At 41.5% G+C, this 118417-nt stretch overlaps 4 protein-coding genes and 1 long non-coding RNA gene across 22 annotated transcripts in view; 1 reads left to right on the forward strand and 4 right to left on the reverse strand.

Moving 5' to 3' along the window:
* The window catches only part of LOC110534344 (SLAM family member 5), a 78360-nt gene extending 75951 nt beyond the window's left edge, over positions 1–2409 (reverse strand). Inside the window, exon 1 of one of the 3 annotated variants that reach the window (XM_036933432.2) lies at positions 2219–2409. In XM_036933432.2, the coding sequence (XP_036789327.2) occupies positions 2219–2288 (70 nt within the window). In that variant the 5' untranslated portion in view covers positions 2289–2409. The remainder of the gene's footprint in view (positions 1–2218) is intronic. The other 2 variants (XM_090187195.1, XM_090187197.1) reach the window with 2 other exon arrangements.
* Positions 2410–16595: 14186 nt separating this feature from the next.
* Positions 16596–29486, reverse strand: LOC110533153 (uncharacterized). 10 transcript variants are annotated; one of them, XR_016483838.1, is made up of 8 exons: positions 26240–29486; positions 25931–26048; positions 20799–21110; positions 20580–20599; positions 20318–20428; positions 20070–20186; positions 19585–19655; positions 16596–18981 (listed from the first exon to the last, which is right to left on the reverse strand). XR_016483838.1 is itself a non-coding variant. In XM_090187205.1 (8 exons), the coding sequence occupies exons 1-8, from the start codon at positions 26441–26443 to the stop codon at positions 18862–18864; spliced, it is 870 nt and encodes a 289-aa protein (XP_090043331.1). In that variant the 5' UTR covers positions 26444–29486; the 3' UTR covers positions 16596–18861. The 10 variants fall into 10 exon arrangements, 7 of the variants coding, with proteins under 7 accessions (XP_090043331.1, XP_036789325.2, XP_036789324.2 ...); XR_016483839.1 differs by having other exon boundaries at positions 20066–20186; positions 20318–20499; XM_090187205.1 differs by having other exon boundaries at positions 21002–21110.
* An 11965-nt stretch (positions 29487–41451) lies between these two features.
* On the reverse strand, positions 41452–48986 carry LOC118966638 (SLAM family member 5). The gene is made up of 6 exons (XM_090187214.1): positions 48802–48986; positions 44068–44388; positions 43418–43720; positions 42891–42992; positions 42717–42772; positions 41452–42465 (listed from the first exon to the last, which is right to left on the reverse strand). Exons 1-6 carry the CDS (start codon positions 48890–48892, stop codon positions 42334–42336), a joined length of 1005 nt encoding a protein of 334 aa, XP_090043340.1. The 5' UTR covers positions 48893–48986; the 3' UTR covers positions 41452–42333.
* A 16947-nt stretch (positions 48987–65933) lies between these two features.
* On the reverse strand, positions 65934–95065 carry LOC110534345 (SLAM family member 9). Of its 4 annotated transcripts, none has more exons than XM_090187208.1 (6): positions 94828–95065; positions 70736–71053; positions 69945–70223; positions 69683–69802; positions 68584–68654; positions 65934–68102 (listed from the first exon to the last, which is right to left on the reverse strand). In XM_090187208.1, the coding sequence occupies exons 1-6, from the start codon at positions 94877–94879 to the stop codon at positions 67986–67988; spliced, it is 957 nt and encodes a 318-aa protein (XP_090043334.1). In that variant the 5' UTR covers positions 94880–95065; the 3' UTR covers positions 65934–67985. The 4 variants fall into 4 exon arrangements, 3 of the variants coding, with proteins under 3 accessions (XP_090043334.1, XP_090043337.1, XP_090043336.1); XM_090187211.1 differs by having other exon boundaries at positions 70907–71053; positions 94828–95056; XM_090187210.1 differs by lacking the exon at positions 68584–68654 and having other exon boundaries at positions 94828–95036.
* Positions 95055–115921, forward strand: LOC110534354 (uncharacterized). Of its 4 annotated transcripts, none has more exons than XR_016483845.1 (5): positions 95055–95178; positions 112078–112110; positions 113360–113517; positions 113753–113812; positions 115394–115921. It is a non-coding gene; the product is annotated as an uncharacterized LOC110534354 (long non-coding RNA). The 4 variants fall into 4 exon arrangements; XR_016483846.1 differs by having other exon boundaries at positions 95061–95178; positions 113335–113517; XR_016483844.1 differs by having other exon boundaries at positions 95066–95178; positions 113314–113517.
* Positions 115922–118417: the final 2496 nt, after the last annotated feature.

Here is a 118417-nt window from a genome sequence, read left to right on the forward strand (position 1 = left end):
ATGATACTTTTATCCAATGTAAAAAACACCATTTCAAATGTTGCTATCTCAGACCGAATCCAGGCCTATAGGCCTAAGGCTGAGACATTAAGAAGACACAATGAAAGAATAAATTCAACCACAACTTTATTTCATTAAAAAAACTTAGAGCTACAGGTGAAGTTCGCAAAACATATTGCATATAATAAACAGTTACATGACCTACAACATGGTCAAGCAAGTTAATGTTTCTGACATTTTCGGACTACTAAACAACTGTTGATTTAGAACCACAGAGTTACCACAAGTCACAAAGAACAAGCGCTGCCTCCACTATTTCATCACCATTTCAACTTCAGCATTCCAAAATCATCTAATCACCTATGCTTAGTCTAAAACAGTGACAACTAAAATATACAAAAAAACGATTTAGTAAGCTAAATATAATGTGGTCGTCCATGGTACTGATTTCTGTGAGTGTGCGTGCTGGCATGCAAGTAGAAAATACATGTTGACTCACCCTACTTGTAGAGAAACGCCAATGACATCCTCCTCTTTCATATTAGAAACGGTCATAAAGCAGGGTAGGGGCGGCAGGGTAGCCTAGTGGTTAGAGCGTTGGACTAGTAACCGGAAGGTTGCAAGTTCAAACCCCCGAGCTGACAAGGTACAAATCTGTCGTTCTGCCCCTGAACAGGCAGGTAACCCACTGTTCCTAGGCTGTCATTGTAAATAAGAATTTGTTCTTAACTGACTTGCCTAGTTAAATAAATAAATAAAGGTAAAATATAGGTCATACAGTAGGCTACACATGTTTAGTTTATGTTGTTCTAGGCTGCCTGGCTAAAATAGCTAGCCTAACTGGCAATGATGTGCCAGGCCAGCTAGTTAACTATAGTAGGCCTATAGCCTATAGTAGGCCTATAGCGTGTTGTCTGTCCTATTGTCTGTCCTCGGTTGCAACACTCACTTCTGAGTCTGGAAGCAACGTCAACAACTGTGGCCGAGCAACAACACACACAAGCCTAAATTCACCATGCACAATGCGAAGAGGATTGGATTAATCAGCTGGATTAAAGTAAAGCTCACCGCCATTGGACTCTTGAGCATTGGAAATCACGCTTCACCATCTGGCAGTCTGATGGATGAATCTGGGTTTGGCGGATGCCAAGAGAACGCTGCTCGAATTCATAAGGCCAACCCCAAAAAACTACTTAAGTAGTACTTTAAAGTATTATTAATTAAGTACTTTACACCACTGCTGACCTTATTTCTCTTGAACGTCTTCATTCTCAGTTTTAAGACATTCAAGCGAGACACTTACACCCTAAAAAAACACCACTTTTTTTGTCTCACGCTATGAACAGAGGAACATCACATTTGTGGTGGGCTGACTAAGTGGACCAGCCCATGAACTTTGTCAAAAAGTACATCGCTCTTCCATCCATCTATGTGACAAACAGCCTCTGACCACATAATCACAGGAAACCACAAACATTTCCTGTTTAATGTCCCCCTCGAAAGTAGCTTAAATGCCACTGAGTTTTAATGTTAATTTTACCTAATGACTTTTAGATATTGATATCCATTAAAGAACTTCATCATTTTGGGGATGAAGCCATGTCCATAAAGGTGCATGTTTTATTGTCACATCCATAGTCATTAGTCTTTTCAAACATCAATGGGCAGGCACTGTGAGCCTAAACACAGTGAACATATGACTTCTGTCATTTGGACAAAATTCTAATAGAACACAAATTAGTTTCAAATGACAAGCTCCAGTCTCAGTCTCAGAGAACTATGAAAGGTTATCAGCCTGTTGTTTCCAAAATATTATTAATCTCTCATCTAAATTAGTCTATGAATCAATAAAGTATTGGCATACTCTGTAGTTGGTGTATAGATCACAAACGTTTATATCCTACAACTCTTTTTTTTCCCATGAAAGAACCTAGTCTCTGTCTGTATCTATCCCTTACTTTAAATATTTGTCTAATGCTCGGACAGGATACAGGAGCACGTCTCTCCAGAAAGGGAGGAATGTTATTTTGGAATGAGTCTTAGCGATAGGCTACACACAGTGTAAATGTTGCACTGTTTAAATGATTTAGCATTTTTGAATTTGACCAATGTTGCTAATTAAAACATTTACAAATAAAAACATTTGGCTACTTATCTATCATCTCCCACATACAATTTGAGTTAGTGCAGCAAATCAGTAAAAACAAAAGAAACATACCATTAAGGACAAAATATAGCAGCATGAACATCAGTCTGGCAAGCCTTCTCCATCTGAACAAATGGTTCATTCCTCTAAATCTCCAACTGTTCAGTGGTGTGCACTGTGAAGAACCGGAAAGATGTGATCTTGTCCTGGTACAGAGGAGAGAATAGATTCAACCAGACCAGCAGCCCTCTGTGGTGTATTCATTAAGACGATTCTGTTGCAAAATGTTTCTTAAACAGAAGGAAACAGAACGGGGAGGGACCTACCTGAATTTATCCAATAGAAACTGCTGTTTTAGTTGCAACTGTTTGGGCAAATGTTTACACCCCTCATCTCATCACCAGTCTTTCTCTCCCTCTCGAGGTAGAGAGATAAGATTACAACTCCATCTACAGTGGTGTATTTGATGACCCTGTCTGTAATCACAACATCACAACACCCTGAGGAGATGGAGGCTTAGTAGAAGAAGCATGTGTGAGAAATTGGATAATCCATGACTGCCATCATGTCTGAGCTCATTACATTATAATACCCATCCCTCTTGAGATAAAGAGAGTGGTTGGTAGACTTGTTATGTAGTGATGAACTAGAGTGTAGGTTGTTAAAAAACTCTTAAGGATCCGCCCCCTTTTTTAAAAATTTCACCTAAAATGACATACCCAAATCTAACTGCCTGTATGTCAGGCCCTGAAGCAAGGATATGCATATTCTTGGTAACATTTGAAAGGAAACACTTTGACATTTTGAAAGTGAATGTAGGAGAAAATAACACAATAGATTTGGTAAAAGATAATACAAAGAAGAAAAAAAACCTTTCTTTTGTATTTTTTTGTACCATCATCTTTTAAATGCAAGAGAAAGGCCATAGTGTATTATTCTAGCTCAGGTGCAATTTCGGTTTTGGCTACTAGGTTATAAACTGATCAATGATCCATTGCATTTCTGTATCAAGACCGCCCAAATGTGCCTCATTTGTTTATTAATAACTTTTCATGTTCAGAACTGTGCACTCTCCTCAAACAATAGCATGGTATTATTTTACTGTAATAGCTACTGTAAATTGGTCAGTGCAGTTAGATTAACAAGAATTTAAGCTTGCTGCCAATATCAGATATGTCTATGTCCTGGGATATGTTCATGTTACTTACAAACTCATGCTAATCGCATTAGCCTATGTTAGCCTAACCGTCCCGTGGAAGGGACATCGATTAAAGAGCACCTTCTAGTGGAGAAAAGAGAATTTCACTGTGAACTGTTTGCAGTTTGCATTATCGTGTATGGTAGCCTTCTGTATGCTATTGTGTGAGGTATATGCACAGAGTGTACATAATATCAGGAAATCCTGCTCTTTCCATGACATAGACAGACCGGGTGAATCCAGGTGAAAGCTATGATCCCTTGATGTCACGGTTACCTGTTATATCCACTTCAATCAGTGTAGATGAAGGGTAGGAGACAACCTGTCTGGGAATGGGGTTCTGCTAGCGGAACCCCTCGCCAACAGCCAGTGAAATTGCAGGGCGCCAAATTCAAACAGAAATCTCATAAATCAAATTTCTCAAACATACAGGTATAACATTCTCATTTATCCAGCCACAGTGTCTGATTTCAAAAAGGCTTTACAGAGAAAGCTCCACAAACGATTATATTAGGTCACCACCAAGTCACAGAAAAACACAGCCATTTTCCCAGCCAAAGATAGGAGTCACAAAAAGCAGAAATATAGATAATGTAACGGCTGTTGGAAGGTGTGGAACAAGGTGCAGCGTGGTACGTGTTCATTATTTTTTTTAACTGAACACTGAAATAACAAAGAGAACGACCAAAACAGTTCTGTCTGGTGCAGACACAAAACCAGAAAACAACTACCCTACTACACGGGGGAAAGGCTACCTAAGTATGGTTCTCAATCAGAGACAACGATAGACAGCTAGCTGCCTCTGATTGAGAACCACATCCGGCCAAACACACAGAAATAGAAAACATAGAACACAAAACATAGAATGCCCACCCCAACTCACGCCCTGACCAAACCAAAATAGAGACATAAAAAGGATATCTAAGGTGACAGATAAAATTAATCACTAACCTTTGATGATCTTCATCAGATGAAACTCATAGGACTTCATGTTACACAATACATGTATGTTTTGTTCGAAAAGTGCATGTTTATATCCAAAAATCTCATTTTACATGGATTGTGTATGTGTTCCATTCAGAGAGTAAATGGGTAAGACAAAATATTTAATTGCCTTTGAACAGGGCATAGCAGTAGGTGCCAGGAGCAAAGGTTAGTGTGTCAAGAACTACAATGCTGTTCGGTTTTTCACACTCAACAGTTTCCTGGTGTGTATCAAGAATGGTCCACTACCCAAAGGACATCCAGCCAACTTCACACAACTGTGGGAAGCATGGTTGTTGACATGGGCCAGCATCCCGTGGAACACTTTCAACACCTTGTAGAGTCCATGACCCGGCAAACTGAGGCTGTTCTGAGAGCAAAAGCGTGTGCAACTCAGTATTAGGAAGGTGTTCCTAATGTTTTGTACACTCAGTGCCTTCAGAAAGCATTCATACCCATTGACTTATTCCACATTTTGTTGTGTTATAGACTAAATTCAAAATGGATTAAACATATTTTTCTTCTCACACATCTACACACAATAACCCATAATGACAAAGTAAAAATATGTTTTTAGAAATGTTTACACATTTATTGAAAATAAAATACAGAAAAATCTAATTTACATAAGTATTCACACCCCTGAGTCAATGATTTGAAGAAGCATCTTGGGCAGCTATTACAGCTGTGTCTTTCTGGGTAAGTCTCTAAGAGCTTCTCACAGTATTTGCACATTATTCTTATTCTTCAAGCTCTGTCAAGTTAGTTGTTGATCATTGGTAGACAGACTTTTTCAAGTTTTGACATAGATCTTCAAGCCGATTTAAGTGAAAACTGTTATTAGGCCACTCAGGAACATTCAATGTTGTCTTGGTAAGCAACTCCAGTGTATATTTGGCCTTTTGTTTTAGGTTATTGTCCTGCTGAAAGGTTAATTTATCTCCCAGTCTGTTGGAAATCAGACCGAACCATGTTTTCCTCTGGGATTTTGCCTGTGCTTAGCTCTATTCCACTTTTTTATCCTAAACAAACTCCCAAGTCCTTAACCGATGACAAGCATACCCATAACATGATATAGCCACCACCATTCTTGAAAATATGGGTAATCAGTGGTAGTCAGTGATGTGTTGTGTTGGATTTGCCCCAAACATAACACTTTGTACTCAGGTCATAAAATACATTTCTTTGGCTTATTGCAAACATTATGCATGTTTTGGAATATTTTTATTCTGTACTGGCTTCGTATTAGTATTGTGGATTAATTACAATGTTGCTGGTCCATCTTCAGTTGTCTCCTATCAAATTCATTAATGGCTCTGTAATGGTTTGATTCCTTCCTCTCCGTCAACTGAGTTAAGAAGGACGCCTGTATCTTTGTAGTGACTGTGTGTATTGATACACCATCCAAAGTGTAATTAATAACTTCACCATGCTCAAAGGGATATATTCAACGTTTGTTGTTTGGTCCTGCCGTAAATACCTACACGTACGCTACGTTCACAAGACGCAGGCCTCCTAATTGTCCCTAGAATTTCTAAGCAAGCAGCTGGAGGCAAGGCTTTCTCCTATAGAGCTCCATTTTTATGGAATGGTCTGCCTACCCATGTAAGAGACGCAAACTCGATCTCAACCTTTAAGTCTTTACTGAAGACTCATCTCTTCAGTGGGTCATATGATTGAGTGTAGTCTGGCCCAGGAGTGGGAAGGTGAACGGAAAGGCTCTGGAGCAACGAACCGCCCTTGCTGTCTCTGCCTGGCCGTTTCCCCTCTTTCCACTGGGATTCTCTGCCTCTAACCCTATTACAGGGGCTGAGTCACTGGCTTACTGGGGCTCTTTCATACCGTCCCTGGGAGGGGTGCGTCACTTGAGTGGGTTGAGTCACTGATGTGATCTTCCCCCTTGGGTTGTCATGTGGCGGAGATCTTTGTGGGCTATAGTCGGCCTTGTCTCAGGATGGTAAGTTGGTGGTTGAAGATATCCCTCTAGTGGTGTGGGGGCTGTGCTTTGGCAAAGTGGGTGGGGTTATATCCTTCCTGTTTGGCCCTGTCCGGGGGTGTCCTCGGATGGGGCCACAGTGTCTCCTGACCCCTCCTGTCTCAGCCTCCAGTATTTATGCTGCAGTAGTTTATGTGTTGGGGGCTAGGGTCAGTTTGTTATATCTGGAGTACTTCTCCTGTCCTATTCGGTGTCCTGTGTGAATTTAAGTGTGCTCTCTCTAATTCTCTCTTTCTCTCTTTCTTTCTCTCTCTCGGAGGACCTGAACCCTAGGACCATGCCTCTGGACTACCTGACATGACGACTCCTTGCTGTCCCCAGTCCACCTGGACATGCTGCTGCTCCAGTTTCAACTGTTCTGCCTTATTATTATTGGACCATGCTGGTCATTTATGAACATTTGAACATCTTGGCCATGTTCTGTTATAATCTCCACCCGGCACAGCCAGAAGAGGACTGGCCACCCCTCATAGCCTGGTTCCTCTCTAGGTTTCTTCCTAGGTTTTGGCCTTTCTAGGGAGATTTTCCTAGCCACCGTGCTTCTACACCTGCATTGCTTACTGTTTGGGGTTTTAGGCTGGGTTTCTGTACAGCACTTTGAGATATCAGTACGAAGGGCTATATAAATAAATTTGATTTGATTTCAGATTTTGATTTTTAATTATTTTGTAAAAATGTCTAAAAACATAATTCCACTTTGACATTATGGGGTATTGTGTGTAGTAGGCCAGTGACACGAAATCTACATTTAATTCATTTTACATTTTAATTCAGGCTGTAAAAAGTCAAGGAGTGTGAATACTTTCTGAAGACACTGTATACAGTATATATAGGACTACGGTTTCATTGAAGTTTTGGTTCTGAAAACACCGTGTGTCAGGTATTGTATTTGTTTTTCCCCACACAACTCCACACAACAAAGACGAGAGGCATGGAGGAAGATACTATCCTGTTATCCCAGCAGCAGCCCTGGTGGTGTTCCCAGACATCTTTGCAGTATTATTCACCATAGGGACATGCCAACACAGTTCACTTATCCTGTACGTGTCCCTCTCAGAGCTGATTCTGTCTAACCCATTCTGTGTGCATTCATTTTCTCACTCCATATTCTCCAGATAATCTTTGAATGTTGATGGATGACCAATCAATCCTTAGAAAAGCAGAGAGCAAAGATGGTGAGAGAAAGTAGTTTGGTTGAAATGGAAAACCAATGGACTTGTAACACAATGCTGCTTGGAAGAGTCTTTGGAATCTCCCTGATTTGAGGCTGGGCTGCAGGTGACTGATCAAAGAAAACATCTTCCTCAGGAATACGTTTGGGAGGAGCAGACAGATTGTGGGAGGGCTGAGGGCCTGTGTGGGGTAACCAGAGATCTGTGTGGGTGTGTTGCATCGGCTAACTCAGCCAGGTGAAAGCTAGAAAATTTTACTTGGTAGCGGTGGGTGGGATCAACAAGCTGTGTGAGGGTTGACATTTGCCTTGGCAAAGAGCTCATCAACTACTTTAATGTTTAAATGAATAATTTACAGACATACAGTGCTGAATGTATCATCAATATCATATAACTTTACCGGTACCTGACTCTCTCATTCCCTTCATGGTGTGTGTTGCAATACAGTAAAAGTAGCATTGTGTATTATTGTTTAGCTGTAATATGACTTGACATACAGTATAATTAAATGTTGTAAAGAAAAGTAAATCCAACAATTTGTAATAACATGTAGAGATTTTTGCTTTCATAAAGACACTGGAAAAAATATTTATTTTCAAAGTGTTATTCAGAAGGTTGTTGTGGTTGATCTGATGTGTTTACATTGAATATGATATCAAGGTGTTTTGACACTTGAACAAATTATTCTGGTGTATCTCTAGATCAGGGTTTTCCAAGCTCAGTCCTGGGGCCCCCCTGGGGGCAGGTTTGTTTTCCCCCCGAGCACTACACAGCTGATTCAAATAGTCAAAGCTTGGTGATGAGTTGGTGATTTGAATCAGCTGTATAGTGCTATGGCAAAAAACAAAACTTGCACCCACGGGGAGGGGGCCCAGGACCGAGTTTGGGAAACACTGCTCTTTATGACACATTGATAAAGCCATCACCTGCTGCTTATCTATTGCGTCATATTTTCAATCAGCCTATGAAATATGATGCGTTAGACAGAAAGAAAACTGCCTGAAGGCCAGGTGTTAGGCCAGGGTATCAGGCCAGGGTATCAGGCCAGGATATTATGTAGATTACAATGAAGGTTACTGAATGTTAATGTCCGTCAGAGAGAACGGAAAATGGTAGTTCATGTGTCAAGACAAATAAATGCAGTTCAAAAGAAAATGCTATTAAAAGGTGCAGCTGCTCCATCTTTTCAATAATGTATTTGAAAGTTATTACACATGTTGCCTCTATCAGATCAGAGTAGCATGTCTCTTTCTGTAAGCATGGTGTGGTCCTGATAGAAATGTGCTGTATAGAACATACTGTACAGACACCTCTTCTATACATCATTCTGCAAGAATCTTTGAATAAGGCCCTGATGTTAGTCTCAAAACAACACCCACAAACGGATAGAGAGTGGGAGCCTTGTGGTTGCTTTTACTCAAGTAAATCTACACAAATACATGTATCAAAATGAACGTGTCAACATACATGGATTCCATCAAACCCCACAACACCCCCACATTGTCTGTGTGTGTGTTAGTACGTCTGTATGTACTCTTCTCTATCGCCATCTATGTCAGCGTGTGGTTATCACTTATTTGTTCGCTCTGTTGTCTGTAGCCTATATGGGTCAGTCGCTTTCATTCTCATTATAGGGGAGACGTGGAACCGCCCTCTAACTCTGCACAGCTTCTCTCAAGCAAGAGAGCTGACACCACAAACCTCTCAGTCCCCTGCTCCCACATTTAGCAGACACTCTCATAAAGAGTGACCTACAAGTCAGATCTGTGTTAGTAAGCTAGTCAAATTCAATTGCGGACAAAGTACCCAATTGGCATACTTGTATAAAAGTAAATATACCTTAATTAATGGGAAATTACTCAAGTAAAAGTGAAAGTCACCAAGTAAAAACGAATTGAGTAAAAGTCTAAAAGTATTTGGGTTTAAATATACTTAAGTATCAAACGTAAAAGTATAAATCACTTAAAATCCTTTTATTAAGCAAGCCAGATGGCACCATTTTCATGTTTTTTTTATTCATGGATAGCCAGCAACACAGCTCTTAACTCCCTCAGTAGATGCCTATTGGAAAACTTATTTGTAATGCTTTTAATCTGTTTAATTAATTTATCTTATTAACACTTTGTTCTAGCTAGCTATTTGTGCAGGTAAACGCAAGGGGCACTCAGACATTATTCAGAAACAAAAAATTTGTGTTTAGTGAGTCCGCCAGATCAGAGGCAGTCAGGGTGACCAGGGATGTTCTCTTGATAAGTGCGTGAATTGGACTATTTCTGTTCTGATAAGCATTGAAAATGTAACAAGTACTTCTGGGAGTCAGGGAAAATGTATGGAGTAAAAAGTAAATACATTTAATTAGGAATGTAGTGAAGTAAAAGTTGTCAAAAATATAAATAGTCAGGTACAGATACCCCCAAAAACTACTTAAGTAGTACTTTAAAGTATTTTTTCTACTTAAATACTTTACACCACTGGTCAAATTAAGGACTTCTGTGCCTAACCTTTAACCTAAGCTTAGTTTTAACTGAACAGAAAGGGAAATAACTTCTGTTGTTCTCTGGTCAGAGGCAGTAGGACGGCTTCCAACTGTGACCTGTTATCAAAGTGCCCCTCTGTTAGTTCTCAGGGGAGCATAGTCTTCCATATCTAATTGGTAGAGCACGGCTCTTGCAACCCCAGGATAGTGGGATTAATTCCCGAGACCAGCCGTTCATAAAACATGTATGCACACATGACTGTAAGTCACCTTGTATAAAAGTGTCTGCTAAATTACATAAATATTTGTACAATGTATACTGAATAGACTTTCTAGCTGAATGCTGACATTTTAACATTTTATGGCCCCTCCTCTCACTTTCAGAGGAGAGAGGTGGAGAAAGAGAAAAGAGAGACAGACACAATGAGAGAGATAGCGAGTCAGATAGAGAGCTCCATCAGTAAGACAATTCAGAGTGCAGTAGAAAAACGTTGCTATGCGGTGACAATCATGATAATAAAGAATGTATCAACAATTGGAAAACATTTTAAAGTGCTTGAATCGTGTGGTAATAATGATTTGCCAGGCTTAGCAGGAACTGGAAAGTGTGGTTGCCATGCCATAGACAGGAGGGTAAGAGATGTATTTGAGATGTGTTCAGGTTTTAAACTATCTTCTTTTTGCTGTGAAGTACACCACCACAAGCTCACCAATAGCATCTTAATTGGATTGAATGCTCATAAAATCATTTTAAGACACAAGGGGTATGATGAATGACGTTTCTTTCTCTTTATGGAGTAGCGTAGTTAGGGTCTCTGTCTCTAAGCTAGACAGGATGTGGTGGGGCTGCAGAGAAACAGAGATGATAAAAAAACGGGGGGCAGGGAGAAGTACACAATTTCTGACTGATGTCATCAACCACACGGCCAAGGTGACGAGCACCAAAAACCTGTTCAAACTAGATTCATTGAATGTGTTCAAATTTCAGGATTCAGAGTAGGGCTAATGCCAAATAAAGTAATATTCATTGTATAGAATTTCACATTTTGAGGATATGGTAAGTGCTTTATTTGTCACTTCCACATGGTGGTGTCTTAACAAAGATTAGAGATGGCTGCTGTGTGAAACTAGACTGTAAAAGTAGAAAGTCTCAAAACAGCATGGTTGGGTAATGAACCCATGAAAAGTAGTGCTCCTAATCAAACATCTAATCAAATCAAATATTATTGGTAGCATACACATATGTTGCGGATGTTTTGCAGGTGCAGTGAAATGCTTATGATTCTAGCTCCAACAGAGCAACACTGTAGGTAGCATGGAGGTTTGGAGCGTTGGGCCAGTAACCAAAAGGTAAAAATCTGTCGTTCTGTCCTTGAGCAAAGGAATGAACCCGAATTGCTCCAGAGTTGCTGTCAATATTGGCTGATCCCTGGCCCTGACCCCCCACTCTCTGATGGTGTCTCAGGGGAAGTGGGATATGCATAAATATCACCTTTCCATTTCATACCTCACACTTGTACATACAGTGCAACATGACTATATAATATAATACCCCCCAATTATAACAATACACACAAATCCCCAAAATAAAAAGAAAGGAATTAAGAAATATCAGAACGAGCAATGTCAGAGACTGGAATATAAATACTGTGTATTTAGTATAGTTTTATCTATAAAGGATAACTTTTGAAATGTTTCACTATATTTATTTGTATGAAATTCACTGAAGAGGACAGTCCTCCCCTTCCTCCTCTGAGGAGCCTGCACTGGGAGGTTAACCTGCAAGAATTTGGGATTTTGCACTTGCAAGTGACTAATAATTATTCTCGTTAGCCCTACCTCGTCATACTCCAGACCAATAGTCTGAGAAGATATACCACTACTACCCAACACCCCCTGCAGCTGTTCTGCAGTAAATCCTTGCAATCCCAAGTACTTCTCTGCCTCTGCCACCACAACCTCTATGTTCTGTGATTTTCGATCCATTTCTGCAGCATAATTGACAACCGTGGCTATAAATACTAAAAGGCCCACCTTACTGAAGCTCATGCTCTTCCCATCACTGTCTCTTGGTCTCTGCCTACTCGTTTTCTGTACTACTCCAACCCTGGCAACCTCAGTCTCCCTTTCTCTCACTGGACACCTCCGATCTCCAGCCCCCACAACTAACACACACAACTTTCTCCACCGATACCACACATTCCTTCACATTGACAATCCTGGATGTGGGAATGGGTGCTGTCCTCATTGAACATTCACTTGCCTGATGGTTTTTGATGTCCGTTCATCATGATCCATTACACGTCATGGCACAGCAAGCTTAATACTAATATCTAAATGTACTTTTCTTTCATCAAACATGCATACAACGTTAAAAAGAAAGGAGGACCAAGGCACTCTTCATATAACTAATTATAATGCCCTTATTTGTATAGCATGTTCAATGGAAACAAAGATTACAAACTCTGACGTGGTTTGACTGAAGGACTTCGTCAGGGAGAACAAAGATACAGTGTCCTCTTTAGAACAGCCTTTTCCAATCAATTCTGATTTGAAGAGGGAGTGGTTACATCATTCATTGGACAACACCTAGTAAGTAATACTATACACATTAAAAAGTGAAATACTGTAGACATGTTTTCAAAGTGCTAAGAATAGGAGAGCCACCTATTTTATAGTTTGCTAGACCACAGCAAACAAGGAGTCTGAACATGTTGAGTGCAATAATTAAACATGTCCACTAGATGACAGCAAAGGGACGCCTCACGACTACAGTAAAGGTGAGAAATCCTCATCTTCATTTAAATCAGGGAACTTACTGGCCACTAGTTTGTAAATCCAAAAGCTTTCCCTTTGGTTTAGCGGTTTAGGACGGTCCCCTTTTCTAACTGAGTCTGGAACATGATCAATACCCATAGCTTGTAGGGAGGCAGGGTCGCCATGGTGTAGGGACTTGTCGTGCCTTGTCATGGGGTAGTCTTTGTTGCCTACTCGTATGGCATAAGAACCTTTTGAGGATCTAAGGACCCATGCCAAATCTTTTCAGTCTCCTGAGGGGGAATGTCTTGCCCTCTTCACGTCTGTCTTAATGTGTTTGGACCATGATAGTTTGTTGGTGATGTGGACACCAAGGAACTTGAAGCTCTCAACCTGCTCCACTACAGCCCAGTTGATGAGAATGGGGGCATGCTCCTTTTCCTGTAGTCCACAATCATCTCCTTTGTCTTGATCACGTTGAGAGAAAGGTTGTTGTCCTGGCACCACACGGCCAGGTCTCTGACCTCCTCCCCATAGGCTGTCTCATCGTTGTCTGCGTTCAGGCCTACCACTGTTGTGTCAAATCAAATCAAATCAAATCGAATTTTATTTGTCACATACACATGGTTAGCAGATGTTAATGCGAGTGTAGAGAAATGCTTGTGCTTCTAGTTCTGACAATGCAGTAATAACCAACAAGTAATCTAGCTAACAATTCCAAAACTACTACCTTATAGACAGACACAAGTGTAAGGGGATAAAGATTATGCACATAAAGATATATGAATGAGTGATGGTACAGAGCGGCATAGGCAAGATACAGTAGATGGTATTGAGTGCAGTATATACATATGAGATGAGTATGTAAACAAAGTGGCATAGTTAAAGTGGCTAGTGATACATGTATTACATAAAGATGCAGTAGATGATATAGAGTACAGTATATACATATACATATGAGATGAATAATGTAGGGTATGTAAACATTATATTAGGTAGCATTGTTTAAAGTGGCTAGTGATATATTTTACATCATTTCCCATCAATTCCCATTATTAAAGTGGCTGGAGTTGAGTCACTCAATGTTAGTGGTGGCTGTTTAACAGTCTGATGGCCTTGAGATAGAAGCTGTTTTTCAGTCTCTCGGTCCCAGCTTTGATGCACCTGTACTGACCTCGCCTTCTGGATGATAGCGGGGTGAACAGGCAGTGGCTCGGGTGGTTGTTGTCCTTAATGATATTTATGGCCTTCCTGTGACATCGGGTGGTGTAGGTGTCCTGGAGGGCAGGTAGTTTGCCCCCGGTGATGCGTTGTGCAGACCTCACTACCCTCTGGAGAGCCTTACGGTTGTGGGCGGAGCAGTTGCCATACCAGGCGGTGATACAGCCCGACAGGAGGCTCTCGATTGTGCATCTGTAGAAGTTTGTGAGTGCTTTTGGTGACATCTGCAATCTTGATGATGGTGTTGGAGTGGTGCTTGGCCATGCAGTCATGAGTGAACAGGGAGTACAGGAGGAGACTGAGTACGCACCCCTGAGGGGCCCCCTTGGTGAGGATCAGCATGGCGGATGTGTTGTTACCTACCCTGACCAGGTGTTTAGTCCCAGGGTCCTTAGCTTAGTGATGAGCTTTGAGGGCACTATGGTGTTGAATGCTGAGCTGTAGGCTCCCACCACCGCAATTGTATCAGTATTATGTGTAGGCAGTTAAGTTTCTCTCTCTCTCTCTCTCTCTTCTCTCTCCTCTCTCACTCTCTCTGGTGTATCTATCTATGTGTGCATGTAAGACTTCCCATCACCAGCTGAGGGCAGTCTAGTGACACTTACTTACCACAGTCTTTGGATCTCTTCCTGTGCTTCCTCCTACTGGGATGGATGCTGACTCTGGGACTGCGGAGACAGAGCAGGGAAAGGAGTGGTGCTTGAATGAAGAAATCCACAGGAACAAACATTTTTACAGTTTTACCGTTACTGTACTGTCAAATAAAGTGCTACACAATTACAGATCTGTATCCATAGAAGTAATAATTTATTTCCTCACCTCTCATTCAAATGCATCTTCCTGAGTCTAAAAACAAGACGACAGGCGTTATGAGTCTCATCAGGTTAATTCACAATCATTAGCGCACACCATTTCAAAAGGTTTGGCAACGGAAAATGAAAGCAAGCTTTTCTTATTCGATATGGTCGAATCGGCCTGTTGCTTCCATCTCGTTCCCAGTGAATACAACCCAGTTTTAAAGAGAATGTGCCTGGGTGAAAGTGCTGTTCATATTTTGAATGACTTTGATTGCATTACATGTCAGACAATGTTATGCTTAATTATCTGCAATCACACGTCCGATGCTCCACAAACGTCAGCTCCACGTGCTGCCATGTCTTCTCAGTCTGATTTTCCCTCATCGACTGACGCACAGACAAACACACAGAGGAAAGCACAAACACATGCCTTGAGTTGAGGTGAAGAAGACAGCTCTTTCTGTCTGTGCACTCAAAGGTGTAGACCGGCACTGGATGTTTTACAGGAACATACACTACCGGTCAAAAGTTTTAGAACACCTACTCGTTCAAGGGTTTTTCTTAATTTTTGAATGCTTAGTGAAACTACACTGTACAAGCAGAACGTCTCAAAACAGCACGGTGGTCATTATGATCAAACAGTTCTATTTTTATTTCATCAGACCAGAGGACAGTTCTCCCAAAATAATGATCTTTGCCCCCATGTGCAGTTGCAAACGGCAGTCTGGCTTTTTTTTATGGCAGTTTGGGAGCAGTGGCTTCTTCCTTGATGAGCGGCCTTTCAGGTTATGTCGATATACGACTCGTTTTACTGTGGATATAGATACTTTTGTACCTGTTTCCTCCAGCATCTTCACAAGGTCCTTTGCTGTTGTTCTGGGATTGATTTGCACTTTTCGATCCACAGTACGTTCTCTAGGAGACAGAACGTGTCTCCTCCCTGAGCGGTATGACGGCTGCTGGTCCCATGGTGTTTATACTTGCGTACTATTGTTTGTACAGATGAATGAGGTACCTTCAGGCGTTTGGAAATTGCTCAAAAGGATGAACCAGACTTGTGGAGGTCTACAATTGTTTTTCTGAGGTCTTGGCTGATTTCTTTTTATTTTCCCATGATGTCAAGAAAAGAGGCACTGAGTTTGAAGGTAGGCCTTGAAATACATCCACAGGTACACCTCCAATTGACGCAAATGATGTCAGTTAGCCTATCAGAAGCTTCTAATGCCATGGCTGTCATTTTATGGAATTTTTCAAGCTGTTTAAAGGCACAGTCAACTTAGTGTATGTAAACTTCACTGTGATATAGTGAATGATAAGTGAAGTAATCTGTCTGTAAACAATTGTTGGAAAAATGACATGTGTCATGCACAAAGTAGATGTCCTAACCGACTTGCCAAAACTATAGTTTGTTAACAAGAAATTTGTGGAGTGGTTAAAAACAAGTTTTAATGACTCCAACCTAAGTGTATGTAAACTTCCACCATCAACTGTAGAAGCTGTTTTTCAGTCTCTCGTTCACAGCTTTGATGCACCAATACTGTCTCAATCTTCTAGATGGTAGCAAGGTGAACATGCTTTGGCTCGGGTGACTGAGGTACTTGATATAATCGCCTCAACCTTCCTGTGAAAGTGGGTGCTGTACAGTTGGGCAGGCAGTAAACTGAGATATGGTGTTTGTATGTAAACTCGATGTAAGTATTTTAATACACAGAAATTATGTGTTAAACCTACATATTGGAATTGTTAAAAGAGTGTTGTAAAAACATTTTTTTGGGGGGGGGGTTCAGTGCATGTAAAAGGCAGCATCAAAACACAATAACACAATCAATGATTTAGAAATGCAAATGGTTAAAGCATAATATTTATTGATTTTAAGGGCCCATTGAGAATATTTTTTGTAGAATTCCACCTTTATTTTTTCTATGCTTTATTAAGACAGATTGGAAACAGGAGGGGCAGTAAGATGGTAAGTATTGAGACCCATTCCCTTCTTCCACATTTTGTTACGTTACAGCCTACACATAATACCGCATAATGACAACGAAAAACAGAAATACATGACTTACATCAGTAATCAGACCCTTTGCTATGAGACTCGAAATTGAGCTCATGTGCATCCTGTTTCCATTGATCATCCATGAGATGTTTGGACAACTTGATAGGAGTTGTTGGAATTGTCCGTAGAGCTCAGAGTCAGGATTGTGTTGAGCCACAGATCTGGGGGAAGGTACCAAAAAAATGTCTGCAGCATTGAAGGTTCCCAAGAACACAGCGGCCTCCATCATTCTTAAATGGAAGAAGTTTAGAACCACCAAGACTCTTCCTAGAGCTGGCCTCTCGGCCAAACTGAGCAATCGGGGGAGAAGGGCCTTGATCACTCTGACAGAGCTCCAGAGTTCCTCTGTGGAGATGGAAGAACCTTCCAGAAGGACAACCACCTCTGCAGCACTCCACCAATCAGGCCTTTATGGTAGAGTGGCGAGACGGAAGCCACTCCTCAGTAAAAGGCACATGACAGCCTAAAGGACTCTCAGACCACAAGAAACAAGATTATCTGGTGTGATGAAACCAAGATTGAACTCTTTGGCCTGAATTGTGGAAATTGGATGTTCAGTAAATTGTTATGGGTAGTGCAAGTGTATTGCCTAATGTGAAAGCTGAGTAATGTACTGGATTTTACAGTACTGTAACATACTACATTCAAAGGGCAATTTTGAAACATGTATCATATTTTTTTTTGCTATTGGATTAATTGGTTGTTAAAATAACTAAACACAATATCTGCCAATTAATTTCCAGCAATATTGCCACTGTCTGTCTGTGTGATGCTCGCGTTTGTCTATCACTCCGTGTGAAGCCAGTTGACGTGATAACCATCTATTGGGTTGACAGAAATACTTTCTTTCCGCAAAACCTTCTCATGTTATAGATGCTCTATGCAGAAATCACTCGTTCCATTTCCTGGTTGTTTATGTGACAAAACAAGCAACTATAGTGTAGAGAATCATTGTACCATCTAAACCGCTGTGGAATATCTTTTCCATAACGAAACATATTGTGTTTTCCTCTGTTTGAAGCTGTTGTACAAAACCAAAAGTAAAATACACAAAAGCAAAACTCAAACACGACAAGCATAGAAATAGTGCACATAGAACATACGTACCGCTTCTTAGACTTGCTCTCAATAAGAATGACGGATCAACATATTTCAGCAAAAATAAATTATCCATCATAATAAATGAAACAAGCTAATTAAGAGAGACAAGTTAGGCCAGAACAACATTTTGCGAAGAGCGATAAGAAGAGTAAAAAAACACTCAAGATCAAATGGCAAATCAAGATCTACATAAAAAAAGTACATCTATGGACCTTTTATTATTAAATCTATGGACCTAAAGTAGTCTAACAGTCATAGCTGCCAAGGAGTAGGTGGCTTTATCTCAAACGCCTGCTCTTTTATGTACTATACAAAGCTGCAAGCTAAACAACGAGCAGCTATAAAATATACAGGGGAGGGACCTACATTTAAACAACAGAACAGTCATTTCTGAAAAGAAGCTTTGGTTCAGCAGTAGCTGAACACCAAGGGTGCCACATTCCCCACCCACATTCTGAAATAGCATTTTTGTCCCCCCCAGTTTTATCATTGGAATGTGATACAAAACGAGGCAATGGTGTGCTTTAGGGCTTTAGCGCCTCCGAGTGGGCGGGTAGGCTGTTTGGAGTTTTTATCCGATAGGATAAAAAGTTATGTCCCCCCCTATTCCAAAACCAAAGTTGCGCCCAGTATTAAAATATATGTTCCATTTGTTTTAACCTATACATTGGGATTTGGGACAAAAGGCATCTGAAAATAAGGATTATCCTGATCCTACTACTAACTCAATAGTTATTGAATTGGTCCGTATCAGTGGATGCCATCGAGGTCTCTATTTGACAGGTCTGTGAGAATGACCTACAAAGAAACACTGAACTTATATCAGCGCAACAGTTGCAGGGGAATTTTCTCCCATAACAACTGTGCCTCTAAAAGTTTTTTTTACTTTCATTTTGTTTAAATGTCCTCTTCATGAGTTATCATGTTGGCTTCTCAGTGACTTCCAGTTTTGTTCCGTCATGCTGTGTCAACATCCCCGCTGGCAGCCATGCGATGTAACTGGAGTGAATCATAAACGGATACCATTGCAGAGTTGTCTCTACGCGACTCCAGTTCTGGTATATCTCTTCGCTCCTCCTAGACAGGGAGAGGGAGGTAGGGAGGGAAGGAAGGAATGAGAGGGACAGGGAAAAAGGGACAGGGAAAGAGGGGCAGAGAAAGTGGGTAGGAAAGCACCAACAAAAAAAAAGAATAATATGTTTCATCATTAGATACTTTGTGCCAGAGGAAAGAAACAAGACACATCTGACGCTCTCTTGTCTACTTTCATTGTTCTGCAGTAGGGAACTCAACTGTCATCACAACACATCTAGGATATTTCCTAAAACAATTGGGAGGAACCACAAAGCCTAACTTTAAAAGACTTTGCACATGCTCTAAAAGACTATATGAAGATCGAAGGCATTACTATATACCATATGTGCTGTGTGACATGTCATTGTGCAACCCAACCATATCATATGGGCAAAACTGCTTGCAATGACATCAGGCCTGGTATCAAACTCAGGTGGTCTGTGCAACGCAAGCCTTAAAAAATCGCCTTGGACAATATGACAGGATCATTCAGTCTTTCAGGCCTACAGATAGAAGATGTTTGCATTGTGTTAAAGCTTACAGTTGTAGCCCTGAGGGCTGCAAAAGCTGGTTTATTGTCTATCAGCCTGTAGCATTATTACTAACCTGGTTATCTGTTTGTTTTATGTAAGTAATCGTTGCATACTCATTGTCAACTTGCACTCCTTCGGATGAATCTATGAAGACAAATAAAGTCAATTAGATATAAGGCTAACTGACAGAGACGTACAGACGCTCATCTCCTGAACAGGTTCTGTAAACCCTCACGGCTACTGCTACGATGGGTACCTGTCTCTCTGCTGGCGGTCTTTTTGGCACCATAGAAGCCAATCTTTAAAGTAATGATTGTCAGAGTGTGTTTGTGTGTGTGCCTTCTGCTTTTTCAACATTTAGAGAGGTGTATCAGGAAGGTCTGAGATGATAATAATACTGTCTGACCGAGCAGAGGAAGTGTGCCACTTTATTTGACCTGCATCCCGTGTTCAAGTAAACAGTTCCTACTTTTTCCAAAATACTATTCTTGATAATAAAAAAAGGCAGATGATGACATGTTTTGACTGACCTCAGACCTCTAAAAGATGAATACCTGCCTTGTGAGTGTTCATTTCCCCTCTTCTTTCGATTGATTGCAAGTCCAACCAGTCCCGAGGCAACCACAACGCAGAATACAGCAATAATAAGCATACCCCGTGTCCTCTCATTCATGTCTGAAATAAATAAAAGCAAGGAAACGATTTGTGTAAAGTGTGTTTTAAATGGGCTGAACTAATAGTTCCACTTAATTATTTTGGTAGTTGCTATTTTCTGGATGGCTTTAATTCAGAATTGATACTCTTACCTGTCTCCTTGGGATGACCATCTTCACTGCAACATTTTGGGACAAGAACTGTCTCATTGCTGACAGGGTTGGAAGCCACACAGCTGTGGGTGGAATTGTAGTTCTTTCCCTCTACCTCCAAACGGAGAGATAGATCGGTGGTGAGATCAGGACTGCTGGTTTGGTTTAGTATATCCTCTCCCCTGTACAAGGTCAAGGTCACCTCTTTTTCATTGTCAACAAAACACACCACACTACAGGAGCTGCTGTCACACTCTCTCACCTGAGGTTTGGAAACAACATCTGGAAGACAAATAGCAAATACATTGAAGGAATGGAACTTATATTGAATGTTTTTGTAATATAGCACACATACACACACACACACACACACACACACACACACACACACACACACACACACACACACACACACACACACACACACACACACACACACACACACACACACACACACACACACACACACACACACACTTACAGTAAAGAATGAGGTTAAATTTAGGTATCCTCTTCTCTCCATCTTTATTCTCCACAGAATAAACCCCAGCATCTTCTATCTGTAGGTCTGACAGACTGAATAATCCTGTCACATTGTCCCAGTGAAGGCGATTTTTAAATCTCTCATCTGAATCTATATGGCTTTGTCCATTGATCACAGTTGCAGTAGTGTCTTCTCCATACCTTACATATCCAGTTTTAAACACTCTCTCTGGAAAAGATAAAGACTTTCCCACGATGCCTTTCACCTCCTGAGTCTCAGAGTTGACTGTTTGCTGGGAAGCACAGAGAGCTGTGGACAGAGAGAGACTCGATATCAACACAATAGCAGTATTCCAGGAGGTCTGCTTAACAGTCACACACTAAATCTCACAATACCTGGATAAGTGTTTAACATGTCATTAACCGCATCCATATGATATTGCAATCTGATTTCAGAAGATAACAATGGCATTCAATCATTAGTAGATTTGTGCAGCACGTCTACAATGTAGTAGCCTGGAACAACACTATTGACTTGAGTATCACAGGTCTTCTTAGCAAATAACAGGTCTGATGTGATGGTGAAGGTCAGGAAACAAAGTTTTAGGACTGGTAGTTTAATATTTTGTCTGTAGTTGAGTTTACATACATTCTCTGAGCAAGGGAAAATCTTTCACCAATTGATTGTTTTCTTTTCCTCCAAAATAAAAAATTGAAGTATCATTGAAAAGCAAATGATAGAGGGATATTCAACAAATTTCCACTAGCTAAACAGGTGAGGCTCAAAACTGTGCCTCACCTGCCCTGAATGACGGGCAGCCAGTGTTCATGCCACGAGAGGTGCTGGATCCTGGAAAATAGGTTTCGGAATGAAACAGTCCGAAACTGAGAGGTGCCGGATCCTGTTCTCAAATGAAGCACTGGTTTCATTGTCACATCCTCTGAAGAGACATAGGCTTACTGCATGTGGTTAGGTTAGGTTACCCAGGTTATTAGCTCAATGTACATAATGTATTTGTCCTTCTATAGTGAACTGTATAAATTGTATGTACAGTGTGGTCGGGAATTATTGGATCACATGATAAAGATGAGCAAAAAAAAAACTATATACTGAACTATATTGTATACTCCAAAAATTTAAAAATATATTATTTTGTTTAACAAGTAATACAAAAAATCAAAAAAAAAATGGGGGTCACGATAATTGTATTTCCTGTTTTTAATACTCCAGCAAGGATAACGACACTGAGCCTTTTTATAAAATGTTTTATGAGATTGGAGAACACATTGGGAGGGATCTTAGACCATTCAAAAACAAATCAAGAGGTGGTTCTTTAATGGAGGAAAACTTAAATCGTTTTTACTAAACTTCTATCAGCATGTTAAATGTGCAACCAGAGGGGAAAAAACTCTGGACCACCTCTACTCCACACACAGAGACACATACAAATCTCTCCCTCGCCCTCCATTAGGTAAATCTGACCATAATTCTATCCTCCCGATTCCTGCTTACAAGCAAAATGTAAAGCAGGATGCACCAGTGTCTAGATTAATAAAAAAGTGGTCAGATGAAGCAGATGCTAAGCTACAGGACTGTTATGCTAGCAGAGACTGGAATATGTTCCGGGATTCTTCCGATGGCATTGAGGAGTACACCACATCAGTCACTGGCTTCATCAATAAGTGCATCGATGACGTTGTCCCCACATTGACCCTACGTACCCCAACCAGAAGCCATGGATTACAGGCAACATCCATACTGAGCTAAAGGCTAGAGCTGCAGCTTTCAAGGAGCATAAAGTCATTTATAAACTTATAAGAAATCCCGCTATGCCCTCCGACAAAACCATCAAACCGTTAAAGCGTCAATACAGGACTAAGATCGAATCATACTACACTATACTAGCTCTGACGCTCGTCGGATGTGGCAGGGCTTGCAAACTTTCAAAGACTACAAAGGGAAGCACAGCCGAGAGCTGCCCAGTGACGCGAGCCTACCAGACGAGCTAAACTACTTCTATGCCCGTTTCGAGGCAAATAACACTGAAACATGCATGAGAGCACCAGCTGTTCTGGAAGACTGTGTGATCATGCTCTCCGCAGCCGATGTGAGTAAGACCTTGAAACAGGTCAACATTCACCGGCCCGCAGGGCCAGACGGATTACCAGGACGTGTACTGCGCTGACCAACTTCAGAGGGAGCAAACAGCTCCCTCTGAAGCTGGATCCTGGACTTCCTGATGGGCCGGCCCTAGGTGATAAGGGTAGGTAACAACACATCCGCACGCTGATCCTCAACACAGGGGCCCCTCAAGGGTGCATGCTCAGTCCCCTTCTGTACTCCCTGTTCACTCATGACATCACGGCCAGGCACGACTCCAACACCATCATTAAGTTTGCAGATGACACAAAAGTGGTAGGTCTGATCACCGACAACGACCAGACAGTCTATAGGGAGGAGGTCAGAGACCTGGCCGTGTGGTGCCAGGACAACAACCTCTCCCTCAACGTAATCAAGACAAAGGAGATGATTGTGGACTTCAGGAAAAAGAGGACTGAGCATGCCCCCATTTTCATCAATGGGGCTGCAGTGGTTGAGAGCTACAAGTTCCTTAGTGTCCACCTCACCAACAAACTAACATGGTCCAAGCACACCAAGACATTCATGAAGAGGGCATGACAAAACCTATTCCTCCTCAGGTGACTGAAAAGACTTAGCATGAGTCCTCAGATCTTCAAAAGGTTTTACAGCTGCACCACTGGTTGCATCACTGCCTGGTATGTCAATTGCTCGGCCTCCAACCGCAAGGCACTACAGAGGGTGGATGCTAACGGCCCAGTACATCACTGGGTCCAAGCTTCCTGCCATTCAGGACTTGTAAACCAGGCGGTGTCAGAGGAAGGCCCTAAAAATTATCAAAGACTCCAGCCACCCTAGTCATAGACTGTTCTTTCTGCTACCACATGGCAAGCAGTACCCAGAGCGCCAAGTCTCGGTCAAAGAGGCTCCTCCTTCTAAACACCTTCTACCCCCAAGCCATAAGAATGCTGAACATCTAATCAAACGGCTACAAGACCATTTGCATAACCCCCCCCCCCCCCCCCCCCCGCTACACTCTGTTGTTATCATCTATGCATAGTCACTTTAATATCCCTACCTACATGTACATATAACCGGTGTCCCAGCACATAGACTCTTTACCGGTACCCCTCTGTATATAGTCTTGCTATTGTTTTTTACTACTGTTTTTAATTACTTGCTACTTTTATTTCTTATTCTTATCCATATTTTTTTAAACTACATTGTTTTTTAGGGGCTCATAAGTAAGCAATTCACTGTAAGGTTGTATTCGGCGCATGTGACTAAATACAATTTGATTTGATTTTGATTGACTTTTTTTTTTTTACAGTTTGTAGGATCCATGTTGGCCTATAGGTGTCTTTGGAAGTTAAAATTTTACACAGAAAAAAGGAGGACTGTTCTGCATGGGTGTGTAGGCCTGAGAGTGTAACTGTACAGTGCTTTTGTGAAACATTGTTTTCACATTTTCTAAGCGAATGAGATATGCAAATTGGTAAAGATTAACATGATCTTCATCATCACCGATTTGCATACTAAGGGAGCCTCCAGCGTACATACTCCAGGCACATGATAATAAAGTATGCATACGGTATAAGCCTAATATCTTTCTATGTTTGTGTCTCACCCACACAAACTCACATACCAAACATAATTTCATCTAAAATGGTTTAGGATCCTATTCACTAGAATTTTCCACTAGAATGTAATTGACTTGAAATGATTAACACTTACCTAAAGCTTCCACTCCATATGACTTGCAAGAGAGTAAGCACCAATTTCTCAAATTCTAAACATTTTATTTGAACATCCTTAATGTGGATAATGTTTTTGAGGCCCAAAGACTATTTTACATGGAAAACAAGATGACTTTATTTATTTGCAAAAATGTTTAAAAAAAAGTTTTTTTGCTTTGTCATTATAGGGCATTGTGTGTAGATTGATGACGGGGGAAATCATACATTTTAGAATAGGGCTTATGAAATTACGATATTATGTTTTAATAATGTTCACGTATCGAATGGTTGTAATTGATTTCGGAATGTCCAAAATTGTCATTTGGGGTATCAGGTTGATTGTGGAGGTTTACACTGCTAAATGTATAGTAATTTAGACTAAGAATGCGTTGAGTTACTGATCTGTAATTATGATCATGATTAGGAAGTTAAAATTAGAATTGTGGATAATTACACTGTATGTTAAATGTACATTCTGCCAGAGTCGGTGTGCATTAAGTTGAGGGGTTTGTCTTTAAGTGATAGCTTAATTGATGTGAAACACTAAGCATTGTCATTCTAAATTTGGGTTGAATAATGAATTGGGGTTTAATTATGATTTGTAACTAAATTATATTATTTTAACTGACTGATTGATTTGAGTAAGATAAGAGTATGTTAACAACCTTATGAGCGGAGCAATCAATGTATAATGAATTGATTGTTTTGATTGTTGTTATGTTAATGCACTCCTGACTATGGGATAATGTTCACACCAGTTCAACGATACGAAATAACAGGGGAAATGTGCCAGAGTTCGGATAAAACACTCCAAACCAAATTGTTGTGAAAGCCCCATAAGATTTGAAAAAGCTATGCCTCCCCTGGACAGGCAATGTGAGCCTAAACACAGTGAGCCTGTGAGCTCTGTGAGTTAATGTCAAATGACTAGCTACAGTCTCAGTCTCAGAGAATTATAAAAGGTTGTCTGCCTGTTGTTTCCAAAAGATTGTTCATCTCTCATCTAAATTAGTTCATGAATCAATAAAGTATTGGCATACTCTGTAGTTGGTGTATAGATCACAAACTTTTATAGCCTACACCTCTTTCATCCAATGAAAGAGCTCTTTTTTAGAAACTAGTCTCTGTCTGTATCTATCCCTTAATGTAAATATTCCCATTCGGTCTGTGCTACACACACTACAGCCCTAGTCTTGGCGCCCTTGTCAAGAAACACAACAAGCGTACAAACGTATGATAGATCAAAAGTTACCAATTAAAACATTGAACACTTTATGTTAGTGACGCAAATCAGTAACAACAAAAGAAACATACCATCAATTACGAAACATAGCAGCATGAACATCAGTCTGGCAAGCCTTCTCCATCTGAACAAATGGTTCATTGCTCTAAAGCTCGAGCTGTTCAGATGTGTGCAAGATGGGATCTTGTCCTGGTACAGAGGAAAGAATAGACTCAACCAGACCAGCAGCTCTCTGGGGTGTATTCATTACACCGATTCTGTTACTTAAAATGTAAGCAAACGGAACAGGTAGGGGACCTACCTGACATTGTCCAATAGAAACTCTAGTTCTAGTTGCAACAGTTTGGATTCATGATTACACATCTAATATCATTACCAACCTGTCTCTCCCTCTGGAGGTAGAGAGAGGAGATTACAACTCCATCTACAGTGGTGCAGCTGTCAACCCTGTCAGTAATCACATCATCACCTTCAACATCAGAACACCCTGTGGAGACGGAGGCCTTGGAGAAGACGCATGTGTGAGAAATCATATAATCCATTATTGCCATCAGCTCTGAGCTCATTACACATATAATGCCCATCCCTCTTGAGATAGACCGGTTAGTAGACTTGTTGTGTAGCGACGAACCAAAGTGTATGTTGTTAAAGCGCACCTTCTAGTGGAGAAAATAGAGAATTCCACTGTGAATGGTTTGCACTTTGAATGATCTTGCATGGTAGACTGTGAGGTATGAACACTGAGTGCACAAAACGTGAGGAATAACTGCTCTTTCCATGGCATAGACTGACCAGGTGAATCCAGGTGAAAGCTATAATACCTCATTGAGGTCACTGTTAATCCAATTCAATCAGTGTAGATGTAGGGGAGGATATATTTGAGTGTGTCAAGTACCAGCATGCTGCTAGGTTTTCACACTCAACAGTTTCACGGTCTGTATCAAGAATGGTCCACCCCCCCAAAGGACAGCATCCCTGTGGAACTCTTTCGACACCTTGTAGAGTCCATACCTCGGCCAATTGAGGCTCTTCTGAGAGAAACCGTGGGCGCAATCCTCAATATTAGGAAGGTGTTCCTAATGTTTTGTTAATTAAATTATTCATACCAATTGATTTATTCCACATTTTACAGCCTAAATTCAAAATAGATTAAATATATGTTTTTCCTTCACCTATCTACACACAATACCTCATAATAACAAAGTGAAAATATGTTTTTAGAATGTTTGCACATTTATTGAAAATGAAATACAGAAATATCTCAAATATCTACATAAGTCTTCACACCCCCGAGTCAATACCTTGTAGAAGCATATTCGGCAGCAATTACAGCTGTGTCTTCTTGGTAAGTCTCTAAGAGCTTTGCAACCCTGGATTGTACAATATTTGCACATTGTTCTTATTATTCAAGGTCTGTCAAGTTAGTTGTTGATCATTGCTAGAAAGCCTTTTTCAAGTCTTGACATAGATTTTCAAAACGATTTAAGTCAAAACTGTAGCTAGGCCACTCAGGAACATTCAATGTCGTCTTGGTGAGTAACTCCAGTGTATATTTCGCCTTTTGTTTTAGGTTGGTGTCTTGCTGAAAGGTGAATTCGTCTCCCAGTCTTTTGGATAGCAGACCGAACCAGTATTTAGCCTTTGCTTAGCTCTATTTCATGTATTTGTATCTGAAAAAACTCCCAAGTCCTTGCCAATGACAAGCATACCCATAACATGATGCAGCCACCACCATGCTTGAAAAACTGAATAGCGGTACTCAGTGATGTGTTGGATTTGCCCCAAACATAACGTTTTGTATTCAGGAAATTAAGTTACATTTTTGCCACATTTTCTTTGCAGTTTTCCTTATTGCAAACAGGATCCATGTTTTGGAATATTTTTATTCTGTACTGGCTTCCTTCCTTCTTTTTGCTCTGTCATTTAGGTTAGTATTGTTGATTTAACTACAATGTTGTTGATCCATCCCCAGTTGTATCCTATCACAGCCATTAAACTCTGTAACTGTTTTTATGTCACCATTGGCCTCATGTTGAAATCCCTGAGCGGTTTCCTTCCTCTCCGGCAACTGAGTTAGGAGGGACACCTGCATCTTTGCAGTGCCTGGGTGTATTGATATCTTCACCATGCTCAAAGAGATATTCAATGTTTGTTTTTGATATTTTTTACCCATGTACTAATAGGTGGTCTTCTTTCCAAGGCATTGGAAAACCTCCCTGGTCTTTGTTTTTGAATCTGTGTTTGAAATTCACTGCTCAACTGAGGGACCTTTTACATAATTGTATGTGTGAGGTATAGAGATGAGGTCGTCATTCAAAAACCATGTTACACTCTACTATTGTACACAGAGTGAGTCCATGCAACTTATTATGTGACTTGTTAAAGCACATTTATAATCCTGGATTTATTTAGGCTTGCAATAACGAAGGAGTTGAATAGTTATTTTAAGACGTTTTAGCTTTTCATTTTTTATTAATTTGTGCACATTTCTAAAAACTAAAGTCGACTTTGATATTGTGGGATATTGTGTGTTGGCCAGTGACACTTATCATTTTCAAATTCAGGCTGTAACACGAACACATTTTGAACACGTCAAGGGGTGTGAATACTTTCTGAAGACACTGTGTATACAGTATATATAGGACTACGGTTTAATTGAAGTTTTGGTTCTGAAAACACTGTATGTCAAGTTTTGTATTTGTTTTTCCCCACACAACAAAGACGAGAGGCATGGAGGAAGTTACTATCCTGTTATCCCAGCAGCAGCCCTGGTGGTGTTCCCAGACATCTTTGCAGTGTCATTCACCTTAGGGTGAGGCTAACATAGATAAGATGAATGTACTGTAACACAGTTCACTTATCCTTTACGTGTCCTTCATAGACAGCTATTTCTGTCTAACCTATTCTGTGTGCAATCAATTTCTCACTTCATATTATCCAGAGAATCTTTGAAAGTTGAGTGATGGTGGATGACCAAGTCTATGAAAAGCAGAGAGCAAAATTAGTGAGAGAAAGTAGGTTGGTTGAAATTGGAAACCGGTGGGATAGTGACACAACGCTGCCTGGAAGAGTCTTTGGAATCTCCCTGATTTAACCCTTTTCAATGTTTACCAAAAGAAAAATGATTACAATTAATTCATTTTTTTCAACCTGAGACTCATTGGCCTTGGCTCATTTTCTGTGAAGAACATGTAAAATAACACATTTGCACACTGTGCCCCCCCCTTCACATTTATATTATATATGTGGTGTTAGGGGTCACTGGACCTGAGGGTAATACAAGTGTGGAAAAATGTGTGTAGGTAAAAACAAGTAAAAATTAAACAAAAAGGTTTGCTGTGTGCCCTCACTCTGTCTTCCTCCTCCCTGGGCCTGCTGTTTCAACATAGCAGCAAGAACCTGTCTGTCTGTCACGACTTCCGCCCAAGTCGGTCCCTCTCCTTGTTGGGGCGGCGTTCGGCGGTCGACGTCACCGGTCTTCTAGCCATCGCCGCTCCACCTTTCATTTTCCATATTTTTTTGTTTTTTGTTTTTGTCTCCTCATAATTACTATCTGTCTTTAGCCCTCTGTTCCCTCCATGTCTGTGTGGGGTATTGTTTATTGTCGAAGTTGGCACGCTACCGGCTGGTTAGCGCCAGGTTTTATTTGTACCCGTGATTTGTGGCAGCCGGTACTTTGTACTTTGTTGTGGTACTTTGTGCTGCCTCAATTGTTTTGGGCATTTGTTTTTGTGATGCGGTTGAGTTCTGGTCTTACAAGTACCTCAGTAAAGTGCTTCTTGTTCACTCATCTCTGCTCTCCTGCACCTGACTTCCATGCACCAGCTACACCCACCTTTGACACTGTCTCCCTGCCTGCCTCCCTGTCTCCCGCTTTTCTCGCACTCTTTACCCTTTGTAGTGTGTGAAACTAAATGATGTCCTGCGGGAACCTGCACAATGTTAATACAATACATTATTCCGATACTACAATTTTCAATGTATCGAAATAATGTATTTTCCCACACTCTACCCCAGACAGGTGCAAATTGGGGCAGGGACACAACAAATAAATAGCTTTGCATGTTGTGGCTCCTTACCACAATCAATCACTATGGCAAAAATAATCTCTGCTTAGAGAAATACTTTTTGCAGAGAGAGAAGCTAGTGTGGATGGAGTATTCCATTTTGGAAGATGAAGAATTTTCACGACTCTGTCAATTCTGACCCTTAATCTGACAGTGTGTTGGAAGAAGAGGATGAGATCGACCCTCAGCCAGCCCCAGGACCAGCCCGTTAGCAGCCAGCTCATCAGCAGCCTGCAGGAGGAGAAATATGAATGTTAAAAAATGGTGAGTTTGAATGGTCTTCTTGCCCAAGGTATGAGCCACCCCGCATGGCTGCCAATGTGATAAGGATGCAACCAGGGCCGACGCGGATGGTGGTTACTCATGTCCAAGACAGAAAGTCTTCTTTTGGACTGTTCATCCCAGACAACATTATTCTGGACTGCACTAATTTGGAGGGAAGGTATGTTTTTGGAGAGAGATGGAAGGAGATGGACCAAACTCATTTACATGCACACCTTTGGGTTCTTATTCTTCCTGGTGTTTTCAGATCCAATGTGGAATTGTTTTATTTTTTTATTTCACCTTTACTTAACCAGGTAGGTAAGTTGAGAACAAGTTCTCATTTACAACTGCGACCTGGCCAAGATAAAGCAAAGCAGTTCGACACGTACAACAACACAGAGTTAAACATGGAGTAAAACAAACATGCAGTCAATAATACAGTAGAAAAATAAGTCTACATACAATGTGAGCAAATGAGGTGAGATAAGGGAGGTAAAGGCAAAAAAAAGGCCATGGTGGCGAAGTAAATACAATATAGCAAGCAAAACACTGGAATGGTAGATTTGCAGTTGAAGAATGTGTGAAGTAGAGATAGAAATAAGGTGGTGCAAAGGAGCAAAATAAATAAATAAATAGTAGGGGGAGAGGTAGTTGTTTGGGCTAAATTATAGATGGGCTATGTACAGGTGCAATAATCGGTGAGCTGCTCTGACAGTTGGTGCTTAAAGCTAGTGAGGGAGATGTGTTTCCAGTTTCAGAGATTTTTGTAGTTCGTTCCAGTCATTGGCAGCAGAGAACTGGAAGGAGAGGCGGCTAAAGGAATTGGTTTTGGGGGTGACCAGAGATTATATACCTGCTGTAGTGCGTGCTACAGGTGGGTGCTGCTATGGTGACCAGCGAGCTGAGATAAGGGGGGACTCTACCTAGCAGGGTCTTGTAGATGACCTGGAGCCAGTGGGTTGGTGATGAGTATGAAGCGAGGGCCAGCCAACGATTGCGTACAGGTCTCTGTGGTGGGTAGTATATGGGGCTTTGAATCCATTGTGGGATACAGAAACTGACAGATAACTTTTCCGCGCATCAATGTCTCTGGAAAACATCCACATTATTTCCAGGATTATCCGCTTCGATAACCGAGACACCAGACCAGCCTGGTGACAGAAAGACAAGCTAGCTGCAAGCAGGTCAGTGTGGGACAAGTGGATGGACCGCCTTCCCCTGTTTTACAACCCTGGGCCCAACGTTACTGTTGATGAGCAGTTTATGCCATTTAGGGGCCCCTTCAGGCAGTACATACCGTCTAATCCCGCAAAATATGGAGTCAAGATCTGGGTTGCCTGTGATGCTGTTTCATCATATGCCTGGAAGCCAGATGGAGGAACGTGTTGACCTGGACGTGACATAGGGACTCCGTGGCCACAGCATCACATAGGATAACTTTTTTAATTCACACAAGTTGGGGCAGTAGCTCCTCAAGAGGATCCTGATGATGGTAGGAACAGTACAAAAAAACATGCCAGAGCTCCTCAGCTCCTCAGCTGTTGAATACATAGAACAGGCCTATCAATCCCTCTAAGTTTCTGTTCACGGCCGACACGTCCCTACTGTCCTACATACCAAAGAAAGGCAAAAATGTGGTACTCACGAGTACGCTGCATAGGGATGGGAGATTCTGTGGCCAGGAACATAAAAAACATTTTTTTTTTAAACATAAAAAAACAGAAATCATAATGGATTACAATGCCACAAAAGGAGGGGTGGACAATTTAGACAAGCTAGTGACTGGCTACAGTTGAAAAAGAAGAACCCCACGCTGGCCACTTGTGATATTCTTCAACATCTTGGGCATCTCAGCAGACAACTCGTTTGTCATCTGGATGGCGTTGAACCCAGATTGGAACAGAGGAAAGCTCCAGAGGAGACATCTCTTTCTCAAGGAGCTGGGCAAGGTATTGGTAAGATCTCAAACCAGAGGAGGCAACATATCCCAAAGACCCCAGTTTCTGCAGCAATCATGAGGACCATTCAGGAGGAGGATGCTGGTACCCCCATCTGCCCGACCCTCAGAACCAACAACTCCCAACAAATACCTGAAGTAAGTGTGAGTGATGTTGTTGCATGTGTGTGTGTCGGACTCTCCTACCTTGGCCTGCTGTAACTTTATAAGTGAGTGAGTGAGATGTTAGTAAAACTCCTGAACTCAGTTTTTTTTATCATTCTAGATTGCAGCTGGTAGCAACCAGAAGAAGTGCTGTGATGCGTGTGGACCTAAGAAGGACAGGAAGACACAGTACACATGCATCAAATGCAAGAAATACATTTGTAACACACACAGTAAAACTCTCTCCCTCGTGGTGGGTTGGCGCCCCCCCCAAAAAAATAACAAAAACACACACAAAGGTAAAGGCTGGGCTGCAGCTGACAACACAGACATGTGTCTCAGGAATACATTTTGGAAGAGCAGCCAGATTGTGGGAGGGTTGGGGGTCTGTGTGGGGTAACCAGAGATCTGTGTGGGTGTGTTGCTTGGGACAACTCAGCCAGGTTAAACCTAGTAGATTGTACTTGGTAGGGGTGGGTGGGATAACCAAGTTGTGTGGGGGGCTGAAATGTGCCTTGGCAAAGAGCTCATCAACTGCTTTAGCGTTTAAATTAATAATTTACCCTGTCCACAATCAGACATACAGTGCTGAATGTATCATCAACATCAAATCTGCATATAGCTGTACCGGTCTCTGACTCTCTCATTCCCTTCATAAGTTAACCTGGTTGCTTTAGCTCAAGTAAAACTACACTAATAAATGTATACAAATGAGTGAATGTCAACATACTTGGATTCAGTCAACACCACAACACCCCCATATTGTCTGTATGTGTGTGTGTTAGAGAAGTGTACATGCACACTCACGCACGATCGCCATCTATGTCAGCGTGTGGTTATCGCTTATTTGTTCTCTCTGAGGTCAGTACCCTATATGGGTCAGTCGCTGTCATTCTTCTTATAGGGGAGATGTGAGAAATCCCTATGTCTCTGAACAGCTTCTCTCAAGCAAGAGATCTGACACCACAAACCATCCTCTCAGTCCCCTGCACCTAAATTTATCAGACACTGTTATCAAGAGTGACTTACAATAAGTGCATTCAACTAAAGTGGGTAAGATAACCAGACGTCTAGTCAGGGTCTCTAAACTAGACAGGATGTGGTGGGGCTGCAGAGAAACAGAGATGATAGATAATGGGGGCAGGGAGAAATACACCATCTCTGACTGATATCATCAACCACACGGCCAAGGTGACAAGCAGCAAAGTAGAGTAGGGTAGGGCTAATGCCAAATAAAGTTACGTTAATTTTGAGGATATGGTACGTGCTTTATTTGTCTCTTGCAGATGGCGGAGTCTTAGCAAAGATTAGGGACGGCTGCTGTGTGAAACTCCACTGTAAAAGTGTAAAGTCTGAAAACAGCATGGTTGTGTATTGATACCATGGAAAGTACTTCACCTAATCAAAAAGCAGATCAAATCAAACGTTGTTGGTCACATACACATACTTTGGGGATGTTATTGCTGGTGCAGCGAAATGCTAATGTTTCTAGCTCCAAAAGAGCAATACTGTAATACTAGGGCAGCAGATAACCTGGCAGTTTAGAGCACTGGGCCAGTAAACGAAAGGTATAATCTGTCGTTCTGCCCATGAGCAAGGCATCTAACCCTAATTGCTCCAGGGGTATTGGCCGATCCCTGGTCGAAACCCCACTCTCTGAGGGTGTCTCGGGGGGGAGGGAGATATGCAACAAAACACATTTCCATTTCACACCTCACACTTGTACAGGTTACCAACTTGTACATACAGTGTGACATGACTAAAACTGATAGGAGAATTATGTTCTCGTGTTCATTAACCAATTCAATTGTAATTACTCAGTCTGCTGTATCAGGATTTGTAAGATACTGATAGAAATGAAAACAGACGGAGGCCCAGTCTACCACAGTCAAATGTTTATTCACGGGAACGTTCTAAAGTCAAGAATACAAAACAATTCATTTTATATTGACTTCTCACACACAAACAGACGCACACACATACACACAAACATACCCACACACATAAACACAAACATACGCACACATATACGCACACACATAAACACAAACATACGCACACACATACAAACAAACATACGCACACACACATACACACAAACATACGCACACACATACACACAAACATACGCACACACATACACACAAACATACGCACACACATACGCACACACATAAACACAAACATACGCACACACATACACACAAACATACGCACACACACATATACACAAACATACGCACACACATACACACAAACATACGCACACAAATACACACAAACATACGCACACAAATACACACAAACATACGCACACACACATACACACAAACATACGCACACACATAAACACAAACATACGCACACACATACGCACACACATAAACACAAACATACGCACACACATACACACAAACATACGCACACACACATAAACATATGCACACACATACACACAAACATACGCACACAAATACACACAAACATACGCCCACACTGTCTGTCTCACTACCCAGCCGACAGAGATAGTGACCTTGTCCTTGAGACGTACTCCCCGTTCTCTCCCAAATCTCTAGTCAGGTCGGCACCAAGCTCAGACAGTCTGTGTTTAAAATACCATAAAGACATATTGTTTTACCCTAATTCTGACTAGGACTACACATTTATTGATTATGATTTCATACATTATAATCAATTCCATACAATCATGTTTCAGGGCGGAATATTCTAATCATTCAATTAACAGACAATTCTCAACTATCAAAAACTACCCCCTAATTATAACAATACACACAAATCCCCAACATACAAAATAATGGAATTAAGAAATATCAGAACAAGTAATGTCAGAGTCTGGAATATATATATATATATATACAGTGGGGAGAACAAGTATTTGATACACTGCCAATATTGCAGATTTTCCTACTTACAAAGCATGTAGAGGTCTGTCATTTTTATCATAGGTACACTTCAACTGTGAGAGACGGAATCTAAAACAAAAATTCAGAAAATCACATTGTATGATTTTTAAGAAATTAATTAGCATTTTATTGCATGACATAAGTATTTGATACATCAGAAAAGCAGAACTTAATATTTGGTACAGAAACCTTTGTTTGCAATTACAGAGATCATACATTTCCTGTAGTTCTTGACCAGGTTTACACACACTGCAGCAGGGATTTTGGCCCACTCCTCCCTACAGACCTTCTCCAGATCCTTCAGGTTTCGGGGCTATCGCTGGGCAAAACCAACTTTCAGCTCCCTCCAAAGATTTTCTATTGGGTTCAGGTCTGGAGACTGGCTAGGCCACTCCAGGACCCTGAGATGCTTCTTATGGAGCCACTCCTTAGTTGCCCTGGCTGTGTGTTTCGGGTTGTTGTCATTCTGGAAGACAATAACCGTCTTCAATGCTATTACTGAGGGAAGGAGGTTGTTGGCCAAGATCTCGTGATACATGGCCCCATCACCTTCCCCTCAATACAGTGCAGTCCTGTCCCCTTTCCAGAAAAGCATCCCCAAAGAATGATGTTTCCACCTCCATGCTTCACGGTTGGGATGGTGTTCTTGGGGTTGTACTCATCCTTCTTCTTCCTCCAAACATGGCGAGTGGAGTTTAGACCAAAAAGCTTTATTTTTGTCTCATCAGACCACATGACCTCCCATTCCTCCTCTGGATCATCCAGATGGTCATTGGCAAACTTCAGATGGGCCTGGACATGCACTGGCTTGAGCAGGGGGACCTTGCATGCGCTACAGGATTTTAATCCACGACGGCATTGTGTGTCACTAATGGTTTTCTTTGAGACTGTGGTCCCAGCTCTCTTCAGGTCATTGACCAGGTCCTGCCGTGTAGTTCTGGGCTGATCCCTGACCTTCCTCATGATCATTGATGCCCCACGAGGTGAGATCTTGCATGGAGCCCCAGACCGAGGATGATTGACCGTCATCTTGAACTTCTTCAGTTTTCTAAGAATTGCGCCAACAGTTGTTGCCTTCTCACCAAGCTGCTTGCCTATTGTCCTGTAGCCCATCCCAGCCTTATGCAAGTCTACAATTTTATCCCTGATGTCCTTACACAGCTCCCTGGTCTTGGCTATTGTGGAGAGGTTGGAGTCTGTTTGATTGAGTGTGTGGACAGGTGTCTTTTATACAGGTAACAAGTTCAAACAGGTGCAGTTAATACATGTAATGAGTGGAGAACAGGAGGGCTTCTTAAAGAAAGACTAACAGGTCTATGAGAGCTGGAATTCTTACTGTTTGGTAGGTGATCAAATACTTATGTCATGCAATAAAATGCAAATTAATTACTTAAAAATCATACAATGTGATTATCTGGATTTTTGTTTTTAGATTCTGTCTCTAACAGTTGAAGTGTACCTATGATTTTTTTAAAAAACAGACCTCTACATGCTTTGTAAGTAGAAAAACCTGCAAAATCGGCAGTGTATCAAATACTTGTTCTCCCCACTGTATATATATATATATATATATATATATATATATATATATATATATATATATATACGCGCTACAATTAAAATGTTTGAGGTCACTTAGAAATGTCCTTGTTTTTGAAAGAAAATTACATTTTTTGTCCATTAAAATCAAATCAAATTGATCAGAAATGCAGTGTAGACATTGTTAATGTTGTAAATGACTACTGTAGCTGGAAACGGCAGATTTGTTATGGAATATCTACATAGGCCAATTATCAGCAACCATCACTCCTGTGTTCCAGTGGCACGTTATGTTAGCTAATCCAAGTTTATCATTTTAAAAGGCTAATTGATCATTAGAAAACCCTTTTGGAATTATGTTAGCACAGCTGAAAAGTTTTGTACTGATTAAAGAAGCAATAAAACTGGCCTACTGTAGACTAGTGGAGTATCAGGAGCATCAATATTTGTGGGTTCGATTACATGCTCAAAATGGCCAGAAAGAAAGACATTTCTTCTGAAACTCGTCAAGCTATTCTTGTTCTGAGAAATGAAGGCTATTCCATGCGAGAAATTGCCAAGAAATTGCCTCTTCACTGTTGATGTTGAGACTGGTGTTTTACAGGTTTAATGAAGCTGCCATTTTAGGACTTCTGAGGCGTCTGTTTCTCAAACTAGACACTCTGACGAGTTTCAGTAGAAATTCCTTTGTTTCTGGCCATTTTGAGCCTGTAATCGAACCCACAAATGTTGATGCTCCAGATACTCAACTAGTCTACAGCAGGCCATTTTTATTGCTTCTTTAATAAGTACAAAACTTTTCAGCTGTGCTAACATAATTCCAAAAGGGTTTGAACTTATCCTCTGCAGCAGAGGTAACTCTGGGTCTTCCTTTCCTGTGGTGTTCCTCATTAGAGACAGTTTCATCACAGCGCTTGATGATTTTTGCACTTGAAGAAACTTGAAATGTTCTGCATTGATTGACCTTCATGTCTCAAAGTAATGATGGACTGTCGTTTCTCCTTACTTATTTGAGCTGTTCTTGCCATAATATGGACTTGGTCTTTTACCAAATAGGACATTCTTCTGTATACCCCCCCTGCCTTGTCACAACACAACTGATTGGCTCAAACATATTAAGAAGGAAATACATTATTTTAACAAGGCACACCTGTTAATTGAAATGCATTGCAGGTGACTACCTCATGGAGAAGAGAGAATTCCAAGAGTGTGCAAACCTGTCATCAAGGCAAAGGGTGGCTACTTTGAAGAATCTAAAATCTATAAGTTGATATGTTTAAAGCTAAAGCTTTGCTTCTCCTCCTCCTTTTCCCACAGGATGAAGCTAACCCTCTACGTGCACTTGGCGCGGAAAGCCTTGACAAAATTGTCAAAAATGTCCACAACTTTGACCACGTTCAAGGGAAGCCAAACGACACTGAGACGTTCTTAGCAGACATAGAGGATGCCTTGGATGGTTACCCAAACGCTACGGGTCCTGACAGGCTTTACCCGTTGAAGCGAAAGTCGAATAGACACGTGACAAGGTTCATCCATCTTCAACAGCAACACGTGCAAAACGACTACGCAAAATTTGACACGGCTTTAAAAATAGAATTCAGTGGTTCTACGACTCCCAAACACGACAGCTCGCTGGGCTAACACTGTCAAACAAGCTCGGAATGAACACCCACAAGTATACTATCATAGTTTTCGTTCAGCTTACTTTGGCTTGCTCACTGAAACAGGAATGGAAGAGCTATTACTATTTTGTCAAGCATGCATCCCAACTTCATTAACTACTTGGGCCCTACAGCCCACGTTGGCTTGCAAATCTCAGAACTCAGAGAGCTTGCAAGCACAGCTTTTGAGGCAACAAAAATAAGCTGCGCTAAGAGCCCTGACATCTCAGTTTTCAATATTGAACATGAGCACTCACTCCAGTTAGATGGTGCATTATCAGGTACATGTGTTGAGTGTTGAGAGATGAAACACAACAATGGTATCTACCACGAAACTACAATACCAATAACCACTGTGGTCCAAATAATTACAAAGAACGTTGCCACCAAAACAATTACCCAACCCACACAAAATGTCAGGGCACAAGGGTAACAAACAAAGGGTTCAGTGACGATCAAAACGTAGACCGATGCTCTCTAGAAGTTCTGCTGAGAGAATTACAAAATCGCCAAAAATTAGACAAAGAGGAAAAAGATAAGTCGCCATGACTTCGGATTTGCAGAAGAACATTAGCGAGGATGTAAACAATCAAATGACCCCGGCTCTCACTCGAACATCTATGCTCAATCAAGAAACAAGCTCCCGGCACTTGACTATATACTCAGATACAAATGTTGTGACACACAAGCTAAACATCATTGCATTAGCCAATTCCATTCAAACTCCAATAAGTCAATCTGTTTCCACCATGAACACAAATGACCCATCACGCCGTTACGAACAACCACTCCACTTTGTGGGTAATATGATCACAAAACGCAACTCTGAAAGTCGCTACCTGGAAGTAGTCCTAGAAGACTGCTTAATCGGTGATGCGGAATCGACAATGTCGCTCATCTATCAAATATTGTTTATTGATTTCAAAAAGGCTGTGAACCCAGCTAAACTTAGGTTATAAACGGAACGATGCAACACTAAACTTCGAGGTTTCATTCAGACTACCTCTGCCCTCACAATGCGAATCATGCTGAAACTACACTCCCAATAGGTATCGCTTGTTCACCCTGTTGTTGTGACTTTACTTTCATTAATATGATGACTGTTATTTAACTAATCAATTAACTATGTTTAATTTGTTACCCGATTAAATTAATAATTTAACAATGAACTTATTAGGATATGGGGCACCAGGAGAGCAGTTGTTTAAAGAGTTACTCCAGAATTAAGTCTTTACCTATCACATCCATAAAACAGTCAACGTATTAATCATAACCTTGTATCACATCACCATTCTAATCAGTCGTAACAGGTCCGAGATACTGTTGTGAAGAAGTTTAAAGCCGGATTTGGATACAAACAGATTTCCCAAGCTTTAAACATCCCAAGGAGCACTGTGCAAGCGATAATATTGAAATGGAAGGAGTATCAGACCACTGCAAATCTACCAAGACCTGGCCGTCCCTCTAAACTTTCAGCTCATACAAGGAGAAGACTGATCAGAGATGCAGCCAAGAGGCCCATGATCACTCTGGATGAACAGCAGAGATCTACAGCTGAGGTGGGAGACTCTGTCCATAGGACAACAATTAGTCGTATATTGCACAAATCTGGCCTTTATGGAAGAGTGGCAAGAAGAAAGCCATTTCTTAAAGATATCCATAAAAAGTGTCGTTTAAAGTTTGCCACAAGCCACCTGGGAGACACACCAAACATGTGGAAGAAGGTGCTCTGGTCAGATGAAACCAAAATTGAACTTTTTGGCAACAATGCAAAACGTTATGTTTGGCGTAAAAGCAACACAGCTGAACACACCATCCCCACTGTCAAACATGGTGGTGGCAGCATCATGGTTTGGGCCTGCTTTTCTTCAGCAGGGACAGGGAAGATGGTTAAAATTGATGGGAAGATGGATGGAGCCAAATACAGGACCATTCTGGAAGAAAACCTGATGGAGTCTGCAAAAGACCTGAGACTGGGACGGAGATTTGTCTTCCAACAAGACAATGATCCAAAACATAAAGCAAAATCTACAATGGAATGGTTCAAAAATAAACATATCCAGGTGTTAGAATGGCCAAGTCAAAGTCCAGACCTGAATCCAATCGAGAATCTGTGGAAAGAACTGAAAACTGCTGTTCACAAATGCTCTCCATCCAACCTCACTGAGCTCGAGCTGTTTTGCAAGGAGGAATGGGAAAAAATGTCAGTCTCTCAATGTGCAAAACTGATAGAGACATACCCCAAGCGACTTACAGCTGTAATCGCAGCAAAAGGTGGCGCTACAAAGTATTAATTTAAGGGGGCTGAATAATTTTGCACGCCAAATTTTTCAGTTTTTGATTTGTTAAAAAAGTTTGAAATATCCAATAAATGTCGTTCCACTTCATGATTGTGTCCCACTTGTTGTTGATTCTTCACAAAAAAATACAGTTTTATATCTTTATGTTTGAAGCCTGAAATGTGGCAAAAGGTCGCAAAGTTCAAGGGGGCCGAATACTTTCGCAAGGCACTGTATACTTTGCACATGAACCGCCGCCTGTTTGGAGTAAGAAATCATGAATGTATTCATGCTTTAAAGGCCTTCGTTCGCCGTGTATCTCTGTCGGAACCAGGCCTTCTTAGGAAGGGTGTTGTGCCTTTCCGTGGCACGCTTGTAAAGCTCTAATTGTCCAATAGTAGTGATTGTCCAGGATGTGACGTTATCGTCTCTACCTCGTGTTGAGATTTCAGAGTTCGAACCACTTTGGTCATGAGCTGCAGCTCGTCTCCTTTCTGGTCTAAATTTTAATTTCTTTACCAATCCTTTTATCCACTCTGGTCAAAAGGGATGGTTCGGTCAGGCTGACACACTCTCTGACCTCACTCGGGCGTGGCTACTTACTGTGCAAAGTTTATAGGAGACAAATAATCTCTTATGGCTCCTAAAATCACATTCCTAACTTAACAAAAATAATTTCACAATTGTTCATATTTCATACACAAAGTTAAGGATGGAGACTTCGTACATGTGGTGTATATACTTTCAAGTTACAGTATTTCCTAGCATTTTTAATTACATAAAAAAATAACAACCCGTATGACATTATTATTCTTTAGATCGCCTTTGACCATTCCCCATGTTCTATGTTAAAAATATTGTTCCAGTATTCACTTTAGAACGAGTTAGAGTTTTGGCGGGAGACAAAGCACATTCCTTTGTGAATTTGTAGAGGGAGACCCTGGATCTCCTCTCCTGTAATTTACAACAGGGCGTGAGGTGTCAACCCCCCACCAACTCCCGCCTCCCTCTCTCTGTGGCTGAGAGAGGGTCTGGTTGAAATCATCTGTTTCCAAGCTAATCTGACCTATTTGGATCCTCACAGAACAGTCATCACAGTAGTTTGGTAAATAGTGGAGAACATAAGACTCTCTAGAGGGAAGATAAAGGCAGGACAAACCTACATGAAAACATTCATCCACAAGTTTAAACATGAGATCAGCAGGTTTGGAGAGTCGGTTACAATCATTTAGAAAATAAATGGTAAAACTGTTTCAGGAAGTTGTGGTGCCATGATTTAACTCATTTGCTTGTTTACATGCTACTAATCCCGGCTTTCAGACAAATGTTCTGACCTAAATAACAACAATAATATTACATTTTTATCAATCACATTTCTTGCAAAGTAAGGTACAGCACTATGAAAAATACACATTTAACAATTACGGTAAAGACATACACACAGCATGTAACATTGACACAGTGGTATGGTTGCCTACGTATAGCATCATGACGACTTGAAACATGTAGGACCAATGCTGTTATTGGCCCCTCACCGGAGACCAATCTGGAATGGCTAAACCTACCAGGGGCCCAAGCCCCCTCCGGCGTAGCTCTCAGGGTCATTGAGACACACAAGCATCTCTAAACCACGCCAAGGTCACAGCTTTGAGAGAGGAGTGATTGAATCCAGTCCCATCTGAACAGAAGGTAAGATTCTGACATCAGCGTACAAAACAGACCCCTCTGGTGAACAGACTCCTCCGGTGCCAGATACCAGTGTATCCCCAACCTGTAAAGCCAGCACATAAACAAATAGAAACAGAAGCCTGTAATTCAGTAAGGTCCACCCATTTGCAAACTGTGCTTGTTCTTGTCTATTCTGTATTTTCAGAAGCCAACAACAAGTGACCAATTTCATCCTAAATGTGTATGTGTGTGTGTGTGTTCACCGATACAGAAGATGCACAGAAAACAAAGTAGCATTATATGCATGCACATATATACACAGTGCATGCACACATCCATACACATAGACCTTACCAGTCTATGAAATTTCACTTCAGTATAATGTTGGGCTTCTTCTCTTTGCTTGCAGGCTGCATTGAAATAAAGGGAAAAGGCATAACATTACATGATTACCTACAGTGTATGTTCTGTATATGTTGCCTTCAGGGTGCTCTGTATGATGTCAACTGTAACACAGATTGTACTTACCTCCACATTTTCTTATTTTAACTGCCCAGTAAGTACCAACACTTATTATCCCAACTGCTAACAATGTAACCAGTGTGATTGGGACAGGATTGGGACCAGAGTCTGTCAGGAGTAAAATGCAGCTGTTCAAACCCATGCCATGTGCTTTAGTCAATACTAATGAATGACATTGAGGTATTATAAGGTAGGCTACACGGCACATAGGAAAATAAATACAGAAATCAGCTGGCTGTAATACAAAAGTTAAAGTAAATACAATATGATAATATGCATGTTGGGGGATTTTGTAAAAACTGCCTTCAGGTTTTACTGTTGAAAATAAAATAGGTTATATTCCCCCTTACTGTCCTACAATATAAGATGTTAGTGAGGAAACAAAGAGCAGACACTGTATGGGAGTCTGCTCTGTCCAATGAAATCCCTGCTGAGGTCGTTATAAACAGAGCCTGTTATTTAGTGGTCTGTCATTACAGTCCCTCACTGATCCACAAAATGGAAAAACAATGCTATATGCAGTGTTGACATACCTTTGAGGGCAGAGCGTGAGGACAATTGAGGGCAGAGCGTTTCAATGTTGAGTGGAGTTGGTTTTGAGTCAGCAGGGTTGGAAGCCTCACAGCTGTTGGTGTCAACGTTTATTTTGTTTAACTCCAGAGGGAGAGAGAGATTGGCTAGAAGATCAGGGCTGCTGGTCTGGTTGAGAATCTCCCCTCCTCTGTACCAGGACAAGATCACCTCTCTCCCGTTCTTCACAGTGCACACCAAGGAACAGCTCATGCTTTCAAATGGACTGTCCACTGAGGGACTGATGTGAGGAGCAGACACTGAGGCTGGGATAGCATAATGATTAAGCAGTGACTCAATGACAAACAGAGATAAAAAATGATGTGTTGACAGTAAAAACGGAGGTCATAAATCAGATCTAAACGTATATGAAGAAGTGGGCTATTTATTTGTCAAACATGTGGCAGACGCAGGCGGCAGACTCACAGTAAAGTTTACAGTGTAAATGTTGTGAATTTCCTGGTATTTTTTAGATCAGCCATGGTACATGTTATAGTATAAAAACAAGTAACTAAATACAAAGGTCTTTCTTGAACTTCATTGAAACAACTGGGTAACAGACTAAATGGGAGAATCGAAAAAAGGGAAGTAAAACAAGAAGCCAGACACGCACCATAGACAGTTAGATTTGCAATCTTAGATGAACTCTGTGTATTGATGATAAACATTTTATAAAGTCCAGAGTCGCTGATGGTGAGGTTTCTGATGGTGAGAGATCCAGTCTGAGTATCCAGCTTCAGTCTGTCTTTGAACCTCCTACTGTAGTCCGTTTTAATCACACCAGCATTCAGCATAGCTAGTTTATCAAATGAATCTGAACGACTGAATAGGAAAGACCATGCTATAACAGTGCCGCTAGACAGTTCAGTAAGTCCAGTCGGTAAAGTTACTTTCATTCCCTCTTTTCCCGACACATTTACAGCATCAATCAGATCTGAAAAGAAGAAAGAAAACATTGGCTAAGGGCAGTAGCTACATCAATACAAGCCATTAACATGACTAAATCCTGTAGGCGATCCCGGATCCAAGCCAAGCACATGATAGACTGCATGCAGTGACCTACGTACATTTTTGTTTACTTGTCTTTGTATTATAATCATTAGTTTTTAATCCATTGAGTCGTAGTTATGGCTACTAGGTGTAGCCTAGTTCACATTTCTAACACGTGAACACTAAATAAGTCTATTTGACCTTTATTTAACCCAGAGTTGCCAACTCCCATGCATTGGCCTTGAGACACGCATTTCACCCTCTTCTTACACATTCACGGCACACCTCATGCAGGGCTGCCAACCTTTTAAAAAAGCTTTGAGTGATGTTTGCTGTGTGCATTTCATTGCCCCTGGTACAATCCCTAGACGGGCCCCCCCCCCCCCCCCGGGTAGATATTACTGTTTGAAAGCAAATTTACTGTAATCCTAGGTATTTTGACATGCCTTAGGCCTATGATCAGGGTGGAATATTAGGTATATTCAGGATGCTTTTAACGTTAAATCAAAATTCGACAACTTTGTTACTTTGAGATTTTGGGGGGGAGGATGAAATGTAAAGTTTGCTAATATTTGTTAGGTGGGATTGACATTTTATTCAGACAGTACTGAAATGAGATGGGGAGAGAGGCAAATGGGAGAAACAGTGGGAAGGTTGGATGCTGGCATTGATCTCTGTTCTCAGATGGAAAGTTATATGAGATACATGCTGAGGAGTGTTACCACTACACCAAGGGTCTGCACAGGAAACGTTATTGGTTGATGGCAGTGGGTAACCAAATAATAGATTGCAGTCTGCTTGTCCATAGACTGCTTTCAAGGTAAGGACACAAGCATTGTATATTTTGTCATTTGGGTGAACTATTTAAAATGGGGTTGGAAGAAAATCCTGCTTGCTCTCCAGGAGCACCCCACTCCCCGATCTGTTTCCCAAGTGCTGGGTGTTTGAAAATGTTCTTGTTATAAAAATGTATTTCACAAAATCACCCAACCGTCAAGAAAAATCTAATGAATAGCAATATTCATGTGGTTTATGTTCACTAGTTGAAGATCCTTGACATCATCTTACTCTACACAGACCGTCACCGTACCATCTCTGCCTAATAATCTCCGCACCATAATAAAATGTTAAAATTATATTTAATTCCTGGAGCATATAATAGCCTCATACAAGTCATTTTCAAAGACACAAGTGTCACGTTCTGACCTTAGTTCCTTTGTTTTGTCTTTGTTTTAGTATGGTCAGGGCGTGAGTTGGGGTGTGCAGTCTATGTTTGTTTTTCTATGTTGGTTTCTGTGTTCGGCCTAGTATGGTTCTCAATCCGAGGCAGGTGTCGTTAATTGTCTCTGATTGAGAATCATACATAGGTAGCCTTTTTCCACCTTTGTTTCGTGGGTGTTTATTTTCTGTTCTGTGTTTTGTTGCACCGTTCAGGACTGTTCGTTTGTCGTGTATTGTTTTCGTTTCAGTATTCATTCTTTATTAAATTACAATGAATACTTACCACGCTGCACCTTGGTCCTCTCTTTCTCCCGACAACAACCGTTACAACAAGTAGGCATATCAGATTTCGAATAAGTGATTACACTGACAAAATTGTGAAGAAGTGGAATAATTAAATAAGTGTAGGGAATCACAGTTGTGTTCTTGCTGACAAGCACAGTAATTAGCCTGTATTTTAGCCCATTGTCAAGAATGAGAATTGTTCCACTGATCAGAGTGAAAGCAAATAAATCATAAAATCTCTTGAAGACAAGATTACATATATCTGCCCCTACACCCTATCCAAATTATTTGTCTAGTTATTGTCCCCTCTCTAGAATAAAACGTACACTTTTGGGTTCACAATCTTTTTGAAAAAAAATATTTTCATAGTTACCAAACAGGTCACCCTACCAAACTTCCCTGCTAAAACGTATTGTAGTGTAGGTCTATCTGTCTGCTGCATTTTCGTTGTCACAGCCTAAATGCCAATCACTAAAAGAGTGGACTAATGCAAGTGTGGATTAAATTGACTTTAGTACACACTGTCTGTCGTGTCTTAGCTATTATTACTAATGGATATATAATAAGAAAGACTCTGAATACAATGAAGTGGAGTTTCACATTTACCAAAGCTAGTTTGTACAAGAATAACATAGAGCAACACTGCACATGACTAAGGACGCATCACGATCTGAATCTCTATCGTCGTCATGTCGTGCCACAGCACTGTGAACCGCCACACATTGGAGCATATGATTAGTCTAGTTATCTGAGGGATCAAGGGGATTGGATGGAAAAATAAACGCCCCTCAAGATTAGAGTGGAGCTGAATGGAGAGAGAACCATCTCTGCTGAGTTTATACAACTCTAAAAAAGAGTAGCATGGTACCACTGTTATATGTTGTCAACAAAATTAGGTGGTTGTTTCTCCAGTCCGTATTGCAGAATGCAGCATTTTGACAGCATGTACAAAAGTTGATTTAATCCACACTAGTCCCCTCCTTTGGTGATTGTCGTTTAGGCTGTGACAACGAAAAGGCAGCAGACAGACCTACCTACAGTGTAAGTTTTAGTATAGGGTGGGGACAATACATAGAAAAATAATTTGGTTAGGGTGTAGGGGCAGATTTATGTAATCTTGTCTTCAAGAGATTTTATTGTTTATTTACTTTCACTCTGATCAGTGGAATAATTCTCGTTCTTAACAATGGGCTAAAATGTTGGGTAATTACCCTGCTTGACTTGTCAGCAAGAAAACTACTGTTATTCCCTACAGTTATTTGATTATTTCACTTCCTCCCAATTTTCCCACTGTAATCACGTGTTTGAAATCTGATATGCCTGCTTTTTTTCTTTGAAAACAAATGATATGAGGATATGTATTTTTGCAGCCATTCATGGACAGTCTTGTATAAGTCATACAAATAAGAAGAGGGTTGAAAATCAACAAAGACCTCTCTCTCACAATAATCTCTGCTGTGGACAATGACAAGGGCCCATATGAGTGTGTCTGTCATAATCGGACCGTAGCAGATGTAAAGCTAGATGTTCTGGGTAAGTTGAACACGCATGATGAAACTTTACATTTTGAATGTTGACTGGGGACAAGAACTATGTCTACTTTACTCAGGGACAAAACACTATATCCACTGTTTTTTTTTTCTCATTAGAAATGATTGGTTATGGGTGCCTTCATGTGTCTGTGAAATATTACCGTTCTCAGAAATTGACGTTATTTTTTGAGGGGTGCAAACTGCTATATATATATTTATTAAACTGGAAAATAATGTTTGTATCCTGTATATTCGACAGTGATATGTGATTGGTTTCTTAGGTATCTCTTTATGTAGTGTTGTGGTGTCTCTCTTGCTGTGATGTATGTTAGTTCCTATTTTTTGAATATATATTTTTTAATACAAGCCTCCATCCCCGTCCTCGCCGGAGGGCTTTTGCCTTTTTCGTAGGCCATCATTGTAAATAAGAATTTGTTCTGACTTGCATAGTTAAATAAAGGTTAAATAAAAAATATATAATAAAGTAAAGGAATAGCTATTAAATGCTCCAGGAATCAATATAACTTTGGACATTTTAGTATTCTGCACATGCTATGCAGAGATGGTACGGGGACTTACATACACATTATATTTTGTCTGTGTAGAGTAAGATGATGTAAAGGATCTTCAACTAGGAACCATAAACCACCTGAATATTGATATTCATTCGAAGCTTCTTGAAGGTTGGGTGATTTTGAGAAATGTATTGTTATAACAAGAACATTTTCAAACACCCAGCACTTTTGTGTCATTCCCTTGAAAGCAGTCTACGTATAAGGAGACTGCAATCTATGATTTGGTTCCCCACTGCCATCAACCATGAATATTAAAAATGTACTTCACATTACACCCCCCCAAAAAATCTCAAAGTAGCAACCTTGTCGGATTTTGAGTGTTCATTTCATGTACAAATCATTTTTTGAATACAACTTGTGTTTTTTTGTGTTTCTTTTTACCCTGGTCATACGCCTAAGTCATATCAAAATACATAGAATTGCAGGAAATTAGCTTTAACACAGTAACATTTTTGTCTATGCCAGGGAGCAATGAAATTCACATAGCAAATCTCACTCCAAACCTTCTTCAAAAGTTGGCAGCCCTGATTTAACAAGCAAGTCATCGAGAACACATTTTCTCTTTTAAAATAACGACATGACCAAAAAGCGATAGTGAAATTATATAAAAGCATTTTTTTCTGCACCATCTGCCACAACACTTTAGTAATAATATAGCACATTCAAATCAATTACACGAGAGTCATGTAACATGATAGTAGCCTACTTTTGTAATTGACTCTCAGTTTGACAAGGCAGACTTACCACTTTCGAGAAAGAGTAATATCCAGAGAATGGATCTTATTATTTTCCATTTCAATAGGGTACTCAGATTAAGTGTAATTCCAAAATCCATTTTCACCAGCACTCTAAAGTCTCCCACCCATTGCTCCGCATGTCTGTCTGTGTCTTTCTGTCTCTCTGTCGCTCTCTCACTCACTCACACTCTCTCGCTCTCTCACACGCATTGTGTGCCCAGTCTCTTTATTCCTCTTAATCTCTTTCACACATTGTGTGTGCTGTCTCTCTCTCTCCATCAGGAAAACATGAGAAAGTGGGGAGAAAGTGGGGAGAAAGTGGGGAGTGTCCTTTGTATTTTTTGTCAATTAAAATAAATTCAAAGGGCTTTATTGGCATGAGAAACATATGTTTACACTGCCAAAGCAAGTGAAATAGATGATAATCAAAAGTGATATAAACAATAACAAGTAAACAGTAAACATTACACTCACAAAAGTTACAAAGGAATAGAGACATTTAAAATGTCACAATATTGCTATACACAATGTTGTAACGATGTGCAAATAGTTGAAGTACAAACATAAATATGGGTTGTATTTACAATGCTGTTGGTTCTTCACAATCTTGCTGCTATCAAATAAAATCTAATTGTATTAGTCACAGCGCCGAATATAACAGGTGTAGGTAGATCTTACAGTGAAATGCTTGCTTACGAGCCCTTAACCAACAGTGCAGTTAAAAAATATGGCTAAGAATAACAGATAAAAGTAAAAAGTAATTAAAGAGCAGCAGTAAGAATTCATATATGCAGGGGGGTGCTGGTACAGAGTCAATGTGCGGGGGCACCGGTTAGTTGAGGTAGTATGTACATGTAGGAAGAGTTATTAAAGTGGCTATGCATAGACGACAACAGAGAGTGGCAGTGGTGTGGAGGAGGTGGGGTAATGAAAATTATATGGGTAGCAATTTGACTAGATGTTCAGGAGTCTTATGGCTTGGGGGTAGAAGGTGTATAGAAGCCTCTTGGACCTAGACTTGGTTGCTCTGGTACCGCTTGCCAGGCGGTAGCAGAGAGAACAGTCTATGACAAGGTTGGCTGGAGTCTTTGACCATTTTTAGGGACTTCCTCTGACACCACCTGGTTTACAAGTCCTGGATGTCAGGAAGCTTGGCCCCAGTAATGTACTCGGCCGTTTGCACTACCCTCTGTAGTGCTTTGCGGTCGGAGGCCGAGCAGCTGACATACAAGGCAGTGACGCAACCAGTGAGGATGGTCTCGATGATGCAGCTGTAGAACATTTTGAGGATCTGAGGACCCATGCCAAATCTTTTCAGTTTCCTGAGGGGGAATAGGTTTAATCGCTTCACGACTGTCTTGGTGTGCTTGGACCATGTTAGCTTGATGGTGATGTGGACACCAAGGAACTTGAAGCTCTCAACCTGCTCCACGGCAGCCCCATCGATGAGAATGGGGGTGTGCTCGGTCCTCTTTTTCCTGTAGTCCACAATCATCCCCTTTGTCTTGATCATGTTGAGGGAGAGGGTGTTGTCCTGGCACCAAACAGCCTGGACTCTGACCTCCTCCCTGTAGGCTGTCTCGTTGTTTTCGGTGATCAGGCTTACCACTGTTGTGTCATCTGCAAATGTAATGATGGTGCTGGAGTCGTGCCTGGCCATGCAGTCATGAGTGAACAGGGAGTACAGGAGGGGGCTGAGCACGCACCCCTGAGTTGCCCTGTGTTGAGGATCAGCATGGCGGATGTGCTGTTACCTACCCTTACCAACTGGGGGCGGCCCATCAGGAAGTCCAGGATCCAGTTGCAGAGGGAGGTGTTTAGTCCCAGGGTCCTTAGATTATTGTTTAGCTTTGAGGGCACTACTGTGTTGAATGCTGAGCTGTAGTCAATGAATAGCATTCTCACATATGTGTTCCTTTTGTCCAGGTGGGAAAGGTCAGTGTGGAATGCAATATAGATTGCATCATCTGTGGATCTGTTAGGCGGTATGCAAATTGGAGTGAGTCTAGGATTTCTGGGATAATGCTGTTGATGTGAGCCATAACTAGCCTTTCAAAGCACTTCATGGCAACAGACGTGAGTGCTATGGGTCAGTAGTCATTTAGACAGGTTACGTTAGTGTTCTTGGGCACAGGCACCATGGTGGTCTGCTTAAAACATGTTGGTATAACAGACTCTGATAGGGAGAGGTTTAAAATGTCAGTGAAGACACTTGCTAGTTGGTCAGTGCATGCTCTGAGTACACGTCCTGATAATCCGTCTGGACCTGCGGCCTTGTGAATGTTGACCTGTCTAAAGGTCTAACTCACATCGGCTGTGGAGAGTATGATCACACTGTCTTCCGATACAGCTGGTGCTCTCATGCATGTTTCAGTGTTATTTTCCTCGAAGCGAGCATAGAAGTGGCTTAGCTCGTCTGGTAGGCTCTTGTCACTGGGCAGCTCTTGGCTGTGTAGTCTGTAATGGTTTGCAAGCCATGGCACATCCGACGAGCGTCAGAGCCGGTGTCATACGACTTGATCTCAGTGCAGATGCTGCCTGTAATCCATGGTTTCTGGTAGGGGTATGTACGTACGGTCACTGTTGCAACGAAGTCATCGATGCACTTATTGATTTAGCCAATGACAGATGTGGAGTACTCCTCAATGCCATTGGAGGAATCCCAGAACATATTCCAGTCTGTGCTAACAAAACAGTCCTGTAGTTTAGCATCTGCTTCATCTGACCACTTTTTTATTGATCTAGTCATCGGTGCTTCCTGCATACATTTTTGCTTGTAAGCAGAAATCATGAGAATGGAATTATGGTCAGATTTGCCAAATGGAGGGTAAGGGAGAGCTTTGTATGCATCTCTGTGTGTGGAGTATAGGTGGTCCAGAGTTCTTTACCCTTTGGATGCACATTTAACATGCTGATAGAAATTTGGCTACTAGGAGCGCAGCCTCTGGCTGAGCGTTTTCTTGTTTGCTTATGGCGGAATATAGCTCATTCAATGCTATCTTAGTGCCAACCTCTGACTGAGGTGGTATATAATCAGCTACAAAGAATACAGATGAGAACTCTCGGTAGGTAGTGTGTGCTACAGCTTATCATGATATATTCAACCTCAGGTGAGCAATAGCTTGAGACTTCCATAGATATAGTACACCAGCTGTTGTTTACAAAAATACATAGCCCGCCGCCTCTTATCTTTCCAGACACTGCTGTTCTATCCTGCCGGTACATCATATAACCAGCCAGCTGTATGTTGATATTGTCGTCTTTTCTCCGCCTCCTCTTCATGCAGATCACAGGGGTTGGGGTCTGTTCCTGAGGGAGCCGTGTATATCCTCTGCTTTGGGCTAGTCAGAGTCGGGAAAGAAGAAGAATGATTCTGCCAGTCCTTGCTGAGTAATCGCAGTCCTGATGTCTAGAAGTTATTTTCGGTCATGAGAGATGGTAGCGGCAACATTATGTACAAAATTTGTAAAAAAAAATAAGTTAGAAACAACGAAGATAAATTTACAAAAAAACACAATCGGTTGGGGGAACGTAAAACGTCTGCCTTCTTCTCCGGTGCCATTTTACATGGCACACTGTGGAATTTCACCCAACAGACATGGGAGTTTATCAAAATTGGATTTGTTTTGAATTCTTTGAGGGTCTGTGTAATCTGAGGGAAATATGTGTCTCTAATATATTCATACATTTGGCAGGAGGATAGGAAGTGCAGCTCAGTTTCGACCTCATTTTGTGGGCAGTGTGCACATAGCATGTTTTCTCTTGAGAGCCAGGTCTATATTCAGAGATACTAACATCAGATAACATTCACATATTAGCCATTTCTGAGACTTACTTAATTAATTTGACGATACAGCAGTAGCAATACAAAGATATAACATCTATAGAAGAGACAGAAATGCTTATGGAGAGGTGTCTCTATATTTTCAGAGCCATATCTCTGTAATGCTTAGAGAAGATATTATGTGAAGTGTAATTGAAGTGGTGTGGTCGCAGGTTCACTTGGCACATCTAAAGCCTTTTCTTTTGGGGTGTTGCTATAAGCCACCAAGTGCTAATTGTCAGTATCTAAATGTGTTAAATGCTTGATAGTGTATGTGATGTAAACAGAGAGGTTTACTTTCTTGGGGACCTGAATATTAACTGGTTTTCATCAAGCTGTCCGCTCAAGAGGAAGCTTCTCACTGTAACCAGGGCCTACAATCTGGTTTAGGTTATTAATCAACCTACCAGGATGTTTACAAACACTACATGAACAAGATCATCCACATGTATCGATCACATTTTTACTAATACTGTAGAACTTTGTTCTAAGGCTGTATCCATACACATTGGATGCAGTGATCACAATATAGTGACTATATCCAGGAAAGCCAAAGTTCCAAAAGCTCTGCCTAAAATAGTGTGTAAGAGATCATACTAAATATTTTTCTGTGACTGATGTGGATTTGTTGGTCTGATGTGATTAATAAGGAGCATCCAGACGCTGCACTTGATTAATTTATGAAATCGCTTCTTCCAATTATTGATAAACATGCACCTGTTAAGAAACTGACTGTTAGAACTGTTAAGGCTCCATGGATTGATGAGGAATTGAAAAACTGTGTGATTGAAAGAGATGGTGTAAAAGGAGTGGCTAATAAATCTGGCTGCACTTCTGACTGGCTGACTTATTGCAAATTGAGAAATTATGTGAATAAACTCAACAAAATTAGAAGAAACTGTATTATGAAGCCAAGATCAATGATGAAAAGAATTATGTAATAAAACATTGGAGCATTTAAAATTATGGGAAGATGGCTTATTCATCCAAAAACCATTTGATGTTGGCAGTTATTTTAATGACTACTTCACTGGCAAAGTCGGCAACGAAAAGTGAGCCATCGTATTCATGCATAAAAAAACGAATAATGAAAGAAAAGCATTGGAAGTTAGAATTTTGTGAAGTTAGTGTGGAAAAAATACTGTTATCGATCAATAATGACAAACACCCTGGCACCTCCTGACTTAGATAGAAAGCTACTGAGGATGGTAGCTTACTCCATAGCTACTCCTATCTGTCATATCTTTAATCTGAGCCTAGAGGAAAGTCTGTCCTCTAGCCTGGAGGGAAGCCAAAGTAATTTCGCTGCCCAAGAGTGGTAAAGCAGCCTTTAAAGGTTTTAACAGCACACCTATCAGCTTGCTGCCAGCTCTTAGCAAACTGTTGGAAAAAATTGTCTATAAACAAATACAATGCTATTCCTCTGTAAACAAATTAACAACAGACTTTCAGCATGCTTATGGAGAAGGCCACTCAACATGTATTGCACTGACACAAATGACTGATGATCGGTTGAAAGAAATTGATAATACGAAGATTGTGGGAATTCAACTGTTACATTTCAGTGCAGCCTTTAATATTTTTGAGCATAACTTATTGAAAAAACGTATGTGTTATGGCTTTTCAAACTCTGCTATATTGTGGATTTTGAGCTATCTAAAATAACTCAAAGGTTTTTCTTTAATGGAAGCTTCTCTTATGTCAAACTTTAAAGTTTAGTGTACCTCAGGGTAGCTCCCTAGGCCCTCTAATCTTTCAATTTTTACCAATTATCTGCCTCTAGCATTAAACAAAGCAGGTGTGTCCATGATTTCTGATGATTCAACCATATACCCATAAGCAACCACAGGTAATGAAGTGACTTAACGAAGAGTTGCAGTCTGTTTTGGAAATGGTGGCCAGTAACAAACTGGTCCTGAACATTTGTTAAACTAAAAGCATTGTATTAGGTAAAAAAAAATTAAATAAATAAATTGTGTGAGGATGTAGGTTTTGGCAAGTAAAAATGGACTGGTAAACCTTTGTCCACTTTGGAAAAAGAGGTAAAAGGAAGTCTTTGTCAGACAACTGCAGAGGAGTGATAATATGTTCCAAGTCATGCAACAATGCAAATGACAGAGATTACTCTTATGGTGGGGGCTAAATGAATAACATGTGAAAACAGCAGCATTGGGTTGGTTGTAGTTGGTCCCTCTACAGGCCTGAAACGTTATGTAATCTAAGATGGATTGACCATACCTCCACACAACACTAAGAATAAGGAAATTACTAATACAAAATAGTTACAACAATTTTTGTTGCCATTTATTTGCACAAACGCAAACATACAAAGCAAAGATCCCGAGAAAGATGTAGGCTGTTCAGACACCATAGGATACAACACATTCAAAGTCGGTTTCCTGGTCACAGATTAAGTCTAGCTCTGGAGTAAAACGCTAATTCAATGGAGATGCATTTTAGTCATGGACTAGGCTTAGTATGTCACAGTGGTGCATTATAATAATTAATAATGAATTCAGACTCATGATTCATTGAATACTAGTCTCTCCATAAGATCTTTCAGAGTTGCTAAAGACTAGCTCATGGTATACAATGGCTCCCTCTAGTGTCTGATACAGTTGAGGAGGACAGACTATCAAAGCACATTGAAGACATGTCACAGAAGACATGTAGAAGATTTCCCTAGGTATAGAGAGTTTGCTTCTGTAAAAGGGAAGATACATTATAGAGTGCGGGATAGAGAGCATAAATGTACAGAAATCAAATTGTGGATATTCAAAGCACATCAAGTATATTAATGCTATAGATTGTGGTTATACCTGCATGTTGCAGACAGTGCTCCTCAATGTTGAGATTGATTGTCGGGTTACTGACAGGTTTGGCATCCTTTTTCTCCAGAAGGTAGAGACAAATTGGTGTGTTTGTGACTATTTGTGTTATCCAGTCTTCCCTCTCCTCTGTACCAGGCCAGGGTAACGTCTTTTCAGTTCTCCACAGAACACACCACTGAACAGCTTTCAATAACTGATGGACTAACAGCTGACCTGGGGCTCCTAATGTAGGGAGCTGGGACTCCAACTGCAAAACAAGAGGAGAAACAGACATATACAGTGCCTTCAGAAAGTATTAACACCCCTTGATGTCTTCCACATTTTGTTGTGTTACGGTCTGAATATAAAATGGGTTAAACCTGTTGGGGCGGTATGCAAACTGAGGTGAGTCTAGGGTGGCAGGTAAGGTGGAGGTGATATGTTCCTTGACTAGTCTCTCAAAGCACTTCATGATGACAGAAGTGAGTGCACGGGCGGTAGTCATTTAGTTCAGTTATCTTTGCCTTCTTGGATACAGGAACAATGGTGGCCATCTTGAAGCATGTGAGGACAGCAGACTGGTATAGAGAGCAATTGCATATGTCCGTAAACACACCAGCCAGCTGGTCTGCACATGCTCTGAGGACACGGCTAGGGCTGCTGTCTGGGCCAGCAGCCCTGCGAGGGTTAACGCGTTTAATAACCTCTTTAGGCTAGATGGGACGCTACCGTCCCACCTGACCAACATCCAGTGAAAGTCCAGGGCGCCAAATTCAAACAACAGAAATGTAAATATTTAACATTCTTGAAAATACACATGAAATATGTCAAAAAAACTTAACTTTTTGTTAATCCAGCCGCAGTGTCAGATTTCAAATAGGCTTTACGGCAAAAGTAAACCATGTGATTATCTAAGGACAGCACCCCACTTTACAAATGCATAACAAACATTTTCAACCAGGTAGGTGGCGACACAAAAGTCAGAAATAACGATATAATTCATGCCTTACCTTTGAAGTTGGCACTCCAAAAGGACTCAGTTACATCACAAGTGGTCCTTTTGTTCGATACTGGTCAAGGTCCGTAGTCGGGGACATCGTGCACCGCTCCCGAGCATACTACTCGCCAATGTCCAGTCTCTTGACAACAAGGTAGACAAAATCCGAGCAAGGGTAGCATTCCAGAGAGACATCCGAGACTGTAACGTTCTTTGTTTCACGGAAACATGGCTCACTCGAGACACGCTCTCTGAGTCGTACACATCACGGACAAACTGAAATGGTCCACCCACACAGACAGCATCGTGGTGAAGAAGGCGGTTTGTCACCAAAAGCACAAACTTTTACAGATGCACAATCGAGAGCATCCTGTTGGGCTGTATTACCGCCTGGTACGGCAGCTGCTCCGCCCGTACCTGGAAGGCTCTCCAGAGGGTAGTGAGGTCTGCACAACGCATCACCGGGTGCAAACTACCTGCCCTCCAGGACACCTACACCACCCAATGTCACAGGTAGGCCAAAAAGATCATCAAGGACAACAACCACCCGAGCCACTGCCTGTTCACCCCACTTTCATCCAGAAGGAGAGGTCAGTACAGGTGCATCAAAGCGGGGACCGAGAGACTGAAAAACAACTTCTATCTCAAGGCCATCAGACTGTTAAACAGCCACAACTAACATTGAGTGGCTGCTGCCAACATACTGACTTAACTCCAGCCACTTTAATAATTGAACAATTTATGTAATCAATTTATCACTGGCCACTTAATGTTATACAATGTGTACATACCCTACATTACTCATCTCATATGTATATACTGTACTCTATACCATCTACTGCATCTTGCCATCTTGATGTAATGTATCACTAGCCACTTTAAACAATGCCGCTTTATATGTTTTCATGCCCTACATTACTCATCTCATATGCATATAGTGTACTCTATACCATCTACTGCATCTTGCCTATGCCGTTCAGCCATCACTCATTTATATGTTTTTATGTACATATTCATATTCATTTCTTTACACTTGTGTGTATAAGGTAGTCGTGAAATTGTTAGGTTATATTACTTGTTAGATATTAGTGCATGGTCGGAACTAGAAGCACAAGCATTTCGCTACACTTGCATTAACATCTGCTAACCATGTGTATGTGACAAATACATTTGATTTGATTTTGTTTTTTATATCCATAAAAACTCAGTTTAGCTGGCGTGCTTCAGTCAATAATCCACTCGGTTTCCAACGGTCAAAATGCATCCCAAACATTACCAATAAACTTATCCAAACAAGTCAATCAAATTTTATAATCAATCCTTAGGTACCCTAATACGCAAATAAACAATACATTTTAGACGGAGAATCATCATTGTCTTTACAGGAGATAAAAATTACACACCATCTCGGCCATGTGCATAGAAACACTACAGCCAAAATGGGAGCCCTTAGAAAAACAACTTCTCTCTCATTTAAAAAAAACAGCCTGAAACTCTTTCTAAAGACGGTTGACATCTAGTGGAAGCCCTAGGAACTGCAATCCGGGAGGATTTCGCCCTATAGTAAAAATGCCAGCCATTGAAATCAGTGTTATGCTGAATTGTTTTTTTGGAGGGGGGATGGTTTGTCCTCGGGGTTTCGCCTGTCATTTCAGTTCTATTATACTCCCAGATATTCTTTTAACAGTTCTATATGCATATCCTAGCTTCTGGGCCTGACTAGCAGGCAGTTTACATTGGGCACGCTTTTCATCCGGACATCAAAATACCGCCCCCATCCCAAAGAAGTTAAATGTCTTACTCACGTCGGCCACAGAGAAGGAGAGGAGGCACTCAGTCCTTGTTAGGTGGAGGCACTGTATTATCCTCAAAGCGGGTAAAGAAGGTGTTTAGTTTGTCTGGAAGCGAGACGGTGTCCGTGGCATGGCTGGTTTTCTTTTTGTAGTCTGTGATTTTTGTAGTCTCGTGTTTGAGCTGTTGAATTGCGACTCCACTTTGTCCCTATACCGACATGTTGCTTTTTTGATTGCCTTGCGGAGGGAATAACTACACTGTTTATATTCTGCCATATTCCCTGTCCTCTTTCCATGGTTGAATGCAGTGGTTCGCGCTTTCAGTTTTCTGCGAATAACGCCATCCATCCATGGTTTCTGGTTAGGGTAGGTTTTATTAGTCACAGTGGGTACAATATCTCCAATGCACTTCCTTATAAACTCACTCACCAAGTCAGGGTATAGATCGATGTTATTCTCTGTGGCTGCCCGGAACATTTCCCAGTCCGCGTGATCAAAACAATCTTTAAGTGTGGATTCCGATTGGTCAGACCAGCGTTGAATGGTTCTAGTCATGGGTACATCCTGTTTGAGTTTCTGCCTATAAGACGGTAGAAGCAAGACAGTCATGGTCGGATTTGCCAAAGAGAGGGCAAGGGATGGCCTTGTATGCATTGCGGAAGTTAGAGTAGCAGTAATCGAGTGTATTGGCCGTGCGAGTACTGCAATCAATATGCTGATAGAACTTAGGTAGCCTTGTTCTCAAATGTGCTTTGTTAAATTCCCCAGCTACAATAAATGCAGCCTCAGGATATATGATTTTTTGAGGGCGTTTGTGGTGTCTGATTGAGGGGGTATATACACCGCTGTGAAGATAACTGACAATAATTATCTTGGGAGTTAATATGGCCGGCATTTGATTGTAAGGAATTCTAGATTGGGTGAGCAGAAGGACTTGAGTTCCTGCATGTTGTTATTATTACACCATGTGTCGTTAATCATGAAGCATACACCCCCGCCCTTCTTCTTCCCAGAGAGGTGTTTATCTCTGCTGGAGAGACGCTTGAAGAAGCCCGGTGGCTGAACCAACTCCGACAATGTATCTCGAGAGAGACATATTTCGTGAAACAGAGAATGTTACACTCTCTAATGTCTCTCTGGAATGCAACACTTCCTCTAATTTCGTCTACCTTGTTGTCAAGAGACTGGACATTGGTGAATAGTATACTTTGAAGTGGTGAGTGGGGTGCAAGCCTATAAAGCCTAACCAGGAGGCCTCTCCATCTGCCTCTTCTGCGCCAACGTTGTTTTGGGTCGGCTTCTGGGACTAGATCCACTGTCCTGGCTGGTAGTCCGATTAAAGATTCCGCTTTGGAAAAGTCGCATTCCTGGTCGTATAGTTGGTGAGTTGGCGTCGCTCCTTTATCCAATAGTTCTTCCCGGCTGTATGTAATAACACTTAAGATTTTCTTGGCTAACAATGTAAGAAACAATACATAAAAAAACAAAATACTGCATAGTTTACTAAGGACTCGAAGCGAGGCAACCATCTCTGTCGGCGCTATCTTGTCGAAATGAGTGACATGTCTGGTGAGTATGCAGGCAATGGAAGAACTGGGCCATTTTCAGCTTCCGGGAATTGTGTACAGATCCCTGCTATATGGCCGTGCATTATATTGCTGAAGGTGATGGCAGCTGATGAATGGCACGACAAAGGGCCTCAGGATCTCATCATGGCGTCTCTGTGCATTCAAATTGCCATCTATAAAATACAATTGTGTTTGTTGTCTGGAGCTTATGCTTGCCATACCATAACCTCACTTCCACCATGAGGTGCTCTGTTCACAACGTAGACATCAGCAAAAGGCTCGCCCACACAATGCCATACATGTGATCTGCAGTTGAAATGCCGGTTGGACGTACTGCCAAATTCTCTAAAACAATGTTGGAGGCAACTTAGGGTAAAGAAATTAACATTACTTTCTCTGGCAACATCTCTGGACATTCCTGCAGTCAGCATGCCAATTGCATGCTCCCTTAAAACTTGAAACATCTTGAAACATCACCCAGCCGGTCCAGGAGTTTTTGTTTGTTTTTTGTTGGTGACCTCGGGGGAGATTCCAACCCCGATGGAACCGGAGGTGCCTAAGCCAACCCTTTCACGTCCTGACTGGTTCGAGAGGTTTTCTTGCTTCGGTTGGTTCGGCAGCTTCCCATTACACGTCACTCTCCACCGGATCATCGGGCTCCCTCGCTGCAGCAGGATTGACAGGTATCTTGCCTCAGTCGGATTGTCTGGCTTCCATGCCTCAGCCGGCTCTCTAGGCTCATGCTCCTGCCAGTTTGTTTGGCTCTCACGTCCCAACCGGCTTGCCCAGTGCCCATGTCTCGGCCGGATTGCCCAGGTGGGACGCCGGGTGGGGCTCCCCTAGGGGGGGGGGGGGGGGGGGGGTACTGTCACGTCTGCTCCCGCTCTTCCCTCTTGCTTGAGGGCGCCAGGCTGCCCTTTATCACACACTCCTGCCATCAATTACGCACATCTTTATCTTTGTTTTCTTGTATGCTGATGCTGTTCCTGTCTCGTTCCATGTCCGTTCCTCATTGTTTGACTCCCCGTATCTACTTCGTCTCTCCAGCGTCAACTCATGTGACACTAATTCTGCTTTGAAAGTTTATACACTTGTAAACTCACTTTTGAGAAAAGGGCCTTTGAATGTTTTGGTACCAACTGGAGAGCTCTCCTTTGTCTACACCCATTCAGCATTGTTCACACCCTCTTAAGCCAGCCCCACCCATCTCTTTAAGGATTCACATGAAGTCATGTGCTAAACAGTGAGTAGTGAAGTAAAGATTAAGACTAAAATTGGTAGTAGGCTACAATAAGGAAACATTCCAGGTAAACAGATAGTGTCCAGATAAAAACATGTTAGAAATATTAGATGACACCTTTTTCTCTTTTTTTGATGGGAGGCATTAGACCATTCTCCTTGTATGACTGGTGGAGGAGAGTCAGGCCTGTTCTACTGATACAAATTCCAGATACAAATATTTTAGCATTATTATACAATAGATGCAAAATGGCATTCTGAGATAACATCACTACACACACGTCATACACATAATGTTAGCTAGCTAGCTAGCGAATCTAAAGGTCAGCTGGCTAGCTAACAGCAAGCTTTAATAATATGCAGCATGTAACCTATTGCAAACCTGATCTACTTTGATTGGCCTCTGTGCCAGTGATTAACACTAGAAAAGTCTGGCCTCGTTGGGCCCCCTTCGAACCTGTTGAAATTCAACATTCTAGCGGTGTAATAAATACATTTCATGTATGCTATGGTAAAAATAATAATTTGCTTGTATTTATGAAGGTCTTAGGTAACATTATAATACGAAAGAAAAATGTATTTCAAAGAACACAATAGCATTTCCATTAGTTTATGTAACTGTAGGCTGTATGTAGAAAATAGAAACCACTACAACACCACAACTCAAGTGTGAGAATCCATGAAATAAACACCATAACAAATATTATTCATTATTCATTTGTTAAAAGCAGGTCTTAAGGAATTAATTTTGAGTTTAAATTACTGTGCTTTGAGTGTTGCAAGGGCACGTGTAAGAGCACAAATTCTTGCCAAAATGTTGAAATAGAGCTCAAGGGGTCAGAGTCAGATCTTTATGATACTATATAGACATTGCAATGTCTTATCTGCTTGCGACTCTGTACAGGACTGAGCAAAAGTCTATTTTTTAAACTAATTTCCCTGCCTCTGTGTCAATTCCAAGCTGCGCTGTTAATCAGATTCTTCATACACAATTTAACTATTTATAATATTCTGCCCCATCAGACTATTGTCAATTTAATCTTGTCTTTAGGCTGACTATTATTATATCTGTGAAATTAGTTTCAATATAGTTTAGGTGTAGTTTCGATGGGCCATCAGCCCCCCCCCCCCCAAAAGACATGTCCTCGTAAAACTGTTCATAACACAAATTGTGTTTGTGATATTTAAGATTCTAACCATGATACTGTGTTAAATAGACTGATTTAGGAAGTCAAGAACGTGGCGGACATAACTTTAAAAATGCTAAGTAATTTAAAAAGTAAATGTATTTATGACGCTCTCAGCAAGTGTTAAATGTTAACATTGGTGGCCGCTTAGCCTAGCCTACCATCACCTGGTTGCTGAGCCTAGCCTAGCTTACTATCCCCTGGTCGATGAGGTTGTCCAGCTTATTGTGATTATTACTGCTATTTCAGGTCATTATGTTCTAGTCTCATTGTCTATTAATTATAGGCCTATGGTTTATTATGTGAGTCGTAGGCCTACAATACTGTTTTATCTCTATTGTGAAATCACGTTAGATGATTTGTCGTGTTCGATCGATTACAGTAGGGTATTGTGTATTATTTTCTGATTATTAAAACATTTTTGGCCACCTACATTTTTTGTAATGTTATACCTCTGAAAGGAGGGAAATATGAGAAATTATTCAAACTGACACGTAGCATCAGTGGCGTATTACATAGAGCCCCGACCCCAAGTTTGGGAAACAATGTACTAACTTCTCTCTGCTTACTTCCTCTCTTTCTCTCTGTGTCCTCTGCTTCCTCCTGCATGCATTGCAGCCTGCCTCAGCCTCACCACTGAGTGCTACTTCAATGTTTGTCTCAGTATTCTGCTCTCTGTAAAGCAAAGTTATTAGAACTTAGTAGTGTATTTCTTTGCTCCTGCTGAGGTAGGCTCCATTTAATGTTAGCTTCTTACTTCATCCTTCTAGCTGGGTAAGTAATACTAGCCAGAGCCCTTCAACATTACTGCAATACAAGTATCTGGCAGGAGCTAGCCACCTGACTGACTGACATATCTATAGGTGACAATTTACCAGTTGTGCACTCCAGAGGAGGTTTTGGGAGGAGCTATAGGAGGACAGGCTCATTGTAAAGGCTGGAATAGAATTAGTGGAACGGAGTCAAACACGTTGTTTCCATGTGCTTGATGTGTTTGGTACCATTCCATTTCATGGGCCCCTCCTCCTACAGCTCCTTTCACTAGCCTCCTCTGGTGCATTCATTTTTCGAGAGTCGGTTTTTGATTATTTAGGAGATGTCTGTGGACATGGCAGGAGTATTAACAGTTTTAAAATGGCCTTTTGTCCTTTGACGAACACTGCAAAGATTCCTGGGTACACCACAAAGGCTGCTGGGATAAGAGTATAGTATTTTCTTCCATGTCTCTCATCTTTGTTGTGTGGTGTTGTGTGGATGAAAAACAAATACAGTACATTACATATATACTGTACCTCACATAATACAACACAGAAGCATACAAGTTAATGTAAACTGCAAACAGTTGAAGAAGCAGCAGATATTCTTCCTGGGCTCCACAAGTTCAAGTATATAATTGCGTAAGTTCACAATTCAATTCTACATTTTCTCCAATAGAAGGTGCTCTTGACCAATCTAAGCTCAGGTTCATCACAATACAACAAGTCTACTAAGCCCTCGTCTCAATAGAGAATTATACAATAGTGTATTGAGCTCAGAGCTGATGGCAATAAAGGATATTAATTAATTTTACCTTCTTCATCTCCCGGGTCTCCATCTTCACAGGGTGTAGTGATGTTGACTGTGATGGTCTGGTTACTAACCGGGTTGGCAGCTAACCAGCTGTAAATGGAGTTGTAATGTTCTCTCTCTACCTCCAGGGAGAGTGAGAGGTTAGGTTGATGGTGAGATCAGGTCTGTTGAGCTCTCACATGCACCTGTAAGGTCCTAACCATTAGGACATGGAGAGCTTAACTTAAGTTGAGACTGATATGTCTTGTCTGTATGTAGGCCTAGGTTTACCTTTATTTACTCAAATGATGTGCATTTGGTTTATTGATTGCAGCCTAACATGGTGGTAAATATGTTAGTGCAACAATTTGTACTGAACATACCAGCAGCCTATTTTAAAGCTACACCTAAACCTTAAATGTAGTCCTGTATGTCCTAATAATATAATTAAAATGAAAGGACATAGGCCTACGATACGGCTGATTTATTGATTTAGGTAGTCCACGTCCGTATAGGGGAATTAGGCTTGCAGTCAGTCGTGCGTCTTATTCGACATCCGGGGAAAGGGTTTTCCATATTCCCCTCCAAAATATAATTAATTAATAAATAGCTTTGTCAATCATGTAATAATTAAATCATTATCTATTTATGCTAATATAAGAAAGATGGTGCAGAGGTTGAGTAGATACAGACTTTAATTAAATTCATTCAATTAATTTAATTGCAAAATGTATGATTTCTACTATTTTAACTATAGGTTGGTTTGTTTTATTTATCTCACTGCAAACCATTTCGCTCTTTACTTTTGTTGGAGAGAGAGAGAGGTAAATAGGGTAGTAAATTGAGCTCTTTCATTGGAGAATGAAGCTCTTACAGGTTGTGGTCTGCACAATATCTCTAACATGGTCTCAGGGGAATTTGTAAGACTACCATATAAATATGTTACCCACCATTTAGTATGATACATTATTTTAGGTTAGGTTACATTATGAATGGAATAGCGGTCGTACAATATCACACGAATTAGAGGACGGCATCACAGTCATACATCTTGGAGGATGCAACTTAAACACACAACCTTTGGATTGCTAGACGGTCGTCTACCCATCCTCCCTGACCAAACTCCCTCCTATAATTTCTGTCTTAAGTAAACTTCTGCCTTTATAATCAATACTAATTAGAGGGGCAAAGATCTATGTAAAATATCAAACATCTGTCCATTGAGTCCAGTCTGGCACAATAACTACAGAGTAGATGAAAGAGATTGTGGGAAAGTCTTTCTTTTTTCCAGAGCAGGTGTTGGAAGTGGGCAGTTCAATTTATAAAGGGCAATATTGCACAGGTGTACCCTGCTAAACAAAGCATTATCAACCCTGATAAGAGATTAGAAAACCGCCTACACTGGGACAGTGTTACAGGATACTTCACTGTGTCAGACTTTCAGATAGAAGATTCTGGGGTTATACTGTGGAGAAAACAGATGGAGAGAAGAGGAAACGTACATTTGAGCGTGCGTGTTTTGAATATAACACCTTATCGATGGTGATGTTATGTCAGACCACTTTATCGTAAAGTTTTTTTTACATCCATGTAAGGAAATGATTTGCCCAGTATCTTCATTCAATGAATCAATATTAAGATGAAATGTTTACATTTTAGTACAGGACAACTTTTCTGCCAACTTCTATATTAGGCCTATAGAATGTCTTCCAATCTGAATCTTGTCTTGAGTTCCTTGATGATATGAATAAATTCTTCACAACGTATAGGCTCTACTTAATTTGGTTTTCACTTTGTTCATTACATATATTTTATACACATAATAATACATATCGGCTGGTTTCTGGTGTGAAAGTTCAACACCCAGACACCTCTGCACTAGAAGGAGGGGTTGTCAGTGTGTGCTGCAGAAACATCTGTTTTAGGGGAGCCAAAGACAGTTCTTCACACTGACCATCATGCTAAAGATCAGGAATCAAAGTCAAAATGTTAAAGGTACTCGCTACCATGAACATGCTGCTGCAGACGGAAAGAGTGTACGGCTAATCAGTGTTTTATACAGTAATGTTGCTAATTTCCTGCAACAAAACACTGGAGTTTCAACATTGCGCAATCTGACCTTTGTGGAAAAATACATCACATAAATACACAGAATGATAAATGAGGCACTCATGTTTTCTGACCAAATGTGATGTAAAATATAATTGGCATGGCATAATTTACAAGACATGTTTTTATATCAAATATAAATTGGCACAATAATGCATGAGCACAGTCCAAATGTAAAAGCATAGAAAGGTTTGAGAACATTTTGCTGACACATGATTTAAGTTACACTTACAATATACAGTACACTGGCTCAGAGTACAAAATAATGTAGTATGTAAAGTACAGTCTGCAGTATGCTGAATGATAAAAACATTCAACCACTAGATGAGGAAAATACATTAGAAGAAAAACACTGTTTCCTTGAAAGCAATGCTTGAAATATAATAGGATTAGTCATAACTGTCAAATTAAATGTACAACTACCTGGCATTAAAAGTAACAGGACAAAACATCCCAAATACACTTAAACTCAATAAATACAGAAACACACTTGAAAACCACCAAACAATTGCAGTGCTCTCCCCTAGACTCTAGAAGTAGGCTACATTTGGTATTTGGTATTTTTATTAGGATCCCCATTAGCTGTTTCAAAAGCAGCAGCTTCTCTTCCTGGGGTCCAACACAAAATATGACATAGTACAGAACATGAATAGACAAGAACAGCTCAAGGACAGAACAACATCAATAAAGAAGGCACACTAAGCCTACATATCAATACATACACACAAACTATCTAGGTCAAACATTAAAACCAGCATCTAGAGGTTGTGTGTCTCTGGAGAAACGTTGCCAATCTCAAACTCTTGAACGTAGCTGTGGCTGCAAGGACTGACATTTTTCACAGGTATGTTGTAGCTTTGTTTACAAAAATTCAAATGACAACACAAATATATACAATGGAGTAAACTTAAATCATATTGTGGGTCGTGATGAGGTAAGTATATTTTTCAAGCATGTATGGGGGATTGACGACTATGTAACGTCAGGAAATATCAAAGATTGTATACTTTTAAATGGAATGTTTAGGTAAGTCTGACGTAATATATTGAAGCTCATGTAAAAAAAAAAGAAGCTCAGTAAACAAATCTTTATCAGTTTGAATAAGTCATAAGCGTATTTTAGAATAGTGAAATGTGAATAATATCTAAATATTCAGTCTCAATAACTACTCTGAAATAGAAATGTCTAAAAATGAAATGACCTGCAGTGCAAAAACTCACAATGGTTTCAGTAGATTTGAAATGTTTTCACAGTTATATACAGTATGTGGGCTAATGTAGGTGGAGCACAAAATGCTCCAATAGAAGGAATGTCTGCAGGAGTGTGCAGGAGTCAGTGATTGTATTCTATTTTATTTGTAAAGAAAATGTACCCCCTATTTTCGCGGTATCCAATTGTTAGTTACAGTTTTGTCCCATCACTGCAACTCCCGTACGGACTTGGGAGAGACAAAGGTCAAGGGACGTGTGTCCTCCGAAACACAACCCAGCCAAGTCACACTCCCCTAACCCGGACAACACTGGGCCAATTGTGCACCATGGGTCTCCTGGAGGAGTAGGTGGCTTTATATCACCAAACATCTGCTTTTTATGTACACAGCTGCTATCCACTGGCAAGCTAAACAATGACCAGCTATAAAAAGATACAGGGGAGGCACCTACATTTAAACAACAGAACAGAGAGACAGAACAGAGAGAACTGAAAAAAAGCTTTGGCACAGCAGTAGCATAGCAAACACACTAGTGAAATGTATTAAAAGAGGTTCCATTTGTTTTAACCTATACATTGGGACAATGGGCACTTGAAAAGAGGGATCATCCTACTAATAACACTAGGCATAGTTATTTAATTTGTCTGCATCAGTTAGTCTCATCAAGGCCCCAATTCAACAAAAGACAGTGAGAATGACCAACAAAGGAAGTCTGAAATGACTGAAATGACAACAGCGCATTGGTTAAATGGGAATTGTCTCCAGGAACAACTGTTTCTCCATGAAGTTTTCTAAAATGAATATTGACTATAATTTTGTCTTAAGGTTCTCTTTAGGATGTAACGCCTTCTCTGGGATGTGAATTATCTTGTCACCCTCTCATTAACTTCCTGTTCTCTCTCAACCTTCATGCAGTGTCAACATCCTCGCTGGCAGGCATGTGATGTAACTGGAGTGTATAATAAACTGTCACGTTAGGGTTGTCTCTAAGTGACTCCGGTCCTTGTATACCTGTTCGCTCCTCCTAGACAGGGAGAGGGAGGGAGGAAAGGATTGAGAGGGACAAGGAAAGGGGGGGAGGGGGGGGGGTAGGAAAGAATAAAGGATCATATGTTTCCTCATCAGATACTTTGTACCAGAAGAAGGAAACAAGGCAAGTCTGATGCTCTGTTGTTTATTCTCATTGTTCAGCAGTAGGTAACTCAACAGTCAACACATCTAGAACCATTCCTAAATCTAGTGGGAGGGAACCATGAAGCCAGGCTTAAAAATCAACAGACTTGGCAAATACTGTAAAAGACATAGGAAGATCAAAGGCATTACTCTTCTAATTGTCCAACATAAACATTTCATATGGCCGGTTATCAAACTCAGGTGGTCTGTGCAACTCAATACCACATTAACCCAGTGACACAGAGATAAAGCCAACAGTTGTAGACATGAGGGCTGCTAAAGCAGCTGTATTACTTCTCCTATGTTTATCAGCCTGTAGAATTATTACTAACCTGGTTTTCTGCTGGTTTAATGTGAGTTATCTCTGCATACTGAACGTCATCTTGCTCTCTTTCAGGTGAATCTATAAAGGCAAATAAAGTAAATGAAATATACAGTGTGGGTGGGAGTAACTGACAGATATGCACACATGCTCATCCCCAAGACAGGTTCTACAAACACTAAGAACTCATGTTACTATTGTAACGGCATTCGTCTTCCTCTGACGAGGAGTATGAGAGATCGGACCAATACGCAGCGTGTAAGTGTACATGGTATTTAATAGAACGGAACACTTAATGACAAAAAAACAACAAGAGAAGAAAAAAAACGAAACAGTTCTGTCTGGTGCAGACACACTAAACAGATAATAATCACCCACAAGACAGAGGTGGGAACAGGCTATTCTATTCTATTCTTTTTTTTTCCCCCCCCTTTTTCTGCCCAATTTCATGGTATCCAATTGTTAGTAGTTACTATCTTGTCTCATCGCTACAACTCCCGTACGGGCTCGGGAGAGACGAAGGTTGAAAGTCATCTGTCCTCCGATACACAACCCAACCCGCTGCAGTACAGCGCTGCAGTACAGCGCCCTTAACCACTGCGCCACCCGGGAGGCTAAGTATGATTCTCAATCAGAGACAACGAACGACACCTGCCTCTGATTGAGAACCATACCAGGCCAAACACGTAGAAAATATAACATAGAAAAAAGAACATAGACAACCCACCCCAACTCACGCCCTGACCAACCTAACACAAAGACATAAAAAATAAACTAAGGTCAGAACGTGACAACTATGGATTCCTGTGTCTGTGCTAGCTGTCGTTTTGGCACCAGAGAAGCTATAAAGTAATGATTGTCAGACTGTGCTTGTGTGTGTGTGCCTTCTGCTTTTTCAACATTTAGAGAAGTGGTCTGAGACAATGCAACTGTCTGACCAAGCAGAGGAAGTGTGGAAGATACACCACTTCATTTGACCTGCATCTGTTTTTCAGGCAAACTCTTCTTACCTTTTCCAAAACACTATCCATGATAATTAAAAAAGATTGTGCACAACATGTTTTGACTTTGACAAGGAGAATGACCTCACCCCGTTAAAAGCTAAATACCTGCATGTGAGTGTCCGTTTCTCCTCTTCTTCAGATATATTGCAAGAACAACAAGTCCTGAGGCAACCAGAACACAGATTACTGCAATAATAAGAAAACCTCGAGTCCTCTCATCACCATCTAAATTAAAAAGAGAGAAAACAATACTTTTATTAAAACATTGCGTTTCATGAAATGAGCTCTACCATACTTATTGTTTCATATAGAAGTTGGTATTGTCTGGATGTCTGTAATGTAACATTAATACTGTACATGTGTTTACCTGTCACCTTGAAGGGATCACTCTCTATACAGGAATGTGGAACAACAGCTGTCTCCTTGCTGACTGGGTTGGCAGCCTCACATCTGATAGAGTCTCTGTTCTGTTCATCCACCTTGAGAGGTAGAGAGAGGGTGATGTTGTGGTCAGGGCTGCTGGTCTGGTTGAGTATCTCCCCTCCTTTGTACCAGGACAGGGTCACCTCTCTCCCGTTCTCCACAGAACACACCACGCTACAGGAGATGTTATCATGGACCGTCACCTGAGGTTTGGACAGAACATCTGGAAGACAAATAATGAAAAAATGTGAATTAGTGAAATTAAACTTATCTTTAAAGTAGCAAAGAGCAGTTTCTACATTCATTTTTGGATTTAGAAATGAATGAAATGTACCCATTGATTCTTGAAGAATATTTATAAATGCTTATTGAGTTTAGAACCCATAAAAAAGTTTTACTCCGGTGTTTGTAAACAAAGAAATTGTAAACAAATACTATATATCACCACACTATAATGTTTTACATGATGTCTGATCAGTCCTTGAATCCATAGCTCGGCCTATGAATTTGAGAGTGGTTACATTTCTCCAGAAACATCCCTCAGCTTTTTACCAAACCAAAAGGTGACAGCTTTAGTATTGTTTCTACTGCTGATTGCCACTTTAATAATGTTGTAATTTACAGCACACACACACACACACACACACACACACACACACACACACACACACACACACACACACACACACACACACACACACACACACACACACACACACACACACACACACTTACAGTACACAGTCAGCTGAAATGTATGTTTTGTCTTCCCTTCATCTGTATTCTCCACAGTATAAACCCCAGAATCATCTATTTGTAGGTCTGACAAAGTGAAGACTCCAGTGACATTGTTCCAGTGAAGGCGGTTTTTAAATCTCTTCTCAAGGTTGGTATTACTTTGTTTACCAGGGTGCACCTGTGCAATACTGCCAAGGTCTTGATTAAGTAAATTGCCAGAGTTCAACACCCTTTCTGGAAAACAGAAAACCGTTCCCACGATGCCATTCACCTGCCGAGTCTCAGGTTGGGCTGAATGCTGGGCTGAGCAGAGTACTGTGGAGAGAAAGAGAGACTGAATATCAACGCATTGACTTAAATCTTAAATATCATAGTTATTCTCTAATAATATAGCAATGTAGCCAATTGCAGTTTTTCTTGATAAAATGTGTCCAAACAGAATTAACGTTTTCTAAACAATTAACATGCAGCCCAAAACTGAAACACGTTGGCCAAAATGACACATTTAATTTGCAAAATGCATTAAGACTCTCAAAACATTAAATACATGACACAAAATGTACTCCCTCCATCAAAACATACAACTTGTTATCTAATGAAAAGTTATTTCAATATATTGTCACACAATGGGCCAATAAATACTAATTACAACTATAAATATACTCTATCATCGTTTTATTTATTTATTTTTTTATTTTTTTATTTCACCTTTATTTAACCAGGTAGGCTAGTTGAGAACAAGTTCTCATTTGCAACTGCGACCTGGCCAAGATAAAGCATAGCAGTATGAGCAGACAACACAGAGTTACACATGGAGTAAACAATTAACAAGTCAATAACACAGTAGAAAACAAAGGGGGAGTCTATATACAATGTGTGCAAAAGGCATGAGGAGGTAGGCGAATAATTACAATTTTGCAGATTAACACTGGAGTGATAAATGATCAGATGGTCATGTACAGGTAGAGATATTGGTGTGCAAAAGAGCAGAAAAGTAAATAAATAAAAACAGTATGGGGATGAGGTAGGTGAAAATGGGTGGGCTATTTACCAATAGACTATGTACAGCTGCAGCGATCGGTTAGCTGCTGCAGCAGAGTACTGGAACGAAAGGCGGCCAAATGAGGTGTTGGCTTTAGGGATGATCAGTGAGATACACCTGCTGGAGCGCGTGCTACGGATGGGTGTTGCCATCGTGACCAGTGAGCTGAGATAAGGCGGAGCTTTACCTAGCATGGACTTGTAGATGACCTGGAGCCAGTGGGTCTGGCGACGAATATGTAGCGAGGGCCAGCCGACTAGAGCATACAAGTCGCAGTGGTGGGTGGTATAAGGTGCTTTAGTGACAAAACGGATGGCACTGTGATAGACTGCATCCAGTTTGCTGAGTAGAGTGTTGGAAGCCATTTTGTAGATGACATCGCCGAAGTCGAGGATCGGTAGGATAGTCAGTTTTACTAGGGTAAGCTTGGCGGCGTGAGTGAAGGAGGCTTTGTTGCGGAATAGAAAGCCGACTCTTGATTTGATTTTCGATTGGAGATGTTTGATATGAGTCTGGAAGGAGAGTTTGCAGTCTAGCCAGACACCTAGGTACTTATAGATGTCCACATATTCTAGGTCGGAACCATCCAGGGTGGTGATGCTAGGCGGGCATGCGGGTGCAGGCAGCGATCGGTTGAAAAGCATGCATTTGGTTTTACTAGCGTTTAAGAGCAGTCGGAGGCCACGGAAGGAGTGTTGTATGGCATTGAAGCTTGTTTGGAGGTTAGATAGCACAGTGTCCAATGACGGGCCGAAAGTATATAGAATGGTGTCGTCTGCGTAGAGGTGTATCAGGGAATCGCCCGCAGCAAGAGCAACATCATTGATGTATACAGAGAAAAGAGTCGGCCCGAGAATTGAACCCTGTGGCACCCCCATAGAGACTGCCAGAGGACCAGACAGCATGCCCTCCGATTTGACACACTGAACTCTGTCTGCAAAGTAATTGGTGAACCAGGCAAGGCAGTCATCCGAAAAACCGAGGCTACTGAGTCTGCCGATAAGAATATGGTGATTGACAGCGTCGAAAGCCTTGGCAAGGTCGATGAAGACGGCTGCACAGTACTGTCTTTTATCGATGGCGGTTATGATATCGTTTAGTACCTTGAGTGTGGCTGAGGTGCACCCGTGACCGGCTCGGAAACCAGATTGCACAGCGGAGAAGGTACAGTGGGATTCGAGATGGTCAGTGACCTGTTTGTTGACTTGGCTTTCGAAGACCTTAGATAGGCAGGGCAGGATGGATATAGGTCTGTAACAGTTTGGGTCCAGGGTGTCTCCCCCTTTGAAGAGGGGGATGACTGCGGCAGCTTTCCAATCCTTGGGGATCTCAGACGATATGAAAGAGAGGTTGAACAGGCTGGTAATAGGGGTTGCGACAATGGTGGCGGATAGTTTCAGAAATAGAGGGTCCAGATTGTCAAGCCCAGCTGCTTTGTACGGGTCCAGGTTTTGCAGCTCTTTCAGAACATCTGCTATCTGGATTTGGGTAAAGGAGAACCTGGAGAGGCTTGGGCGAGGAACAGCGGGGGGGGCGGGGCTGTTGGCCGAGGTTGAAGTAGCCAGGCGGAAGGCATGGCCAGCCGTTGAGAAATGCTTATTGAAGTTTTCGATAATCATGGATTTATCGGTGGTGACTGTGTTACCTAGCCTCACTGCAGTGGGCAGCTGGGAGGAGGTGCTCTTGTTCTCCATTGACTTCACAGTGTCCCAGACCTTTTTGGAGTTGGAGCTACAGGATGCAAACTTCTGCCTGAAGAAGCTGGCCTTAGCTTTCCTGACTGACTGCGTGTATTGGTTCCAGACTTCCCTGAACAGTTGCATATCACGGGGACTAGTCGATGCTATTGCAGTCCGCCACAGGATGTTTTTGTGCTGGTCGAGGGCAGTCAGGTCTGGGGTGAACCAAGGGCTGTATCTGTTCTTAGTTCTGCATTTTTTGAACGGAGCATGCTTATCTAAAATGGTGAGGAAGTTACTTTTAAAGAATGACCAGGCATCCTCAACTGACGGGATGAGGTCAATGTCCTTCCAGGATACCCGGGCCAGGTCGATTAGAAAGGCCTGCTCACAGAAGTGTTTTAGGGAGCGTTTGACAGTGATGAGGGGTGGTCGTTTGACTGCGGCTCCGTAGCGGATACAGGCAATGAGGCAGTGATCGCTGAGATCCTGGTTGAAGACAGCGGAGGTGTATTTGGAGGGCCAGTTGGTCAGGATGACGTCTATGAGGGTGCCCTTGTTTACAGAGTTAGGGTTGTACCTGGTGGGTTCCTTGATGATTTGTGTGAGATTGAGGGCATCTAGCTTAGATTGTAGGACTGCCGGGGTGTTAAGCATATCCCAGTTTAGGTCACCTAACAGAACAAACTCTGAAGCTAGATGGGGGGCGATCAATTCACAAATGGTGTCCAGGGCACAGCTGGGAGCTGAGGGAGGTCGGTAGCAGGCGGCAACAGTGAGAGACTTATTTCTGGAGAGAGTAATTTTCAAAATTAGTAGTTCGAACTGTTTGGGTATGGACCTGGAAAGTATGACATTACTTTGCAGGCTATCTCTGCAGTAGACTGCAACTCCTCCCCCTTTGGCAGTTCTATCTTGACGGAAGATGTTATAGTTGGGTATGGAAATGGAGGAGGAGGCTTCTGATGTTGACATGCATGAAACCAAGGCTTTTTCGATCACAGAAGTCAACAAATGAGGGTGCCTGGGGACATGCAGGGCCTGGGTTTACCTCCACATCACCCGCGGAACAGAGAAGGAGTAGTATGAGAGTGCGGCTAAAGGCTATCAAAACTGGTCGCCTAGAGCGTTGGGGACAGAGAATAAGAGGAGCAGGTTTCTGGGCATGGTAGAATATATTCAGGGCATAATGCGCAGACAGGGGTATGGTGGGGTGCGGGTACAGCGGAGGTAAGCCCAGGCACTGGGTGATGATGAGAGAGGTTGTGTCTCTGGACATGCTGGTTGTAATGGGTGAGGTCACCGCATGTGTGGGAGGTGGGACAAAGGAGTTATCAGGGGTATGAAGAGTGGAACTAGGGGCTACATTGTGAACTAAAACAATGATAGCTAACCTGAACAACAGTATACAAGGCATATTGACACTTGAGAGAGACATACAGCGAGGCATACAGTAATCACAGGTGTTGAGTTGGGAAAGCTAGCTAAAACAGTAGGTGAGACAACAGCTAATCAGCTAGCACAGTTAGCCTGATGTGATGGTGACAGTTCGTTAACCCTCATTCATATATCTGTGCCATTTGTTGATACTATAATTATAGTATGCACCATAAAAGACGAGTAAATATATTATCACATTATGGGTTGTGTTATTTTTTCCTAAAATGATTTAACCAAAGATGACAAACACAGAAAGAATGTCACTGAAGAGCATGAATATCCAGAAACAGAAGGCTTTATTTGACCTTTTTCCATGTTGTTCTTCACAAATGCAGTGATGCTGTACAGTATATACAGAGAATCAACATAAAATACACCAGGCTAACAAATCACTGCAAAAACAAAGCAATGTAGAAAAGGCAACACCAATACAGTATACACTACATTTGGTCCATTCATGTTTTCACCAACATCACCCTGGATCTTTTCCCTTGCAATTCAGTGAGGAAAACATCTCCTTGCATGGCACATCCATGCTTGACAGTCCTCTGCAGTGATTGCCATATAACCGGTTTTCTTTCCATCTAGTAGGGACATCCTGTCATGTGGACGGTAATTATAAACGTTCCACCTCCACACATCTGAACCCCTCTTCCTCTATGGGCCCCTCTACCTCTCCTTTGTCCTTGCCCTCGGCCTCTTACTAGGTCCGTTCTTGCAAACAGTAAGTCAGAGGTGAGTGAACTCTATAATGCATGAGTAAGGACTGATTGCTCAGTGAACATTTGTGTAAAGAAGTGTGCACGTGCGCAGAAGAAGTTCACATTCACGGGAGTAATTTGTATCAGCTGTCACCGAATGTTAAAACAGTTTTTTGACATGAGTTTTGCGTCTTTTGTTGTGTTTACTGTTTTGCAAAAAAAAAAAATAGATTTGATTTTTGTGTGAAAGCAACGAGTAATGACTTACAGTTTGACAAAAAATAATACTGTTGATAATACTGTTGTGCTCATTAGGTTATGATGGAGTTCCATTAAAAGTTTCATTGAAAGTGTCTTAGCCACTGGGAAAAACTGTAAAGGCCTGATGTGATGGTGACAGTTCGGAAAGAAAGTATACACACTCACAGAAAATGGTTCCAAAAGGGTTCTTTGGCTGTCCCCATAAGATAACCCTTTTTGGTTCTAGATTTATAAAAAAAACATTTTGGTTCCAGGGTGAACCCTTTTGGGTTCCATGTATAGCCCCCTGGGGGTAAGGGTTGTACATGGAACCCAAAAGGGTTCTATCTGAAAACAGAAAATGTTCTTCAACGGGTCATCCTATGGGGACAGATGAATAACCCTTTTATGTTCTGGACAGCACCTTTCAGTGTAGACACTGAAATTAAGTTCACATGGAAGTAAAGACTATCTCAGCAAATTCTTATTCTGCGGTTAATGGCACAATCACTGAAATGCCATCGTTGTAAAATAAATCACAATCCTTTATTACCTTCTTGTTTCGTACCTTTATTTTGACAGTGAAATCACATTGAGACTAAAACCTATTTTTTAAGAGAGCCCTGCATATGCACAAATTATACAAAATGTACAACCTAAACTGCCCTAGAGGCCCCAGAGCATCATGGTGCAGAGCGCTGCAGATCATTTCATACATGGGGCGCAAAAAAATGCAGATTTACTTAATTCCGTAGTGATCCACGGGACCTCGAGAGTTAGCCATCCCTGTGTTCGGGTCTGGTACTCTTATGTCTGTAATTTAAAAATGAAAATGGGGCCCACCAAAACGTAGCGCCGGTAACATGGATCATATCTTTTGAACGGTAAGAGCTAGAACCAAGACGTTTTCTCTCAGGATAAGATTGAGACTTGGCTCCACCGAAACTGGCTATGAAATGCAGCTGGGAAAGTGAGAGGAATGAGCAAGACTAGAAACTCCTACTGCTATACACAAGCAACCTACTGCTGTACACAAGGAAGAGAAAAAAATAGCTAGACTGTGGAATCACTAATTAAATCAATGCTGCTATTGTTTTTAATTTTGTAAAGCACCTTGTGCAGAGATAATTTAGGGATGTCTCGTTTTAGTAAACTGAACTGAAAAATATTTTAGCCTATAGTTTGTTCTTGGTCTATTTAGGCGGTTAATTGCCACTGAACAATATTTGGAATGTTTGGAAATATTTTAGTCACTATTTTAGCTGACAAAATTAACACTGATCCAAACAATTGACCACTTAATAAAATACTTGAAAGTACTACTTAAGAAGTTTGTTTGGGTATCTGTACTTTACTTGATTATTTATATTTTTGACAACTTTTACTTTTACTTCACTACATTCCTAAAGAAAAAAATAAATATGTATATACTTTTTACCCCATACATTTTACCTGACACCCAAAAGTACTCATTTTGAAAGCTTAGCAGGACAGGACAATGATAACATTTACTGTGGCACACATGTTCCGGAGAGAAATATTTATCACATTTATTACACATTTTTTTCTCAACAATTTTACAGATTTTTTGTGAACATTTTGAATGAAAGACCATAAGGATAAACAGCAACAACAAAACAATTCACAGCCTGTTTTGCTCATATTTACCAAGGGTTCCAATATTAGTGGAGGGCACTGTATACCGAAGTAAATGCTATGATGTACCATTAGCTAGAGCTAGGCAAAAGTTGGCAAACGTTAGCTTGCTAGCTCACTAACTTTAGCTATTATTTTTGACTCATTCACACTAGACCTGAATCAAACAATGAAACAAGCGGCCAAACTATTAAAGAAATATATATTCCGACGTAATGTGAGTTTTTATTAGTCAGTATAGCAATGTAACGCTATTGATGTATCAGTTTCCCCAGCTAACTCCCTACTTTTCACACTGACATGGTATTAACAGCTCTACAGGCTTCACTGTCATGGTGCACAGTCAGTACACAACACTATGCTCATCATGTCTTAGCAGGATGAGATGGTGACAGGTTTCCCAGCAGGGTCAGACAGCCAGATAAGATCTGTCTATGGAGCTCATGTGAATTGTGCAATATATTATAACAATCAGTGAATGGGTACAAAGTTCCATCTTGAGTTGAGTCTGTGATCTGGGAATAATGGTACTTTCAATTATTGAAGCATTGATTGTTTTCTTGGATAATATAATGTATAAATGCACACCAAGGTAATTCTTTGTCATGCCTCATCTGAGCAGTATCAGATGGTGACAGGGGACTCAGCAGGGTCAGGCAGTCAGGGAAGACCAGTCTGTTACTGTGCAGAGGGGAACTTTTGCAGATACAACATTTTATCTCTCAGTGCAGCAAACACTGGACAGGCAAGAAGCTTCAAGATAAAAAATGTTTTAAAGCAGTCAGACAAACCTCTAAAGTTGATTTCCAAACTGTATCATGGGTTGATAGTGGCTTTTCCCGATGACACAAAACATGTCAAATAAAAATGAGTGGAAGACCAGGGAGACACTATTGATGATGAATGGAGACAGATATGCCCAGTCATGTTCATATAATCTCAGACATAAATGACTGCAGTTTAAGATCATCCATAGAATATACTACAGTGGAAAAAAAAGTATGTGAACCCTTTGGAATTACCTGGAGTCTAATTCACAACAATACACAAACACAGTCTGCTTAAATGAAGGATCCACCCCTTATCAATTTTTGCCTAAAACGACATACCCAAATCTAACTGCCTGTAACTCAGGCCGTGATGCAAGGATATGCATATTCTTGGTACCATTTCAAAGGAAACACTTCAAAGTTTGTGGAAATGTGAAAGGAATGTAGGAGAATATAACACAATAGATCTGGTAAAAGATAATACATAGAAAAAAACAACCGTTCTTTTGTATTTTTTTGTACCATCATCTTTGAAATGCAAGAAAAAGGACATGTATTATTCCAGCCCAGCTACAATTTAGAATTTGGCCACTAGATTGCACAGTGTATGTGCAACGTTGTAGACTGATCCAATGAACCATTGCATTTCTGTTAAAATAATTGTATCAAGACATCCCAAATGTGCGTAATTTGTTTATTAATAACTTTTCATGATCAAAACTGTACACTCTCCTCAAACAATAGCATGGTATTATTTCACTGTAATAGCTACTGTAAATTGGACAGTGCAGTTAGATTAACAAGAATTCAAGCTTTCTGCCAATATCAGATATGTCTGTGTCACGATTCTTCAAAATCGAACCCAGAAGCAGACCAGGACAAGGAGAGTAGGAAGAAGGTGAGTATTTATTTACAAGTGAATGTGAATGGGTAGATATATCCAGGTGGTGCAGCGGGTAGCGGTGGTGAGTTGATGGGAGTAAATAGGTGGATCCAAGAGGAAGCGGAATCCTCTGACGACCAGGCGGGAATGGGGTAAATGATCCGGGTGAGTAACTGAAGACAGAACAAACAGAGGTAAGTTCAAGGCAAGCAATACGTAACAAACAACAAAACAAATTCTATTCAACTTGAGGCTGATACTCTGGCACAACATACTGTTCATGGCTAACGATCCGGCAGGGAATGGATGTCAGGTCAGAGCTTTTGAAGGGGAGAGGTGATGATCAGGACAGGTGTGCAGATTACTGATGGGATACAGGTGCGGGTGAACATCGATCTCCCAACAAGCTAATTCGCCCGGCAACCAGACAGGGTGCGTTCCAGGACACCGGAAACACACTTCAGGACAGAAACACAGGCAAACAGACTCAGGAAGCGGGATTCGTGACAGTACCCCCCCTCCGACGAACGCCACCGGGCGGACTACCGGGCGCCAGGGTGCAGGCGGTAGAAGTCACGAAGCAGGTCGTCATCAAGGATCTGACGCCGAGGAATCCAACTCCTCTCCTCTGGACCATATCCTTCCCAATCCACGAGATATTGGAACCCTCGACCCCGCCGTCTGGAGTCCATGATGCGGCGCACCGTGTAGACAGGACCACCTCCGATCATCCGAGGAGGAGGAGGACGAGGAGGAGGGGGCAACAGAGGACTGAGGTGAACCGGCTTGAGGCAGGAGACATGAAAGGTGGGGTGTACTCGAAGCGTTGCCGGCAATTTGAGTCGGACCACAGCAGGGTTAATGATTCTCTCCACCACGAACGGACCAATGAACTTTGGTGACAGTTTCCTCGACTCAGTCCGTAGAGGAAGATCCCGTGTAGCCAACCACACCTTATCTCCGATGGTATAAGCGGGAGCAGGAATACGGCGACGATTCGCCTGGATCTGATACCGGTCAGAAACTCTAAGGAGGACCTTCCTGGCCCGATGCCAGGTCCGGTGGCAACGACGAATGTGGGCCTGGACAGAAGGGACCGAAAGATCCCTCTCCTGAGAAGGAAACAAGGGAGGTTGGTATCCGTACAGGCATTGGAAGGGGGACATCCCAGTGGCAGATGAAGGAAGGGTATTATGGGCATACTCGACCCAGGGTAATTGAGATGACCAAGAGGTGGGATCAGAGGAGACAAGACAACGCAGCGTGGACTCCATCTTCTGGTTGGCTCTCTCCGCCTGACCATTAGATTGGGGGTGAAATCCAGATGTGAGACTGACTGTAGCTCCAATGGCCAAACAGAAGGATTTCCAGACAGCAGAGGTAAACTGAGGACCACGGTCAGAAACAATGTCACAGGGCAACCCGTGGACCCTGAACACCTCCCTAACCAGGATCTCGGACGTCTCAGTGGCAGAAGGCAGCTTGGAGAGGGGAACAAAGTGGGCAAACTTGCTGAATCTATCCACAATGGTCAGAATAACCGTGTTACCAACAGAAGAGGGCAACCCCGTGACAAAATCCAGGGCCAGATGCGACCAAGGTCTTCGGGGAATAGGTAGGGGGTGAAGAAGCCCAGAGCTGGCCCGATTGGTACTCTTATTCTGCGCACAAACAGGACAAGCGGCAACAAACCTCCGGGTATCTTCTCCCATGGCAGGCCACCAAAATAGTCTGCGCAGTAGCGCCATAGTCCGAGCAACACCAGGGTGACAAGCTATCTTGCTGGCGTGGGACCACTGAAGGACAGCAGAACGAACCGACTCAGGCACGAACAACCGACCGGGTGGACCGTTACCGGGCCCGGGCTGTGTCCGAAGAGCCGCCATCACCTCCTCCTCAATCCTCCATGTAACGGCTCCCACGACAACGTTCTGGGGAAGAATCGTCTCAGTCTTGGCCTCACTCTCCTCCGTCTTGGAGAACATCCGGGACAGGGCGTCCGCCTTCCCGTTCTTCGACCCAAGTCGGAACGTCAGGGAAAAATTGAAGCGTCCAAAAAACAAAGCCCACCGGGCCTGACGAGAGTTGAGACGTTTAGCCGATTGCACGTAAGCCAGATTCTTGTGGTCAGTCCAGACCACAAACGGTTGCTCCGCTCCCTCCAACCAGTGACGCCACTCCTCCAAGGCAAGCTTCACAGCGAGAAGCTCCCGGTTACCCACATCGTAGTTTCTTTCAGCTGGAGAATGACGACAAGAGTAGAAGGCGCAGGGATGGAGTTTACCGTCAGTGGAGCTACGCTGGGACAGGATGGCGCCCACCCCCACATCAGACGCATCCACCTCCACAACGAACTGACGGGAAGTGTCAGGTTGAGAGAGAATCGGGGCGTTGGTGAATCGGCTCTTCAAATCTAGAAATGCTCGGTCTGCCTCAGGAGACCAACAGAACTTTCTGGTGCAAGACGTCAGTACAGTTCAAAGGGCGGCCACCCGGCTGTAATCACGGATAAACCTCCGATAAAAATTTGCAAACCCCAGGAATCTCTGGAGCTGCAATCTCGAACCGGGCTGGACCCAATCCCGAACCGCCCGAACCTTCTCTTGGTCCATCTTGATCTCTCCCCTGGAGATGATGTAACCGAGGAAGGACGTCGTGTGGGCGTGAAAAATCACACTTCTCAGCCTTCACGAACAGACGGTTCTCCAATAACCGCTGCAGGACCTGCTTGACATGTTGAACGTGGCTAGAAAGCTCCTTCGAGAAGATGAGGATATCATCCAGGTAAACGAACACAAAAATACCAATCATATCTCTCAGAACGTCATTCACCATACTTTGGAACACAGCAGGAGCGTTGGTCAGTCCAAACGGCATCATCTGGTACTCGAAATGTCCCATCGGAGTATTGAACCCAGTCAACCACTCGTCCCCCTCTTTGATCCGAACCAAATGATAAGCATTACGTAAATCAAGCTTCGTAAAAACCGTAGCACCCTGTAAAGAATCGAAAGCCGAGCTCATCAAGGGCAGGGGATACTTGTTCTTGACCGTAATATCATTCAAACCCGATAATCAATACACGGTCAAAGAGTGCCATCCTTCTTGCTCACAAAAAAAAATCCTGCTCCCAGAGGTGATGACGAGGGCCGAATGAGACTTGCAGCTAGAGACTCCTTGATGTAGGTCTCCAAGGCCTCACGTTCAGGTCGAGAGATACTGTATAACCGTCCTTTGGGAAAGGCGGCTCCAGGAAACAGATGAATCGCACAGTCATAAGGTCGGTGGGGAGGAAGGGACTGAGCCTTCTGTTTACTGAATACTTCACCCAACTCGTGATATGTTTCTGGAACCAGGGACAAATCAGGAGGAGCAGAGTCACTGACCTGACTGGAAATGGCAGGAGAACAGGCAGTTAGCATGACAATCAATGCTCCAACTAGTTACCTTACCCGTCACCCAATCAAACGAGGGATTGTGTTCCTTCAGCCAGGGGTAACCAAGAACCAGAGGAACATGGGGCGAGGACAGAATGAAGAAGGAGATAAACTCTGAATGATTACCCGACAACAACATCTTAACCGGTTCAGTGCTCATAGTGATCCGTGCCAGACTACTGCCGTTCAGAGTGGTTGCTTCAATGGCTTCCGGCAATTGCTCCTTGGAAAGCCCCAGCTGTTCCACCAAGTCAGCATCAATAAAGCTGCCATCGGCACCTGAATCGATAAAAGCGTTCATCTCTAAGCTCTGATCCTTATTCATAAGGGTCGCAGGAAAACGGGGTCTGACAGGATTCTTGAGAGGTTGAATCTGGCTCGCTAAAATTCCTCCCAAAACTAGCGAGCCGGGCAGTTTAACCTCTTGGATCTCTAGGGGCGCTATTTCATTTTTGGATAAAAAACGTTCCCGTTTTAAGCGCGATATTTTGTCACGAAAAGATGCTCGACTATGCATATTCTTGACAGTTTTTGAAAGAAAACTCTGAAGTTTCAGAATCTGCAAAGATATTGTCTGTAAGTGCCCCAGAACTCATTCTACAGGCGAAACCAAGATGATGCGTCAACCAGGAAATTAGCAGAATTTCTGAAGCTCTGTTTTCCATTGTCTCCTTATATGGCTGTGATTGCGCAAGGAATGAGCCTACACTTTCTGTCGTTCCCCCAAGGTCTTAGCAGCATTGTGACGTATTTGTAGGCATATCATTGGAAGATTGACCATAAGAGACTACATTTTCCAAGTGTCCGCCTGGTGTCCTGCGTGGAATTCGGTGCGCAATTGCCAGCTGCTTGTACTTTGACCATTTGATTGAGGGGAGAAACCATGCGTCCAAGAACGATATATCAATGAAGAGATATGTGAAAAACACCTTGAGGATTGATTCTAAACAACGTTTGCCATGTTTTCAGTCGATATTATGGAGTTAATTTGGAAAAAAGTTTGCGTTTTGAGGACTGAATTTTCGTTTTTTTTTGGTAGCCAAATGTGATGTATAAAACGGAGCTATTTCCAATACACAAAGAATCTTTTTGGAAAAACTGAGCATCTGCTATCTAACTGAGAGTATCCTCATTGAAAAAATCAGAAGTTCTTCAAAGGTAAATTATTTTATTTGAAGGCTTTTATGTTTTTGTTGAAATGTTGCGTGCTGGATGCTAACGCTAATGCTAACACTAAATGCTACGCTAGCTAGCTAGCTACTTTTACACAAATTATTGTTTTCCTATGGTTGAGAAGCATATTTTGAAAATCTGAGATGACAGTGTTGTTTACAAAAGGCTAAGCTTGAGAGATGGCATATTTATTTCATTTCATTTGCGATTTTCATGAATAGTTAACGTTGCGTTATGGTAATGAGCTTGAGTCTGTATTCCTGATACCGGATCCGGGATGGGGAGATCCAAGATGTTAACGAGCGCTGTGGACAAGCGGAGATGTAATGTCCTGAGCTACCACAGTAGAGACAGCTGTTGGTCTCACGTCTACGTTGGCGCTCCTCCTTAGTTAGCCCGTGTCGCCCCACTTGCATTGATTCAGGCTCTGGTGGCAAGACCCCTCCACTAATCCCGTGTGGGGAATACCGATCAATACGTTCTGGTTCACTTCCTGAACCGAATGGTAACCGAGTTGCTGATTGATTGGATGGGCCCCACTGCTTCTCCCTCCTCTCTCGGACTCTATTATCTACCCGAATAGATAAAGTGACCAAGCTGTCTAGGTCACTAGGCTCTGGATAGGATATCAGCTCGTCCTTGAGTTGCTCCGACAACCCCTGGTAAAAAGCCACTCCTCATTCCAACCACTCTCCACAGACAATGTCCTGAACTCGATCACAAAATCTGCCACACTGCGAGCTCCTTGGCGAAGAGTGAACAAACGCTTAGCTGCGTCCTTACCTCGGACTGGATGGTCAAAAAGCCTTCTCATCTCTCCGGTGAATTCCTGGTATGAAGCCATGCAGGTCCCCTGTCGTTCCCAAACGGCTGAAGCCCATTCCAGAGCTCTTCCACGCAGCAGTTCAATAACAAAGGCTATCCTAGCCTTGTCAGTGGCGTAAGAATGGGGCTGCAGATCAAACACTAACCCACACTGCATAAGAAACGAACGGCATCTTCCCAAATCCCCTTCATATTTATCAGGCGTCGGTACCTTGGGTTCACGGAAGGAAACTGCATCAGGCACGGCAGGTGAGATGGGTGAAACAGGTGGTGAATGAATCGCCAGCAAACTGAGCTGATCCTGGATCTGTGTCAAGCTAGCAGATCATTTCTGGATTGCAACCGCTATCTCCTGTAGCGCCGTCTTGTGTTGTCCCAATGTCTTCCCCTGCTGGGTAATGGCATGGCAAACGGAATCCAGGTCCGCTGGGTTCATTCTTGGCCAGATCGTTCTGTCACGATTCTTCAAAATCGAACCCAGAAGCAGACCAGGACAAGGAGAGTAGGAAGAAGGTGAGTATTTATTTACAAGTGAATGTGAATGGGTAGATATATCCAGGTGGTGCAGCGGGTAGCGGTGGTGAGTTGATGGGAGTAAATAGGTGGATTCAATGAGGAAGCGGAATCCTCTGACGACCAGGCGGGAATGGGGTAAATGATCCGGGTGAGTAACTGAAGACAGAACAAACAAAGAGGTAAGGTCAAGGCAAGCAATACGTAACAAACAACAAAACAAATTCTATCCAACTTGAGGCTGATACTCTGGCACAACATACTGTTCATGGCTAACGATCCGGCAGGGAATGGATGTCAGGTCAGAGCTTTTGAAGGGGAGAGGTGATGATCAGGACAGGTGTGCAGATTACTGATGGGATACAGGTGCGGGTGAACATCGATCTCCCAACAAGCTAATTCGCCCGGCAACCAGACAGGGTGCGTTCCAGGACACCGGAAACACACTCCAGGACAGAAACACAGGCAAACACAGACTCAGAAAGCGGGATTCGTGACACTATGTCCTGGGAAATGTTCTTGTTTACTTACAATCTCATGCTAATCGCATTAGCCTACGTTAGCTCAACCGTCCCTTGGAAGGGACACCGATCACAAAGAAGTTCATCTCTTCTGAAATGTCTTTTGTTCGAGGCATGGTTCACATCAGGCAATGCTTATTGTGAATAGCAAACTCACATTTTGTGAGTGTTTTTATAGGGCAGGGCAGCTCTAACCAACATCTCCAATCTCATCTCAATGATTGTACTCCAGGTTAGCAGACTCCTGATTCCAATTAGCTTTTGGAGAAAGCCTAGGGTTTTTCCAACCGACACTGTGAATGTTTAATTAAATGATGTATTCAATATAGACAAGAAAAACACAATAATTTGTGTGTTATTAGTTTAAGCAGACTGTGTTTGTCTGTTGTTGTGACTTAGATGAAGATCAGATCAAATTTTATGACCAATTTATGCAGAAAACCAGATAATTCCAAAGGGTTCACATACATTTTCTTGCCACTGTATATGCAAGTTAAACTGAATATCATGCATTCAGAAATTGCATTATTCTGCTGGAGGTGTAAAGCACAAAAGGGGGCATATTTGAACATGTTATTGTCTTGTGAAGGGTGGATGAATTCTGGCAAAGAGTATGTTCTTTTAACTCAGCATGCCCACATATAGTGCCTGTTTTTGTTTGCTTGGAAATGTTGATACTGGAGACTGTTATCAGAAGAAACTGTGTAACCTAGCATTTATAGCGGCTAAGAAATGCATTGCCATTATTTGGAAGGTCCTCCCACAATGTCACAATGGATGGCAGAAATGTTAAGTTGTGTATCACTAGATTTGAATTATTACACAATTAAGGGTATACTGTGCAACTTTCATAAGGTCTGTATTCCTTATATAGAATACTGTATGATAAATGGAGTCTGTATTGAAAGCATGCCCACGTCAGGGGAGATACCCATTTAGGCAATCCTTAGCTGCCGGGCTGCTCAGTCTTGGCCCTTGGGGTCACTCTGGCCTTGGCCTATCACACCTGAAACCAATAATGAATGGTTGTCATCTTAATGAAGGTTAAAAAAAGCCATTCTTGAACATGGGGTGAGACATTCTTACTACTGCGCTGGAGAACCAGTTCGGATTTAAGTATAACTTTTGTATTACTAAAACCTTTAGGGAGAGGTATAATGGTTTAATTTTTAATAATTTCTGCCCTCTGAATTCATATTCATAATATAAATAGGCCCGTTTAATTTAGTCTGGCCTGCCGTTTCAAATCAAATGGAATATTCTTTCTTTCATCTAATTAAAAAAACAAGTCGCTAGGTGTAGACAAGGCCGTAAGCAAATAGGTAAACTGCGATATGACTGAAGAGTTAATCAGCGTGAGAATGTCCACTTCACCGTCATACCATTTTATTGGTAAACTACACGGTAATGCAAAAGTTGTATTTTTTTGTGATCTAATATGTAATATAGTACATTTATCATAATTTGGTTCTAATCCAGAGAGGTTAGATTATCTATGAGGCTGTGGAGAGATCTGAATCATCAGCATTCAAGTTTTTAAGCGGTGGATTTCTAGGCCCTTGATATTATTGTCAGATCTGATTTTAATAGCTAACATTTCGATGGCCATAATAAATAGATATGCTGATGGTGGACAACCTTGTTTTACTCCTCTTGACAGTTTACTTGTTTCTGAGAAGTGGCCATTATTGACTAATTAAACACCTAGGGTTACAATACATAACTTTAACCCATTGTTTAAGAGATTCTCCAAAATGTAAATATTCCAAGACATTTATACATAAACTCCAGTCGTAATTTTATAGGAAAAGGCTACTTCAGGGGTATTTTTGTTGCTGACTGAAAGCTAGTTAATTTTTTATTTAGCTGATTGACAGTTAATTATAAGTATATTTAGATTTTTGATCTCAAGGTCTATGCATATGGTCTGGTTGTTGGTTTTTCAAGAGGTCATTATCTTTTTTCTTTATTATTGAATTTAGTCAAATGATTTTGGATACTGTCAATATTTACGGGAACAACTCAAAACAAGAAAATTGTCCCTGAGGCTGTAGAAAATCAAATGTTATGTTGATATTCTACATTTCCCAGCTCCTTACTCTTAATAGGTAGAGATTTGAATATTGCTTTAGATAATTATCTTGATAGGTGGCCACCGCGGCAGTCTACTTCTCTGAATGCCAATCTAAAGTTATTTCTGCAGAAGTTTGATCTAGTGGATTTATGGAGAGAGAAGTTTCCTCTTGAGAGATCCTATACCTGGTGTAACAAAACATACACTAGACGTTCACATATTATCTATCGGCTGGATTCAGAGGGCTAAAGAAATGGTTTATTTTCAAATGATTGACACGCCTGTAACAGACCATAGAGCTATTCGCATACACGTGTGAATATTGCCCTGTAATGGTAGTCAATACAAAGCTTCATAACGGAAATCCAATAGCTTCATATTAAAACATGAAATAGTCAAATTTCACTGGTTTAGTAATACATTTTTGGAATAAAGCCCAGAGAAAAAGTGAATATAGGACAAACTGGGAACTTCTAAAGTTTGAAACTGGTAAATATTTAAGAAAATATAGCAGTGATCTTGCAAAGACCAGAAGGATAGAAGATGAAAATGTTACATAAAGAAATACCTCCCTCTTCCAGAGACCTCCTAATCGTCTCTCAGATACGGATAAAGCTACGTTAGTTAACCAACAAAATAAACTGGATGAAATTGACAAGGTTAAGGCAGGAGGTGCTTCATTCAGATCAATGAAAAAATGGCTTGAAGAAGGAGAGCAGAACTCTGCTTATTTTTTTAGGCTGTATATATTTAACACTAAAAGTAACACTACTCAACAGTTCAAGGGAATGATATGATCTCTGATGTCCCTATGACAGTTGACAACTTCTATGCCAATTTTTACAGGAACTTACAGTACAGTGAATAAGTATTTGCCCACTTTCTGATTTTCTCTATTTTTGCATATTTTTGATACTGAATCATATCAGATCTTCAACCAAAACCTAATATTAAATAAAGGGAACCTTAGTTTACAAAAAACAACAAAATTCCCTTGTGTGTAAATGTAATTTCCCCTTTACACTCATTAACCTTTAGCTGCAATGACTGCAACCAAATGTTTGTATTTTTTATTTCACCTTTATTTAACCGGGTAGGCCAGTTGAGAACAAGTTCTCATTTACAATTGCAACCTGCCCAAGATAAAGCAAAGCAGTGCGACACAAACAACAACACAGAGTTACACATGGAATAAACAAACATACAGTCAATAACACAATAATAACACAAATGCTTCCTGTAGTTGTTGATCAGTCTCTCACATCGCTGTGGAGGAATTTTGTCCACTCTTGCATAACTGCTTTAACTCAGTGACATTTGTAGGTTTTCAAGCATGAACTGCTTGTTTCAAATTCTGCCATAAGATCTAAATTGGGATTGAGTCTGGACCTTGACTCAGCCATTCCAAAACTAAAAATGTGTTGATTTAAAACCATTTTCATGTAGACTTGATTGTCTGTTTTTGATAATTGTCTTGCTGCATGACCCAGCTGCGCTTCAGCTCACAGACGGATGGACAGACAATTCTCTGATACATAGCATAATTTATGTTTCCTTCTATGGCAAGTCATCTAAGTCCTGAGGCAGCAAAGCATCCACAATCCATCACACTACCACCTGCTTGACTGTTAGTATGAGGTTCTTACTGTGGAATGCAATGTTTGGTTTTCACCAGACATAATGGGACACATCTCATAAAAAAAAACTGGAAGCACTTGGATGATCATCAAGACTCTTGGAAGAATGTTCTACGGACAGATGAGTCAAAGGTATAACTTTTTGGACGACTTGCTTCCCATTATGCCTGGCGAAGACCAAACACATCTTGGGTGAATCAGAGCTAGGTCTAACCTGCTTATGAGAAAGCAAGGCCATACTTCTATTGCGTGTTCATTGGGGCGGCAGGGTAGCCTAGTGGTTAGAGCGTTGGACTAGTAACCGGAAGGTTGCAAGTTCAAACCCCTCAGCTGACAAGGTTGTTGTTCTGCCCCTGAAGTTGACAATGCTGTACACAGTGACTCCAATGGGATAACTTTTTTATTTTACCTTTATTAACTAGTCAAGTCAGTTAAGAACAAATTCTTATTTTCAATGACAGCCTAGGAACAGGCTGTCATTGAAAATAAGAATTTGTTCTTAACTGACTGGTGTGTTTTTCCAATTAGTGGGTGGTTGTGACCTGGAGGAAAATGCTTTTTCAATTTCAGTCAAGGGGAAGGTTTAGTATTTTTTTAATTTAGTCCAGGGGAGGGTCATGTCATTTGTTACCTACTCCCATTTCTAATGAACTCATCCCTAACCACTGGCCCCTCTGACATCAAGATGGCCAATCGCTCCCCTCCTCAAGAAACCAACACTCGACCTCTCTGATGTCAAACTACAGACCGGTAATCCCTTTCTTTTCTTTCCAAAACACTTGAGCGTGCTGTCTCTGACCAACTCTCTTGTTATCTCTCTCAGAATGCTTTTCATGACCCTAACCAGCTGACTCTCTCTCTCATCCTACTAGATCTATCCTCTATCTTCACCAATGTGGACCATCAGATCCTCCTCTCCACCCTCTCAGGGTTAGGCATCTCAGGCTCTGCACACTCCTGGATTGCATCCTACCTGGGAGCTCGCTGCTACCAGGTGGCGTGGAGAGGATCTGTGTCTGCACCACGTGCTCTCACAACTGGTGTCCCCCAGGGTTTGGTTCTCTCCTCTTTTCTCTTTACACAAAGTCACTCGGATCTGTCATATCCTCACATGGTCTCTCCTATCATTGCTATGCGCATGACTTACTGCTCTTTTCCTTACAACTTCTGACACCCAAGTGACAACATACATCTCTGTCTGCCTGGCAGACATCTAAGCTAAGATGTCGGCCAACCATCTCAAGCTCAACCTTGACAAAAGTTAATCTTCCTCCTGAGAAAGGCCTTTGCGTGACACTGAACAACACCCTGTCGTTCTCTGTAAACATCAAAGCAGGGACTCGCTCGTGCAGGTTCATGCGATACAACATCCATGGTGTACAACCTTTCCTTACACAGGAAGCGGTGCAGGTCCTAATCCAGACACTTGTCATCTCCTGTCTAGACTTCTGCAACTCTCTGATGGCTGGGCTCTACTCTTGTGCCATCCAACCCCTGTAACTTATCCAGAATCCCGCAGCCCACCTGGTGTTCAACCGTCCTAAGTTCTCCCATGTCACCCCGCTCCTCTGCACACTGCATTGTCTTCCAGTCGAAGCTCGAATCATCTTCAAGACCCTGGTGGTTGCCTATGGAGTAGCAAGGGGAACTGCACCTCCTTACCTTCAGGCTATGCTCAAACCCTACATCCCAAACCGAGCACTCCGTTCCGCCACCTCTGGAATCTTGGCCCTCCCACCTTTATGGTCAGGCAGCTCCCGCTCAGCCCAGTCAAAGCTCTTCTCTGGTGGAAACGCATTTATGCGCAAATATAAAAAATATTAAAACCATCATATCGAAGTCACACAATGATATTGTGTGTGATCCTCCCACTACGACTCCGGAAACAATGCAGTTGAATAGGCTACAGATGAAATAACTAACGAACTTCACAGGGTGTTGAAATTGCACTGTGATCTTGATGCTTATTTCCAATAAATATTGAGGATCTGATTATGGTGACATTATGATCAATACTTGACTGCCGTTTTACATATTTAAAAAATCCATAATAATCTCATCATGTAGACCAGGGGTAGGGAACCCTGTTCCTGGAGTTCTGCAGTTACTGCAGGATTTTGTTCCAACTAGGCACCACACCTGACCAACTGATGTAATTCAGCAGTTCAGTGATATCCTAAATTCAACACACCTGGTCTTCCAGGTAGGTTAAATCAAAAACATGAAGAGCCTGCGACACTCCAGGACCAGGGTTGCCTACCCCTGATATAGACTTTACCCGCACAGCCTAAACACTATGTCTGTAATCTGTTGGCTACAGCGCACATGCCAAGACCATAGCTGTCACGACTTCCTCTGAAGTCGGTCCCCCTCCTTGTTCGGGCGACGTTCGGCGGTCGACGTCACCGGTCGTCTAGCCATCGCCGATCCACCTTTCATTTTCCATTTGTTTTGTCTTGTCTTACCACACACCTGGTTTCAATTCCATCATTACATGTGGTGTATTTAACCCTCTGTCCCCCATGTCCTTGTCCAGAATTGTGCATTGTAGTGCTTGTGCACGTTATGCTGGTGTGTGACGGGTTTTACCCATTGATTTATTGTACTGTTTACAGTGGTTTTATTTATTGAACTGCACTATTCTTAATTATTTCAAGGCTATAGCCATTTGAGAAATTAATTGTGAAGAATTTGTGACACTACAGGAAGGCAGGAGTGCTCAGCATTTCAAGAACACATCAACAACAGCACTTTAAAACCGCTACAGGATCAGTGTGCCTAAACCGGGACAGTTGTTGTTCAATATGAGAAAGTGATTAGAATGAAGTTGTAAACAGCAGCCAACTTTCTGGGACATAGACATGTCTTAAATGGGCAGGACACTTACATTCTTGCTAACCTAACTGCAGTGTCCAATTCACAGTAGCTATCACGGCAAACTTTTATCACGTTAACTCCTCGCAGACTTAATGCAACATTTTGTGTAGTGATGTAATTCTTCACTGGATCAGTCTGAAACGTTGCACACACACTGCTGCCATGTTGAAGACAACATTGAATTTACAAATAGAGTCATATCTCAATGTATGCCTTGCATGTTTTTTTGTTTGTATTACCTTTTATGAGATCTAATGTGTTACATTGTCCTACATTAATTTCACATTTCCACAAACTTCAAAGTGTTTATTTTCAAATGGAAACAAGAATATCCATATCCTTGCTTCAGGTCCTGAGCTATAGGCAGTTAGATTTGGGTATGCCATTGTAGGAGAAAATCGATCCTTAGCAACATGCCTATGCATTTTGTATTTAGGCTGTATAAATATACATTTCCAATAACAATTACTTAGAATTAAACAATAATAAAATGCTTTATTAAGCTATACAGTCATTCTACAGTGCCTTTAAATTAACTTTAAGAAACACGAGTTTGTCCAGTCTTTGGTTTGAGTACCATGTGGTGAGCTATGCACGCCTAGTTTGTTAATTTAGCATAGCAGATGCTTTTATATTCCCATGCCCACAGACGACACAAATCTCTTTTGTAACAACAATATCATGGAATAAAATATAATAAATTAGTAGATAGTTTTCTGAGTGTAAGAAAAGTTACAAGTGCATCACAACCTCTCTGGTGCTGTAGCATGTGCTCATTCAGTGTCTTGCTCTGGTTTGATATTACAATATTCTGCTTGTCTCCAGTCATGTAAAATGAAGTAGAATTGCATAAATGTGTTTATAAAAGGCCATTTCTTCTCAGAACTCAAATAAGATGATAGATTCATGCAGTGCTTTTATTATAATGGAGATCTTTTCCCCTCTACCCTTGTCCGTGGTGGAATGTAAATCAACAACCTTCTGACAACTTTGGCATGTAGGCTAATGCTTACAAAATGAAGAACAGCTTCTAAAACTGCATATCTAAAGGCTCTGGTCTGTCCTAGGATTGAGGGTAAACGGTAGGCATGTTCTCTGCTATCCACTTTGTTTCATTTTGGGTACAGGGGAAGGTCACTTGTCTCATTTCAAACGGTCAGGGAGTGTAAAAATATATTTTACTGAAGGGTCATCCATATTCATTTCAGAGAGGTCCGATTTTCTCCAGGTATCCTTAACAGTTCACAAGCACCTCAGTCAAGAAACTCAAGATAGATCTGACAGACAAAACCAAAACCTGAAAACCCACATCATTTCCTCCTCACACTACATCTTAAATACTTTGAGGGCTTGTTTCCCAGACGCAGATTAGGCCTAGTCCTGGACTAAAACCCTGTTTTAATGGAGATTCTACATTGTGCATACTTTCTAGTCCAGGGCTTAATCTGTGTCCAGGAAACAGGCCGTGAATGTTTGATCTTCGGGGGTTCTTCATTTAGTTGATGGACCTACAGTATGCTCATTGTCCTTCAATGATACAACACCATGGAGGAGATTCCCAACTCTAGTTCTTATCATGACAATAATGTTTTAAAACGTCATACGAAACATAAACACAGTTGTTCATGTTACAGTTTCAGAAAAGGGGAAGTTGTTTTAAGAGCAGCACTTTAGGCAAGTTGGACAAACATCTGATGCAGTGAGTTGATAAAATCTTGTACCAAGAGGAAATGCTCTCTCTTCTCCATCCTGAACACAGAGGGGAATTACTTGTGTGAGCTCACGTTTTTTTTTTTTTAAAGTCAGTTAAGAACAACTTCTTATTTTCAATGACAGCCTAGGAACAGTGGGTTAACTGCCTGTTCAGGGGCAGAACAACATATTTGTACCTTGTCAGCTCAGGAGTTTGAACTTGCAACCTTCCGGTTACTAGTCCAACGCTCTAACCACTAGACTACTCTGGCGCCCCTTCAAACCTAACATTCAAATAAGAGGCAAATTGTTTGCAGTCAGATCATTAGTCCCAGAGAAACAGATAAAGTCACCTTGAGTTACTCAATTTGATCAACTTCGCTTTCTCTATGAGATACAACAGAGTTTGTCTGCACAATATTTTTTCCACACAACTGTTGTTAGGTGTAGCCATCAACGCTTGTGAACATAGCCACGGGAAGTAGTGGTGTTGTAGCACCCCCTGGAAAATGAAAAAGAAGGAAAAAAACGGGGGAAAAAACAGCGCCCAGCCCCCACCATAAAACTGCTTTTTGCAGCTATGCTTGTGTAAATGCTTTTGCACATAAAAACTCCCTACAACATGAGCAAATGGGTCGATGCCTCCTTTTTACATCAGCTGTGTAACTTGAGGGTGTAGGCTACGCCTGGAACAACAGTGGAAGTCCCATAACATTGTATAAAGCATCAGGTAGCCAAGCCTGCAGATATAGTAATTACATTTGGGAACATAACTAATAAGCCTACATGTATAGCTTACCTATATATATATATTTGACGTTTCTGTATCACATGGAAAAATGTCTAAAGGTGTCACACATGAGTTTAACACAGCTGTCTCTAGTCTCAAGTCTCCACAACCACAGTCACAATAATCAAGAGGCACATACCGAAGAGATTCAGCAGCGTCACCTTCAGTTTTTTTCTCTGAGAAAACAGCATTGTAGCCTACAGTCCATACAATCATCCAACTGGTTCCACTAAATCATCTACAAATAACATGACATAGTCTGAGATACTCGACAAGAGCGCCCAGACATTGAGTTTGTTAGTTTAAGCTTTCCCAGGGGCCGGGTGGGTGGAGTTTAAATTTACATCTACAGCTGTATTTACTTTCACAAACAATATAAAAAAGAGGAGGGGCATGGAGCGAGATATTATCCTGTTATCAGAGCGGCAGCCTTGGTGGTGTACCCAGCAATCTTTGCAGTGTTTTTCAAAATGATGAAACCGCATCAAAGGTAACACCTGTTAATTTGTCTCTGAAAAGACTGTTATAGAGGAACTTATCCTGTGTGCATTCTTTCTAGCCCAGATAATTTTTGAATGTTGAGTGATGGTGGATGAGCATCACATTTCGAGGCAGAGAACAGAGAGAGAGAGAAGTCAGAGAGCGAGAGAAGGGGGAGAGTGAGGGAGGAGGGAGAGAGAGAGAGGAGGGAGAGCGAGAGAGAGAGAGGGGAGGAGAGAGAGAAAACAGCCAGGAACACTCTCTCTCTAATCCTTCTTGATTAAACATGATTTACAATTTTTTTTTTTACATCAAATAAAATTGAAATGTATTGGTCACATGCACATATTTAGCAGATATTATTGTGTGTGTAGCGACATGCATTTATTTATTGTATGTTTGTGAAGGATTCACCATCCTGCTTTGTGAACAATTTGACCAGGTGACACAATAATGATCCATTTGAGCAGGGCGGTATGTGTTTAGTGTCTGTGAGTGAAGACTGTCTGCTGTCTATTTTGATCCACACTGGGTGAACCGTTTAGGAATTACAGCACCTCTTGTACATATTCCCCCCTAATTTAGGGGAGCAAAAGTATTGTCACATTTCTACAATTGTTCTTTTAGTTTGAAAATGTGTTTTAGGTTGTGTAGATCAGGGGGGGGGAAATCTAAATTTTTCCCTTTTAATATTTTAATTTAAGGCGGCAAAATGTGAAAACTGCTCAAGGGTATGTTGGGTTGCTAGATCAGAAGATTGCTAGATCGAATCCCCGAGCTGACAAGGTTAAAAATCAGTTGTTCCTAGGCCGTCATTGTCAATAAGAATTTGTTCTGAACTGACTTGCATAGTTAAATAAAGGTTAAAAAACAACACATTTTGGTAGGCAATGGGGACACTATCCAGACTTGAGATTTGTTGATTTAACATGGACCAATTGGGACCCCCCAATTGTACTAAAGTTATTTTTTTGTCAATTTATACAAGTCTGAATCCGAGCCTGTAAAAACTACAACGACCTAACACCAACACCTAAAGCTAAAAATAACAAATTAAAATCAGTTACAGTAACAATATACTTACTTTTTAGCACTTTGCGATTGTGCGATTTTTGCGATTTTTAATTGAAAGCAGGTTATGAAATGAAATGTATTATTATTGATTACTGTTACTCTTAAATAATATGCATGTCAAACAAATATGTCTACCTAGATAAGCTTAGTCACAGACACGTTCAGTTATTCTTCACATTCCTCACAGCTCATTAAATACATTCTTATAACGCCTGACACATTTGTGAAAGTTAAACATGTTTCACCTGCATTCTGATTGGTTTTCTCAACTTTTGTGACGTTAGTATAGGGATATTGTATAGTATATTTTTTTCCCAATTCATTTTGGAGAAAAGCCTGTAGTTTGTGATTAATGACGAATTGTGGAGTAGATACCTTGGAATCAGGACAAGACAACAACGGACACATTTCTGTAATAGGGTGAACTATAACTTTTATAAGATACACCGGGCCAAAAAAGACATGTCGACCTATTTTGAGAGGGTTATGTTAGCTAGTTAAACCATTTAGCAGTTGTCAGTTAATTCAGATGTACTAATGGCACTAAAGACGTCTCTTTTCTTGTTCTACGGGAGTGTTTTGAACCAGAACAAGAACAGTTCACCACGTTCAGACACTCAACTATGACACTATGACAACTGCGACACCCTCATAACCCACAGCTTTTTTCTTCTCACGCTATAACAGTATCATTATTGAGACATTCACAGCGTTCTCAACCATCTTCCCCATCTCATTTACTGTTCTGACCACATTGACGTTTTACGTGAAGCCCACTGCCTGTTTCCTCAACATCTTGTCTATTGCTCTGCTATCTAGCTTCTCTATGTGACAGACATTTCCTTTTAAAGAACAACAGTCTGATACCATTAAATGCATCTTAAATACTTGCCATACTTTGGATCACCAAAGGGTTCTTCATTTTGTTGGTGGACCCAACAACATTGGAAGACTTGATAGAGCTGATGGTCACTTTAAATGGAACACTAGTCACTTTAATAATGTTTCCATACTGTTTGACTCATTTCATAATGTACATACTGTATTTTACTGTATTTTTTGTCAATGCCACTCAGGCATGGCTTGTCCCAATATTTATATATTTTTTAATTCCATTCTTTTACTTTTAGATTTGTGTGTATTGTTCTGTTGGAGGGAGGAACACACGTATTTCGCTACACCTGCAATAACATCTGCTAAATATGTGTATGTGTCCAATACATTTGATTTGATGTACAGTACATTTCTATGAGGATGACACTGTTCAAGTGGCAGCAGTTTGACTTTGACTTTTGAAAAAGCTCAAACAGCTTTTAACATCCGTCAACAGAATCAGTATGATTTGAAGCTCCTTCTGAATTCCTCTAAAACAAAATACATTGTCTTTTCCAATACACAACCCTGATTTCGTGTATCATGCAGCTCTTAGGTTTATTAGCAACCAAAAGCATCTGACACATCACTGTGATCTCTATAGTGCTGTTGGCTGTTCGTCGTTGACTCTACTACGCTTACACATTATTACACTATGATTTAGAAGGGCATTTTGGGAAAACTTCTTTGATAAGGTCCGGAAATTAAATACCAGCTACGGTCTCACTACTTACTTTTAATGGTTACTGAAATCAGAACAGATCGTGGCAAAAAGTATTTTAGCAACTAATTCCAGTGATTTTGTAATTCTGTCCAGACCAGCATGAATCTCCAGAATCTTGTTTCCTTGGAGGAGTTTGAATGTTTGGTTGACACATGTTTCTAAGGAATGTGATTGTCATTCGGACTTGATGCTGTGGTACATATGATAGATTTAAAAAAAATCTAGGACGATTATATGTTTCTGTAATTGAAATGTATGTCTGTCTATGTAAATGTTAATTTTTTATGGTGTGTCTATGTCTCTAAGTTGTTACAGTATGTCTGATATTTGTATCAAACATTGCTCACCCCTGCTGCTATCTTGGTTGGACAATTTCTCTCTTGAAAAATATATTTTTATCTCAATGAGATTAACCTGGATTAACAAAGGCTAAATAGAACATAATAATACTTCTCCTTCTACAATACATATTGTGGGCATTTCCCAATTCACTGTTCATGTTAAAGTGTCAGGAAAAGTTCAAGAGGAAGTGCGAGCTCTGTCAGTTGGCCAATATTCAAAACAGAGGCAAAATTTGGCTCCCAAGTGACGCAGCAGTCTAAGGCACAGCATCTCAGTGCTAGAGAGGTCACGATAGTACCTGGTTCAAATCCAGCCTGTATCACATCTGGCCATGACTGGTGCACAATTGTCACTGTGTCGTCTGGGTTTGGCCGGAGCAGGCCGTCATTGTAAATAAGAGTTTGTTCTTAACTCACTTGCCTTGTTAAATAAAGGTTAAATAAAAAATAGTGATGGTGAAGCTGTAGAACCTTCTGAGGATCTGAAGACACATGCCAAATCCTTTAAATCTCCTGAGGGAGATTTGTTGTGCCCTCTTTGTCATGCCCTCTTCACAACTGTCTTGGTGTGTTTGGATCATGATAGTTTGTTGGTGATGTGGACACCAATGAACTTGAAGCTCTCAACCTGCTCCACTACAGCCCTGTCGATGATAATGTAGTCCACAATCATCTCCTTTGTTTTGCTCACATTGAGAGAGAGGTTGTTATCCTGGCACCACACGGCCAGGTCTCTGACCTCCTTCCTATAGGCTGTCTCATCATTGTCATCAGGCCTACCATTGTGATCAGGCACTGTTGTGTCGTCGGCAAACTTAATGATGGTGTGGGCCATGCAGTCATGGGTGAACAGGGAGTACAGGAGGGAACTGAGCACCCACCCCTGAGGGGCCCCAGTGTTGAGGATCAGCATGGCAGATGTGTTGTTACCTACCCTTACCACCTGGTGGCGGCCCATCAGAAAGTCCAGGATTCAGTTGCAGAGAGAGGTGTTTAGTTCCAGGGTCCTTAGCTTAGTGATGAGCTTTGAGGGAACTACGGTGTTGAACGCTGAGCTGTAGTCAATGAATAGCATTCTCAAGTAAGTGTTCCTTTTCTCCAGATGGGAAAGGGAAGTGTGGGGTGCAATAGAGATTGTATCATCTGTGTATCTGTTGGGAAGGTATGCAAATTGGATTGGGTCAAGTGTTTCTGGGATAATGGTCACACCCCAAGCCGGTTTAGAGGGTACCAAACTAGGAGGCCCACGGCAGTCCAAGCACACACAGGTTCCACCGGCTCCAAAAAGGGATTACAGCTACACAATTAATTGAATTCAGATATCCATATGGCATGCAATATTTTGAAATGACACCCAGCCGTGTATCGCGTCCTTTCTTTTTTTTACTCTGTTTTTTCCCCTCTTGCGGCTGCTTTTCACACACAACAAGCCCGGCCCCGCCACTCAAACAGCACAATTCCTCCTCTTCGCTGTAATATTTACTATAAGTTTGCATGCTGTTCTGTTAGGTCAAATGCAGTCAACGGATGGTTGCAAACAAGAATGATGCTGCTTTCCACTTTGCTTCTAAATATACATCATCCTACTTCGATTATTCCAATAGTTCACCCAAGTGTTTTGATGTATATTGCAAGTCAAATTGCAATTGAAATATTTGGTAAAAAAAAAAACGCTATATGCTTTTTTGCCTATATCATGCAGCCCTAGTTACAGAAGCCACCTTTTTCACTAATACTTACCCGAGAAGCCTGAACTGTCAGAGCCACATATAGACCAATTCCATAGACCCCATGGTTTCAAAAACAATACTCACCTTGCGAGTCTAAAATGTCAGAACCTCAAGTCTAAAACATTAGAACACCTGTCATGACTTGGTGAAACACACAAGTGCGCTGCATAGCATCGATTAGAGTCGATGAACCATGGCAACCCGAGGCCCAAACACACAGGAAATCTACAGTAACCTGAAATCTATATACTCGCACGCTGCCACGACAACCAATGGCTCAAATCCACAGAAAGCTGAGGTAATCCTGATAATGTGCACATTAGGTGCTGCCACACCTAAAGGCAGCACAAGGCTCAAACTCACAGGGAACGGTGGTAACCCAGATAAGGGTTACCAGGCTGCACAACCTGTACGCTACCTAACACTATGAGCAACACTGGGAGAAGATAAATCCAAGCTATAAAACCTTACAAAGCTATGTGTGGAACCCCAATTCACTGCAGCACAGTTATCACCAATCGTCATGCCCCTGAACAATGGCCAAGAAGCTGCCACACCCATATGGAGGAGATGAGAAAGGGAATAGTTTGAAAAGTGGGACCTGTAAGACATACAGTAGGCATAACATTGGGAGCAAAAGATGCATTAGGATGTAACATCATTTTGGAGTTGCCAGGTGGAAATCCAAACAGGAAGGGTGTACTGATAGCTCGTGGAGATCCCGAACACGCTTGGCCGACACCAAGGCCATGAGCAGGGCAGTCTGTAGGAAAGGATTTTCTGAGCCACAGTCCAATAAGGCTCACACAGAGCATCCAGGACCAAAGCCAGGTCCCAGGTTGGTGCCATAGCCTTCGACACTGGACTGAGCTGACACACGTCTTTCAGGAACTGCACACAAGAGGCTGAGACCCCGGGGTAAAGCCATCAATTCCTACATGACATGCCAAAATGGCTGCCATTTAAACCTTCAATGTGGAAAAAGAAAGGCCCTACACAAAAGGTTATTGCAAGAACGTCAAAATGTCCACCAAAGAAACTCAACCACTGAGGGGTGCAGTCTCCATGCCATAGAGATATCTGTAAAGATACATCACCCCTGAGCGACAGGAAATTTGCACTGCTCCTTAAGAACAGATAACGTGCCAGGTTTAGGAGAAAGAGAGACCACATCCCTCTGCCTGATGATAGACCTTACCAGCACATACTGGTCCTCCAACATCTGAAATAAAAACCTCAGCTATAGCAAAACTGTCTATCTCTAGGGAATTAATATGCAGCATTCTTTGCTCTGTTTACCAAATCCCTCTTTCTGAGTAGCACTCCATATCTCAGTAAGGATGCTTCGGTCATGATGATCCTGCAGTCACTACCCGGGCCATGACAACCCCACCTCCATGTTCTAGTTAAACTCTTGCAGCAAATCAATTTGATACATCTATAGCATATTAACCACATTCAACAACCTGTCAGCGACTCCTGCAGCTTGGTACCCATTGTTACGCTGATGCTTTGAGAACCGACAGTGTTTATTCGGAAGCATTGCACTAAGATTGTCAGCATCTTGAGCTAAGTAACTTGCCAGCTTTCCATCCATCAGCGTTGTGCAAACAAGCCCCGCCTCCTCCATACCCTCTACACGGCTCCCGAGTGGCACAGCAGTCTAAGGCACTGCATCTCAGTCTCTGGTTTGAATCCAGACTGTATCACATCTGGCTGTGATTGGGAGTCCCATAGAGCGGCACACAATTTCACCAGCTTGACCGAAAGAGGGGTATCACACCTTGCCTTTAGCTCATTGGCAAAATCTTTAACCATTTCCGAGGTCGCTTCACCAGAAGACCCTTTGCCAGCAGTCTCAATCTCTCTCACAAAGTCAGCCCAACACTCAATGGAAGTTGAACGCAGCCGGAGGCAATGGTCACACAAGCTGGTACGAGCCAAAGCCTCCTGAGTGTGTTTCTACCTAGGACAAACAGGACAGCACTCCTGAGTATCTTTAATTTGCATTGTGAAACTACATGCCCTAGGTTATGGCCGGAGGTTCAAACTCGGCAGGTTTGCCTTTGTGAACTTAATCTTACCACTGGGCATCTTGCTCAAGCAAGGAAGCACAGGGCTACACAAGCAGAGAAGAAAGTAGTGGATTTTAGTAGACGCAAATCCTTCCCAGGCAAGGAAGAATTAGCTACACAAGCAAAGCAGAAAATAGTTGGCTTTTAGCAAACACAAAAACCGATACCAAGATCCAAAACTCACAACACCTCGGGGCACGAGTACTCTCAACCCACTATCATAGACCTAAGTCACAGCTCAATTTAGTAGTCTTTGTGTGATTGAACATTTTGTAAATTCCTTGACACATTCTTCCTTCAGGCGATCAAAGAATTTAAGAAATGAATGCCTGCCTCGGTATTAGTACCAGGAAGACAGAGCTTTCGAGTGCGGGCTAGGCATCCATTGACCCATTGGGCGTGATTTCAGTTTTCTTCAGGTAAATATGATTGGTCGCTAACTCCACATAGTATGTTATACCGAGTGACCGACTGAAAGAGAACAGATAGAAAATACGTAGAAATGATAATGGACCTGTATATTTTAAAGTAACTGTCCTTTTTCAAGACCGCAAACAGCTTTTGAAGAACAAATCGTTCAGGAAAAGTATTATCAGCTAGCATTTTCATTCTGATACATTCACCTAAAAGAGCCGACTCTGAACTTCCCTTCGTTCAGCAACCATGATTGTGTGAAATAGACATGGGCGGGTGCCTCAGACATGGCCTCTGCCTGGGGCCTCTAAATCACCACACACACCACCACCACCCTTGCACTCACACACCACCACCCATGCTCTCTCTCCCCAGCAGTCTCTCCCTCCTCTGTAAATATTTGTGTAATAAAATGCCATAGACAGGCCTATGCACAGATAAGATAAACAGGAGGATGTCTCTTACAACAGCAGTGGAAAGAGAAATTAATGTGCTGATAGGAAAGCAACCGGTAGCCTACCCCATGATGGCTAGTCTACTCCATTATCGTCCAAGATCTTTATCTTTTATGTCCAGAATTGAACTGGCTCTGGCAGCCAAAACAGTCTGCGAGTCTTGATTAACACATTTATATTTTCAGTTCAACACTTTTCTGGCTTCCCTCTTCTGTTACACACGGGTGTTCTCAGATGCTGGATGGCTAATTAGCAGTCGTCTTTCTGTTCCATGAACAAGCACACACAGAGTTGGTGTAATATGGAAATATGGCCGTGGGATCCTTTTTGTTTTTAAAAATGATTTCTCAATGATTTGAACATTTCCAAGGTTTCCAAAACCGTATTGCAACCGAGGATTATTACAATTTACACAGAGCGTCGTCGGGACTGCTGTATAATTGTAACACCTGATTCTTGTTAGGCCTATCTGAAAACACATACATTTTGAAGTCTTAAATTGACAACACATGCATTGATCTTGAAATATTGATGGCTATTCAGAGAGTAGGCTAAGTCATCTTCGAATAAGCCATCCCTTAGCTACAAATATATTGCAGTGCAGTAGGAATGTATATATTGCAGTTATTACAAACCTACTGCAATAATGCAATAGAGCTCAGGGAGTGTTTCACAACTCGCAAAATATAGCCTAGTCTCTCATCAGGGATTTCATTTATTTTGGGAGATTGCAAAATACGACCTTTTCATTCAATGCAGTAGAAAAATATTGTTTCAGTTGATAATAAAACATGTTTGTTTAGTTACTTTTTCATCAACTTGTTTCTTCTGTAACTTTCTAGCAAATCAAGCTAGCCTACAGAGCATCTAACTAGCTAGCCTACAGAGCATCTAACTAGCTAGCCTACAGAGTATCTGACTAGCTAGCCTACAGAGCATCTAACTAGCTAGCCTACAGAGCATCTAAATAGCTAGCCTACAGAGCATCTAACTAGCTAGCCTACAGAGCATCTAACTAGCTAGCCTACAGAGCATCTAACTAGCTAGCCCACAGAGCATCTAACTAGCTAGTCAACAGAGCATCTAACTAGCTAGCTAAAAGTTACACTATACTCTAGCTTGCAACCTGTGGTTAATTATCATCAAAAACAAACGTCATTACATTTACAATAAACTAAAACGGGAGGTAACAGTCAGAAAAATAGTACCTACTTATAGGAATGGGTAATTTTTTACAAATTGCTAGCTATCCCATTAAACCATTAATGAAAACCACATATTTTTAATTTCTGTGTTTTGGTAACTTCCTGTTCTATAACGGACTCTGACCGGACTGAAGAAGACGCATGGTTTCGATCCTTCAACCACAACGGATCCTTCAACCACAAGGGGCATTGCATTGCCACTCCGGCTGTGGATGTCAATTGAATGACATCTTGCGCAATGTAACGGGAGTGCTTATGGTCAATGTGAATGATTCCTATAGAATCAATTTAGGTGCAATCAGTTAGCTTATTTTGTCAGAAATCAAATTATATACAATTTTTTTAAATCTAGGAATACTAATCTTATCTGTTTCTAACTACAGAAATAATTTCAGAACAATCTGAGATGGTGGGTTTCATGGCTTGCTGAAATGACAAGGAATGACCCAATAGTTAAACAGAATGTTATCTGCCTGAAGGCCCAAAAAACAGGATCAGGCAAGGTTTTTATTTTATTTTTTATTTCACCTTTATTTAACCAGGTAGGCCAGATGAGAAGAAGTTCTCATTTACAACTGCGACCTGGCCAAGATAAAGCAAAGCAGTGCGACACAAACAACACAGAGTTACACATGGGATAAACAACGTAAAGTCACAATAGAAAAGTATATATATAGTGTGTGCAAATGTATAAGATAAGGGAGGTAAGGCAATAAATAGGCCATAGTGGCGAAATGATTACATTTTAGCAATTAAACACTGGTAGATGTGCAGAAGATGAATGTGCAAGTAGAGTTACTGGTGCGAGAAATGAGCAAAAAGTAAATCATATGGGAATGAGGTAGTTGGGTGGGCTATTTACAGATGGGCTACGTCAGGTGCAATGATCAGTAAGCTGCTCTGACAGCTGTTGCTTAAAGTTAGTGAGGGAAGACTCCAGCTTCAGTCATTTTTGCAATTCGTTCCAGTCATTGGCAGCAGAGAACTGGAAGGAAAGGCAGCCAAAGAGGAGTTAGCTTTTGACCAGTGAAATATACCTGCTGGAGCACGTGCTATGGGTGGGTGCTGCTATGGTGACCAGTGACCTGAGATAAGGCGGGATTTTACCTAGCAAAGACTTATAGATGACCTGGAGCCAGTGGATTTGGCGACGAATATGAAGCAAGGGCCAGCCAACGAAAGCCTACAGGTCGCAGTGGTGGGTAGTACATGGGGCTTTGGTGGCAAAGCGGATGGCACTGTGATAGACTACATCCAATTTGCTGAGTAGAGTGTTGGCGGCTATTTTGTAAATGACATCGCCGAAGTCAAGGATCAGTAGGATAGTCAGTTTTAAGAGGGTATGTTTGGCAGCATGAGTGAAGTATACTTTGTTGCGAAATAGGAAGCCAATTCTAGTTTTAATTTTGGATTGAGGATGCTTAATGTGAGTCTGGAAGAAGATTTTACAGTCTAACCAGACACATAGGTATTTGTAGTTGTCCACATATTCTAAGTCAGAACCGTCCAGAGTAGTGATGCTCGAAGGGCAGGCGTGTACGGGCAGCGATCGGTTGAAGAGCATGCATTTAGTTTTACTTGCATTTAAGAGCAGTTGGAGTCTACGGAAGGATTGTTGTGTGGAATTGAAGCTCATCTGCAGGTTAGTTAACACAGTGTCCAAAGAAGGGCCAGATGTATACAGAATGGTGTCGCCTGCGTAGAGGTGGATCAGAGAATCACTAGCAGCAAGAGCGACATCATCGATGTATACAGAGAAAAGAGTCGGCCCGAGATTTGAACCCTGTGGCACCCCCGTAGAGACTACCACACTGAACTCTGTTCAGTTCAAATCTGAGAAGTAGTTGGTGAACCAGGAGAGGCAGTCATTTGAGAAACTAAGGCTGTTGAGTCTGCCGATTAGAATGTGGTGATTGTCAGAGTTTAAAGCCTTGGCCAGGTCGATGAAGACAGCTGCACAGTATTGTCTTTTATTGATGGCGGGTATAATGATATCGTTTAGGACCTTGCGCATGGCTGAGGTGCACCCATGACCAGCTCGGAAACCTGATTGCATAGCGGAGAAATTGAAAGGAGAAGCTCGAACTGTTTAGGCACAGACGTGGATAGCATGACAGAACTTTGCAGGCTATCTCTGCAGTAGATTGCAACTACACACCCTTTCGCAACTCCACCCCCTTTGACAATTCTATCTTGGCGGAAAATGTTGTAGTTGGGGATGGAAATTTCTGAATTTTTGGTGGCCTTCCTAAGCCAGGATTCAGACACAGCTGGGACATCAGAGTTGGCGGAGTGTGCTAAAGCAGTGAATAAAACAAACTTAGGGAGGATACTTCTGATGTTAACATGCATGAAACCAAGTCTTTTACGGTTACAGAAGTCAACAAATGATAGCGCCTGGGTAATGGGAGTGGACCTGGGGGCTACAGGGCATGGGTTAACCTCTACATCACCAGAGGAACAGAGGAGGAGTAGGATAAAGGTACGGCTAAAGGCTATAAGAACTGGTCGTCTAGTGCATTGGGGACAGAGAATAAAAGTAGCAGATATATTGTGGTATTGTGTACATTTACAATGAAGGTAACTGAATGTTAATGTCTATTGTGAGAGAATGGAAAATTGTAGTAAATGTGTCAAGACAAAACAACGCAGTACCAAAGAAAAGGGAATAAATACGTCCAGAACTGCATGATGAAAATAACTGAAAAACAAATTGCCTTTGTAGAAATATAAATGTTTGCGTTGTCAGATTCTATATATTTTCAACACTATGCAGGATTAAAAAATACTATATTTGAAAGTTATCCAGCATTCTGCAGCTACCATCAGAGTTGCATGTCCCTTTCTATGACTGTGGTGTGGTCATTTTTATTTACATATTGTCACGACTTCTGCCGAAGTCGTTGCCTCTCCTTGTTCGGGCGGTGCTCGGCGTTCGACGTCACCGGTCTTCTAGCCATCATTGATCCTTTTTTCATTTTCCATTGGTTTTTTCTTGTCTTCCCACACACCTGTTTTCAATCCCATTCATTACCTGTTGTGTATTTAACCCTCTGTTTCCCCTCATGTCTTTGTCAGAGATTGTTTTATTGTCAGTGTAGTATGATTGTTGTATAGGTGCGCGTCGGGTCCGCGTACCCATGTTTATGTACATTTAGTGTTATGGAGCATACTCCGTGGACATTATTAAAAGACTCCATTTTACACTCTATTTGACTCTCCTGCGCCTGACTTCCCTGCCACCTATTACACCTATGCATGACACATATGATCAGAAGCATAGCTGATAGGAATGTGTTTTACAGAATATAGGCCTACACAAACGACTTCTGATCTCCTGTACATCACAGTTCTATCTGCAAGGTTCTTTGAATAATGAACAAAATGAACAAGTCAACCCACATGGATTCCATCAAACCCTTCATCATCCCCATAGTATTGTGGTTGCGTGAATATGCATGTGTGCATGTGCGATTGCATTGCATGCTATGTAGAAATGAGCTTCTTTCTCACCATAACGTGTGGTTATCGCTTCTCTGTCTGTTCTCTTTGTAGTCAGTAGCCTATATGGGTCAGTCACTCTCATTCTCACTTGCTTATAGGAGCGATGTGGTACCTTCCTCCAGCACTGTACAGCTTCTCTTACGCAATACAGCTCAAGCCACAAACCATGCTCTCAATCTCCTTTACCCCCACTCCTCATTTCTATTTTAGGTCTGGATGTGACCTTCTCAGACTTTAAGAGTCGTAGGTCACAGTGTATTTTCACCTCCATCTTGGTTTTTCTGTGCCTTTATCACACTAGGTTTAACTGTAGCTAACCTCACCTGATAAAACATCCCTCTGTTCTCTGTCGAAGGAGAATATAATAAAACACGTATGCAAAGTCAAAGAAGACTACCTCACTACAGGAATACTGTATGCACAATATGGTTGATATTTTACTAAGAGTGTCTTATATGGAATGTATTATCTTGCTGTCTTGGGTTATAAAGGGACACACCATATTGGATCAATAAAAAACATTAGCCACACCATTCCAAAGTGCTTTAGGTGTTGCCTGGCACCATGTGGTAATGATGGGCAGGACTTGACTGGAATTTGAAAGTGTGAATTAGTGGTGGTTGGCATGCACTAACGGGGCAGAGGGATGTGTTACGTTTTCAAACTGTCTTTCATTTGCTGAGAAATAGACAACACCAACATCTTCATTAAAAAAAGTGTTTTATTTAACTAGGCAAGCCCATTTGAACCTGGGTCTGTAGTGACACCACTAACACTGTGATGCAGTGCCTTAGACCGCTGCACCACTCTGTACCCTAATTGAAACATTCACTGCAACAGCCTTATTCTAAAATTGATTGAATCGTTTTTTCCCCTCATCAATCTACACACAAAACCACATAATGACAAAGTAAAAAATGAAATGTAACATTTACATAAGTATTCTGACCCTTTCCTCAGTACTTTGTTGAAGTGCCTTTGCCTGCGATTACAGCCTTCTTCTTTGGTATGATGCTACAGGCTTGCATACTTGTTTTTGGGGAGTTTCTCCTATTCTTCCCTGCAGATCCTCTCAAGCTCTGTCAGGTTGGAGGGGGAGCATCACTGCACAGCGATTTTCAGGTATCTCTAGAGATGTTTAGTTGGGTTCAAGTCCTGGCAATCGTTGGGCAACTCAAGGACATTCAGTCCCGAAGCCACTCCTGCGTTGTCTTGGCTGTGTGCTTTGGGTCGTTGTTCTGTTGGAAGGTGAACCTTCACCCGAGTCCTGAGCCCTCTAGAGCAGATTTCCATCAAGGATCTCTCTGTACTTTGCTCAGTTCATTTTCTTTCTTCGATCCAGACAAGTCTTCCATTCCCTGCTGCTGAAAAACATCCCCACAGCCACAACCATGCTTCACCGTAAGGATAGTGCCAGGTTTCCTCCAGTTGTGACGTTTGGCAGCCAGGCCAAAGAGTTCAATCTTGGTTTCATCAGACCAGAGAACCTTGTTTCTCATGGTCTGTGAGTCCTATAGGTGCCTTTGCCAAACTCCAAGTGGGCTGTCAAATGCATTTTACTGAGGAGTGGCTTCCGTCTGGCCACTCTACCATAAAGGCCTGATTGGTGGAGTGCTGCAGAGATGGTAGTCCTTCTGGAAGGTTCTCCGATCTCCACAGAGGAACTCTGGCGCTCTGTCAAAGTGGCCATTGGATTCTTGGTCACCACCCTGACCAAGGCCCTTCTACCCTGATTGGTCAGTTTGGTCGGGCGGCCAGCTCTACGAAGACACAGTTCGTAACACAGTTCTGTCTCGGAGCTCTACGGACAATTCCTTTGATATCATGGCTTGATTTTTGCTCTGACATGAACTGTCAACTGTGGGACCTTAAGCAGACAGGTATGTGTCTTTCCAAATCATGTCCAATCAATTGAATTTACAATCAAATTGTAGAAACATCTCAAGGACGATCAATGGAAGCAGGATACACCTGAGCTCAATTTCGAGTCTCATAAGAAAGGGTTAGAATACTTGTGTAAATGTGATATTTCCGTTTTTTTGCAAACATTTCTAAAAAACAGTTTTTGCTTCGTCATTATGGGGTGTGGATTGATGTAGATGCATGCATTTAAATGCATTAAAATGCATTTAATCCATTTTAGAATAAGACTAACGTTACAAAATGCGGAAAATGGAAAGGGGTCTGAATACTTTCGGAAAGAATTGTACAGTAAAGGGACAATCAAAAATATTTACAGCTGTTCTCATTCTCAATTCAATTATTGATAGAATTAATGATAATATAACTTAAGAATGCATCACAATATTTTTATAAACCAACAATGTTTTTCCTCATAATACTGTATGTTTAAAATTTTAATTGTGATCTGATGACGTTTCAGGTAAGACCCAAATGCAGACTGTGTCGAAGTAACAATGTTTATTACAGAAACATGGGGCAGACAAATGACCGGTCAAGGCAGGCAAGGGTCGATAATACAGAGTAGTGGGGCAAAGGTACAGGATGGCAGGCAGGGTCAGGTCAGGCAGAGGTCAGTAATCCAGTGTAGTGTGGCAAAGGTACTGTCATGGACTCATTATGTCCATAGCTCCATCTATGAATGTCAGAGCAAAACCAACTGATGGAGATGTCGTTTGGCTGAAAAACTAGTTATAGATTGTGTCTTGAAAGGTTTCAGTTCCGTCCTGTGCTCTCTAGATCCCTTGACAGTCTTGTGCTCTCTAGATCCACCCTCTCTGTTTGAGATGAATCATGGCAAATATTATCTTTAAACAAGTTGTCACTCAGTAAACACTTATATGACGTGTGCATGTCTTGTAGGATCTTCTTTGGAACGTGTCTCCGAGTTTAAAACGTGCCCTTTCACATATGTAGTCACTGGTGTCATGGTGCTGGGGATAATGAATATGGAGCCAGACCTGAACTACGCTTTATCACGTCTGCATTTTGCGAAGAGTAAAATGTTACCCGAGATCACTTTCTAAGTCGAAATGGAAATCAATATCTACCCCTCAGAAATGTTTCAATAGAATCTACATGGTGAAAGGAAAAATAAACCTATGGACATTTTGTTTCTAACATAGCCTAACAACCACTGCTTTGAAGGAGTAGTTGGGTTTATCTCAAACATATTTTTATTATACACAGCTGCTATCCACTGACAAGCTTAACAATTAACAGCTTTAACAAATACAGACAGGGGAGGCACCTAAAACTGACATTTAAACAACAGAACAGTCAATACTGAAGAGGCTTTGGCTGAGCAGTAGCATAGTAAACGCGGTAGTGAATTGGTTTAAAAGACACGTTCCATTTGTTTTAACCTATACATTGGGATTTGGGACAAAAGGCAAGAAAGATTATCCTGATACTAACTCAATGCATAGCTATTGAACTGGTCTGTATCAGTGGATGTCATTGAGGCCCCTATTTTTATTTTACCTTTATTTAACTAGGCAAGTCAGTTAAGAACAAATTATTATTTTCAATGACAGCCTAGGATCAGTGGGTTAACTGTCTTGGTCAGGGGCAGAACTGCAGATTTTGAACTTGCCAGCTCAGGGATTTGATCTTGCAACTAATCAGTTACTCGTCCAACCCTCTAACCACTAGGCTTCCTGCCACCCCATCAGAAAGACTGGAAATGACCAACACAGGAAGCCTGAAATGATGGCACAAGCGCAACATTTATTTCTCCCATAATACCCTTAACATGTGTTCATATTGTTTCAAAGTCTTATTTTAAGGAAGGACTGGAGTGTGTCATCAATTGATTTATGTTGTCACTGCGAGACCAGTTCTGGTTTTCCTTTTTGCTCCTCCTCGACAGGGAGAGGGAGGTAGGTAGGAAAGGGACAGGTTATAAAGGACAGGGAAAGAGGGGCAGAGAGATGGGAGAGAAAGGGGGTAGAAAAGCAACGAAAAGTTAAAATAATAAAATAGTAATACATTTCCTTATTAGATACTTTGTGCCAGAGGTAAAAAACAAGACACATGTCTACTCTCATTGTTCTGCAATAGGTAACTCAACAGTTAACACAACACACATCTAGAACCATTCCTAAAGGTAGTGGGAGTAACCATGATGCCAAGCTTCAAATGTCCACAGACTTTGCAAATACTGTAAAAGACTGTATGAATATAACAAAGGCATTACTATATACTATATGTGCTGTGTGGCTTCTCATTGTGCAACCCAACCATAACATATGGGCAAAACTGGTTGCAATGAGATCAGGCCTGGTATCAAACGCAGGTGGTCTGTGCAACTCAATACCACATTAACCACTGGCACAGAGCTAAAGCCTACAGTTGTAGCCATGAATAAGGGCTGTGTACTGAATGTCAACTTACACTCTTCAGATGAAGTACAAATAAAGGAAAGTAAATATATGGCTAGGGAGGGTGTGACTAACTGACAGAGATACACAGATGCTCACCTCCAGGAAAGGTTCTGCAAACACTCAGGGGTCATGTGTATCTTTGAATACTAACTGTGTCTGTGCTTGCAGTCTTTCTGGCGTCAGAGAAGTCCAGCTAATAAGGTAATCATTGTTAGAGAGTGTGTGTGTGTTTGTGTGTTACTTCTGCTTTTTCAACATTTAGAGAAGTGAATCAGACAGGTAAAAAAAAAAAATGCAACTGTTTGACCAAGCAGAGGAAGTGCCACTTTATTTGACCTGCATCCTGTGTTCAAACTAGTTTTTTGGGCAAAAATGTCCTGGTACTGTAAAGTTCACAATGCCGTTGTCCTTAATAAGGGCCCCAGGACCAGTTGAAGCAAAATAGCCCCCATAACATCGAAGATCCACCACCATATTTTACAGTAGGGATGAGGTATTTTCTGCCTATGCATTGTTCTTTCATAGACAAAAACCCACCGCTGCTGTGTGTGGCCAACAAGCTCTATTTTCAGGTCATGTGACCATTGTACCGGTTCCAATCCAAGTGACAATGGCATTTATCAAACTCCAGGCAGTCATATGGTCAGATGTCATGTAAATAGAGTTCTTTGGCCACGCACACCAATGGTGTGTGTTATATATTTTTGCTAACCTTTATCAAGGCATCCAATCATTGCAGACCCCACTGTACATATGTATGACTCTGCTCTGCTTGTGATCACAGACTAATTTCCTTTCCCATCAGTCTGTCACATTGTGTGGTCAGCGCTTTTCTGTCACGTGTTACTAGTGGTTTGACCCCACTGAGAAGGAGCCCCACACAGTCTTCTCTGTGTACAGGAGCCCCGTCTGACACACAGGCCTATGTGGTGAAATACCACTGCTATGAATACATTCCACTGTATCAAACAATATAGGTCTACTCATAGTTTTTCTTAGTACTTCACTAAAACTTCAAGAGTTTTCACCCCATAGGACTTGCATTAGAGAAAACAACAATTTCTCCACCTCTAAAAATGTTATTTTGAAATTCTTATTGTGGTTTATGTTTCAGTTGCGTATATTCCATTTATTTTATTTGATGACATTTTGATTTCATCTCATCTCTCTAGAGCTTCTGCCTATGCTGTCTGCCAAAATCACTGTTTTAGTATATCCGTGTCTGACGCACACTAACCGGCATAGGTGGTGGGCCAAACCAAGATGCAGTACCTGCTTTAGTTTTTGAGACAATCGATCTCTATCGAGGGAGGAGCTGTTTTTTTTTGGCGTGTTATTTTCATATTTGTAATTGTTTTATATACTGTATATATTGTTTTACGCCTTTTTCTGCCCAATTTCGAGATATCCAATTGGTAGTTACAGTCTTGTCCCATCGCTGCAACTCCAGTATGGACTCGGGAGAGGAGAAGATCGAGACCCATGCATCCTCCGAAACACGACCCCGCCAAGCCGCACTGCTTCTTGACACAATGCTTGCTTAACCCGTAAGCCAGCCACACCAATCTGTTCGGAGGAAACACTGAACAGCTGGATGTAAAAACCAGAGTGAGTGAGGGGAGTGAGGGGCTGTTTTTTCAATGCGGTGTATATTTGTTTAACTCATTTACTTTTGTTGGCAATGTCAATTCTTGCAATTATTTCCAAATACTTCATTTTATATTCGCTAGCTGGACAGGCCAACGCCGCTGAGTACTAAACTGTAAATCAATCAAAGATTGTGTACTGTCCATGGTACTATCGCTGCTGATCATGTCTGCCAATCACATTATCTGTATCTAAGGAAGCAGACAGCTGGTGATGACTGCTCGCTAGAGTTTTCTGTCCGACAAACTGCTATGAGGTAAAGTTTTTTTACATTTATTTGTAAACTAACTATTTAGTTATACTGTAAGACTTTTCTGTAATTTCAAAAGTAAAACACTGTATGATGCACAGTATAATAACATGCATGTGTTTTACAGCATTAATGCTATAGATTGCACTGCATTATGTGTCAAATTATGAAAAATAGTTAACTGTTATTCGTAAGCCTCCTGTAAAAATGACTCTAACATACTGTATTTCTTTACAGTAATAGCTTATGCCTCCCCCATTTCTCCTTCGCCCAAATCCAGATAGCTGATGTTCTGAAAGAACGGCAAAATCTGAACCCCTACAAATCAGCCGGGCTAGACAATCTGGACCCTCTCTTTCTAAAATGATCTAAAATCTATTCTAAATTTGTTGCAACCCCTATTACTAGCCTGTTCAACCTCTCTTTCGTATCGTCTGAGATCCCCAAAGATTGGAAAGCTGCTGCGGTCATCCCCCTCTTCAAAGGGGGAGACATTCTAGACCCAAACTGCTACAGACCTATATCTATCCTACCCTGTCTTTCTAAGATCTTCGAAAGCCAAGTTAACAAACAGATCACCGACCATTTTGAATCTCAACGTACCTTCCCCGCTATGCAATCTGGTTTCCGAGCTGGTCACGGGTGTACCACAGCCACGCTCAAGGTCCTAAATGATATCATAACTGCCATCGATAAGAGACAATACTGTGCGGCTGTATTCATCGACCTGGCCAAGGCTTTCGACTCTGTCAATCACCACATTCTTATCGGCAGACTCAAAAGCCTTGGTTTCTCAAATGACTGCCTGGCCTGGTTCACCAACTACTTCTCAGATAGAGTTATGTGTGTCAAATCATCGGAGGGTCTGCTGGCAGGACCTCTGGCAGTCTCTATAGGGGTTCAATCCTCGGGCCGACTCTTTTCTCTGTATACATTAATGATGTCGCTCTTGCTTCTGGTGATTCTTTGATCCACCTCTATGCAGACAACACCATTCTGTATACATCTGTCCCTTCTTTGGACACAGTGTTAACTAACCTCCAGACGAGCTTCAATGCCATACAACTCTTTAAGCACCAGCTCTCAGAGCAGCTCACAGATCACTGCACCTGTACATAGCTCATCTGTAAATAGCCCATCCAACTACCTCATCCCTATACTGTTATTTGATTTATTTTTCTCCTTTGCACCTCAGTATCTCAACTTGCACGCTCATCTTCTGCACATCTATCACTCCAGTGTTTAATTGCTATATTGTAATTATCTCGCCACTATGGCCTATTTATTGCCTTACCTCCCTTATCCTACCTCATTTGCACACATTGTATATAGACTTTTTCTATTGTCTTATTGACTATGTTTGTTTATTCCATGTGTATCTCTGTGTTGTTGTTTGTGTCGCACTGCTTTGCTTTATCTTGGCCAGGTCGCAGTTGTAAATGAGAACTTGTTCCCACTCTGCCTGCTCTGCAGAGAAACCGAGCCCCCGGCTTGTGGGGCCGTTCAAGGTTCTCCGGAGGGTCAACGTATAGATTATAGCTTCCCAGTCACTATCGCATCTCACCCGCTTTTCATATGTCTCCTCAGGCCGGTGGTTCCTGGTCCCCTACCCGATGCTATCTCCAACAACATCCCCCCCAATCCCCCTAGACATTGAGGGGAGTCAGGGATATTTTATCAGATCTCTACTGGACTCCCGGCGTTGTGGGGGTCGGCTCCAGTACCTGGTGGACTGGGAGGGGTATGGCCCATACGAGCGATGTTGGGTTCCGGTTGAGGACATTCTGGATCCCAACATCATCCATGATTTCCACCTTTGCCGCCCGGAACACATCAGAGGGGGGGGGAGGGGGTTACTGTCAAGTCTAGTCCTGCTCCTCCACTCCGGCGTTCGACATTGCCTGACTGCTAACCACCGTTCCTGGGATTCATCATTACGCACACCTGTTTATCATTATGATTCACACCTGGACTCCATGACCTTCCTCATTACTTCACATTCATCTGTCCCTCTCTTACGTTTGTTCCACAGTCACTATTGTTCCTATGCTTTTCGCCACTGTGATGTTCTCGTTTCATGTTTATTGTTTTATTAAACATTTCACCTGCACCTGCTTCTCGACTCACAGCATCTCCGTTACAATAGAAATTACGGATTGCCTCTTATCCATTCGCCATTCCCTTATGCCATAGTTTTACATCTCAATTGTCAGTAGAAACCACGTTTGTTTAACCAAGTCAGCCATATCAGCTACAGCGGTTCTTTAAAAAAAAAGTTGCGTCATACTGCAGCACACCTTGCAGGCTACCGCAGAGTTCAATGGCACGTTGTTTCAGTGTCAGCCATTGTTGCCAGTAATGCTAGTTAGTGCAGAGGGCATCTTTGAGAAGCATTTGACAGTTTTTAATATTGGCTGTACTAGAGAATTTAAAAACCTTTTTTGCAAGAATGATTTTAAGAAATGTAGCTTAATTTGTTTCAAATTATGGTGTTTCTATTCCACCAAAAATCAAAACCCTCAGTGTTTCCGTTAGGGAAATATGGCAATGTACAACGTGAACGGTTGGGATTAGGCTACTAAGAGCAAAAATGATCCTAACATTTCCACCCCATAATTGTAAGGTAACCAATACCCAAACAGAGTTTCAGGGTGAAATAAAAAAGACCAGTCCCCATGCTTGTCTCAGTGCACCACGAAACGGTGCTGAAATAGTTGACCACACGTGGGTAGGCTATTTCTTCAAATCCTATTATATCAATTGGATGACTTTTGGTGTTCCAGTAAGCAACAATTTGTTGCATTCATTAGCCTACTTTACTGTGAAAAATGTATGTTTAACTCTTCCAAGCCTAATAGCAAGAAACTGACGATAAAACAATGCAACAAATACATTGATCACCTCAGCAAGGTTTTACCTGTGGTGGTGGAACTGGGGGGAAGTGCAACTAAAAGGTAGCATAGATGTACTGTACAGTAGTTGAAATAAACATTTTGGAAGTCTTTTATATTATTATTTTAACGAAAGCAAAAAAGATGTTGATGAAAAGATACTGTGTAAAACTTTAGAGTACTTAAGCATTGGAGACATTGCACAAAATGGGGGATTTTCACACGTACAGCAGCCGGGGCAAGTAAACTAATCGATGGATAACAGATCGACTTTCGGGAACTCATTAACACGTGTTACTGTGTGTGTTTGTGTGTGTTTCGATCCTCTCTCTCACTCACTCACTCACTCACTCACTCACTCACTCACTCACTCACTCACTCACTCACTCACTCACTCACACACTCACACACACACACACACACACACACACACACACACACACACTTGCTGTCTTGACCTCTAAATGCTCGGCTATGAAAAGCCGACTGACATTTACTCCTAAGGTGTTGACCGGTTGCACCTTCTATAACCACTGCTCATATTATTTGACCCTGCTGGTCACCTATGAATGTTTGAACAGCTTGAAAAATGATCTAGCCATTATGTCCATGTACTCTTACAATCTCCTACCAGTTTGGATTTAAGTGTAACTTTTGTTTGACTGACGCCTTTAGTGAGAGGTCTAATGCTTTAATATTGAATCACTTCTGCCCTCCGATTTCATATTCATTATATAAATAGTCCCATGTGCACCTTCTTCAGATGAACCGCAACATGTTGGCTAAAGTAATTTAATTCATGAATGCATTAGATATTTTGTGTTTTTATTTACAGTAGTGGACAGCTGGAGGCATTTTGTTTTTTCACAAGCGTGGTTTTAGAGTTCTTAAGCAGCTAGTCAGATAGACAGCCCTATCAGTAAGGCAATACAGAGTGCAGTAGGAAACGTTGCTATGTGGAGACAATCATGATAATAAAAAATGCATTAGCCATTGTAAAAAAAAAGTTAAGTACTTGAATCGTGTGGTAATAATGGCTTGCCAGGCGTAGTCTGAACTGGAAAGTGTGGTTACCATGCACAGATAGCAGGGCAAGAGAGACGGGGTCTTAGTGTTTGAGATTTGTTCAGGTTTTAAACTCTCTTCCTCTTGCTGTGAAATACACAACCACGAGCTCATCAATAGCATCTAATGCTAATATAATTTGACCTTTTGAGATTATGGTAAATGCTTTATTTGTCTCTTCCCCATTGTGAAGTCTTTGCAAAGATTAGGGACAGCTGCCTTGTGAAACTACACTGTGAAATAAGAAAGTCTCAAAACAGCATGGTTGTGGAATAAACCAGTGTTCAAAGACACTGTACACAGGGCTGTAACAGTGACTAAGTTCAGCGTGGAGGCCAGCTAGTGGTGACTATTTAACAGTCTGATGACCTGGAGATAGAAGTTGTTTTTCATTCTCTCAGTCACAGCCTTGATGCACCTGTACTGTCTGCACCTTCTAGATGGTAGCAGGGTGAACATGCCGTGGCTCGGGTGACTGAGATCCTTGATAATCTTCTTGGCCTTCCTGTGATACCGGGTGCTGTAGATGTCCTTGAGGGCAGGCAGTAAACTGAGATCTGGTGTTTGGAGGGTGTTTGCATATAATCCCAATGTAAGTGTTTTAATACACCGAAATTAAGTGTTCTGAAACACTCAACCTAAATATTGGTGTTTT

Source organism: Oncorhynchus mykiss, chromosome 10 (assembly GCF_057628025.1).
Source record: "Oncorhynchus mykiss isolate SJ-2025 chromosome 10, ASM5762802v1, whole genome shotgun sequence".
NCBI classification, from domain to species: Eukaryota; Metazoa; Chordata; class Actinopteri; order Salmoniformes; family Salmonidae; genus Oncorhynchus; species Oncorhynchus mykiss.

Coding starts and splice junctions, on each gene's coding strand:
- LOC110533153 (XM_036933429.2), bottom strand. CDS start 26,443: ATGGGCATTATATGTGTAATGAGCTCAGAGCTGATGGCAATAATGGAT. Junction 21,111..25,930: donor GCTATGTTTCGTAATTGATG/GTATGTTTCTTT, acceptor CTCTGTCCACAG/CTCTCTGTGCTTCCCAGCAA. Junction 18,982..19,584: donor TAAAACAAACAGATAACCAG/GTTAGTAATAAT, acceptor CTCCCTGTCTAG/GAGGAGCGAAGAGATATACC.
- LOC110534345 (XM_090187208.1), bottom strand. CDS start 94,879: ATGCTGTTTTCTCAGAGAAAAAAACTGAAGGTGACGCTGCTGAATCTC. Junction 71,054..94,827: donor GACGCTGCTGAATCTCTTCG/GTATGTGCCTCT, acceptor TTCTCTCCACAG/TACTCTGCTCAGCCCAGCAT. Junction 68,655..69,682: donor AAACGGACACTCACATGCAG/GTATTTAGCTTT, acceptor TTGCCTTTATAG/ATTCACCTGAAAGAGAGCAA.
- LOC118966638 (XM_090187214.1), bottom strand. CDS start 48,892: ATGGATTTTGGAATTACACTTAATCTGAGTACCCTATTGAAATGGAAA. Junction 42,773..42,890: donor TAAAATAAGAAAATGTGGAG/GTAAGTACAATC, acceptor ATTTCAATGCAG/CCTGCAAGCAAAGAGAAGAA. Junction 42,466..42,716: donor AAGTGAAATTTCATAGACTG/GTAAGGTCTATG, acceptor CTGGCTTTACAG/GTTGGGGATACACTGGTATC.